Raw genomic sequence first — 142,203 nt, forward strand, 5'->3', positions numbered from 1 at the left:
AGTGACTTTTTTGGTTTTTCAAGACAGGGTTTCTCTGTAGCTTTGGGGGACCTATCCTGGAACTAGCTCTTGTAGACCATTCTGGCCTTGAACTCACAGAGATCCGCCTGCCTCTGCCTCCCGAGTGCTGGGATTAAAGGCGTGCCGCCACCGCCACCACTCGCCTCCATTAACTTTTTCTAAGGACAGATTTTTTTGGCTGCTACAATGTAAATCTCCAAAGAGGAGAAGGGGTTTGTGCTCCTTCTTCCACCGTACAGACGGTCCTTAAAATGTCCTGTGCCGGTCAATCTTTCCTCCTTCGGCTTGTTTTCCTCCTAAAACGCGCCCCCCTCAGACCTACCAAGAATCTGAAGTAGGTCCCTTTAACTTTCATACCTGCCAGGACTTTGAAATAGACTCTTGCTTAGAGAAAGAAAAAGAGGCACAGTGGCACACACCTTTAATCCCAGCACTCTGGAGGCAGAGGCAGGTCGATCTCTAGGAGTTTGAGGACAACCTAGTCTACATAGTGAATTCCAGAATGAATAGCTAGGATGACATAGAGACCCTGTCTCAAAACAAACATAAAGCAAAAAAAGAGACCAGTCCCCCAGAGCTGAAGTTCCAGTTGGTTATGAATTGAACTCAAGACTGCCGAGCCGCCCTTCGGTCTCTGAAAGAGTCTCTTGCTTGCAGTTGACTGGGCTCCTAAGCAAGGCTTCTAGCCCCATTTTTGGCCTAGGGGAAGGGTTGCAGTATCTCAGTGGGTTTGCATGATTTCGCTTTTCTGGTCGTGTTTATAAAATCCCAGTTGGTTAGAAACTCTGTGGAGCTCTTAGTGTCACCACATTACCTGTGGTTAACTTGTGTACATGCTGCCTTCAGACACGAATCCGTAACTGTGCTCTCGTCTGTAAGGCCTTCTGCGGGGGATTTAAATATAAAGAGCCACACATGCCCCAACCACAGATCAGCAGTGTTAGAAAGAGAGGAGGGGTTGGATAGGGCTCACTCTGCTCCTGCCTCCTGCATGTAACACTTTTTCTTGGGCCTTGGTTTACTCGTCAGTTAGAGGAAGTAGATTTCCAAGGTCCCTTATAGGTCAAACACCTGTGAGAAGGATGCTGGCCAAAGGCTGTCCAACTCTATAACTGGGTAGTGGCCACTACCCCCTTGGTCTGATGGTCCAGTTGTTGGTCCGCTGCGCTTGGAGTTTGTAGGTGAGTGCTGCCTCTGTGCCGTGATCACTGTGTGATCCAGGTTTGGACAGAGTAGGCTGTAAGAGAAGCAGGAAGCACAGACCCAACCGCAAAGCTTACCTGTGCGCACTGGTTTATAGCCATGCAGAGCTGACAGCTGACTCAGCCGGGAAGAGTGTTGCAGCACGGGGGAGAGGGGGGATATGTTGAACTACAACGTACACACGGGTAGAAGGAGAGACGCACCTCCCAGGGTTAGCCTCTGCGCACAACCATCATTCAAAAAATGATACACAGTCATTAAATGAATTCTAAATCCCCAAACTTCAGTTCTGATTCAGCTGGCTTAAGAGATTTGGGGACCCTGTCCCACCACTGCTCACGGGCTTCCTGGTCCCTGTTCTAACTGTCCCGCCGAGACCTGCAGAGCCAAGGCCAGAGTGAATGGACATGATTGTCTTTGCCGGTCACCCTGATGTTAGGATGACAGTCTGATCACACAGGCTTATCAAGAACCACTGAAACAATAGTCCAAAGCTTTAGAGTCATTTCCCCTAGAGTGGGGCTGATAGTGTCTCCTGATGGCGTTGTGAGGCTGGAGTGACTGTGAAGAGCTTTGAAATGACACTGTTGCATAACGCTGGTCACTGCTGCTCTCTGGAGCAGGGAGGTCTCCAACCGAGGCCGTCATTTAGGTGACATTTTAATTGGCGATGAAAAGGATAGTATCTAAAACAAATAACAATAAATAAGCAGCACAGCCTAAACTGCTTAGTTCTATAGCACCAGAGTGGGGACTGGGGATACAGCAGGGACATGGGGACCTGCCTAGCATGGGACCTGTGAGCCCTGGGCTGGATCCTCAGCATCTCCCTTGCCTTAAAGCAAACAAACACCTTGTTTTCCTGGATACTGCAAATGGATCTTTTCTTGCTAAGTCTGTGATTTGAGGGTGTGGCTGTTAGGTTCCTCACTAGCTCCGATACAGCCTGGTGTTCGGAAACCTTTTAATTTAAGAGCCAGTCCTAGAGGGGAAGAAACGAAGAAAAGGACGTATATTTTAAAAAAAAAAACAAACCAAAAAACAAAAACAGACAACCCACTCTGTTGTGCTAAGTGTGTGGTTTTATTATCTTGCCCAAAGCTTACTCCCTGCTCTCTTGTCCCTTCATAATCTCAAGCAAGAACATTATTGTGCCACACTTTCTTTTTCTCCTTAGCCAGGCTAAAGGAGGTGGAGGCCTTACAATGCAGAGACCCAGCAGGTTCCCATCCTGCTCCACTAAGGTCCTGACACCCTAGCCTCAGGTACGGAAAGGGGGCTTCTCAGCTCAGGAAGACGCCGGGGAGGAAGGCCCGCTCAGTATGGCTCCTTGGCTAGTGAAGGGACAGAGACAGCCGCACACTTGGGTCGCTTACTATTCTGGTAACCCACACCAAGCCAGGATCTCTACAGCAGCTGTACGTGTGACATAAATAAAGCATCAGGGCGTGTCTCCTCAGAAGAGACAGGCAGATCAGTTATCTTTCTTGAACCTTCTAACTAAAGCTGCCAGGAGTCTGGAGCTGAGAAGGCTCTGGTCTTTACTGCAAATTTCCAAAAGTTCTTCGACCCCTTTGTAAGAGGTCGAATTTATTTACAGTCCCGTGGCTGAGGGAGGCCCTTCTTGACTTCAAGAACGCTATCGTCCAACAAGCAAACTCAGATTCAGGATCAAAGGTGTCAGCCACTGCTCCTTGCCCACCCTGTGCTACCTGGAACCCTTAGGAGTGATGAGCATGGGGCCCGCACACCACAGGCCCAAGACTGCACCAGCAACTTTCCCTCCTAGGTGGCAGAGCCGTATCTGCTGTCACACCAGCATTTTTCTATACACTTTCTGCTTAGCTAATTGGCATGGGAGCAGGCGTGGTGGTGCGCACGTGCTTTTCATCCCAGCATTTGAGAGGCCCAGGCAGGTGGATCTCTGAGTTTGAGGCTAGCCTAGTCTACATAGTGAGTTCCAGGACAGCTGGGGCTTCTCAAAACCAAACCAAACCAGAAACCAAACAAAAACATATTGGAATATAAGCTTGGAGGGCTTAGCCTTATTTCACAGGAGGATAGGCCAAGGTCAACTAAAGTGTGGTTACCAGCCAAGGGAGTTACCAGCTTTCCTGAAGCCAGAGGAAGGGTTTCTTTGGTAAGAACTCCCACCTTCCCTGCGTCTTCCCGTGCCCCCGCCCGGGGCCACGGCTAGCAGAAGAGCTTAAAGCAAGGAAGGGACCCTTCCCCAGATGGGCGTGGCTCCGCGGAGCTGCACTGCAGCACGGTGAAGCCTGAGGCTGGGCCAAGAAGCCGTACTAGAGGAGGACCCTAGGTCCCCCAGGTGTCACCGCCAGCCGTTTGTGCCGGCAAAGCTCCCAATGTGCACACTGCCGCCGAGTCAGGTCAGGGTTTTGGGAAGGTAAGATGGCCTCGTGTTTCACCGAGAAGCCGCCCAGGGTGTTTTCTCTGCCGCCCTCTGGCGGGCAGCGAGGCGGGCAGCTCAGAGCCAGGGCGTGTGGCCACCGAGGCTTGCAGCGACCCGTGTCCACGTTGACTGCATCTAGTGGGCATGCAACCGGCTGGGTTGCCACGGGGGACGCGGCCTTGCATCTGGCAGGTTGCACCCAGAGGCAAGGGTCCTACCCAGCAAACGAGTTAGAAAGTAACCAGGTATTGGGGACAGTGTAAGTTGGCAGTGTAATGATGCCCTCTGAGGAGCACCGGGAGCTAGTTTTCCAGGGACAGCACCCACCTTCTGGTGCCTCCTGGACCGGGAGGAAGCCTGCGACAGAAGCCGGCAGAACTGCGAGTGGAAACTGCGGGTGGAAAGTGAGGGAGAGCCCCTCCGGCAGTGCTCGGGAAGCTCTGAAACATCTAAGGCAGTTAGTTGGGAAATTTTAAGTTCGAAGTCACGCCAGGGACCCTTCTTGGTACACAGGGTGAGGCCAATTCAACTAGGGCACTCAGAGTACACAGAACAAGTCCTGGACTTCAGCACCCATCTCTTTATCCTGGGGTGGACAACCTGAGGAACATGGCAACCACCCTGGGGCACCGCCCTCAGAGGATGCCTTGGATGACAAGCCCTGGCCTGGGAGACACAGGATTATCCGCGTGGAACTCAAACAGGAGTAGCATGGGTCTAGGACCTTTCCCGCTAGCTAGGCTTTGTACGGGAGGAGCCTCCCTCCCTCCACAGCCCCCACGAGGTATTGCAGTGCGGTACTGCAGAGGGGCCCAGGGCTGCGGGGGAGAGCCACTCCAAACCCCGAACCGGAATGATCTGGTTTAAGGCGAGCTGATTCTCCCTTCCGCTCCCACTCCCCGCTTAGCCCTCCCTTCTCCTTCTGCGACAGGCTGCTTTTTGCCGCAGTCCCCTGACCAAGGTAAACAGGAGGGAGGAAATAAAAAGCTCTGTTTCCATGGTAACCTAGAGGGGCGGTCGATATGGCTCTCTCGGAAGTGCTTGTATGACTTTAGGGAGAAAAGAAGCCCCACTGGAAAAGCAACAGGGAGGAAGGACCCTAGCTGTGTTCATAATGGCCGTCGTTCTGGAAGGTGATGTGGGCCCGGAGCAGGGGGGATGAGGAGCATGACACCCTCCGTGAAGAGGCAGATAGGGTAGGGACCTGAGACACAGTTGCACCCCAGGGACTGGATTCACATCAGAAACACCTCTGTCAACTCAGAAAATATGGAATAGGGGTCAGAGCTGCCAGGGCCTGCCTAGACCCTCACACCTTGCTGGCCAATTCCAGAAACCTTCGTGGCAGCTCAGCTAAGAGGCAGCCACAGTGTGAGACCCAAAGGCAGGTTCTGTCTGAAAGAGACCCCTGCCCAGTTCATTCTCCACTGAGAGGAAGGTTCCAGCATCCTTCTCCGGACTGGTCCAGCTCCTCAGTGCGGCATCAGATGAACAACAGAAAAACTCCAGCAAGGGGTGACACGTGTGGGTCACCCCCTCCTGAAGGACAAGGACTGTCCTGTCACCCTCCAGATGACTGAAGTCCTAACGAGTTCAATAATTACCACACCTTGAGGCTTCTCTGAGGAGCAAGCTGAGAGGGTCAGAAACCTCTCCTGGCTGGCTTCCTCAGGCGCTCCTTCTAGGGCTGAGGGAGGTGAGCAGCTTGCCTTGTCAGCAGCTGTCCTCTGAGTAGCTGGGGCTAGGGGAGGAGCAGAAACAGAAGCTGTGGGTTGTGGTTGAAGTCTCTGGGGTTTCCTCCTCCAGAGAGGTAGCAGTAGAGATACCTGTGGGATCTGTGTGAGGTGTCTTCGTTTCCCCCAGGTCTTTTCACTTACCGTGATTCAGCGGGAGCATGTGATCTGCCTGGGTGACAGCTCTCAGGCTAGTACAAGGCCACAAGCGGCCATGTTTTCCTTTAACGGCACTCAGAAAGACAGCACTTCAGCTATGTCGCTGGTTTGCGGGTTTCGCCGCTGTGGTCCCTTTAGTCCAACCACAGTACCCTTGCCCTGCTCTTTGGATGATCAGGCATGCACAAGGGTCCACTCTATCGGCAGTGTTCTTCCTTCTGTATCCTGTGGTTCTGGCCTCCATCTCTAGATCTCTGTTCAAATGCCATCTCAATGAGGCAGAGTCAAAGCTAAGGGGCTGCTCGGGAGACCCCAGGCCTTCTCGCTGAGCCCTCGACAAATACACAGCCTCCCCTCCACTGGCCCTGCCTTCTCTCCATCTCCCTTCATGTTCATATTGCTGACTGCCTAGCCGCTAGTTCCACTGTCACGAGGGCAGGAATGGACTCTGCCTTGTTCTCGTGTTTTTGTATTCTGTGGAGCCTGGAACATGGTAGACCTTCAGTAAACCCTTTGAGAAGGCTGGAGGGTTCGGGGCCTAGGTGCAGAAGGTGGCGTCCTCTGTCTGTTCTGCAGGCGGTCTGCAGCCCTTTTCCAAGCTACAGAGCAATGTCACACACACCCAGGAAGACCTGCCCCGCAGAGGAGTCGATGTGTCGCTGCTAAATAGAAAAGCTTTAACAGGAAGAGGGATGCTGCACTGTCAGAGGCTTGGTCACCACAGCCAGGCTGTGGACAACAACACCTAATGCAGGACTGCAGTGAATGGAGTCACCCTGGGGTCCAGAGTCCTGCCCACTAGGTATTGGAGGGGGAAACAACAGCCCAAACGTACTCCCTGCCTTTGGGGGCAGGTCCTGGGGGCTGTGCAGGGTCAGTAGCAACGGCTCTATCCTCTCAGCTTTGAGCTCATGTAATGTGCCAAGTAAGTCCCAGCCCTATGCACTGGGAGGAGATAATGGGGTTGGGGGCAGCCAAGAAGAAGGCCCTGTAAGAACTGCACTTCTCTCAGATAGGGAGCCTTGGCAGTTGCAATTGAGGGTCTGCATGCCTCTCTGCGGCTTCTTCTTTTTTTTTCTTCAAGACAGGGTTTCTCTGTGTAGCCCAGGCTGTCCTGGAACTAGCTCTTGTAGACCAGGTTGGCCTCGAACTCACAGAGATCTGCTTGTCTCTGCCTCCCTGGTGCTGGGATTAAAGGTGGGCACCGCCACTGCTTGGCCACCCCCCTGCTTCTTGAGGCTACTAACAGGCTTGGCTGCATGTGACCACAGTGGCAAGTTTCAACAGTTTCTTCAGTCCACACGCCCACACTTGCAGTGTGAGTCACCTTCAATTTCCTGCCTGCCTCTTCCCTGATTGACCTGATAAATCCAGGACAGCGTTTATTGCTTTTGGCAAAACACTGTCATTAAGATTTACAGAGCCAAAAGCTATACAACGTAATCTTCAGAGTAATTTACACAGTGAGTTTCAAAAGATGAAAAGTTAGCATTTCAGAGGTAATTTCATAAAAAGGATTATCAGATTAATCACTGTGTCGATTTAATAGCGGTGTCTAAAATAATTAATTAGCTAGCTTGAAGTCAGCAATGCTAAAAGGACCCCAGAAGGAATACAAATGGCCGTGTCAGATATAAGTATGTTTGTGGCAATAGATCTGCAGAAAAATTCTTGCTGAAATTACCTCAGAAGAGTGATAAGATAAGAAAATGAAGTATGGCTTGGTGGCATGTGCCTGTCATCCTAGCACTGGGGAGGTCGAAGCAGAAGGACAAGGGGCTGGGGTTTCAAGGCATCTTGGAATTCACAGTGAATGCAAGGCCAACTGGGCTACACAGTGAGACCCTGTTTCCAGTAACAATAAACCAAAAGCAGGTAGAATTCCGAGTCTCGAGGTTAGCCTTGGGATGTGACTGCTAGATGCTTGTCCTCATCCGTAGAGCGACGGCTGATCCGGCCGTGTGTTGAATTGCCTTGTGACACCTGGAAAATGTGTCCAACCGAGCCACATCTGAGTGTTGACAGGTCGGGGTGATGGAAGATTCAGGTGTGAATTGCAGTCCGCTTGCGAGATTACCTGTGAGTGTTCCAAGGTGGAACCGCGTCGGCACCAGCCGGGCCGGTGGCAAACACAGCCCTTACGGTGCCGCACCAGCGCAGCTCTGACTCCTCCGCGCATGTCACGGAAATGCTATGTGTGTTCTTAGTATTATCATCAGCCGAAGAGCGCCATCATCATCTTCCCTGCCACCCCCCCCCCAAAAAAAAAGTTTGAGTCCTAACCTACAACACCACTGAATGTGAGCAGGCCCGAGCCCTAGAGCCTCCTTCAGGGAGGATGTTGTCCTCTGCATCTCTTCTTCACGCCTCAGATAGGCCTCCCCAGCCAGAGTAGCCTGCACTGCGCCCAGGGAAACCCAAGGCCAGTTCCTACAGAAAGGGCACTGAGAGCACACCCAGCCAACAGCAGGGGACACTTCCCCAGCCGGAAGAACCTGCGGGGGGCAGCCAGGCTGGGGCAGTCAGTCAGGAGCTCAAAGTCACAGAGAAGCTGTGTGGAGGCTGAGTTCAGACGTCTTCCTCCACAGCCTCCTGGGGAAGGGAGCAGGGCATTACCTCACAGTATTTCTGAGAGCAGAGCCCTGCCACCTTGCTGAGTCCTCCCTGCAGTTAGTTCTTTTTTAAAAAAAATTATATGTATGTGTGTGTATATATATATACATATGTATATATGTATACATATATACATATGCACATAACACACATATATGTATATATACGCATATATGTGTATATATGTATATGTGTATAATATATACACACACACACACATATATATATATAACACATATATATAGTGTTCTGGACACCAGATCTCATTATAGATGGGTGTGAGCCATCATGTGGTTGCTGGGAATTGAACTCAGGACCTCCGGAACAGCAGTCAGTTCTTTAACCTCTGAGTCACCTCACATATATATAGTGTTCTGGGCACCAGATCTCATTATAGATGGGTGTGAGCCATCATGTGGTTGCTGGGAATTGAACTCAGGACCTCCGGAACAGCAGTCAGTTCTTTAACCTCTGAGTCACCTCTCCAGCCCCAGTTATTTCTTTACTACTCTTTCCTGAGGACATATACCAAGTAGGGCAGGGGCTAGTCCATCCCGCCGTGTAGGGGGCTGCCTGCCCCCCAGCAGAGTTGCTCTCCCAGGTCTAGGCACCTGGGCTCTCTTTCCATGACCCCTAGAAAAAGTGAAGGTCTATTCGTACCACCAACGCTCCTTTGCGGGGAGGGGGTGGAGAGATAGCATAGTGGTTAAGAGCACTGGCTGTTCTTCTAGAGGACCCAGGTTCAATTCCCAGCACCCATGTGACAGCTAACAACTGTCTGTAACTCCAGTTTCTGGGGATCTGATACCTTCACACCAATCCACATAAAATTAAATATTTTTTATTAAAAAAAAAAAAGCTCTCTTGGTGCCCCACTGGGTGGTACCTGCTGGGTGGGTTGCCTCCTCTCCATCTTCCTTCCCGGGATAAGGTTCAGAGTCTTCCTCTGGAAAGCAAGGTGGATCCTGAAGAGTTAGAGCTAAGTCCTATGGGATAAGAAGACAAACTTCTTGGAAGTAAAAAAAAGACAAGATCTCCTGAGTAAATTCGGAGCATGGGGACCTTGGGAGAGTGTTGAAAGGGAGGGAAGAGGCAAGGAAAGGAGCAGAGAAAAATGCAGAGTTCAATAAAAATCAATAAAAAAAAAAAAAAGAGGCACTGGAGAGATGGCTTAGAGGTTAAGAGCACTGGCTGCTCTTCCAGAGGACCTGGGTTTGATTCCCAGTGCCCACATGGCAGCTCGCAACTGTCTGTAACTCCATTCTAGCTGATCCAGCTCCCTCACATGGACATACCTGCAGGCACAACACCAATGCACATAAAATAAACATAAATAAATACTTTTAAAAAAAGAAAAAAAAGACAAACTTCTCATCTAGCCATGTGCTTCCTGCATTTGGACCTAGAAAAGGAGAGAAGGGGAGCTGGACTAGGGAGGGACTGGATGCAGGAATCTAGCTGTTATTGTTCCTCCTCTTTGCCGTCCTCCTTGTTTTTGAGACAGAGTCTTGCCTATTGCCCAAGGGAGCTGTGACCGGCTGATCTTCCCCTCAGCCTCCCAGTGCGGCATCATGCACTATACCCTGCCTGGCTCCCAGTGTAGTTCAGATATAATTTGCTTTAGAGCTTAATTTTTATGCCCATGGGAAGTAATTTTGGGGGCAGGTGTTGAGACAGGGTTTCTATGGGTAGCCCTTGGTGTCCTGTAACTAGTTCTGTAGACCATACTGGCTTTGAACTCACCAAAGTTCGCCTCCCTCTGCCTCCCGAGTGCTGGGATTAAAGGCATGTGCCACCACTGCCCGGCGGGAGGTAATTTTTTGTGACCTTTAATCCCCAAGTGGGGTTGTGGTTCACTCTTCCCTTGGCAGGCCTGGGTGGTGCCATCCATTTCCTGCCCACTCTTGCACGGCTGTGTAGGGGACAGCTGGTGACCTCCTCTTAGTGTGAAGTTACTGAATTCTTCAGAAGTTTATCGATTGAAGTGTGGACATCTCAAGAGGCCAGCTGGAGCCAAACAATATGTCCTCTTCCTATCTGTGGAACTGACACTGAATGTATGGCCTTTCGCATGCTAGGCAGATACTGTAAGACTGAGCCACACCCCCAGTCCCAGGAGGGCTCCCCTGGATTGCATTCATTCTTTTTTTTTTAAAAATATTTATTTATTTATTATGTGTACATAACTCTGTCTGTGTGTATGCCTGAAGGCCAGAAGAACGCACCAGACCTCATTACAGATGGTTGTAAGCCACCATGTGGTTGCTGGGAATTGAACTCAGGACCTTTGGAAGAGCAGGCAATGCTCTTAACCACTGAGTCATCTCTCCAGCCCCAATTGCATTCATTCTTTAGTTAATTGTGCTGGGAATAGACCCCGCGGCCCAGGCACATGCTGAACAAATACTCCACTACTGAACTCCAACACCAAGTCAGAGTTCATTCTAGTGAGGTCAGGACTGGAAGAAGACTCGGGTGGGCGAGGCTGTCTGCTTGGTGCCCTGAGCCTTGTGGCTGAGATGGCTTGTCCAGCCGCCAGTTGCTTTGATTCTCCCACGGAGCACAGAGCGTGTTCTCAGTCCCTTGACAGAAGATTGGTGATCGTCTCTTTAAGACTGTGTAGCTTGAGGGTAAGGTTGAAAGGCTATAAAGACCTTGGTCCTGGGCAACCTGTCTTGGGGGATCCCTTCTGAATGTAGGGAGCTGTTGGTCTACTTCTTATTAAAACCTGAAAGCCCCCCACAAGTCACCTAGGGCCTGTTTAACTTTGAAGACTTGTCCCTTCCAAACTCCTGTTGCATGGGGACTACGCTGACCTGCAGCACTGGGTAGGGCTTTTCTTACAGAATGCTGCCTTCGCTGTTGCGCTGGAAGAAGTGGGAGTTGGGGAGAGCTGCTATGGAGCCTAGGCAAGATGTTCACTAGTGCCCTGTGCACCATGAAGTTGTCAGGAGGGGTGTTCTGCCCATCGCTGCCACCTGCAGCTACACTCTCTTCTGCTCTAGTCTGCCAAGAAGTACCTGGTACAACCTCGTGATTATTGAGCAAAGGCAGTTGACGCCAGGGAAGAGACCCCACCCTAACTACATCATTCCTACCAAGTTCTAGGAGTTTCTCTAGGCCCTGTGGAATGTCACCATTTTCTTTCAGCAAGTGGGTTAGCATAGGCTGCACATATAGAACCCCACATTAGGGACTGGGAATGTGACTCAGTGGTACAGCGTAGACTTAGCCTGCATGAGATCCTGGTTTTGACCCACTGGCACCGGAACAAACAAGCAAGTAAAGAACGACAGGGAACACTCGAGAGTAAAAAGAAATAGCAAAGTGTTTGCTCTTGCACATATTCTTAAGGTGGTTGGAAAAGGATCTGCCCACAAGACATCCAAGAATAGGAAAACATGGTGAGATTTGGAGAGATGGCTCAGAGGCTAAGAGCACTGGCTGCTCTTCCGGAGGTCCTGAGTTCAATTCCCAGCAACCATGTGGTGGCTCACAACCATCTGTAATGAGATCTAGCACCCTCCTCTGGCTTGCAGGCATACATGCAGACAGAACACTATAAAATAAATCAATAAATTTTTTTTTTAGAAAAAAAGAAAAAAGAAACAAGATGAAGGATTTATGTACAAACCCACAGGCTTTGAAGGGTGCAGGACAGTGGGAACTATTCTGAAGAAAAAAAGATTCTAGCGTTAGCGTGTGAGTATGTATGTTCGCTGCTGCGGAGGTGGGCCCCACCCCTGCAAGTGTATTCCAGCACACAGGAACCCCTCCCAGGCAGGTGCTGGGGGATCTGTGTGAACTCAGCTGGCTGTAGCCAAGTAGTGTAGGCCTGAGCGTGCATCTTGTGACACAGTGCTGCCGGGAAGGCCCTCACCCCAGAGGTGCTCCACTGACCAACCAGGGTGGGCGTGAACCTGCGTGTCCATAAGATCTCCAGCTGACTCGGCTGTAAGTGGAGCTGCCATGTGCCCTTGAGGATTGTAACCAGAGCTCTCAACACATCGAAGGCGCCAGCCGCAGCGGCAGCACCTTCCACCCCAGATACCACGCTAAACACCCCTCACCGCACATGTACCACAACCCCTAAACCTGCCCACCTCCACAAACCACATGTGACACACCACGCCCCTTACACACTACACATATACCACATACCCCACCCCAGCCCACAAACCACAGATATTTCACACTACCCCTCAAACCACACACACCTCATTCCATCCTCATAAACCACACATGCATCATATACCACCCCTTACAAAGGCCCCATATTACTTCCCCAGCCACACATACAATCCACCCACCCTCCCACACACATGGAAACACATTACATGTACCATATGCAGCCCCATACCACACATGCAAATTCACTACATACCCAAACAGGACCCATTTAATCTCAGCTTGAGCATGAATCTGACAGGGACTTAGAATCTGTGAATTGAGGCAGCCATGTCTGCCATCCGTTCAGTGAGCTATAGAGCAGGCGAGGGGTCCTGATGGAGGCTCACTGCATGTTCCTGCCATTAGAGACAAACTGCGTCATCGCCTCACTTGGGCATGGCTACGCCAAAGAGCAAAGCCCCCTGGCTGTGCGGTCACCAACAGTGCCTGTACCGGCCCTCCTACAGCTGAGATTTATTGATCTCATTTTCAGATAGGGAAAACGGCTACAGGGAAGCAAAGTGATGAACCAGAGATGAAGCACCCAGGACTCTGGGCAGCTTAAGTGTTCAATAAATCTGCAGCCTGAATCACAGGCCAGGAAGGACACGGGGAGTGTAGGCGGCCATATTCCTTCAACGCTGGTCAGGCAGCAGGGCTGGGGGCCTGGGCAGGGCAGTGACTGTTCCCTTTGCTGGGGCCAGCCAGGAGAGAGGGGCCCCACCCCCATTTCCTGAGTTTCTGACTCCTCTGCTCCCTTACCCAGCTGCTCTGGTAGGAGGGGAGAGAACTTGATGGTCACCGCAGGGCACAGTGAATTCTCTGGCCCCTTGGAGCAGCTTGCGCAGCAACAAAGGTTCCCTCTAGATGGGGAGAGCAGAGTAGCCGCCTGCATCCAAAGGGCAGCCAGGGGCTAAGGAGATGGCTCAGTCAGTGAGGGGCATACAAGGACCTGAGTTTGATACCCAGGGCCCATATAAAAACAAACAAGAACAACGGAGTGAGGTGGCATGTTCTTAAAATCCCAGCCCTGTGGAGACAGGCAGGCAGATGCCCGAGGTGCATGGGCCCATCAACCGAGTTCTGGTAGAGTTCCAGGCCGATGAGAGACCCTGCCTCCCTGCCACAGTTCTAAGCCTCTGTACTGCCGCCCTGTCTCTCTCCATTTCTTCCCGGGCTCTCCGGAGTTCAGCGGGATGTCTACCTAGGATCCTCGTGAGGGAGGAAGACAGAAATGCCAGCTCTAGAAAACCTGGTCAAGTGGTCACAGCGTGTCTCCCGTGCCATCTCATTCTGACTCCTAAGACGGACTGGTTGTTCTGGAGTCAAGGTAATTAGATTTCTTCCGCCTGTAATTCCCCACGTCTTGAAAAACCAGTGGCCATCAGAGTCAAGGGCAGTCATATTGGTGTGGTCACAGCTGCCTCGGGGTCACCCTAGCCGGAGCCTCCCCGGAACAGCTTTCCCACTTCAGGGTGAGGGGCTGCCTGGTGTCTGTCTTGCTCCGGTCTCGGTGGGGCAGTAGTCGGACCCGGGCTTTGTTCTCCCAGGGGTGGGGGCAGCGAAGGCAGTGCCGTGAGGGTCCCTGGAAAGTAGAAGTGTCAATGTGGGGGTGAAAAGTGGAAGGCGGCCGGGAAGGAGGGTGAGGGTGCCCTAGGGAGAGGGAGAGCTCGCTAAGTTGGAGCCTGATCAGAAGCCATGGAGAGCAAGCTGTGCCCAGAGGCAGAGAGAGTAGACAGTTCTGGACCCAAGCCAGGAGCAGGTGGCCATTAGAAGCCAGGCTCCTAGCCCATCCTCGAGAGGCCCCGCAGGAGCTCTGGCCCCTTTCCCTCTGCCAGCTGTGCAGCCTGGCATGGAGTCGTACCCAGGAGGGCCTGCTGTGCATGCAGCTGCCCAAGGGACTGGATGCATGACTCATTCTCCCACTTGCTAATCAGTCCCCTGTCCTCTGCCTGGCTTCTCGCACAGCCTGCCGGCCCCTGGAGGAAAGCATGCCCATCTGACACCTTACCTTACCGCACGTCCTTAACTCTCCTGGCACATTCATCTGCCCTTCTGGCGGCATCTACTCTGTGCAACCTCCATGCCCAGCCTGTCTCCTGCTGTTCTTGTCTTTCCAGGGTATAGTCTGCCCTGTCCCATCCAGTTCCTTCAGGGTGAATCTTGTACCCAGCAAGCAGGCTGGGCTAAACCAGGAAGCCTTCCAGTAGCCTTTCCAACCACCTCAGCACACAGGACCGGATGCCCAGCCTAGAAACATCTTTGGAGCGAATAGCAGGGGGTAGTGGTCAGCACCTACCCCTCAGTCCTTCCCACGACTCCTCTCAAGGGAAACAAGGACGGGTAGCCCCTTGTCTCTGACAAGAAGCTAGAACAGTCTAACCCAAGCTGGCAATGGAGACCCTGGGAATGTCAGATGACGTCCATGATGGGGTGCCATGAAACCAGCCGGGTGGGAGGGAAGGGAAAGAGGAAGCCCCCTCGGCTGGTTCCTGGCAGATGGCCTTGGATGCCAGCATCCGGCAAGGGCGCACCACACCTTTTGGGCTTCTGCAGAATGAGACCGTTGATCAGCTTGCGCTCCAGCCGCTTCAAAGCTTTCAGTCATGACAAGAAGGGGGAATTCTCACGGGAAAGCTGGAGCACTGAACACCACTTGTGTGTTTTCTTTCATAAATATGAACAGAGCCTGTCTTAGGACACAGAATTTGGCTTCACAGGCCTGCAGCTTGGGCAGGCTCCTGGGACCCTGCCCTTGGGAAGAGCCTGAATTGGTTTAATGCTCCACTGTGGCTGTCTTGACGTTCTACAAGGAGCTCCACTTAAACCTTTGCTCAAGACCTGTAAATGACACAACGAATGGGACTCCGAATACTTAGACAGGAAACAGGAAACACCATGGACACATGTGCAATGGTTTCACTTTAAAGTTGACCTCTGGATAACAGACTCCTCGGACATTTCCTCACTTCCAGTGCCTGAGGAAAGAAGGGAGTGAGCTTATTAGCAAAGTGCTTGGTGAGAATGGCATCTTTCAGATGGGCTGACCAATCCTACATCCACAGCAGTTCATCAACCCTGGAAATCAGGCACTGTCAAAGCTCTATGCACACATTCAGACACATCCCTTAGTGACAGACTGCTATGCCATATTATACCCATCCTTCCATAGTGCCAGGGGTTAGCAGCTGGCCATGGCACAACCTTAGAGAACTGAAACACTTCCCAGACTCCCTTGCAGCTAGATGTCCATGTGTCCATGTGAGGAAGTGCTGGTCAACAGGATGTGCGTGGAAGTAACCGCTACCATCCATACTTTAAGAAACAGCTGATGTGTTCCTCTCTTGTTTTGTTTGTTTGTTTGAGACAGGGTTTTTCTGTGTAGCCTTGGCCATCCTAGAACTAGCTCTGTAGACCAGGCTGGCCTCGAACTCAGAGTTTCACCGACCTCAAACTCAAGAAATCCACCTGGCACTGCCTCTTAAGTGCTGGGATTAAGACAGGTGCACAACACCTGGTGTGCTCATTTTCATTGGGGTTGTAGTTTATTCTCATGTATCTGTATACAGTTTGTGTGCTGTGCCCGGGGAAGCCAGAAGAGAGCTCTGAGTCTCCTGGAACTGGAACTACAGAACGTTGTGAGCCATCATGTGGGTGCTGCGAACCAAATCTAGAGCCTCTGCAAGAACAAATGCTTTTACTCACTGAGAGCTCTCTCTCCAGCCCCTTGAGTTGTAGTTTTGACTTCTACTACAGCAGAAAAGTTTTAAAGCCTTGGACTACAAAGTCAGAAAAAAAATATATTGTTCACCTTTCTGAACGTTCCACAGAAGAAATTTATAGAGGGGATTAGCCGTATATAGCTGATGTTTAATTCCCCACTCCTCCAGCAGAAAGGGAAGGTCGGTGCCTCATTCCTGTGCGGGAGAAGCATGAGGAAGCAGGTAAGTCCCCTCGTGTATGGACAATAGCAGAGCAGGTGAGGCTATACTGCAAGATAGGACTCCATTGCAGGATGGCAGGATGTGTTAGGGACACTTTGCTGCTGTGACTCAAGACCCTACAGGAGAGGAGAGGTTTACTCTTACAGTTTGATGACATGATCTGTCCTGGGAGGAAGGACTGGCCATGGGAATGTGAGGCAGCTGTCTGCTCCCATTTCAACAGAAACGAGACAGGAAGCACGGTAGAGTTGTAAACCTCCCAGCCTATGCTAGGTCCCATCTCCTTCCAAACCAGTGTCATCGCCTGTGGTTATACACACGTGGGGTGCTAGCAGTTATGGAGAGGTGACATCTGGACAGATTTTACTATGGACAGAAAAGAGTACAACTGGACGCCACTCCAGCGAACCTGAACGCCCCCTTCTGGCCTTTGTGGGTACCTCCAATCTCCTGTGTACTTACCCACAGAAACGTGAACATGTACATTATTTAACTTTTTGTCTCTTTTTTTTCATCAAATATCTCTTCATCAAATAGCAGTTTATTTGATTAGTTGGTGGAAACATTTTGCAGCAAACTATTAATTAAAAATAAATTTTCTTTTTGCTTCTATTTTTTGTCTCTTTATAGACTATAAAACATTACAGAAAAGCTTGTTTCAATAAAGACTATCATTTTAGCAACTCTGCTACTAATGAATTCTGTGAATAAATTTTAAGAGCAAATACTGTCTTTAAATTTTTTTCTTTTCACAAAAACAGAACTATCAAAAATGAAGGACAAATTTAAAAAATAAAAAGAAATTTAAAAAATGATGGACAAATTAGTTAAAAAATTAAAACATTCTGTTCAACTTTTAACTTTATAATAGATTACAAGAAGATTCTTTTTTTTAAATATTTATTTTATTTATTAATGTATACAATATTCTGTCTGTGTATATGCATGCAGGCCAGAAGAGGGCACCAGACTCCATTACAGATGGTTGTGAACCACCATGTGGTTGCTGGGAATTGAACTCAGGACCTTTGGAAGAGCAGGCAATGCTCTTAACCTCTGAGCCATCTCTCCAGCCCCCTACAAGAAGATTCTTATGAAACAAATATAACATTTGTTTCATTATATGTCTTTAAAAGATAAACTTATAAGTATGTAAACAACTATATATAATAAAGAATTTCCAAATATATCCTGTAAGATTTTTTTTCTTGGTTTTTTTTTTTTTCAAGACAGGGTTTCTCTGTAGCTTCCGAGCATGTCCTGGAACTCACTTGGTAGACCAAGCTGCCCTTGAAGTCACAGAGATCCGCCTGCCTCTGCCTCCCGAGTGCTGGAATTAAAGGTGTGAGCCACCACCGCCTGCCTCTGTAAGAAATCCCAAGGCTGGGCCTTGGTAGCACAGGTCTTTCATTCCAGCACGCGGGAGGCAGGGGCAGGTCAGGTGGGTCTCTGAGTTCTAGTTCAGCCTGATCTACAAGGTGAGTTCCAGGACAGCAAATGCTACACAGAAAACCCTGTCTCGAAAAACAAGACCAACCAACCAACCAAACAAACAAAAACCCCATTTTTTTTTTAAATAAAATGAGTTCTTTTAGGGGCTGGAGAGATGGCTCAGAGGTTAAGAGCATTGCCTGCTCTTCCAAAGGTCCTGAGTTCAATTCCCAGCAACCACATGGTGGCTCACAACCATCTGTAATGAGGCCTGGTGCCCTCTTCTGGACTGAAGAAAGAATACTGTATACATAATGAGCAAATAAATAAATATAAAAAAAATGAGTTCTTTTAAAAAGTAATATACGCCGGGCGGTGGTGGTGCAAGTCTTTAATCCCAGCACTCGGGAGGCAGAGGCAGGAGAATCTTTGTGAGTTCGAGGCCAGTCTGGTCTACAGAGTGAGCTCCAGGATTGGTTCCATAGCTACAGAGAAACCAAGAAAAAAAAAGTAATATACATTTGACAAGCACTTAAAATAATGAACACCAACAGTCCTCCATAGCCTTACTTGAACAAGTGAGTTTAAACTTGTAGATTCTCTGTTAACTAAAGGTGTCTTAGTTAGGGTTTCTATTGCTGTGAAGAGACACCACGACCATGGCAACACTTACAAAGGAAAACATTTGAGGTGGCTTGCTTACAGTTTCTGGGTTCAGTCTATTATCATCATGGTGGGACATGGTGGCATGCAGGCAGACATGGTGCTGGAGAAATAGCTGAGAGTCCGACATCTTGCAGGCAACAGAAAATGGTTTGAGGGTCACACTGAGCAAAGTTTGAGCAAGAGACCTCAAAGCCTGCTCCTCAGGGACACACTTCCTCCAACAAGGCCACACCTCCTAATAATACCACTCCCTAGGAGCTTATGGGGGCCAGTTCCATTCAAACTACCACAATATGTATGGTTTCAGAGAATTAGCTACTTCTGTCCAGCCATTCCTCATCCTACAGGAGTCCTGACAAGAGGTCATTCTATACTTACGAGTGTCCCATGCTATCCTCGCCAGCAAGAACCACGCGGAACACTAGGATCCTTCTGCAGGAATGGCTTTAATACCCCTTGGGAGAGCGAGCATCAGCCAACATGGCCGGGGACCCAGATAAGATGGAACCCATCCCTTATAAAGGAAACAGACCCTGCTTCGGACGTGTCACTCTTGGATTGGTCAATTGTCCATAATCCCAGGTGAATGCCTCGGGAGTAGGCGGGGACACTAGTGGAAAAATACCAACACGTGTGCGTTCACCTGGCGGTGAAGCCGGATGTCAGCGCCATCTTGATGATGGAGAATGTGGCTGCGGCCCCCCACATACGAGAACCACCACAGCATCTCTAGGGAAAATCTGAGTGGACTCAGTGCAAATTACTGACTCGGCTCTGCACACTAGGATGGGTTTTTGTTAATGATTACACTATTTGAGATTAAGAAAGTATCTTTGGGGTTGGAGAGATGGCTCAGAGGTTAAGAGCACTGGCTGTTCTTCCAGAGGGCCTGAGTTCAATTCCCAGCAACCCCGTGGTGACTCACAACCATATATGGAGAGATCTGGTGCCCTCTTCCGTCAAGGAGGTTTCCATGCAGGCAGAACACTGTAAAGAAATTTATCTTTTTTTTTTTTTTAAAAAAAAAAACTTCAGTCTTTTTTTCATCCTTGGCACCTAGCATAAATTATCTTAATATTGGGTGAATTAATAGTGAATAAATGCATATTGTGGCTGGGACTGGAGGCACAGGACTATGATCCCAGCTACTTAAGAGGGTGAGGCAGGAGGATTATGAGTTCACGGTCAGGTTGTATCAATTTAGCAAGACTCTCCGATTTTAAAAGGGTGTGGCAGGGCACTGGTGGTTGGTAAATGGTTCTTGTCGAGCATGTGCAAGCCGGAGCTGGATTCCCAGTGATACAAAAATAAAAGTTAATAACACAATAAACCCACACAATGAACACTTTTAGATCCAACTACTTTTGGGTTGATTATATTCTTAGAATAAATTTCCCTGCTATCAATGAATCATGTTTGGCATTGCGTATTACAGCAGATTGTATTTGCCAAAGACGGCCACGCAGATGTCCATGTGCCTATGTTTTTGGTGAGTAAAATCTACCATCTAGGTTAGCTACTTGTAATGCGGGGCATTCCTCTCCTGGGGTCGTAGGGTGGTAGAGGGCTATGCCCTTCCCCTTGAAGCTTTTTGTTCCTGCCTTGGCAGAAACAGCAGAAGAAATGCTGGAACTTCCAGGGCTTTGAGGTTCCTGTCTCCCTTGCTTTCTTCTTTTCTCAAGGCACTGTCTTTGGATTTCAGCCACCACACTATGAGGAAGACCAGGTGGCACACAGAGGCTGGGTGTGGGTCCTCTGCTAATGCCCTTCCTGTGACGGTCCTCGGGAACGGGCACCAACTGCTGGACCCCCAGTGCACAGCCTCTGCTTGTCTTCCGAGCCCAGATACTGTGGTGCAGACAGAACCTGTACCCGCTTAGTCTGTACCCCTGACGCTGGGAGAAGTGAGGAACAGTCAGGGTTCGACTAGAACACACTCAGACCCACTTTTGCATTGGCTACAGTCACCAGGGGTAGAGATTCCCCTTGAGTCCATCCTTCTCCCCAGATCAAACTCATCATCTGCATTCCTTGAGGGGGAATCAATCATTTACTGTAGCTCCTGGTTCTTAGCAGAGTCTCTAGTTGGCACTAGGTGTGGGTGTTTGTGTACTTGATCAAAGTACCAATGTAAGATTCTGGCCAGGTCACACTGGGCTTAGTTCCTCCAATCAAAGAAAGCATCTCAGAAAGCCAGTATCTGGTGTCTACGTGCACACACATACATTTAAAAAGTGTCAGTGAGGGGTGTGTGCACATGTCTGTTTCATGACCCTCCTAGGACAGATGCTCTAGTCTCATTCAGGGCACATGATCACGGTATCCTGGACCGGATGAGAGCATCCTCATCCTCACTGCATCTTCCCCCACCTAGCACTGACTGAGATGGCAGGCGAGATGCTGAGCCCATGGACCACAGCTCCAGATGGCTTGTTCTTCACAGCTATCTGCGGACCTTTCACTACTGGATCCATTCTGATATCATCCAGTGAAGTGGTGGAGCCCTCCAGCCTATCTGACAGATCTGGAGTCAGCTTCTCTTCTCAACCACGCTGGCCACCGTGGCGTCCTCTGTGGCCTTCAGCACAGAGGTGTATTCACAGCACACGAAGTTCAATCGACCGTTTACATAGCCCAGTTATTAACTCAGCAGATACTTACCGAGCACCTTACGTGCATTTGGTCTGAGACTTCCAAGGACTCAGTCTACGGGAGACTGATTTTCCTCCATTTGTTCAAGGAACGCCTGCCAGGAGGGTCATGAAAGACACCTGCAGACCCTACGCTGACAAGTTTTGGAAATGATGTGTTCATGTGTATGTGGGCACACACACTGCGGCACACATGTGGCCAGAGGATGACTTGCAGGAGCCAGGTCTCCTCTTCCACCAAGCTGAGCCTGGGGTTGAACTCAGTTGGTCAGGCTTGGTGGCAAGCACCTTTACCCACTGACCCATCCCACCATCTCCTCACTGACTTTAAAAAGCCCTGGCAGTGGGTGCACTGGGAGGGAAACAGATGTGACGAGCTCAAAGCAGCAGTGTCCTCAGATACAGCAAGGGGTTCAAGTGAATGCACTGCTGGCTACCCAGAAGCGTCAGTCAGCGTCCACCAAAGGACCATGCTAGGACATGGCTTTTCCTCCTAGTTTGATCCAAGCCACTCAGCACAGAGAGATCTGAGCACTGCTTTAAGGTCCTTCACTCCAGGAATTCCAAAGACAGCATCCAAAAAGCATTCATTAAGAAGCTGTGGAGAAGGCTGACCTGAAGGCAGTCCATTGGGCTGAGCTGACTGTGAAGGACAGTCAGCTCATGAGAGAAGTCATGCACACTCTTCTCAAAGCCCCAGCTCTGGGGCCCATGGCTTCAGAGCAGGACATGTCCAGCCATGGGGTGGTCGGGTGATACCCTTCCCGTAAGACACACAAGGGGCCTTTCTTCGCAGCTGAAGACCCAGCCAAAACCATCAGAGCTGCTCTTGAGCCAGACTACCACCTTCTAACTTTCCCCTGTGGGAAGAGCTTATGAAAGCAGTCTGATTCCGGGCTGTTGTTTGTTCCTTCCAGTCTAGAAGCGGAGCAGAGGTAAGGAAAGGGGCTGTGTCCTTGGTACGCCAGAAAGCTCAGCCTGGGCAGCCAGGGCTGGGTGTGTAAGGAGTGCAGAGGGCAGAAAGGCTGGGAGTGTAGTTGAGGTGGGATGTGAACCACCAAGGCCACTCAAGATGTACACCCCAGGGAGTCCAAAACAAGGGTTGTTTTCCAATGCCAAGAGAGCTGATTTTGGCAGTTTCAAAGACTCTGCAGTCCTTCTCCTTACTAAGAGCACTGTCGGCACCTTCACTTATAGTCTACCTTACAATCAGAAATCAGTGTGGAGCCAGGCACGGTGACGTACACCTGTCTGCAATCCCAGCACCACAGGAGCCGAGGCAGGAGGATTTCACGAGTTTATAGTAAACATGGACTACACGGTGACACACTCTGCTTTTAAAAAAGGCAGTCAGTGGCGGTGGCACACGCCTTTAATCCCAGCACTTGGGAGGCAGAGGCAGAGGTAGGAGGATCTCTGAATTCATGGCCAGCCTGGTCTACTGAATGAGTTCCAGGACAGCCAGGGCTAGGCAGAGAAACCCTGTCTCAAAATACCAAAAACCAACCAACCAAACAGATCATTGCTTTGCTGCAACAGTGTTCGTTTGTTCTGGCAAGTGGCTCTCCTAAGAAGATTCTGGAACATTCACTTTGGTTTTAGGGGCAGGGCTCAACTTACTTATGGAGACAGGGTCTGTCTGTGGAGAACGAGCTGGCTTCAGCCTGCCTGCATAGTGCTGGAATTAAAGGCAGGGGACACCATGTGGGCGGCAGGAAGTATCTTTGGGGTCGATGCTAACCTTGGTGGTGGACTTGGGCCACCCCCATCTTGCACAGACCTCTTCTTCCTGACTCCATGGGATCCATCACAAGCCCTCATTCATTCAGGGTAGAAAAAAAAATGGAATTACTGTTATCTACTGAGACCCAGCGTATGCCTGAAAATGTATCTGGTTATTCTACAGACTCGGTGGGAAGCTTACTCAGTGACCCATGGCAGTGTCCCTGGGGCCCTGGTTGTGCCTTCCCATCCTAGGTGGTCAGACAAGACAGGCCTCCCAGAAGCCTTCCTTCCAGAGAGCCTGCTAATGTTCAAAGATTGTGACACAGGCCAGCCAGCCTCTGCTAGGTCCTCACTGCTGTCGCCACACCCCAGGCTGCTGAGGAAGCCTGCAGGGTACATGGACTTGGTCCCAGGGCATCACTAAATGACTTACTTTCTCAGCAGTGCTGTGTAGCAGATACAGGTCTGGGAACACAGATGCACTAGGAAAGCCTGTGTCTGACTGGTCCACCTTTCCCCGAGGATACCTCTAGCCATAAAATGTATCCCTGAGCAGCAGAGTCCCCAGCTCCAACTTGTCACCCACAGTCCTTGTGTGAAGAAAGCCATTCAGTCATTTCCAAATCTGCTGGTAGGAAAGCTGATTGCCAACGGCCACGGGTCTCATTTTCTGGAGGAAAATGTTGGTTAGCTGGCATGGTTAGGACCGGATCCAAGCAGCAGGTTTAATCAGAGTGATTCTCACGGGGGTGGGGGGGGTGGGGGCAGGGAGGGCACTTGTAACAGGAACATTCCCAAAGATCGTAGAGGAAGGATGAGCAGAGACAGCCAAAAGAATGACACAGGAGGAAGCAGGAAACAGCCTACAGTGGCTAGAACTAAAGATATGGGGACAGAAGGCCCAGCTGGGGCCAGATTGTGGAGGGCTTTAAATGTCAGGCTAAGAAATTTATCAAGGGAATGAAACGATCAAACAGGTGCTTCAGGAGGATAAATTTGAAGCGAATGTGCAGGATGAACAGGAAAATCTGGAATCATGGCAACAATTAGAAAGTCGTGAGATTAATTAGGCCGCTGCAGCAGTCCCGTGTGAGTTAATGAGGGTATAAATGAAAGGAGTGTGGCTGAATGGAAAGGACAGCTGCAAGACACTTGTGAACAGAGCACGGGTAAGGTCTGCTGCCTGACTGGACTGGGGACCCAGGGAGCCCGAGGAGTCAGAGCTGACACCAGAATTGTAAGCCCGGGCAACTGGTGGTACAGTGGGCAGAGAGAGGGGCGTTCAAAGACCTCAGTGGTTTGTAGATGTGACTGGAGGCAGAGGCCGAGGCCACAGGGTACCAACCGCAGATGTCTGACAGGTCCTGGAGGTTAATGACGGAGCTCAGGAGAGATGTAGTACGTATTAATGAGTTTGGGAATCAGGCTGAGCAATGATAGGTGATCTGTAGAATGAATGTGCTCACCGAGGAGACTCTCCATTGGAAGAAAGGACCAAAGGCTGCCCGCCTTCTGGAGAAGTCACATAAGGAGGTCTGTTATTGCAAAGTCAGGGAGAGAAAGGCCACTCTGCCGACCTTGCTTTGCCATTCAAATATCAGCTTGAAGTTTATATTAGTTTGAGAAAACCAAGCAACGTAGCACTTTTGTCTCAGTGGAAACTAAATTATGAACGCCTTTAGCATGCTCTAAAACAAATTTGGTTTAAGCAAAGGCTAGTATTGATAAAGAAAAGATAAATGTCACAGTGAACATCATCTAGATTCATGGATCCGAGTTAAGTAATAAAAAGGAACACGTGACACATATCCTAGGGCTAACATTTGATTTGCGGTATTGGTAGATATTGACTCATTTTAATACAAGAAATTGCTGTATCGGAGGCTGGGGATGTAGTTCAGTGGTACAATGTTAGATGTACCCGGGGTTCAATTCCTAGTAATAAAAACAAAAACCCAAACAGAACAAAAAATGATGCTAGATTTGCGGCACATTTTCTGTATAATAAATTCACACTATTCCATCAGTGCAGATTATTATTTTATTGTTTTACCTTATGCAAGGTTATTACCATGTGGCCTAGTTTGGTCTTGAGCTAACGACCCTCCCACCTCATTCTCATGCGCAGTTGCAGTTCCTTGCCTATCCCACCACGTCTTTACCAAATTTGTTTAAATAAAAGGTAATAGTAAGTACAGTCCAATCAAAGACTTGTAAAGAAGTTGCTAAAAGAACTTTACAGCAACCCACACTAAGTGTGTAGACAACTTTTCTTTTTACATAGTCAAGTATTCTTACATGCATTTACTATATTTTTTGATGGTTACCATATAATACAAGGTTGGTGGTATTTTATGCACTGTTAATTCTCTGGGGCTTTTAGTACAGTCTGTGCAGTTGTATCCTCTATAGGACAGCAACTGATTCCATGGTATCTCTCAAAATCACAGATTTAAATCGTAACATGTCCTTATATTTAGTGAGTTAAGTGATATGTTTTTTCTTTTTTAGGTATGAAAATTTTTTTCTAAATTCTTCTTTCTGTCCCATACTAGATGGCTCTTGACATGAGACAGAAACTCTGAAGTTTTCTTTTTTCTTTAAAAATTTTATTTAAACTTTTTTTCCCAGTGATATGTTCTTAAATGTGGCGTTAGCACCTATTGAGAGCTATTGACAGTGCCTTCCTTTTGAATATCACTTTTTAAGCTTAGGGTCAACCTTCTTAACTTCAAAAAAAAATTCAAACCATACAAAATGGGATGCACACATCACTTGTCTAAACACAGGTGATGGAAGCAATCTTTAAAGACACACGTGACTACTAATTAGTTCATATGCACCTAAGACAAGATGGAGCACCAATGCTCTATACTCCACCTAAAAACCAGAAATAGGAAGGCTACCACTGGGCTCTTAAAGAAGGGAGTGGCAGAGTGCCTGATGATGCTCTACAGGGAGGGGTTCAGGCCCCAGCACACAGACACACTGACACATAGACACACACCCACGCACACATGCCCTCTTCCCACAGTGGGCAGGAAAGAGGTGCTAATCAAAGCAGTAACAGTTTTCTTGACGTCCTTAGACATTTAACTAAAGTTTAATTTTATCAGCTAAATTTAATGCAAGTGTGACCTTTAAAGACCAATATTATCAAATCTCTTTTAATGTAAAAAAGAAAACCAATAGGGGGCTGGGAAGAAGGCTCAGCAGGATTAAGTACTACATCACTTAGAAATTAATTTCATTTCAGCTTTAGGCTGACTTGTAGAACACTGGGGAAATACAGAGACACAACAGAGAAAGCTAGCGAGGTTCATCTTGAGTACATACACTACTATACAACAATGAAATCAGTTTGTGATGGTGAAGGATGGAGGGTTGATTCTCACTGGAGTTACAATGGAGAGGCGTCCTTGCCCTCGCCAAATGAAGAGGATCCAATTAGTTTACATCCCAGGGCTGGAGTGTTAGAGTCATCCAATGGAATTAATATTTCGTGGGTAGAAAACAGGCGCTGTTATAGCATAAGAAGCGTCCTGATAGCGAGCGTGTTCTTGATACATCTAACAAGCCTGCAGAGCACACAGCCTATTCCAGAAGAGGCACTTTCTCGGAGATGTTCGGCTTCAACTTCTTCCAGGACAAATAAAATCAAAGTCCAAATGTTTGGGATTAAATGATGGACTACTCTCCAAAAATCCATAAAATATTCACACCAGAGAGCCCAAGATTAACTCTCCTGCAAGGAAAGGAAGAAAAAGCTTTAGCAGAACTGCTGTAAGCACCTCAGGTCTGACTTTCGGAGAACACTCAACTGACTCAGCAGCGGAGCTGAAGCACTGGTGACGGCTCCAGGTTACACTTAGAAAACATAGGTTTATAGGGTGCTGAAAACTAACTTTTCAGTCAGTGGTAGTGGCGCACACATTTAATCCCAGCACTTGGGAGGCAGAAGAGGCAGATCTCTGAGTTTGAGGCCACCCTGGTCTACAGCACTAGTTCTAGGACAACCAGAGCTACACAGAGAAACCACGTCCTCAAAAACCCCCAAAACAAAAAAACCACAATCCTCCTGCCTCAGTTTCCAGTGCTGGGATTACAGATATATACCACCACAGCCGGCCTTAACTATCTGCTACTTTTTTTTAGAAAAAGTATTTAAAAGGATTTATTGTTTTATTTTTAAAGATTTTACTTTTATTTTATGTGCATTGGTGTTCTGTCTGTCTGTATGTTGTGCGAGGGTGACAGATTCCCCCAGAACTAGAGTTATAAACAGTTGTGAGCTGCCATGTGGGTGCTGGGAACTCAACTTGGGTCCTGAGGAAAAGCAGCAAGTAATTTTAATTTCCAAGCCAGCTGAAAAATATTAATATTTTTAAAGAATTTTTTTCTTGATTAAAAAAAATAAACCACGAGGGAGGATGAAGAGATGACTCAGTGGGTAAAGACCTTTCTGGAACTTGAAGACTAGAGGTCAGATCCTCAGCATTCCTGCAAATGCCAACTGGGCATGGCAGCTTGTCTGCAATCCCAGTGTGGACAGGGGAAACCTGGGCAAACTGGCCAGCTAGCCCATCCAAATGTTGAACTCTTGGTTCAAGTGGGAAACCCCAATATACTGGATAGAATGTTGGAGGAAGATATATACATGTGTGTCTCTACACACACCCACATACATATACATGTGAACACACACTGACATATGCGCACATACCACACACACAAACACAGGTTAACAAACAAGAAGTTAAAAAAAAAATAAAGATTTAGGGGCTGAGGGTGTATCTCAGTGGTAAAGAAATTGCCTACCTCGGTTCAATACCCAGCACACACACAAACACATACAAATGAAGAGATGAGCATTTTTAAACTATACAAGTTCTTCTTGGCCTTAAATTATTGCTCAATAAAGTTCTTGAGGGTTTTTTTTTCTTTTTGTTTTTCAAGATAGGATTTCACTGTGTAGCTCTGGTTGTCTTAGAACTCACAGAAATCTGTCTGCCTCTGCCTCCTGAGTGCTGGGATTAAAGGTGTGTGTCACTACTGTCCAGTGAAGTTCTTGAGTTTTATGCATGTTATTAAAATCAATCAATTATTACATCAAAATAGTAATATGGCTATTTGAGGAAAATAAAAATTTCAGAGTGCAAAAGGACACATCCAATATCTTCTGTTGTCCATGAGTGTGTTTAAGGGTGCACACACCCCCATACCCACACCCACACACCATTTTAAACTCAGACTGGGAAACTGGGCATGATGGTGCTCTCCTGGAACTCTGGATGGAGGTGGAAATAGGAAGATTGTAAATTCAGGGACAGTGTGTGGTAAGTGAGATATGGACTAAAAAACAAACCAAAAAATGTCTTCTAAAACATTAAGAAGTCCATGCTAGAGATACAGCTCAGAGGATACTCAGCATGAAGGAAGCTCTGGTTCACTGCGCAGCACGGCCGAATGTCCCAACAACCTAAGTCCTCACAAGCTAAAAGCTCAGTAGGTACTTAGTATTTCCAATTTAATTCATCAGATGCAAACAGTCTTTTAGGAGCCAGGCACGGTGGCGCACGCCTTTAATCCCAGTACTCTGGAGCCGGAGGCAGGGGATCTCTGAGCTCAAAGGCAAGACATCCAGGGCTACACAGAGAAACCCTGTCACAAACAAACAAACAAACAAACAACCTCCCAGCCTTTCAGAAACACTAAGTAGAATCAATGATTTTTTTTTGTATTTAAATTTTAACTTTTTCCTGTGTCTGAGTGACGTGGGATATCCTTCTGTACACTACAAAATGTGTTGCTTTTGGGCTGGAGAGATGGCTCAGAGGCTAAAAACACTGGCTGTTCTCCCAGAGGTCCAAGTTCAATTCTTAGCAACCACAATGTGGCTCACAACCATCTATAATGAGATCTGGTGCTCTCTTCTGGCCTGCAAATATATATATATATATATATATATATATATATATATATATATATATATATATATATATATATAGACAGACACTGTGTACATAATAATAAATAAATCTTAAATTAAAAAAATGTGTTGCTTTTATTGGCTGATGAATAAAACTGCTTTGGCCTATGGCAGAGCAGAATATAGACAGGTTGGAAAGCCAAATTGAATACAGGGAGAAAGGCGGCAGAGTCGAGAGAGACGCCAGCCAGTTGCCCAAGGAGTAACATGACAACAGATCAGTAATGCATGGCCACATAGCAACACTTAGAGTACGAGAGACGGGTGAATTTAAACGTAAGAGCTAGCTAGTAATAAGCCTGAGCCATCAGTCACATAGCAACACTTAGAGTACGAGAGACGGGTGAATTTAAATGTAAGAGCTAGCTAGTAATAAGCCTGAGCCATCAGCCAAGCTTTTATAATTAATATTAAGCCCCTGAGTAGTTATTTGGGGGGCAGGAGAGAAACTTCCGGTTATATCTAAGTGTTGTGCCTGAACGTATGTACGTGTATTGTAGAAGCCAGAACAAGGTGTCATATCCCCTGGAACTGGAGTTAGACAGCTCTGAGCCACCATGGAGACTCTGGAAATTTAACCAGAGACCTCTGCAAGGGAACCCAGGGCTCTCAACAAGTGAGCCATCTCCAGTTTCAACAATGATTTTGTATATTAACAATACACTTGCTGCAAATTATATGTCCTATTCTATATATGCATACACATACATATATTTACAATGAAACCTTATGAGAAATTTTAGAAAAAAATATGTACCTATTGGTACTGACAAATGATTAAGACACATCATAAAGTTAAAAGTCAGCTCAAACAGCATAAGTCTGGGTGTAATTCATTTTTAAACAAGGTGAAAGATCCAAACTTATTCCTCTAAGTCGTCTGGATAATGAAAACCTGACACTGGGCACTTTGTGCAGATCAGGGAGAGGCTGAATAGGAAGGTATTTTCATCTTCTGGTTTGTACTGTTAATGTCATTCAAGTATTTCTATATGGGGCAAGCATTATTTTTACAATTGAAAAATAATGAAAAACCTTACTTTAGATGCTTTCCACAATGATTTTCCTTTTTAATCTTTCTTAAATTAAAAAATATGATGCAAGAAGTGAATAAAGGGCTGGTGAGATGGCTCCGGGGGAAGCAGCTGCTGCCAAGTCTGATGACCTGAATTTAATCCCTGACTCACGTGGTAGTGTGAACTGACTCCTGCAATTTATCTCTGACCTCCATACATGTACCCTGGCATCTGTACCCCCCCCACAACAATAAACAAATGTTAGAAAAGTAAAGGCAGATAAACATTTCTGTCTATGAGCTTCTGCTGACATCTGTTGAATCTTCTACATGTAACAAACACGTGGGACAGCTTTGCTTTCACTAAGGCAGTGCACTCCACAAGAGGAACAACGTGATGCCATGTGCACACGCCGCTTCACACTTCCAGTAGACACCCAGTGTGTGAACAGTATACAACTCATATCAGCAGTAACTACCTCTTTCAGTCAAACCTGATACTCGTTTTGCCTTTGAGGGTGTCTCAGTTCACAACTCATGCCCTCAGTATTAGTGGCAAGTGTACCATGGCTACAGTGCTGGCAGCACATTCTGGAACACGTTTCATCTCTAAATTATGAACAGCACATCTAAGCACAACCTCTTCACAGAGGCACGCCCACCAGAGTGGAACCAGCCACAGATGTCCTCTGAACCAAGTACTTCCCTTGACATTTCATTATTTTTAGGTCCTTGTTATGACAGCTGGACCCCAGAAGCTCTCAAATCATACATTACCAGATTTCCTCAGTCCTGGGAGTGGCCCGCTTATTTCAAACAGTATTTGAAATACTGAATCACTGACATGACAACATGGTAATTCTGAATTTGTAAACAATGTGAGCTTCATTACTGATTTCATAAACAACTTCAACAGACTATTTTTCATCCCAATTAGCAATATTTTGGAATGGGTACAGACTAGGCCCTTTGGAAGTATACAGACTTTGTGGAATGCTTTGTGTCTAAAATGGAATGGCTTGGAAAGCAGACTCCAAGTTTCTGCTTTTGTACTGTCAAGTGGCAAGAGTCTGATTTTTACCCTGTTTCAGAGCTGTTCCCCGGGGAAACACTGAAAAGTTGGCCGGATGGCTTTAGTTGACTTTACCGACAGGCAAATGGAAGTTCTGAAGCCCGAATGGACAAGACTCTGTGAGAGCTCTGCCCACAATCTTTCGGTATACATGCTGCCTCCTGCAGGATCTTAACACAGAAAGAAAAACTCTTAACTAAATTAAGTACTTAACCTTAAAATCATAAATACCTACCCAAGCATTCCTGACTCTTTGGTCTTTATGATGTAAAGGAACATCAACAATGTATGAAACATGTTATTTCTGCCCTAGAATCAAGACAAAAACAGTAAGATTTAAACTACAAAGATTCAGTCATGTAGGCAAATGCAGCTCTTACCGTTTACACCCAGCAGTTTAGAATTTTACATAATTCAGAGTTTTATTCATTCAACATACAACACCTACTGTGAAGAGACGGAAAACATCCATGGAACAGAGCTGAACATGGAGCAGGAAAGGCAGACAGACAACTGAGTACGAAGTGTGAGGGGGAGCCGGAAGCTAGAGGAACACAGAGGAGCCTCTAACCTAGACCGGAGAGGCAGAAAATGGCTTCCTAAAAGCAAGAATGTAAAACAGACTTGAAATATGAACAGAAAGTTGACAGACCTGGTGGGGGGAGGGGGCCACACATGTAGAACCAAAGCCATGGTGAAGTATGGAAGGAAGAAAGCATTTCTGATGTTGATGGGTCACACATAAAACACGCTCTGTCCCTCAAGGGAACACAGTAACAGGAGTGTTAGGATATCAAGAGCTTGTGAAGTGATTTTACTGGTAATGCACAGTTGGGGAATTTTTGCCAGTTCTGAAACCCAACCATTACATATAAGTGTTGAGCTACAAAACCCCTCTGTTGATATGTCAGATTTTACTTGACTTTGGGTGTTTGCGTAGGAATCTGAGGATATATGAATTTTATAAGACAGTATTTTTCTATTATACAAAAATAAGGGGTTGGCATGGGGAGCAACAGAAACCTCTGTGGCTCAAAATACTTATGCATTTACAAAAGTAAAATTAAACCAGAAAGAAGTGAAATTACTATGTCTGCTAGGAACTAATGGAGAACTCATTGTATAATTACAGTCAACAGTTCTGTATGGAGGAGCCTGCCTGAAGTCCTAGTAATCAGGAAACTGAGGCATGCAGGACTGAGCACTGGAAGCCAGTCTGAGCTACATGTTGAGATGAGTCCCCCCTCCCCCTACAACTAGAAACTAACACAAAGAAATTGCAGCCAATATAAAATTTCTCAGTAAAGATGCTGGTTAAGAAAAAAAAAATTCAAAGGTCTGAGGCCAGCCTAGTCTCCAGGACAAACAGGACTGCTACACAGAGAAGCACTGTCTTGAAAACCTAAGAGAAAAAAACAAAACAAAATAAAACCCCACCAAAACAAAATGAACCAGAAAGAGCTGGGAAGAAGGTGCACATCTTTACTCTTTGAGTTTGAGGCCAGTTGGGTCTACAAAATTGAGTTCTATGACAACTAGACACTCTCTCAAACAAAACACAACAGAAAGCCCCAAATGAAGCATCCAGAAGGTAACCTGACAAGATGCTAACAGCAGCTGCTTCTCCATGAGTGGTTTTCTTTACACTCCTAAAATTAACACTATTGTGTTCACAGCACACAGAACACAAGACTGTGTGCTGTCTCATACAGGTAATCACAGCTCTTGCGAAGCGGGTACAGGATCACCAAAAACTTTAGGCCTGGGTTACAAAGTGAGACCTTGCCTCAAAAACAAAAAACCAAACCCAGATTCAATTTTTAAATGTTATCAAAATGCCATCATGACAGCCCTAGCAGCACGTTCGTTAGGGTTGGGAATGCAGTTCGATAGTAGAGGATTGCCCGGTATACAGAGGTCCTGAGGTCAACCCTAGAACTGAAAACAAGAAATACCTTTGGAAGATTGTAGACATGTCGCTGATAGATTAGCTCATAATGTGGAGGGTTGACAGCACTCTGATAAATACAAAACACATTTTCATTCGTAACATCTGTAAAGAGAAAATGACAAGTTAAAAAACTAAGCCATAGCCGGGCGGTGGTGGTGCATGACTTTATTCCCAGCACTCGGGAGGCAGAGGCAGCCGGATCTCTATGAGTTTGAGGCCAGCCTGGTCTACAAGAGCTAGTTCCAGGACAGCCAAGGGTACACAGAGAAACCGTGTCTGAAAAACAAAACAAACAAACAAAACCTAAAACAAAACACCCCCCCCCCAACAAAACAAAAACCCTACAACATAAACCATAAAGGTATTCAGGTGAAAATCTCAACACGCTCTTTTTGGAGTTAGTACCTGGTTTATTTGGTGTCTGAACGAAGTGCTGAGAAGTAAATGTTTTCCCGTCAGGGTACTTAGGGTGCGGAGGTAATCTGGAATCAAGGTAGGTACAAAACACGTGCATGATGATCTGCAGAGAGAACGCAGTCGCTCAGAGTTAGAGTGGCAACCTAGCACAGAAACACTGCTTTGAAAAGCTCTGTACTTACAAAAATTATTATTATTTTTGTTTCATTTTTTTTTAAATATTTTTATGGTTTATTTAACTTTATTTTTGTGGCATTGGTGTGAAGGTGTCAGATCTCCTGCAACTGGATCTTCAGACAGTTGTGAGCTGCCATGTGGGTGCTGGGAATTGAACCCGGGTCCTCTGGAGGAGCAGTCAGTACTCTTAACCCCTGAGCCATCTCTCCAGCCCCCTCATTTTGTTTTTTTAAGACAGGGTTTCTCTGTGTAGCCCTGGCTGTCCTGGAACTCTCTCTGTAGACCAGGCTGTGTTCAAATTTCAGAGAGATCTGCTTGCCTTTGCCTCCCAAGTGCTGGGATTAAAGGTTAAAAATAATTTCATATAAAAAAGAAATTAACTTAAATCACAAAAGAATTTAGTGTGTTGATAAGGCGAAGTTTATAGTTCAAACAATCTACTCCAGGGCTGGTAGTCCAGTGGGTAGAACACCTGCCCTGGCTGAGATCTTCAGCAGCCCCCTAAAAAATTTCACACAAAATTGAAAAATATATTTGCATATGGGGTGGGACAATTTAAACATCAAACTTACTTCATCTTCATTTTTGTTTTTTTAGAGCAATCAAAGAAAAGCAGAACATTCCTCTTCCCATTCCTCCCTCATCCTTGTGTGCATGCTTGAAATGTGTGTATGTGTGTGAATGTGTATTTCAAGACTGTACCTAGAGTCGCAAACATACCAGGCAAATGTCTGTCACAGATCTGTACACCTAGCCCTTTTTTATTTTGATACCAAGTCTCATTAAGTTATTCTGCTGGCCTTGATCTTACTCTGTAGCAGTTCAGGCAGGCCTTGAACTGAACTTGCGATCCTTCTGCCTCAGGTTTTTAAATAGTGGGGATTATAGATCTACACTTGACTCGACTTCCTATTTTCTGTTAAGTAGAGAATCTGCAACTATGCAGTTGCCAGCAAAACCAAGAAGATCTGCATATATTTAATTCTCAATTGAATGTCAACATCAAAAATTAATTTTCATATAAATAATTAATACAAAAAACCCACAATTTTGAAACACATAAACTTTAAAGCTTTTTGATTTGCTAAGTGTGATGGTAGCAATCTTTCCTAAAGTAATAATTCCACATAAGAAAGAATGTGTTTGAGCTCAGTGGTTAAGAGCACTGGCTGTTCTTCCAGAGGTCCTGAGTTCAATTCCCAGCAACCACATGGTGGCTCATAACCATCTGTAATAAGATCTGATGCCCTCCTCTGGCCTACAAGAACACATGGAAGCAGAATACTGTATACATAATAAATACATAAATCTAAAAAAAAAAAAAAAAAGAAAGAAAGAAAGAATGTATCAGCCAGGTAGTGGTGGTACATACCTTTAATCCCACTACCTGGGAGGCAGAGAGAGGTGGATCTCAGTGAATTTGAGGCCAGCCTGGTCTACAAAGAGAGTTCCAGGACAGTCAGGAATGTTACACAGAGAAACCCTGTCTTGAACCTCCCCGCCCAAAAAAAAGAAGATATTATAATATTCTTTGCTACATTATTAAACAAACAAATTCTTTTCCATCACCACTTTATCATCTTTTAAGTCCAATCCAGAACAATTAAACGATGGTACATAACCATGAAAAATGCTTAAATATCACAAAGCAAAATGGGGAGCAGAACACATGAACCTGCACAAGTGTTCCTGCAGCCGTGCTTAGGGACTTGAAATACTAGCACCACCTGGCCGGACAGCAAGTCTTCACAATGGACAGCATGATGCTGATGGTACTCAGCTCTAAATCCTTTCTAACTAATATTTGTAAGGGAAAAACAAAACCATGTTAATACAATAACAAATTTATCAGGCTAAAAAATAATGAAAGACGTACGGCAGAATCGGTGGGCAGGTCTGTATCCCACTTGCGTCCTTTGAAGTCTCCACCCCTGTTCCATCGGAACGAACTCATACAGCCTCCCTGGGAAAGTTCTGTGCAACACAAGCCAAGATTAAAATGCTTAAGACATATTAAAAACAAAAAAAGAAAGAATGAAAAAACAAGCCAAAATAAGAAAAGAAGCTAGTGGACTACAGTAGGAAAAGTACACTGTTGTAAAACCTTGCCCGAGTATCCCAGAAAAGAAACCCAAGACCTCAAAGTTAAATCCCACCACAAAGAATCGGGTAATACTCTGGAGTCTTCATCGCTGCAGTTAGAATGTCATATGTGGCTGCTGCACAGACTTTCTTAGTGTGTGAGAGCTGCTCTGTGGCTGGGTAAAGCCATGACCTTCACTGCAGCTGCACGTGGTGGTGCATGTCGGGAGGCAGAGGCAGGTGGATCTCTGAGTTTGAAGCTAGCCTGATCTACAGAGTGCGCTCCACAAGAGCCAGGGTAACACAAAGAAATCCTGTCTCGAAAAAAACAAAACAAAAACCAAACCAAACAAACAAAAAAGGGAAATTCACTGCATTTCATTTTTTTATATCAATGATACCTCATACACATATTTTCAATTTATATGTACAAATACTATCAATAAGCCAAGACTACCAAAATATTTGAATCTGGATTTATAGAAAATACAAGAATATATTCATAAAACTCAACTGTATAAGACAACAATCTAGCTCTTACAACAAATACCTTGCAAAGATTAAAAAAAGGATGGATAAGAAAACTATAACTTAAAAGAAACAGATTAATTTATCATAATACATGATAGTATTTGAATCCTGCTTCAAACAAACAATATTTAAAATATGAGCTGGTAGGATATTTAAACAAACACTGGATATTTCATAAAGTAAAGAAAATATCACAAATGTGAGGTATGTCAGCTAATATGTGCTAACCCTATCGTAGTACTGTATAACACTTTATGTTTTAGAGATACATTAGGAAAATATTATGGGGGGCTGGAGAGATGGTTCAGAGGTTAATGGCACCAGCAGCCCTTCCAGGACTTGGGTTCAATTCCCAGCACCCACATGGCAGCTCACAACTGTCTATAATTCCAGTTTCAGGGAATTTGACACCCTCATACAGATATTCATGCAGGCAAAACACCACTGCACTTGAAAATAAAGAAATCATTAAAGAAAAAAAAAACCACACACATTACAGATGAACTGCTAACTGAAAGGCTATCCAATGAGAAGTTTTACAAACAGATGCTGGCTAAGGAGATACAGGACTTGCTTCCCACGAGACAAAAGGAAGGAAGCAGCTGGGGTAATACAGGGCAGGGAGGCCTGAGTAGACAGATGTTCTGAACTGGGTGATATTTATGGTTCAGGAGGTTGTGGTTCTGTGATTTTTTTAAGACTTATTTTATGTATATACAATGTTCTGTCTGCACGTACACCTGCACACCGGAAGAGGGCACCAAATCTCATTACAGATGGTTGTGAGCCACCATGCGGTTGCTGGGAATTGATCTCAGGACCTCTGGAACCAGTGCTCTTAACCTCTGAGTTATCTCTCCAGCCTTCCCATCCCCACTTTTTTTTTTTTTTTTTTTTTTGAGGAGCTGGGCACTGAGTAGGCAATCCAGGTGTTCCATGTATGCTTGAAATTCTCCTTATGTGTTAAGTCATGAAAAAATGCTTATTCCTAAATCTGAATCCAAGCACGGTTTAAAGCAGAGGACTGTTAACACTTTCCAGTTAAAATGCATGAAAATTTTGAATACTGAAATACTGTTTTTAAAACTTGCTTTAACAAAGAAACATTTTAGTCTGTCCAAATGAAAACTAACCCTAACTTTATGAACTGTTCTCTAAGTAGAGAGGCACAATGAAGGGGCTGTGCGGGCGAGCTTGGGAGGTTGACCTTCCTGATTCCAGGTCAGTCTCCTCAGTTCCCATCACCCCCCAGTCCTAAGCACATAACAGAAACCAGAAATTAAATATAAATTACAAAAACGATAAGATTCAGATTAGCACGCGCTATTACGAAGACTAACAGGGGCACACTCCCAGTTCTCAGTAGGGTTAGGAGTGGAAAAGGAGCCCAGCCTGTTCAACTCATACTTAACTTTCTTACACAGAAGAAAATGATGAAAATCTCTAGGGACAGTCTTCTGACAGTTCTTAGTGTATAACTAGATGACTGAAAATTTCTTCAACTATAAGCCTCAATTAGCCCGTTCTTAAATATATACTTATAAAATATAGGACCCTAATTACATTTTTTACTTTTTTTCCCCCAAAATATGTTTTTCCTTGTTATCTTTCATTACAAAAACCCTAATGTTACAAAAGAGCTTTCATTTTTCCTCTTCAAATCAAGTTACCTTTGATTCTCTCAAACAAATACTCCTGATTTGGTGTTAGGTCTAAATACTGCACAATTGCATTCAGAGTTGGAATGAGAGGAGCTTTGACCAGGGCAGCTTGCTTCAAGCTGGTAACACTCGCCTCTGTTAAAACACAAAGAACACCAATTACTTATCACAGAGACTCTCAATGAATTTCAAAGTTTTCTCTTGCCTGTTTTCAAATAGCTGGTTCCTCACTGCCTTCCAGGTTCTACACAAGTCGGCGATGTCTTCCTTCACACTCGCTCACAGCTCCCGCCCAGCACAACGATGACAACTCTGATGCTGTCTTTCTGTCCTAGCTCTGTCTTCTTCTGCCTGCCCGGCTGTCTCATCTATCAGGAAGAACTCGACCAAGGCAAGGGCGTCAGTCATTTCTCTGCGGTGCTCTACTGTATCAATGCCTACAATAGAAGCTGGCACAGTGTAGGCACGCGATACTGTATCAATGCCTATGATAGAAGCTGGCACAGTGTAGGCACGCGATACTGTATCAATGCCTACAATAGAACCTGGCACATTGTAGGCATGCGATGTTGAAAGAACAAAGGAGAACAAGAGTTTATCTTTTTTTTAAAGATTTATTTTATGATTTAGATGTTTTTATTTTATATATTTTATAAGTATGAATGTCTTGCCTACATGTATATCTATGTATCACATATATACCTGGTGCCTTCTAAGGTCAGAAGAGGGATGTCAGGCCCTCAGGAACTGGAGTTACAGTTGGCTGTAAGCTGCCATATAGGTGGCAAGAGCTGAGCCTGGGTCCTCTGACCACTGGACCATCTCTCCAGCGTGTCTGTATGTACTGAGCACCAGAGTGCAGGAGCCATGGAAACCACTGCTGGGGCTGGACTTACAGGCTGGTGAACGTGGGAACTGAACCCAGGTCCTCTGCCAGAGCACTGTGTGCTCCAACTACTCTCCCCAGCCCAGAAAGAACTTACCTTAACTTGCAGGAACTAGTTTACACTGTTTCACGCAAGGTGGCTAGATTTTCTTTCTTTCTCTCTTACACACATAATTACACACCTCTTTTTAAAAAGGCATACAAATTCATGTTGGCAAAACTAAAATATAGGAAATGTTATAGATATAAAAGTTATACCACAGCTTTCAAAATAAGCTGTATTAAGTTACCCACGATACTAGGATAAGTAGATTTATGGTAGTGACTTCTCTTAAGATTATGAAAAATAAATTATACAAAAAAATTAAGAGGGAAAAAAGGCAGCCTAAGCACCTACGCAGCACCTGGTGTTAGGAGGAATCTTCCAAGGGCACAGATGATACAGCATGAACTGTCAATGCTTTTTGAAGAAAATGTATATTGAAAATCTTATTCACAGCGGCATTATCTATAGGAAATAATCCAAATGCCAATCAACCAATGAATGGATAAATAAAATGTAGAAGGTGCATTCTGAGTATCAGTTGGACATACAAAGAAATAAAGAAACTTAAAAATATTATGTCAAGTGAAAGAAGTCAGTCACAAAGGACCACATACTGACATGAACTAGCCCAGACAGCACAGGCTGGTGCTCACACAAGGCTGAGGGAGTGCACGGAGAGACCGCTGAAGGATGTGGGGTGATGAAATAGTGCAAAATTAGCCAGGGGAAGGATGGTTCAAGCCGAACCTATGGACTGTCCATTTTTAACAGGCAAATTGTAGAGGCAAAATCTGCTACATTTAAAAAGCAATTACAAACATTTTCTTCTTCACCTGAAGACAACAAAAGATGTCCAACAGCCCATTACAGGAAGATATTTTCCACTTAAACAGTGTACTGGAGTAAATCCAGGCAGGGGTCTGCTTCACATACCTCCGATCTGCAGCTCTGGACAGCCCATCCGTCTCATCTGAGTGCTGACAGACTCAGTCTCTTGCACAAGAGGCACTAATATTGTCTCATTGATCCACTAGGAAGAAGTGAAGAATAGTTATCATTAGATATCTATAGTTATCATTCTAAAGTGCTTCTCAAATCATTATCTTCTCCTTTTTCAGGCAACTTTTTTGTCTTCCACTTGACTAAGAGAATCATAAAACATGGTGAGGGAGAACGCAAGTGGCCACGCTGCGGTGCTGAGAAAGCAGATAAGCTGCCACACACAAATCAAGTCACATTCTTAAGTCACATACAACTTTTATTTCAGAAAATGTTGAACTTTCAGCTAGATATTAATTTTTTTCTAAATTTTTGTTTTCAAGATGGACATAGTGGCTTATGCCTGTAATCTGCGCACTTGGGATGTGAGGCAGGAGAGTTTTTGAGGAAGTTTGAGACCAACTGGCCTATATATCAAGTGCCACATCAGCCAGAGCTATAAGACCTGTCTCCAAAACAAAACCCTTCTAATTGTTACTCTTGGCTAAAAGAAAACCTAAGCATCAGCCTACACTTCCAGAGGTAATTGTCCACATATTACCCTAACACTTATACTGGTTATAATCAGTAAGACAGTTTTCAAGCTAGGGTAACTGATTAACTCACTAGAGGCTTGCCCATACCCTAGCTGCAGACACACAGATTTAGTATATTTAAAATCAGTTTGCAAATACCACAGCGTTACCTTTAAAGATTGGGAATTTCAAATCCCCCTCCATGGCTAGTATCAAACTAATTTGGGGGTGTGAAAGGCTGCATGAAGGGAATCTCTGTCTGGGATATCTGTGTGTTACTGTTCTGTGTTTGCAGTGATCCTGACTGCTACCTACATAGCTTTGTTTAACTATGAAAGGATGAAAATGTTTCAGACGAAATACTAATTCACAATTCCTTATGAGAAGTCTGAACTAGAAAGCCTTTGAAAATTCAAAGCCCCTTCCTTTCTTTTCTGTATTATTTAGTTTTAATTGTGTGTGCATGTCCGTGAGTAGAGGTGCTTGCACAAGCCAGTGGCAATGGAACACTGGAACACCCTCAGCTGCACTGACTACAGTGCAGGACTTACAGGTGACTGTGAGCTGCCTGACATGGTTCTGGGAACCAGACTCATGCACTGTAAAAGAGCATAAGGGCTCACAACTGCTAACCGTCTCTCCAGCTCCTGAGAGCCTGGGAAGACCTAAAATACCTAACAAATCTTTTGATTTTAAACACTAACATTTCAGTCTTTTTTTTTTTTTTTTTTTTTTGGTTTTGGTTTTTCAAGACAGGGTTTCTCTGTCCTGGAACTAGCTCTAGTAGACCAGGCTGGCCTCGAACTCAGAGATCTGCCTGCCTCTGCCTCCCGAGTGCTGGGATTAAAGGAGTGGGCCACCACTGCCTGGCCACCACAGTCTTGCTTGTAGCTGGAAGTGTAACAAAGTAACAGTTCCAAGGACTTCCTGCCACTCATTCTTCTTAACATTATTATATGCAAACAACTTGCTACCACTCTGTGGCTACAGCAAAACCACCTAGTTAAAAGACATACAGTCCTCATCCCCGAAAATTCTTCATGAGAACGATGGTACTGAACTCTGAAACAATGGCCTATGATAGTCTTGAGCTCTCACACTCTCGCCTCAGGCTCTTTAGTACATATTATATGTATGTGCCACCATACTTGGCTAGTCACCTCTTCCTCTTGATCCTTAATAATGAATGAAACAAAATTCTTCTAAGGCATCGAAGGGGGTCTGTCACAGAACCTGGGACTCACAGACACTCTGAGAAGCCACAATCTCTGTGTGTGGAGGAGTCAATGTAAACATTAAGAGGATTCCTGTCTAGGGAGATAAGGAAATTGCATGTATAACAATGGAAGCACACCAGTATTTCTGAGGGCCGCGTTCTTTCTCCCTCACAATTCTAGGTATATAATAATACACTGACAGAAAACCTTTTGGGGAAATAGAAGTGAAAATTTGGGAAAGGGAAGAAGTTAAAAATCATACTGTTCCTTTATTTTCTCTAGCTACACTGATTAAACACAGAAAGAACTACCCGATTCCGAGAAAACAGGCGCTGTAAGCTAACTGCTCTAACACCAGACACGCACTATTACGTATAGTATTTAATTCCAGCAATCTCACGAAGAACCTCAGTCCATAGTGATACTGTCCTACAACTGGCACAAGACACAACTTACATTTCCTTCTTTCTTTTTAAGATTTCTTTAACATAGTTTTATGTGTGTGTGTGTGTATATGCATGGATGTACATCTACCAGCATGTATGTGTGTGTGACTGGTGCCCATGGAGGTCAAAAGAGGCCATCAGATCTCCTGGAACTAGAGTTATAGGTGGTTGTGAGTCACCATGGGGCGCTGGGAATTGAACCTGGGTCCTTTGAAAGAGCAGCCAGTGCTCTTAACCGCTGAGCCGTCTCTCCAGCCCACAACTTACATTTCTAAACTTGGCTGTCCACGAGTCCATGTGATCCAGAAGCTGTCTATTCATGGTCACTCTCGCCCAGACCTGTTTAAACAAAGACCCTTCAGGAACACTAATATCCATTTAATTAGCATTCAGTAATCTTCCTATTACTAACTCATGGTTGTTGTTCTTGCACAAATTATCTTTAAAAGTTCCTCATTTTGGTTGGGCTAGTGTTAAGTGTCTGTGTGTGTTTTGCTTTCAAGTACAAAATATAAAAAACCCCATATCTGATATTAGACTAAGAACAGACTGGCAAATGTATGTATTTTAAAACCAACAGTCTGGCCACTGAGAATTTTTTAAAAATTATTTTTATTTTATGTGCATTGGTATTTGCCTGCATATAGGCCTATGTGAGAATGTCATCTTCTGGAACTAGAGTTACAAACAGTTGTGAGCCGCCACGTAGGTGCTGGGAATTGGGCCCAGGACCTTTGGAAGAGCAGCAGTCAACTCTTAATTGCTGAGTCATCTCTCCAATCCCGAGAATTTCTTTTTATTTTCCTAATGATTGCAGAAAGTATTGTATTCAGGGCATTTCAGTCAATTATGTATCATAAACTGTAAAAATTTCAATGACAAAAGCTATTCCACAGATAAATTTCAAATTTCTGTTCATAAGCAGTAAAAGTGAGGATCATAGGAGAAAAGTTTTCTAGAAATAAAATAGTTTCTAATAATCTGAATGTCTTCGTATATTATATCTTTTTTATTTTCCCGTTACCTCTTCTGCAGCTTGCTTAGAACTGAGATCAGCTTCATCTTTGTTAGCACACGGGGCCTGAGACCTACAGGCAAGCTGATATTGAAACTTCTTTAAGGTCTGTGCATAATCCCCCACAGAACGACTGTAATTCCAGAAGGTAGGGCTGGTGGAAGGAGAGGTGGAATCGGGGCTCCCTGCAATTAAAAAATTCAAAGTGCTTTAGTTCTTATAGTCATTTTATACAGCAGTAACTGAGACACTAGGTATCTAGGAACTAGGCCACCTCTAACAATACTCAAGGAACAAAAAGACAAGCACTGCCCGGTCCCCCCGCCACAGAACTCAAGGAGTCAGAAGACAAGTAACGCCCCCCCCGCCCCCCCACAGTACTCAAGAAGCATCTCCCCTGGCCCCCAACACTGTCTTCTCTTTGAAGATCACTGGTTAGACATTAAAAAGAACAGTTTGAGTACTATCAACTTAAGAGGCCTCGGAATGATGCATGGTTGCAAGTGTCTCTTTCTGCTGTGAAACTCGGCTTGTGTTACGCTCTGAGACCTTCGTTCACTGACCTGGGAAAGCAAATCTTCGGAAGTTCTTCTGAATGGAGCGAACAGCAGCATCGTTAAGAAGCCTTTCTGAACTACAGGCGATATGAACTGTTCTACACGGCACCTGCAGTAGCTCCTGTGCTGATGAAAGCTATCTACAGTGTAAGAAGCTGACACCCAGGGACAGTTCCCACCAGTGCCTCTACTGGACGTCCTTGCTGCACTCGTCAGTCTGCATCCCCAAGAGAAGCTGAGTTCCTCAGGGCAGGGCTGGTTTCTCTCCCACCACCAGCAGCACAGTTAGACAAATGAGGCCTCACTAACGAGTGTGCTTATGAAGAGCTTATTCTTTCCGAGTCCGAGACAGGGCTTCCGCTCAGCCCGCCCAGAATACCCAGAATACGCAAACTCTCCTAAATCTGAAAGGTAAACAACAAAACCACACAAATTTCTAGTAAGTGAGACCTCAGGCATAAAAACCAGCTGCAGAAGTGTAGGTATTTATTTAGTCTCCAAGAATTTCAGATAATTGAACTGTTGGATTAACTTTGAAAAAGTGGGTTTAATTAACATCACTGAGGTAGCCAGGCAGTACTGGCACACACCTTTAATCCAGCACTTGGGAGGCAGAGGCAGGAGGATCTCTTGAGTTTTGACGCCAGCCTGGTCTATAGAGTGAGTTCCAGGTTAGCCAGGTCTACACAGAGAAGCCATCTCAAAAAAACCAAAACCAAACCAAAACTGAACATCACTGATGTAGAAAAAAAAAAAAAGAATTGAAAATAAAAGACTAAAACAAGATACTCTTAAAAACCAGGCATATTCATTCATAACTGGTTTTAAACATAAAGCAAAGAAATCCAGCCTAGAAATCATAATCTCAGAGAACCTAGACAACAATGAAGACCCTAAGATCTAATATGATCTAATCAATGAAGACATAGATCTAATCTACTAGGAAGTAGAAAAAATACAAGATCTCCTGAGTAAACTGGGAGCATGGGTCCCTTGGAAAAGGGTTGAAAGAGGAGAGGGGAGGCAGAGAGGGGAGCAGAGAAAAATGTAGAGCTCAATAAAAATCAATTTAAAAAAAAATCAAGCATATTTTAGAAAAGCTAAACTCTGAGTCCAAAATGACTAAAAACAACTGGGCTGAGTGATAAACAAGGTTGTTTTGTTTTATTTTTTAAATTATTTTAAGTACATTGGTGTGAACTGGATCTATAAACAGTTGAGAGCTGCCATGTGGGGGCTGGGAATCGAACCTGGATCCCCTGGAAGAGCTGTCAGTGCTCCTAACCACTGAACCACTCTCCAGCCCTCAACAAGGTTGTTCTTATAGAAGAATGCCAGATCACTACATGTGGAAGGAACCCATGAGGAAGTCTCTACTTGCAACCATCTTTGCATTAATCCCCTTGGGCAAGCCATCTGGTGGATCCTGCAGGAAGGCTGGCTGGAAGCAAGAAATCAAAGGGAAACTACTACTAAGGAACCTGCTTGCGACCATCATGACCAAGTGAAGCCATTCTCGATCACCACAGACCAATGTACCACACATCTCCTAATCTAACAGAGACACGCCACTCAGCTGTGTTCCTACCAGAAAACACTTGAAGTTGAAACAACGGGACAAAACCCAATTTTCACACTAGCTGGGTGTCTTTAGAAAGATACACATGCACACACCTTCTAGGTTAAAGGCAGCAAAAGAAGTTCAACTAATTGGAGCAGCCTGCATCAGTAAGCTTTTTTTTTGTTTTGTTTTTTTGAAAAAGGTCAGTTATCACTGGCTCTGGGTCAACCATATTAATGTGTCTGAGTTACAGTGGTGTATCAAAAGTAAGAAATTCATTTTGAAGTTATAAGAGGAAATGTCCCGTTCTCAGGAGACACATGTAAAATATTAAGGGAAGAAACATCACAAAGTCTACAACTTATTTTAAATGACTCAGCAAAAACCTTTGGGCATGTATGAGGGAGAGACAATATGAAAGTATTAACGTGTGCCTAGCTTCTCACTCCTGGAGAACTGAGTTGTGAATATGGAACTGGAATTTCCTATATGAACTATTTGTTAGCAATGTGTTCTAAGAAGTTAAAATATGATACCTAAGTACAACAGCATGCCCAGCACTCAGACATTAACTTCTCAATACTATTCTCTAAGAATCCAGTCCCACAGAAAGCAGAGCGGACCCTGAGCCAGCCAGGGAGAGCACAGGATGAACCTATATTATTTTGTGGATCTAGAAAGTGAGGGGAAAGGAAGACAAGCAAAAATGGGAAAGATGGGGTACAAGTGGGTACAATGTTCGAAGAAAAATGTCAAGAATACCTCTATCACTAGAGAGGTGAAATTAAAGAATGTGCCATCATACTCAGCCAAGAATAAATCTTTAAAAAACAAGTCAAGCATTATGGGCCATTGATGCCAGCCAGTACCAGGGAAGCCAAGGTAAGTGGATTCCTGGGGCAGCTGGCAAGACAGCTTAACTTAGCTGCCAAGTTTCAGGCCAATAAGAGAACCCATGTCAAAAAACACAAAGTGAACAACACCCAAGAAAGGGACACCTGAGTTGATCTTACACACACACACATACAAGTCCCCCATACAAATGTATGGGGAAAAATAAAGATGAGATAATACAGTCAGAAAGTCCCATACAAACAGGTTTGGCACTCAGGAGACCAAGTCAGAGCACTGTTACGTTTGAAGACTGCCTAGATGACATAGAGATCCACACCAGCTACATGACTGTATCAAAAACACAGACATAAAAATCCCCATGAGAACACAGAAATAGCTTTGAAAAGAATTTTAAACAATGTTAAAAGTAGCATTAAAATTTATAACGGGATATTTACACAGCCTGAGAGCAAGTAGGTTTGCATTTTTTTTATAAATTTATGCAGAATATTTAAATCACCTAAAGCCTAAAAACATAGCAGAGAGGTTAAAAGTATAGAAATAGACAAAGACATACCAGGCAAAGAACTAGAGACCAGAATTTAGAGTACACGTTCTTTTCAATGTGTCAGAACCGTTTATACAAAAGTGACCTGAGAGCCTCCAAGCAAGCCTAAGATTAAAAAGCCTTCCCTCCACAGAGAAAGCAGAGAAAGCCCAAACAGTAATAGATATGGATCAGAATCTCCAGCCACAGCACAATTAACTCAGGAGGAAATAAAGATAGCTAGGCCTTGTCTGGCCTGACAATGAAAAGCAACAGCAATAACACTTACAAACATCAATAACAATACTTCTCAGCGTGAAAGAAAAAGATATAAAAGAAATGAAAAATATCTGAAAATCATAAAAGATATGTATCAATTGTTCTTTGTTCTACTCTATAATTTCCAGTACACTTCAAATACTTCAAAATTTCAAAAAAGACGGAAGTAACAAGATAATATTGATTTGTTTCTTTGACATTTGTGGCACTTGCAGGCAGAATTAAATTAAAAACCCCCAGAGAGATTTCAGGCGACACAAAGAGCCATGCTCCAATAACTTGGCTTCTTCACCATGGCCACGCTTTTGCACCTAATGTGTTTTTCTGTGGAAGTTCCTGGGGGGAAAATCATTACTCAGTTCAATAACCTAATTTGGTTTCAAATAATTGACTTTGTAATAATCAAATCCACCTCAAATAGATTAAGACTTGCTAACACTGTTTCCCTAGGTAAACTATAGGCTTTAAGGAATTATTTAGAGACAAATTTTAAAATGTTACTAAAAAAACAAAACAAACCCAGCAGTACTTTTAGGGACAACAATGCTCCCCCCCTCCCCCCGCATCCCCAATCCTGCCCTGCACAACAGTCTTCCAAAAAGATTCGTGGAGAGCTATCATTTGAATAAACTTTGCTTGATACTGCTTGAAAACATGCACAACCGCAATTCAGGGGCATCTAGCTTGTGTGAAAGGGTTTTACATTTATCGCAGAGATAGATTCAAGACTGCTCAGGTCAACTATGTTTCACCTCCCAAGCTTAGCAGTTAATCTACTATCAGTTTAAGGACTATATAAAGCGACAACAAAAATATGTGTATCAGAAGAAAACAAAATGTGTACCCAGCTTAACTCTATGCTGTTTCTCCTCCTCACTTCTGAGGAAGGTGTCCAAAGTCCGTAGGTCTGTCATGTAGTCCTCCTTGTCCGTAGGTGAGTTATAGACCGTGGGTGAGGAGCGGTAGCGAGATCTCAATCCACTGCTCTCCACTGGGCCGACAGTGGTAGGGTATGGAGAAGCAGGAGACAGACTAAAGCTTGCCAACTACACAAAAAGAGAGAATGGGGTTTACTTTCAATTGAAATGCAAACATTTATTTTTGATTTTTAAAAGTAATATATGCAAGCTATCTCTGAAATCCTGGCACACAGGTGGAGGCAAGAGGACTGAGTTTAAGTCCAGCCCCTGCTACACGGGCAATTTCAGGCCAGCCTGGCTGCATGAGGCTCTATCTAAACAACAGTTAAAAAAAAAAAAAAATAAACAGAGGCCAGGAAGATGGCTTAGCAGGTAAAGGTGCTTGCCATCCAAAGATACAAGCCTGACAACCTGAGTATGAGCCACACTAATAAAATAAAAATTATCTCGAGTAATTTTTCAGTTTTAAAATGTATTTAGAAAAAAACCGTGGTTGCATATAATTCCAGTATTTGGGAGACGGAGGCATGAGGATATGGACTTCAAGGTTCATCATCCTCAGCTACACTATGAGTCTGATGCTAGCCTGAGCTACAGGAGACTGCCATGTACCTCAAAAGAAAGAAAAAGAAAAAGAAAAAGAAAAGCAAAGTCACAATATAGTCTGTAATCCCGATTGAGCTGGGATGGTTGGCTGAGACAGGAGGATCATCATAAGTACAAGGCTTGACTGGGAAACACATGGAGATGACATAAAATAAATTTTTAGGGCTGGAGAGATGGCTCAGAGGTTAGAAGAACTGACTGCTGTTCCGGAGGTCCTGAGTTCAATTCCCAGCAACCACACGATGGCTCACACCCACCGATAATGAGATCTGATGCCCAGAACACCATATATATAATAAATTTTAAAAATACCTGCACATTAATTATAAAAAAATAATTTTTCATTCTTATTCTGTGGATTTAGATTTAGAGTTTTTGGTGCTATAACTAATGTTATGAATATCACTGTACATAAATCCTTGCTTGAATTTCTGGTAACTTTAAAAATTAATTCTTATTAAATTTAAGCGGGGAGGGGTGTTTGTGTGTGTCTGCAGTGATGCTCATGTGGCCCCAGGGCAGGTGGGCATGCTGGTCAGGCGACAGTCTTTGGAGCTGTTTCTGTCTTTCCACCACACGGGCCCTGAGGACTAAACTCAAGTCCTCAGGCTTGGTGGCAGACACCTTTACCTGCTGAGCCCATTTGCCAGTCCTTTAGAGCTTTCTTTAGGGCAGACTCCTCAAACTGAAACTATTTGGCCAAAGCACAGAACCCTTAAAACTCTTACTTACATCTATTAAATCAAAGTGTTATTGGAAATCACATTCCTGTCAGAAGAGGATGGGGGATCTATTTTGGTATACGTTCATCAACATTACTACTTTAAAATGTTTACTTCAGAATTTCTCTCTCTTTTCATCAGATTTGTAAAACAAGCACTTTACTCACTGAGCCATCTCCCTGGCCTAGAAACTTTCACGGTCAGCCTGGTCTATAAAGCTGGTTCCAGGTCAGCCAGGGCTATGCAAAGAAACCCTGACGCAAAACAACAACAACAGCAGTCCCCAAAACGCCATATTCAGGAGGGGAAGGAATATAATCAAAATATAGTCCATATTTTTTAAAAATAAAAAACTATTATTTTCTTAAAAAAAAAAAAAACAACAGGCGGTGGTGGTACAGACCTTTAGTCCCAGCACCCGGGAAGCAGAGGCAGGCGGATCTCTGAGTTTGAGGCCAGCCTGGGCTACAAGAGCTAGTTCTAGGACAGGCTCCAAAGCTACGGAGAAACCCTGTCTCACCCCCCCAAAACAACAACAACAACAACAAAAACCAACCAACCAACCAAAACAAAAAAAAAAACACCTGGAGCTGCAGAGATGCTCAGTAGTTAAGAGCATTGGCTGCTCTTCCAGAGGACCTGAGTTCAATTCCCAGCACCCACATGGCAGCTCACAAGTGTCTGTAGCTCCAATTTCAGGGGATCTGATTCCCTCACACAAATGTGCACATAAATTAAAAATAATAGTGAGTTCCAGGACAGCTAGGGACACAGTGAAATCCTGTCTTGAAAAAAAAAAAAAAAACCAAAAAAGCCATGCTAGCCTGTGGGTTATAAAGATTATAACTATATATTTCTCACTGTATTCAATGTCTACAAAAATTTAAAAATTCTACCACCTAATATTGGATGACTAGTAGACAGAATTTCACTTCAAAGCAATGTTATGCAACCTGGCAGAGACAGAGTGCTGCTTTCTTTGAAGCAATCTTCTCTTAACCAGTAGCTAGAGACGTCAGCCCACCACGGCGGTCGGAGCATCTCATAGATTGCTTCTCTTCTGACACTTTTCTTGCAGTCTTACGCCTTGCCAAATTGAAATTTCAACCTACAAATTTTGCTAGTAATACCCTAAAAAATTAGAGCAGCACTGACATTACTAAGAAATTTAAGGGGCTGGAGAGATGGTTCAGAGGTTAAGAGCACTGACTGCTCCTCCAGAGGTCCTGAGGTCAATTCCCAGCAACCACATGGTGGCTCACAACCATCTGTAATGAGATCTGATGCCCTCTTCTGGCCTGTAGGTATACATGGAGGCTGAACACTGTGTACATAATAAATAAATAAATCTTAAAAAAAAAGAAAAAAAAAGAAATGTAAATATTTCTATCCACGACACAGCAAGCATCCATACTTCAGAACCAAACTGGATGAAGATCCCTGGTTCTAGCTAAGAGGATCAGGCAGGATACAAAGTGTTAAAATTCTACAAAAAAGTGAAGTTTTCACACACAAAAAGCTTAAACAGAGAAAACATGCATAAAAGAAACCAAAGTTTCAAATTATTTCAAAACTGTTGAAACTGGCTGGTGACTGTCAGGCCTTATCATCGTCAGAAATGCTCACGTTGACATGTTGTTTAAAGAACTCTCGCCAGAGTGACAGGAAACGCGGTCTGTTCTTGGCTCTTAACCACTGTTCCTCAGTTCCTCACTAAGCAAAGGCAAAACCTGAACTCACCAGGTGATGTTAGTGCAATTCCCAATCCTAAAATAGTATCGCTGGCCAAACAAAGATCATTACCTTATTGTAACCGCTGACTGGAGAGTAGGTCACAGCGGGGCTATACGAGCCACTGCCACCTGAGGACAGGCCTTGCAGTTGAGGGCTGTACCCAGCCATACAGCTGGCGGCAAACTTGGGACTGGGGCTGGGTGAACGAGACGGGCTATAACTTAACACACTCTGACCCTGGATTGAAGGGGAAGGTGGGGAGGGAGGGACTTGGGTGGCTGCCAGATCCCGGGGAGGCGTGGTCTGCACAACTGGAAGGAAAAGAACGTAAATCACACTTACATTGTATGTTTAAATTAAAACAGAAAGTTAAAAAATTAGGCTAGCCTTGACCTTAAGCTCTTTCTGCCTCAGTCTCTTGGGTATAAAGAGAGTTATGAAAATGGATTTAAGGGCTGGGTGTGGTGGCACATGCTTTAAATCCTAACACCCGGGAGGCAGAGGCAGGTGAATCTTTGAATTTGAGGCCAGGCCAGCCAGAACAGTCAGAGCTATGTAGAAATACCAGAAGAACGTGACAAAAGGACCTGGCTATTAAATTACATGAAACATTATTACACAAACACAACTAATCAGGTGTTTACTATCTTCACGATGTTTAAAACAGTAAAACATATTTCCATGAACTTGTCTGATAGTCCACTCAATTCGTACAAATAACAATGATAATCACAAGACAATTTCTTATAGATTGACTTAATGTTAAGAGATGGCCTACTAGCTTGGAGTCTATGGGAAGGGAAAACTAAGAAAAGGGCCACTTCCTTCTCCCCACTCTGTACTCACCGGCCGTCTTCAGCCCTAACAGTGCTTGCTGTCCTGGGCTGACCACCAGACTTGTGGGGGCCACAGTATATTTAAAGTATCTCCAAAAATCAAATAAGGCGTTAAGACTGAAGAGAGATGCCAGGGCAAGTTCTGGAAGAAAACAACAACTATTATAATTATTATTACTAAAAATACTCTTTTTATTTGTTTGTGTGCAGGGAGGGGCATGTGGAGGTCAGAGGACAACTTGTACAAGTTGATTCTCTTCTTTCACTATATATTGGTTCTGGGGAATCAAACTTATGTATAATGTCTGCTGGGAGTTGCTTTACCTGATAAGAACCTTGATAGCTCCAAATTATTATTAATTATTACTATTATTTGGTTTTTCAAGACAGGGTTTCTCTATGTAGTTCAAGCTCCAAATCATTCATGTATGTATGTATGTATGTATGTATGTATGTATTTCAAGACAAGGCTTCCTCTGTGTAGCTCAGGCTGTCCTGGCACTCACTCTGTAGACCAGGCTGTCCTGGAACTTAAAGATCCACCTGCCTGTTTCCCAAATGCTTACATTCAAGTTGTGCACCATCACTTCTCGGTTCAATCTATTATTTTAAAAAGCAAAAAGGTCTTGGTTCCATTTTCAGCAACTTAACATCAAAAATTAAAAACTAGGTTCTTATTCCTCACAACAGATACCACCTAATCAAAGTCTAGTAGGCTCAGGTCATTCGCTACTGAGTTTTAAACTAATCACTAATTCTTATAAACCTGTATAACAGATATTTCCAATAGTCAAGTGAGTTTGGGCGTCCCAGTGTATTAGTGAACCATGACTTTACCATAGGCGTGATCATCCTGAATCCCTCCCTTTTCCATCTGCCATACCCACTCTGAAAGTTATTTTACATGTGTATTTTGCCCGTATGCATTACGTGCACCATGTCCTTGCCTTGTATAGGCAGAGGCCCAAAGAGGGGGTTGGAACCCTGGTACTGGAATGTGGGAACCAGGAAGAAACTGGGTCCTCTGCAAAAGCAGTATGGCTCTTGACCTCGGAGTCATCTCTATTCCTCCGGCATCGATTTCTTTCTTTCTTGTTTGTTTTTCCGAGACAGGGTTTCTTTGTACAGCCTGGCCTTCCAGGAACTAGATCTGTAGACCAGGACGGCCTTGGACTGAGAGGTCCACCTGCCTTTGCCTCCCAAGGGCTGGGATTAAAGGCCACAGCTGGCTGTCCACAACTGATTTCAACTTGCATAGCTACAGATTTATTCTGACATCCCTAGGACTCTTTCTATCCTAAGGATTAATCTGGTCTAGTCTTGAAGATGAGGAAGCAGGAGAGTATTTCAGGAATGGCAAAGGTAAACCTCATCACCCACAAGCTTTAGGACTCCTAGCTACGTATTTCTGTATCGTTTATTAGCTTAGTTTATAGACAAGGTCCCATGTGCCATGCCAGGTTGGCCTCCGACTTCTGATTTTTCTTCCATCTCCCAAGCACTGGGTGGGATTAGCTATTTACTGCCAGGCTGTCCTCAAACTTGAAATAATCCTCCTGCTCAGTCTCCTATTAGAATGTTCTTCCCATAAAAGTGTTTTCCTAGCTGGGGGGCTGTGGTGCACGCCTTTGATCCCAGCACTTGGGAGGCAAAGGCAGGTAAATCTTATTGAGTTCGAGGCCAGCCTGATCTACAAAGCAAATTCTAGGACAGCCAGGACTGTTACACAGAGAAACCCTGTCTTGAAAAAAACAACAAAACAACAACAAAATGTTTTCCTAGTTCCTTCTCTGTAGTTTTCATCATTATTTGTCTCTGAATGAAAGAGCAAATCCTAAACTGAATTAAATTATAAGCAAGTTTTCATTTGTAGTAAATCTAAATTTCAGTGAAAATTAATTACTTACCAATATACCAGAGGGGCCAGTATGTCACATTATAATATGTACTAATTAACTTTCCAGTCCTGAAAAGATTAGAAATGTTTTTCAGTTATTTAAGAAAATAAAAACAAAAGAAAACCACCCCCTAACTCCATGACAAACAAACAAACTAAGCACTGAAAACCAAAAGAAATATGAAAAGCCATAGAACCAGCCAATGATGGTTTAAAATGTCGCTTTTGGGCTGATTAACTTACATTTCAGTATATATCATTCCAGCCATGGATACATTTAGAAGTCCCCAGGCTAAAACCACTTTCCTAGTTTCTGTTTCTTTTCTCATCTTGATGGTTCTGTCAATAAGAGAAGCACTGGGGCTTACTTCTCCTTGCATCTATTTAAAAGCAAAGCAAAACAACCTGGAATTAATCAAAGGAAATCAAAAGTGTCTGTTGTAAAGTATCAACCCCACAGGCTTTTCCTCTTCCTTAATATTTCTTCCCAACTCCTCTCCTACCCACCCACCCCCGATCCCATCCCTTAATATTAGTATTTGAAAAGGGTGTCCTAAAATAATTGCCTTCTTTCGTACTACAGAGAAGTCAACAGAGAACTGGCTGGTTATTTCAGAGACGTTAATGGTTCCAATAAATGATAATGTCTTGTTTCATAATGTAAAGGTTTGTTATTAAGTCTCAAAGATTTCACGGTTTGTCTGACTCGAGGATGTTACTAGGTCTAGATGAAGAGACACAAGATACCAAGTTTTGTCATCACTGTGATAGACTCTAACCCTGACTTTGGACTGCTACAGATCTGGGATCTCCTTTTGGTGACGAGATTTTGAAGCTTTACTAATGAGGTGGGCTGGTACTAGCAGGTGAAGGGTCAAGAGAGATAGGGAACACGTGCATTCCGTTTTGGTACAGTGGAATTGTATCTCCTTTGTCTTGCTAGGCTCAGCTCTGCAGTCAGAAATGGCAGCTCCTGGAAGTCGTATTCTACAGAGCAGACTAGTATCCTTCCCGCCATCCAGCCCCGAGCCAAAACTCCCGTAGGAGAGCTTCCCTCCCTGGCTACCTCTGCACAAACTTTGTTCATCCTCCTTGTGTCTTTCTTCCCTTCCACTACAAGTGGCAGGACTTTCGGCTACATCCTCCCCTGGCTGAACCCCAGGCACAAGTTTAGGCGTGGAACTCTGAGGGACCGCGTGGACTCCACGTCCAGGAATCACAAAGACAACCCCCAAAACGCACCATCTTTTTCAGCCGGAAGCCGCGAACTCGCGCCACTCCCTACTGCACATGCGCGAAGCCAACCCTAAGGCGGCGGCGGGCTAGAAAAAAAAAACTCCAGTTACCGGAAGGACCGGGCCGGCTGTCTCTTCTCGCGAGAAGGAGGGGTGGTGCAGAGGGACAAGGGCAGCGATCGTTGCCAGGGAAACGCCCTCGGATTTGTGGCTCCTGCTCAGCTACAGGGAGAAAGCTGAGCTACAAAATTCAGACCACATTCTGAGCCCTTAGTAAAAAGTAATGACTGTAACAAGCTGAATTTTTAAATATTATTAATTATAGATTTATTTAGGGTCCGTATGGGCTCATCTGTAAACAGATTTTATTTAGCCGGATGGCTAATTGGTAGGATACAAACATGCCTGATGTGTCCAGACACAATCAGCAATGACAAAGCATTTTTCCTGCTTTGAAATGTTTACCCCAACTAGTCTCACCCAACGTCAATTCTCAAATATCCACCTAATGGGGATGCAGCAATAGGAAGAAAAACTAGAAAGTTCTATTGAAGTTAGTGGTTTTGAGGCTAAAAACAAAACGACAAAACCCCACCTTTGCCCTGAATGTTCTTTCAAAGTATTGAGAAAAGGTTCACCAGGCAGGTGAGTCGGGTTTTACTTAGTAGTTAGTGCCGGTTCCTACGGTGTACCACTGCTCCAGATGTGGACTGTGGGGCCGGGGGCTCTCTGGTTATTGCTCCAAAGGGCTTTGTCCGAATCCTACAGGTGAAGTGGAAACAGGGAGATTGGGGGAGGCGCATCCAGCACAATCTCAGCTCTGGAAGAGCTTTCTTGGGAGTGGCAACACTGACCCAAGTTAGAGGACTGATGACCAGTGTACTCAGGGACTCCTTCTTCCAGAGAAGTGTGCCAGCCGGGCATGGTGGTACATGCCTTTAATCCCAGCACTCGGGGGCGATCAGAGACGTGTGTATCTCTGGAGTTCGAAGGCCAGCCGGGACTACATAATGAGACTGTCTCAGAAAATGTAAATAAATATCAAGATTAAACAGAAAGAAATGAGGTTTCATGGTGGTATTGTATATGAGAACTGGCAGGTTATTGTATGCTCTTAAAGAGCTAATATTTTTTTTCTCAGTGAGATTTTGATCATTTCTATATCGTCTTAATATGATGTAGTTTGGATCGAGCTGTAGATTTAGAGATGGACTAACTTGAAAACTGTTGAAAAGGAAAGGGTTCAGTTCAATGTCCAGTCAAATTAGAATACCAGATTCTCGTTTCTCCCCATGTAAGTCTGTCTAAAAAGAAACTGTATAACTTTGACATAGTTCTTAACAGGGGTCTGTTTCCTCTTTTTAAGGTAACAAGCTATTGTGCATTTATTCACGGCTCATACAACACTTGTCAATCAGAGTTGATAGTTGCATTATGTGTTTAGTTACCGTAACACTATATCCCAAAACATGAGTGCTTCCTCCAAGGGGGGAAAAACAGCGTAGAAGAGTAGGTGTTGTTCCCACACACAGCTTGGGAAGATGTCAGCAGGGCTGGAGTCTGCTGAGCCTGGTGCTGTTTGCTTGCAGATGTCCTCATCTTCCGCTCTGATACGGCCTTTCTCCCCATGTTGGCGAATCCTTGGTGTCCTTTCCTCTTCTTCGAGACTATTAGCTAGATTAAGGTTCCACCCTTATGACCCGATTGAGTCTCCGTTCCCTCTTGAAGATTTTTTTTTGAATATACAGTTACTTATTTTGTGTGTATATGCACATGTGTGGGTGCACAGGTGCCACTGTGAACATGTGGAGGTCAGAGTGTAGCTTGAGGGAGTCAGTAGTCTACCATGTGAATCACAAAGATTGAACTTGGGTAGAAAGTCTTGTCATCCAGCCATCTGACTTTCCTTTTACTACCTCTGTTCTGGCCTTATCTCAAAATACAAGATGGCTCTGAAGGCATCAACATTTAAATTTTAGGGAACACACAATGCAGCCTGTAATACATTGGAATTGTGTGTGTTAATTTACAGTGATATGGTATACATAAAAAAAGAGACTGATTAAAAAAAACAATACCTTAAACACTTAAATATGAAAATAAAGTATATGTAAGTTTTGAAGAAGAAAAGACTTAGGCAGAAGAAAATATACTGAGAATTTCAGGAAATACCATAAAATACCATAAACTATTCTAGATGTCATTTAGATAAATCTGCCCATCTAATGCAAGATTTATCAGTTCCTACAACAGTTACTTCAGTGTATGTCATAATAGGTTGCCAGGGAAGTTGTCATAGGCCATGGAGGGAAATCATTCTCAGTCACCTTCATCCCTTTGAGCATGTTTTATTTCCTAAGCAAGAAGCTATTATGGGACATCTTTTGTCTTTATTCTGGGAGCTGGACCCTCCTCCCATGCCCCTCAGTTTTAGTATTCCGAGTCAGGATGCTGAGTGCCGGAAAGACGGGAGAGACGATTCCTGTGGGACAGTGGGAAGTTTTCTGCTTTGGTATTTCGTCATCATACTGATCCTCATGTTCTTCTCCCGGGCGTCTGTCTGGGTAGGGAATCCTTTCCACCTTAAATCTTGTCTTTGGAAGGTTTTTCAGCAACGACATTGTCTGTAGTTTGATGAAAGTACTAAGGAAAAAAAAAAGGTTTTTGTTTTGTTTAAAAAATGATGCATTCTCATGCCAGAAAATCTAAAGATACTGGGAAGGCTAATGAGCATTAAAACCACTCCACTCCATTTTGTGGAGATACAAATGGTTAAATTTGTAGAGAACTCCTTCTAGGTTATTTCTTCCCTGCTTTTTCTCGATATATCTCTCTTTCTTTGCCCTTGCATAGTCAAAACTTATTTTGTGTGTATTTTCAGAGCCTGACTTTTGAGTTAATATTTTGTAAATCCTTCCTCATGGAAGCAGCCTTTTCATTGTAACTTCTCTGTCTTATGGTTGCACTATAAGAATTCTGCAGTTGAAAATTTAGGCTGTTTACCTTTTTGTTCATATGCTATATAATATTGAGATAAAACTCTCCACTGGTTAGTGACTTCCAAATCCCCGTTATAGCCATGTGGTTCTGTTAAAGATATAAATGTTTGCCATTTTGATAGGACACAGGTAGGATTTGGGGAGCGGCTAGAATTTTCTGTGTAGACTAAGATACAGAATTAAGTGAAACAGAGCTAAAGTCAGCAGTCTTAGGCACAGATTATCAAAAGAAAATACTAGAAACTTAGGAATGGCATAGTCCGCTTTATTAAGTCTGTGGCCTGCAACATATTTTGAGCAACCAACCTCTTACAAATTGCTGACGCAGAATCTTTTCTGGCCATTAATAATAGACTGGTGATTAATCAAGCTACCATCATTTAGCCTTCCAGCCAGAGCTCCCCGCTGGCAGTGGCCAGCTAGATTGAGTGCTATGTTAGTTCTGGGTGGAGACGAGGAGGTTTGTTATTTCGATGCCAGGTAGATTCCATTATAATAATAAAAAAATCCCTCTTTCCCCTACTTACCTCCTGGCCAAGAAGTTTTATCTGATGTTTAAATGCTTCTTAAGGTAAACGCTTTGCCAGAAGGCGAATTAGAACAGTGATGGCTTATATGTCTTTTAGACTCCCTAGCTAAGTATATTGAATTTGGCCTGGCAAGAAAAAGCTACTTTAGAAAATTAACAAAAAATTGGAATTGATCACTGGCAATTTCATCATGAGGATCATTTAAGAGGTCTAAGCTGTTCTTTTGTCCCCTTGCTTACATCAGCAATTTGGAGCTATAGAGCTATGCTCCAAGGACCGAAGAGGGCATGTGGTCCAGCCTTCTGTCTGTAAGCAAGTAAAATCCCCATACCCACCTTAGTTTTTTTTGGGGGGGGGGGAGGGTTGATAAAACCCAAAGAATTTAAGTGACTTGTCCAGTGTCACACAAGTGGTTTGTGACAGAGTGACCAAAGGAAAATGGATCCAGATTTCCTGCCATATTATTGGTTTACTTCAAAGCAGAGTTTGAAACGTTGGATTAAATCTATTCAGCGCTGATTGAAACCGTAATCATCTTTGAGGTTTCATCTTTCACTTTGTGCCCTTGTGGCAGCTACAGTTGGTTGGCCTGCTTCTTCTGAAGGGTCCCAGATTTGAAACCTGAGAACTGTATGAGAGCCAGTCAAGGACGACGGAATTTCCCCTGGTCTTCGAGCTTGTTGGTTTTCTCTGTGAGACAGTGGGTCTCTCTCCAAACCTTAAAGCAGTGGTAAAGAGGGGTAGGAAATGTGGTGGGAATCACCCTCCAACAAGCAACATGCCCATGGCCTTGGGATTTGTTGCTTCTTAGAACCTTTTTTATCTTTCCTTTTGTTATCTTTCTGAGACAGGGTTTCTCTGTGTGGCTCCGGCTGTCCAGGTACTCACACTGTAGACCAGACTGAACTCAAACTCAGAGAGATTCTCTTGCCTCTGCTTCCCTGAATGCTAGGATTAAAGGTGTGCACCACCACCACCTGGCTTCGAGATCCTCTCTTCAGTTGGCCTGCTTGTTTAGCACTTGTTTGCTAGTGCTGGTTTTGTTTTTCTAGACCATAGTAATCTGAAATCCTTGTTTCTGCATAGGAGAAGTCGCGCTTAGAAGGGATGGAGTGGTGTGATGAGATGGGAGAGTTGGAGCGTGGCAGAAAGATAGGGTGCAGCCCCTCTTTTCTGCCCTGCCGGCCCTGCCCTGCCGGCCCTGCCCTGCCCTGCCGAGTGACCACTGTCACCACTTTCCCTCACTAAGGCCTGCACAGGGATAGATAATGAGATGCTTGTGGTACCCATAACTCATACGATTCCACTTAGTTTAATGTCAAATCTTTCCTTTGATTGGTGTGGTTATATTTTGATTGGGCATCCAGTGTGGAAGCTCTCTGTGGAAACGATTTTATAAACCTAATAAGTGCCTTTAAATACCTTTTCCCTCAACTACAAAATGTGCCCACTGTAGAGCACAGGATTATAGGAATGTAGACAAAATGTAACAGACACCGCTCCAGATCCCAGATTATACAGACATCACCAGTCACCGTTAGCGCCTTTTAATAATTCTCTCTATACATGTTACGTTTAAAACATGCATGGAGTCCTAACAGTTTTTAAAAATGTATCTTTTTTTAAAAAATATTTATTTATTTATTCATTTATTTATATTTTATGTACATTGGTGTTTTGCAATGAGTGTTGGGTCTCCTGGAACTAGAATTACAGACAGTTGTGAGCTGCCATGTGGGTGCTGGGAATTGAACCCGGGTCCGCTGGAAGAGCAGTCAGTGCTCTTAACCACTGAGCCATCTCTCCAGCCCCCTTAAAAATGTATCTTTAAGAAGGACTTCAGTCTCGAGATATTTAGAGAATGACTACTGTACCAAGAAAAAAAAAGAGAGAGAGAAGGAAATACCCTACTAGAGTCAGAGAGAAAGTATTAAGCCAAGGATCTTGGATTTTGCTGCTAGAACTATCCAAATATGTGCCAGGTGTGGTGGCATGCCCCTGTAATGCCAGTACTTGGGAGGCGGAAGCAGGAAGATCTGTAGGTTCAGGGTCATTTTGGCTACAAGGTTAGTTCCAGGCCAACTGTACTACCTGAGGACCGGTGTTTAAAAAGCAAAACATTTAAAAAGTAACGAACTTAACACATTCGGCAGAGCACTTTTTGACCTAAACAAGTTTTGACTTTCTGTACAAATTGTATTTCCTAATTGTAGCCAATTTGGAAGAAGAAGGAATAAAATCACAATTAATCAATCCATTTTTGAGACAGGGTCTCATTATGAAGTTCTCCCTGATCTGGAACTCACTGTGTAGACCATGCTGGCTTCCACTAGCCTCTGCCTCCTGAGTGCTGGGATTAAAGGTATGCGTCACCACGCCCAGCCATCCTGAGTTCTTAAAGGACTCATTTTAAACTAATGTGTAGTTTTTTTGAGACTGGCTCTTGCTATATAACCCGGAGTGGCCTGGAACTCAGGACCTTGAGTGTTGAGATTATATGGGTATGTGCTACCACATTGGGATTCAGATATGGTTTTGGTCTAAATTTATTACATGTATTACTGTGTGTGGGTTTACACATGTGCCTGAGCATGAGCATGTGCAGTGGTGCACATGTGGAGGTCAGAGGACAACTTTTGGGAGTCAGTTCTCCTCTTCTTCCATGAGGTTCCCAGGGATCAAATGCTGGCTGTCGGGTTTAGCACCATGTCCCTTTACCACCTACTGAGCCTTCTTGCCAGGCCCCCAATCCATTTTTTAAGTGATTTTTTTAAAAAAATTTACTTTTATTTTATGTGCATTGGTGTTTTGCCTGCACGTTTATCTGTCTGAAGGTGTCCAATCCCCTGGAACTGGAACCACGGACAGTTTTAAGCTGCCATGTGGGCACTAGGAATTGAATCCAGCTCCTCTGGAGAAGCAGCCAGTGGTCCTAACTGCTGAGCCATCTCGCCAGCCCCTCCCCCTCGTCTGTTTTTAAATGAAACTTCTATGTATTATAAGTGATAGAAAACGTTATCACCTCATGGGTATTATTTTATCTACAGTCTTTGCTCAGTTTTGCTTGGTTAAACCATTTTGGTGGGTTCTGCTAGAAAAGCATGGTCTTTTGAACTGGCAGTGGAGGTAGGTTCCCCATTACAAAGGAACTCCAGATGTACCTATTTAACAGGGTTGGCTGTTTAAGGCTAGACCTTAGTAAAGGATCTTGAACAATGGTGCTGGGCACATCGATGTTACCGCAGGGCAACTGACTGAGCCTATTTCACTGTATTCCTGAAACAGATGTCTGCGAGCAAGGGGGATGAAGACAGGGGCACAACGGCGCCAGTAAGTCAAGGTGAGCATTCTCGGGACCTCCGAGAGGAGGGTGGAGGCTAGAAGGCCTCTGGGTGAACACTTTGTTTCCCTCGTCCCAAATGCAGAGACCACTCAGATGCCCCAGCAGAGCCACCCCTATAAAGGACAGATTACGGTAGCCAGAGCTCCCTTGGCTGTCCTGTCTTGGGGCTTGCCTTCACAAAGCTTTGTGAATAGACAAATGTGTGTGTCTATAATGTTTATACAGTGTATTGATAGGAAAGATTTCTGTTCCACAGTTTATGAACCATTTTTGTTAAGTTCTCTGTAGACTACTGATTTCATACACAGTGCTCTTTTTATTTTTGCCAGACCCTTGCCTCCTAAGTCATCTCATAGTTAGAAGCTGAGTGACCGAGTGAGTAGAATGTTACCATAAATGTTACTGTCCTCGCTGGGTGGTGGTAGTGCACATCTTTAATCCCAGCACTCGGAAGGCAGAGAGGGGCAGATCTCTGTGCATTCAAGGCCAGCCTGGTCTACAGAGCTAGTTCCAGGACTAACCCCTTAGCTACTGAGAAATCCTGTCTCGAAAACCAAAAACAAACAAACTAACAAAATGTTATTGTCCTCAAAGTTAAAGAATGAAATGGAATTGAGATATCAGCTTAGTCGTTCCTCCGGCTGCTTTGATGAAGTGATTAATAGCTTCAGAACACTGGAAGAGTGTGTCTTGATTTTGGGTTGCTATTCACAGTTAGGTGGCAGCTGTGACAATCTACGTTAGAAACACAGTCTCCATCATTTTCCTAGCCCCGGGCAATCAGTGAAACCGTACAGTAAGCCCTGGTCTTTTTGCTAGTTTCCAGGTAAATGCTCACTCCAATGATGGTTTGGAGCTGGCATCATAGTGTCAGGGAACAGAGCTGGAGACAGGTGTACAACAGCAGCGTATCCTCCAGTGGGCCTTCCCACACCCAGACAAACAGCTCTGAGGGCGCACAGCATAATACACTGTATGTAGTAAGGTAATTAGGAAATTATGGGTATTAAGTAATTATCACCTTTTTGGTAGATTGATTTAATTGTAAATTTGTCTAATTTGTTTAGTAATGACGGTTTAACCATCTCACAAAATTTTCAAAGCTGTATCAGGGTTCTTGAGCTGGTACGAGCCAACATCAGCATAGGAAGGAGCATGGCGAGGAGAGAGGCGTCTTGCTGTCCAAATCCCTCTCCCACACACCCTGCAAGCCTTGCGACGTTTCTTCTCGGGAAACCGTCCCATTTGATACCATATTCAGGGTTTACAAAGGTTCAGTAATCATTTCCTCCAGTCTCTGTGGGGTGGAGTGCAGCGCCAGAAAAGCAGTCATTTTGCAGGCATTAGCGAGTGATTGAGGAAGGCAGTGATTTGACCGCTGGGCCAGACTTTCTTGGGTAATGTGAAGTTGTTAGCCAAGGCCCCATCATTTTGAAAAGTGCCATTTTGAAAAGTTCTAGCAGTTTCCTGAAACCACAGTAATCAACATTCAGGAATACATAAAGTAGTTTACTTTCCTAGGTTCCTGCCACCGTTCCCACTGAAGACCCTGATAGTGCCCAGCCACATCGGATGTTTATGGGTGGTCAGATGACTAATTTAGTTATTGAGATAGGGTCTTACTCTGTAACCCTTATCTGACCTAGAATTCAACTTTGTAGGCGAGGCTGGCCTTGAACTCCATAGAGATCCACCTGCCTCCCCAGTGTTGGCATTAAAGGCATGTACCACTATGTCTGACTGAAGGACCTACCACCCTTTAACTGATCACTCACAGGTTATGTCCAACAAGGGCCAACTGCAAGCCAAAAACAAAACTTTGAAACCTCCTTCCCTGTCCCAGGTCCTCTGTCCTGTAACTATGCCAATTTATAAGCAGAAGGCAGGCTCTGGCCATGGACACCTTCTGTAGGACCCCCAAAGTCTGTCCTCACTGACTTTTCTTTCTCTCTCTCTTTCTCTCTCTCTTTCTCTCTCCCTCTCTCCCTCCCTCCCTCCCTCCCTCCCTCCCTCCGTCTCTCCCTCCCTCCCTCCCTCCCTCCCTCCCTCCCTCCCTCCCTCCTTCTTTCCTTTCTTTTTCTTTGTTTTTCAAGACAGGGGTTCTCTGTGTACCCTTGGCTGTCTTGGAACTCTCTCTGTAGAGCGGGCTGGCTTCAAACTCACGAGATCCGCCTGCCTCTGCCTCCTGAGCGCTGTGATTAAAATGTGTGCCAGCACTGCCCGGTTTAATTGATCTTTCTATAACAACCAATTATTAACAGCTATTCTTGCCTAACTTGTTGATCTGTTTTCTTGGTTAGCAAGTGAAGAAACTTTCTATAAGCAACAAAGTAAAGACAGATCCTGGGACTCCTCACAAGTGATGAAGAAACCAAAGCAGAGCCAACTTTCTGCCATAACTGACTCCGAAATGGCTTTGGTCAGTGCCTACCTTGAACAGAGACGAGCTAGGCGCCATTCCCAGTTCCACCGGGTGAATCAGATCCAGCAAGACAGCGATAGCACTGAGCACGACAGTGAGGAATCCAACTCTGGAGCATCCTCGTGGAAGGAGAGCGAAAGTGAACAGCCTCCGTCGCCCGCCAGTATCAAGAGGAGAAAACCAGTGTTACGGCCAAGGGATCTGGAAAATTACCAAGTCAGAGAAAGGCCCTGCCTCCACTGCAAAGCCATGAGAACCAAAGAATGGTTGACGCGTCACTTCCCAGAAAGCACCTCGGTAACAACCCCCGTGACGGAAGAGATTCAACAGGAGAGTCTGACACCTGGCATCAATACAACATTAAGTAAATTTTGAATTTTGGGATCCTTACCTTACTTGAAATCTAAAGAAGGAGATGAATAAAACATGAAATCAGGGTTATGGGTGAGGAAACCTTTACAATAAAGCCTCTTTGCTAAGGACGAAAGTGTAATTGGAACCCAAGAGGTGGAATTTCAGACAAAGTCATTGTTCAAAACAAGGGCGGAGATTTTGTTTGTGCCGCCATAGGGACACGAAAGACTTGTATCTTCAAGATACAGGTCAAAGAGCCCAGGGCAGATAGTCCATACCCCAAGTGTATGGATTTTATTTATGTCGATGATACAAAAACTATCTGCTCTTTGAAAATGCATTTAGCCGGGTGATGGTGGCGCACACCTTTAATCCCAGCACTCGGGAGGCAGAAGCAGGTGGATCTCTGTGAGTTCAAGGCCTGCCTGGTCTACAGGAGCTAGTTCCAGGACAGGCTCCAAAGCTACAGAGAAACCCTGTCTCGAAAAACCAAAGAGAGAGATAGAGATAGAGAGAGAGAGAGAGAGAGAGAGAGATAGATAGATAGAGAGAAAGAAAACATTTATGCTAAGAAACCATTTAAATATATTCCTAATATATTCCTGTATTTTGATTATTTGACCGACTAAACTGTTGAGGTGGCAGGACGGACCGGTTGGTTTGTTAATAGTTGAGACGACTCTGCCAGAGCTGTGTTGGTTGAGATACTGAGTCCAAGGGCTGCTGGGGAAAAAGAGTTTAAGGACCCTGTTTCTCGAGTCGTCAGGAAAACATGGGAGTGTGACTATGAAGGCAGCTGGGCGTGGCTTGTCCTCAGCTGTCCCAAGACCATGGCAAGTGTTAAAACTTCTTTCTCACACTTGTTAAGATAAGGAGAAAATTTTTATTTGACACTATTGCAATAGAGATCAATAAAGGAGCTACATAGAAATGAAAACCCAATACAAGATAAGTGATATACAGCCAGGGGAAGGGTGAGGAGGGTCTTTGGTTGGAAACTACTAAAGGATCATGGATAATCCCTTTTGAACTTACCTAATACTGTTTCTGGAGATAGGGTTTTGCTAGGTAGCCTTGGCTGGCCTGGGATTCGTTATATAGTCCAGGCTGGCCTCAGACTCAGAGATCAGCCTGCCCCAGCATCCTGGGTACTGTGCTTAACGGTGTGGGCCACCGCATCAGGCCTCTAACATAATTTGTGGCGAAGGTGGGACTTAACTATCACAAGTATGGTCAGGATTCTTGCTAAACCAGCTCAGTAGCTCAGACAGAACAGGACCAAGCTAAGACCTGGTCAAGAGGAAGACTCAGAAGAGCCTGTCTGAACGTTGTAGTAGAGAGGACCTTTAGTACAAGTAGCTGAAATCTAGGCAAACTTGGGACAAGATTTTTCCTTTAAATTGGGCACCCTAGCGCAGGGCGGTGCTGGCGCCAATGAAGAGTTTAAGACTAAAGTGGATGGGTAGCCATTCTATAGATGACTTTCCAGGTGGATAGCAAACATCCAACTGTGTTATAAAACAAGGCCCGCTTATCCTAGCGCGGGCTGGCAAGGGTAAGAAAATGTGACATGATCTCTGGTCATGGGGCTAGGGTTCAAACAAGGGTGTAGGCCTTGGAGAAGGCCTTGATTGGCATCTGCGGTGGATCATGCAGACTGATACTAAGGACTTTCATGAGGGGCAGAGAAAGGACTAGCATGGAGAACAGACAGGCTGTGACTTTGGACCCAGGATTCCCCTTGGCAAGAGCTGATTCCTTAACTAATTATAGCAAAGACTTTGGAACCAATGTAGATGTCTAATTCGTATAATCAGTGTGAACACCCACAGAAAACAGAGGTAGACAGAGTGGCTTGGCAGGGTACATGAATAGCCTGCGTGAGGCTTTGGGTTCCATCCCCTGTCCTACATAGGCCAGGTATGGAGGCTCGTGCCTGTGATCCCAGCACTAAGGAGGATCAGGAGTTCAAGGAGTCCTAGATCAGCCTGGGATACAGGAGACCCTTTCTTAAAACAAGCAACACTAAACAGAGGTGGGAGGATATCTCAGGAGAGGGTTGGCCCAAACCAAATGGATGAGACGTAGATGAGGTTAAATAAGAAACAAAAGCATAGACGTCGAGGTTGGGACTAAAGAAGACAGTGCAGAATTGGTGAGGTGAGAAACCAAGGGTGTAAATGCTGGTCATAGGCGATGCTGCCTTCATGCAAAGCCCAGTGTCACTCTCAGGGTGGGACTCCAGGCCAGCATGATAGTTGTAATGGATTAAGTTAAATGCTGCAGATCCTCGAGTGACTGCAGCAGCAGAAACACTGCAGGTCTCCAAGCGGTGGCTGTGGGCAGCGGGTGCTGAGAGCAGCCAATCCCAGGCAGGGATGGCACTGTTCCCAAGTGGCTGCAGTGGGTCAGAGGGGCAGTGAGTTCCACAAGCAGAGACAGACAGACAGGCATGCCATGAGACCATGTTGCAGGTCTCCAAATGCGGCTGGTGCCAGGCAGGGAGCCACACAGCGGGCGAGATAGGCATGCCATGCAGAGTGAGGTTGGATATTTATTTAGTGGGTTATAGAAGGGAAGGGGAGAGGGGGTAAGGAGAGAAGGGGGAAGAGCAGAAAGAAACAGAGAGAGACAGAGATAGAGAGAGATGGGGAAGAAGTGGGGAGAATGGAGCAAGGCCTTGGGGGAGCAAGATGGAAAAGGGAGGGACTCAGGCTGGAAGCTCAAGATCAGCTTGCCTCAACAGATGGGAAGGGAGTGGGTGTGGCTTATCTCTTCAAGGGACAGCAGACCATTACGATAGTCTCCTCTTCAGTCTCTCCTAGGAATAAATGGGCCTCTGATATTTATGGTCAAAGGCTGTCACCTGTTTGGCGGGCTGGCTTGAGGGAAGGCTTGCTTCCAGTTGGTGAATCATCCTTGCAGTTTCAGAATTGACCTCCGGCCACTGGTGATGCATGTCTTTAATCCCAGCACTCTGGAGGAGGAGGCAGGCAGATCTCTGAGTTTGAGGCCAGCCTGGTCTACTTGAGGCCAGCCTGGTCTACAGAGTGAGTTCCAAGACTGGTTTCATAGCTACAGAGAAAAACCTGTCTTGAACCCCCCCCCAAAAAAGCAAAAAACAAAAACAAACAAACAACAACAAAAAACCCAAGTCACAGCTGACCTCCATAACAACTATATATCAATTACATTTCTTCTCTGGAACTGAGATGCAGAGAACTGTCGGAAGCAGGGAAGGTTCTGACTCAATGGACGCCTTGAAGGAAGTCATGTAGGCAGGGGGTATTTGCAGAAAGATAGGGAATGAGGTGGCAGTGGTCATGGATTACCGGGTGCTCAGTCTCTATCTCTGCTTGCCAAATTGGGTGATGTGGCTTTGCTTGGTGCCAGTAGGCACCTTAATTCCTTTAATCTTTTGCAGCCTTGACTCAGGTAAAACCAGATCCTTCAACCTCAGAAAAGAATTGAAGGGGAAGCCAGATGAAGCAGGGTTGAAGTTGAGTGAAAATAGGTGTGTCCGTGGGGGAGGCAGACATACCTCAGACGTGGGGACGTGGGGACGGGCTTCCCAGGGAAGGCCGCACTTACTTGCCTTAGCACTTGTTACCACTGTGGCTCTGAAGTTACAACGCGAAGGGCTGCTAAGAGACTCCAACACTTTCTCTCTTTTTGATAAATGAAATGAAAGGCAATGCCCTAGATATAATCTGATAAGATAAAACCAGGAGCCATTGGGGTTGCCCTAGGAGCTCAGCACATATATTTTACTACAAATGGGGTTTCTAGTGAGATTCCTAAAAAATTATAGATTTATAGAGAAGAAAGGAGAAAGGCCTTAAGGAAGTATTAATTTATCAAATTTATCAGAGTTCTCATCTGGTCAAGATGACAGATTCCTTCCTAGGTGAGGGATTTTTTTTTCTGCTCATGTCCGCGTGATTTTCTCTGTCTTTTGGTTCTGCTTCAGGGTAAATATAAGTAACAGAAACATAATAATGTTGTTATTTGGGGACATTTAGAGAATGTTTGCTGTATTTCAGGCACATATGAGCATCTATAAAAACTAGTTTTCACACATCTGCAAGATAGGCATTATGCCAACCTGGCAAATAATAAAACCAAGGCAAGGGGAAAGATTGGTAAATGTAAAAGATCTGGGTTTGGGGTCATACCTAACCACCATGATAATACATTATCCATTTTATTTTCTCTTTTACGTGTGTGTGTGTGTGTGTGTGTGTGTGTATGAGCACATGTCCATAGTATGTGGAATTCAGAGGACAACTTGCTGAACGGAATTGGTCCTCTCTTTCCACTGCTTGGGTTCTAGGGTTGAACTCAGTTTATGAGGCTTGGTAGTGAGCATCTTTACCCTTTGAGCCGTCTTGCCTGCCCTTATCCTTGTTCTTCTTTTTAAAGATATATTTTACGTGTAAAAATGTTTTGAATTTTTGAATGTATGGATAGATGTATATCTTGGTGCCCACAGAGATCAGAAGAGGGCTTCAAGTCCCCTGGAACTGGAGGTATGGATGGTTGTGAGTCACCACATGGGTGCTGGAAATTGAATCTCGGTCCTCTACAGGAGTTACAAGTGCTCTTGACCCCTGAGCCAGCTGGCCAGCCCCATTCCGTGTGTGTTGTTGTTTGATAGGGCCTTGAACTCAGAGATCTGCCTACCACAGGCTCCTGAACCCTGGGATTCAAGACATTCACCACCATACCTGTCTTCTGGTGTGAAAATTTGGCACAAGAAATAGCAAATAGAGATTAGAGGACCGTCGGAGGAAACTGCAGCCAAGAGTCAGAAACTGAATAGCGCGAGGAGCCAAGGCTCACCTGTTTGGTGGAAAGAACTCACGGCTTCCACTTGCCTCAGCTTCTGTGAGAAAGCCTGGTTTGGCTCACGACAAGAGGAGGAGAGCCTATAAAGGCTGAGCTGAAGCCAGGGGAAGCTGGAAATGAATGAGACTGAATGCTGAATTAGCAAGAGGCAGCAGGAACTAGAAAACGGTGAGGATCTGAGAGGAGACAAGAGGCGCTGATTTAGAAGGGCAGTGAGTAGGGACTCTCTCTACACCATCTCAGAGCAGGGAGGCCCCTGAAGGCTGCGTACCACCTACTTAAGAAACCCAGTTAACAGCTGCAGGATTCCAGATATCTGGGAAGGAATGCTCTCATCTCCCAGCTATCCTAGGAAGGTGATTTCAAAGCAGCTCTCCTCTGTGGCTTCAGGCTTCACGGTCAACCACCATAGATACTAAACATTGGTAGTTTTTATCATTCTGGGTTTGTTTTTCATTTTTTATTTATTTCAAAACAGGGTTTCTCTGTGAAGCCCTGGCTGACCTGGAACTAAACTCTGTAGACCAGACTGGCCTTGAACTCATCGAGGTCCCCCTGCCTCTGCCTCCCGAATGTTGGGATTTAAGGGGTGCCCCAGCACCACCCAGCTAATTATTGATTTCTTACTGTGCCTAATTTATAAACAAAACAACTTCACTCCTCCTCCGAGAAAATTTGACTACCCAGTCAAGAGTACCGAGGGTGTGGGAAAAATAGACCTGCCAAACAGACCTTTTGTTTTCTCCAGCAGTACAGATAGAACCCAGGGCCTTGTTCATGCTCGACAAGGGCTCTGCCTAAATGAAATTTTATCATAGGTACACACAACATAAAACGTGAAAAATCATATATGCATAAAGTTTCCACACCCTCTGAGAACAATCCTCCATGGTAAGAGTAGGGGCTATCATAATGAGTAGTGAAATCAATTAGTGGTAACTAGCACTTATCAAAAAATCATAGAGGGTCGCAGGATAGTCTGAGGAGAATTGTTTCTGTTTCAGGGTACATGGACTGAGTTACAGTACGAAATGCGCTTCTTGCTATGTTAAGGTAAAAAACAAAAAACTCCCTTCTGCTGGAGGGGAGTTTTCTTCTTAGCTTTTCCCTTATGCAGCCACACTGCTAAGTTAGCGAGAAGAATCGTCGGCTCCACGAATTCCAGACTTGCCACATGCTAATCATTAGTAAATCCTCGCCACACTGTAGGATGGACCCACTGTTTAGGATGGTGAGAAGCGTGAACTGAATCATATTACTCTAGAAGAACTACAGGCTTTTATTTGTAAATACAGTAAGTGGAAGCAAGCTAACCAACTGTGGCCAGTATATAAGGATGGGCTTTGCTTTGGAGACTAGACAAGAGTAATTTGTAATTGACATTTCAAAGAGGCCTAAGAAACAGGCCAGCCTTTGTTTAAATCATAATTACCCTGTTTGTATGTAAAAGGATACTTCTATAGAAAGCTTTTCAAAACAACTGGCTCTTTTAAGTAGATAATTATTCCCCGTCTAATCTTGTTTATACTGTGCAGAACTTCAGTGAACTCTTTATTCCCCCACAAAGGTTAACTTCAGCCAGTCCTTCCTCAAATTATCACAAATTCCCAATTAGTGAATTCTGAAAGGGTTTCCCTGCAACAATATGCCAGGGACTCGTCCGCTGTGTTCTTTATTGCACTGAGTAACGTCTGACAGGTTTCCCAGCGCCAGGGCCACCTGGACAGTCTCTCTGTCAGGAACACGTGGTCAAGGAGGTGGACGGCGGTTCAAGGGGAGCAGCAAATGAGTCCCAAACCTCCGGAGGTGGTGAAGGAAGAAAAGGGGCACAGTATGGTTCTTATGAACTCAATAGTCAATTCTAGGCCCTTTTGGGTGTAAGGAGGAACTTGGTAACCTAGGCAGGAAAAAAAAGAAAATTAAACTTTTATTTATTTATTTAACAGAGAGCAGATTGTTAAGCCTAGAGACTCTCCTAAGAAAGGTGTCTTAAATCAACTGCTCTTGAGCTTTTTTTGATCAACACCCCCTGCCCCCAACCAGTTCTCCAGCACTGAACTACCTATTTCCTGTTGGAAATGTCTACTCAGCGCTCAGAATTCAGTGCACGAAATACTTTTTAAAAGTAATAAAAAGTTTTAATCCCAACAATACTGTTTTCTGTCTTTTATCATTTGGCTTCTGAGCTTGACTTCTTTTGCAGGCAAATCTCAGCGCCGCCTGATTAGAGGGGCCTGCAGTCTGTAACGACCTTTGTTTATTAGTGTCCCCGTCGCCGTAAAGTTTCATATGTTCAAAATCTTGATTTAGCGGCGAAAATGCCAGGCAGGGAGCCAGCTCTGCTACTAATTAGAATAAATCAAAAGGGGAGAAAGGGGGAGATAAAAACCAGGTTCCGGTGGGCGGATCCACTGGATTTGGTCTGAGGGAGAAATAAGGAACTAAAGTGGCCGGAGTAAAGCCTGCTAGGGCCGGAGCTCAGCGTGTTGTCTGATTGCAGGGCTTCAGAGTCAGGGTCCTGGCAACCCCTGCTGATTGCTTCCCTTCGGTCCATTCTAGCAGACCCTCGTTCTGCCCCATTGTACACTGTCTCTGACAGGAGGTCTTGATTGCTCTGAGCAATCATCAGTACCAGTCCTCTTTGTCTACGAGTGATTCAAGCAGGCAGTGGGTGTCCCTTCTTTCTGGGAAGAAGTTAGCTGGTGGGGGCAGTCTTCAGAGTTTCTTCACTCTGAAAACAGACACACAGAGAGAGGAAAAGGCCTCTCTTCTTTCAGTGGACATCTCCGTGTCTGTAGGGGGATGGCAACAACGTGTCCACGGAGGCGCAAAGTGGGGGGATGGAATGAATAGGTCCAGAGCCACTGAACTGACAAGAGCTGGAGCAATACTTTGGATGTCTTTTTTTTTTTTTTTTTAATAGCCCAGACTTGGCTGGAATTCACCATCTGCCTGCTTCAGCCTCCTGGAATGTACTGGGATTGCAGGAGCGTGCCACTGGGTCTGGCACCCTGCAGGCAAGGTAACTTTTTTTCATGCATTAGCCTGGCTGCAAACTCATAGAGATCCGCCTGCCTCTGTGTGGATCAGCCTGGCTGCAAACTCATAGAGATCTGCCTGCCTCTGCCTCCTGGGTGCTGAGTTTAAAGATATGCCCTGCCAACATATTTATTTTTAAAAACTGACCCTGGCTAGATGTGGTCTCACCACCCAGCAGGCAGAGGCAGGTTGATGTGAGTTCAAGACCAGTTTAGTCTACTGCTGGAGTTCCAGGCCAGCCAAGACTACTTAGTGAGACATTGTCTCAACAAATAAACAGCAAGCCTCCCCCAACAAAGCATGTCTATCTGTATTGCCTACCTTTTTTTTTTTTTTTAAAGACAAGGTCTTTTGTAGCCTGCGCTTACCTCAAACTTGCCATAACTGTGACCTTGTGTATGATGACCCTGACCTTCCATCCTCCTGCCTCTGCCTCCTGAGTGTAAGAACTCTATCACCACCCCCAGTCTATGGTGCTGGGACTGGAACCGTGAATATTAGGGAGCTCCTCTGCCAACCAAGCAAAGTTCTCAGCCTTCAGGGACAGTAGCTATAGTTTTGTTTGTTTGTTTGTTTGTTTGTTTTGAGACAGGGTTTCTCTGTGTAACAGCCCTAGCTGTCCTGAAACTCAGTCTGTAGACCAGGCTGGCTTCGAACTCCCAGAGTTCTGGGAGTTTAATCCTGAGTGCTGGGATTAAAGGTGTGCGCCACCACATCCTGGCCGGTACCTATTTTTCGAGCATTCTCAGGGAGTTTTCCTGTTTCTTGCAGGTGATTTAGGATCTTCCTCCACAAGCTCTAGAACAGAGCCTGGGAAGAGCTTTGCAATGCAGAAGTCGCTGAAGACAGACATGTGTAAACTGTTGCCTTTCTCCATCTCCACAGTGGGATGGATGCTGTGGACGCAGAAGTCCTTTCCACCTGGGGACACGATATTTCAGTGTTATTTGTGCATTCTAGAACATTCACAATACCTAGCACAATGCAAGGAGATGCCCATAGCTGTTATTTGCGTTTGGGAACAGTGACAAGGGAAAAGTCCCAAAGTGTCAGAGGTGAACGCTGTCCTCCCAATGTCTTCTGGGTAACCTGTGGCGGCATCAGGGGAAGTGAGAGAGGGCACTCGCTGATGCTAGAGAGTCATTCGGAGTTGAGAAAAGGCCTTTGCCAGGACTTTCATCTTCCGGTTGTGCCGCTGGCCTCAGTTTTGCTCACTCCCGCCTACTTTGCCTTGGCCAGGCCTTGGCCGCGGCAGAATTTTCTTCCAGTTTAAGTGCGTGCCTGGAACCAAGACAGATATCAGTTTCCTAGGGAAGCTGGACTCAGAGCAGGTCTCTTCCAGGTCCGGTGTGCTCTCCAGGTAGGTCAGGAGCGGGAGGGAAGCAGGTCGTTAGAGGAGAAAAGCACCGCAAACAGAGAAGAGTGAAGAGCATGGTGATTTTCAAGTCCCCAACCCAGCTCCTTCCTGTGCCCCCCGTCACCCCCCACCCCACGCCCCGTCACCCCCTCATCAGCGCCTCGGCACCTCACCAGCAGAATCGTGTGATAACTTCGCCCTTTCACTTCTGCCAGCTCAAGGGGGTCTCTCTTACTGGAAACCAGAAGAACCTCCTCCCCAGTGGCGTGCTGGAATGTTTGACAGTGTGTGCAGTGTTAACAGCCTGGCTGTGCAGCACGCTGCTCTCCCTGGTATAAATACCCGCACTGTTGCCAGTCTCAAAGCTGCCAAAGGGACCGCTGAGTGGAAGTTGGGGAGAGATGAGAATAGTGGCGCCAGCACATTCCCGGGTAAAATGAATACACCGTACAACGCTTCCCAGCCACATAAGAGGTTCAAGGACGCATGCGGATAGCCTCTCCGTTAGGAGTTACCGGATACAAATCTTTTTAATTAGTTTCAAATGTGCAACGTCTTAGGGCTCAGGGAGTAGAGGATGTAGGATCAAGCTTTTAAATCATAGTGGGGAAAAAAAACCCCACCTTTTTAGTATAAGGCTTTTGTGTGCACTGGGAATTGGAGGCAGGGGAAGAAGGGTTCATATTGAGGTCAGAAAGGAAGTTAGAAGTGCAGCTGGGGGGGGGGTGTGGAAGGCAACCTCGGTGAAGGCCCACATCAGGCCTTGACAGAATAACTTTCCGCAGATCGGATGCCTGGAACCAGGCCACAGAAGACTAACTTAGTCCTTTGTCATCCAGTCACCAATAAAATTCCTAACCTGATTCGCTTTTTTTATATGTGGTGCCTGAAGTTGAACATAGGGCCTTGAGTGTACTGGGCAAATCCAATCCTCTACCACTGATAGGGTCTTGGCTGGTTTGTCTGGAACTGGCTTTGTATACCAAACTGACCTCACATTCATGGCTAATCCTCTTGCTTCTACCTCTCAAGTCCTGGGCTTTGCTTTTTGTCTTTTTTCTCTCCCATCCAGGAGGCAAAGACCTATTATTATTTCATAGTTAGAGCTAAAAAGACAGACAAATATGATCTGGCCTGGAGAGACGGCTCAGGGAACAGGTAAAGGAGCTTGCAGCCAAGCCAGACAACCTGAGTTCAATCCTCAGAACCTACAATGTAGAGAGAGCCAGCTGTGAAAGGCTGGCCTCTAACCACATGGGTCTTTCCCTCTCACACACATGTAGTCGGATTTTCTTAGGACCACCAGCTCCCAAATAATGACACAGAGACTTCTTTTTTTATGAAAGCTTGGCCTTAGCTTAGGCTTGTTCCCAACTAGCTCTTATAACTAAAATTAACCTGTCTATATTAATCTGTATTCTGCCACGTGGCTCGTTACCTCTCTTCCATACTGTACATTGGACTCCCTTTACATCTTGCTGGTAGGGAGGAGCTCCTCTCTTTTCCCGGAAGTCCTGCCTATCCACCTCCTGCCTGGCTATTGGTTGTTCAGTTCTTTATTAAACCAAACAGAAGGTGCCTTGTCAGGACATATCTTCACGGTGTACCAAAAAGGTTACCCCACAACACACACACATGTAAAAATTATGCACATCAGGGTCAAAGTAAGGTATTACTTTTATTACTGATGAAGACAATTGGCAAGAATCAAGTGGCTGACAGTAGATCCTGTCTTGCTTTAATGAAAGAAGTTTGGGAGGCATGGGGAGAGGTGGTTTGCGTGGGCTTCAAGGAGGTACCATTCCAGCTACTTTAGGTGCCATTCCTCTGCCAGAAAGCTACTTATCAAGTATTCAATTGACCTCTTCAGAGGCCAGTACCCCCTCAGTTTTTGTTTTTGTTTTTGTTTTTTTTGACAGCGTTTCTTGGTAGCTATGGAACCAGTCCTGGAACTCGCTCTATAGACCAGGTCGGCCTTGAACTCACAAAGATCTACCTGTCTCTGCCTCCTGAGTGCTGGGATTAAAGGCATGCACCACCACTGCCGGACTCCCCCTCAGTTTTAAGAAAATCTTCCAAAGTTACTCTCTGTAACATTTTTATCTTTCAAGGAGTTGGCTCTTCATTGGGTGTCATTCATGGACACCGCTAAACTCTCAGAGTTTAGATCTGTGTATTTGAATTATTTTGTATAATCACATTGTTTAGTTTCAACTGCAAAAATTGCAGTTGCACTGTGTGCACTGGTGTTTAGACACTTAGTGTATCTGACTATTCAGTCCTTGAGAATTTAATTTGTTGATGTCAGTAAGAAGTAGATTTTATAGCCTTAGTTTAGTTGAAACAAAGCTGAAATCACACCGTAAGGGTACATTTTAGCCTTAATCATGTATTTGGATATAAGCCTATTGACTTTATTTGTGAAAACAAAAACCCACCAAAAATTAAAGAACACAGTAGTAAAAAGATACTTTTTTACTACTTTAAAATCTTCCTTTAAAATTTTCTAATTTGGGGGTTGGAGTGATGGCTCAGTGGTTAACTGCTTTTGTATAGATACAAACTCAAGTTCAGTTTTCAGCACCCACATGATGGCTGGCCATCATCTGTAACTCCGGGTTCTGGGGATCCATCGCCCTCTTTTGGCCACTGTGAGCACTGCATGCACATGGTATACAGACACACATGCAGGCAAAACCCATACACAGAAAATAAAATTTAAGAAAGAAAATTAGTTTATTTTAATTAGTTTACAAAGTAATAGATTTCTTTATGGATTGTCACACGTGCTGAGGTCTGACTAACTGTCCCCTCCCAATATATTCTTGGAGAAGTCATCTGAAAAGTGGCATGAACTAATTATTATATAAAAATTAATTCTGCGTAGAACAAAATTGAGAGATAATAAAAAAGCTTTAAAAGTTACTGTAGAGAGAAAAATAAAAATCAATACTTAGTAAATAAAATAAAAAGATAAACAGACAACTTTTGGAACATAATAAAGAACTTTAAAAATAAAATAAACCCAAATAATTTAGTAGAAAAATGGCCCAAATAAGTTGAATAGAAACCTCACAAATGATCAATTCCAAGTGACCAATAAATGCACTAAAGAGATGTTCAACTTTCCACATAAAGGAAAATCAATTATTTTTTTTTAAATTTTAGATTAATGTAGGTCTAATTTCTTTCTTATTTAAAAAAGTGACTTTAGTTTTGGGCAGATGTGGGAAGTGAGCATTCTTCATGATAAAATTGATAATGTTGGAATATTAAAAATCTTTATACTTCATGACCAGCAATTCCACTGAACAAACAAACAAACAAACAAAAAAACAACAAAAAACAAAACCCTAACTAAAAAAACACAGCACTTTGCCTTCAGCAGCAGAAGCGAGTTGACAAGGAGCCTTCAGAAGGAATCTTCAGACAGCATCATTCAGACAGCCCCTCCTCCGCAGGTGCGACTCTCAGACCCACCACTCTCTGAAGTCAGCCTTCCGTAAATGTGGCAGCCCTGCAAGCCTGAGAGCGGGTCCAACGGGAACACCACAGCACAGGGACTAAATGTGACTGGACCGGGCCAGTCAAACACCTAAAACTGTCTGCGGGAGAGTCAGGCGTGGACTCCACGAAGGAACAATGATTAAAGAAAGGTACAGGGGCACCTGTATCAGCGCCCAGGTCATCTTGAGAATTTCAATGAGTGGTCATAAAATAAATGTCCTGGTTTAAAAAACTGTAAAATAATAATAATAATAATAATAATAATAATAATAATAATACTTCCAGCTGGGCAGTGGTAGCACACACCTTTAATCCCAGCACTTGGGAGGCAGAGGCAGGCGGATCTCTGTGAGTTCGAGGTCAGCCTGGTCTACAAGAGCTAAGTGCCAGGACACCTAGGACTGTAACACAGAGAAACCCTGTCTCACCTCCCAAAAAAAACCCAAAACCAAAACAAACAAACAAACCAACAAACCAGGGGGCTGGAGAGAAGGCACAGCAGTTAAGAACATTGACTATTCTTCCAGAGGTCCCGGATTCTATTCCCAGCTCCCACGTGGCAGCTCACAACTGTCTGTAACTCCTGTTCCAAGGAGTCTGACACACTCATACAGACATTCATGCAGGCAAAACACCAGTGTGCATAAATAAAAGCAAACAATTTTTTTTTTTTTGAGACAGGGTTTCTCTGTGGCTTTGGAGCCTGTCCTGGAACTAGCTCTTGTAGACCAGGCTGGCCTCAAACTCACAAAGATCCACCTGCTTCCCGAGTGCTGGGATTAAAGGCGTGCGCCACCAACGCCCGGCATAAACAAATCATTAAAAGGAAATAAATAAACACACGACTACGACGAGTCATTAAAGTGGCCTGTGTGCTTAAGCGTCCAGCATTCCCAGAATGTGCCTTCTGAAAATCTGTTTGTTGTTAGGTTTTTAGACTAGAAGCACTGTGCACATTGTCAGATGTTCAAATAGCAGTTTTGTTAAGGAAAAAAGAAAATTCAGCCACCTGGGAGGGTTCTTAATGGTTCCATGCATATTATTTCTGGATGAAAAATTTCTTTTATCAACACATGAAATAATCAGACCTCTTGCTTTGCAAAACCAAGAACCAAATAGATTTAGATAAATGTTTTAATTTCTTTCTTTCTCTCTTTCTTTCTTTCTTTCTTTTTTCTTTTCTTTTTTTTTTGAAAGAGGGTCGATCTCACTGTGCGGTCCTGGCTGGTCTGGAATTCTGCCTCTGCCTCCTTAGTGCTGGGGTTAAAGGTATAAGCCACGACCGCCAGGCGATACACTTTTCCTTAATTCAATCTCTTGGAATTTGTGATCTAACTTGGAACAAAATATGTTGGGAAAATATAACCTCCTTGACCATCGGAATTCACTAAAGTTCAATCAACTCTTGCTATTTCAATTTGGATAGAAATAGATTTGGATAGCCAGGAATAATCATGAAAGTATTTTTTTCTCTCTTCCACGAGTTACATTTAACACACAATTTTCAATAACAGGCTATTTTTTTATGCTTACAACTATGACATAATTCTTATCCATAATTACCTTTTTCCTCTCTTTTCAATGATTGCATACTATTTCATTGTGTATGGTTCTTATCCAAAATGTTTGAGACCAGAAGTATTTCAAATTTCAAATTTTGAAATATATGTACATACCTGTGCATACAATACAAGACAAACTGGCTGATCTATATATACAAAAAATACATGAAATAAAAATAAAATAAAAAACAAAAGCAAAATCCAACTGCTAGTTATCATTAAAGATAATATTTGAGATGAGGGGGGAACAACAAACAACTTTTTTTTTTTTTTTTCTGACACAAGGTTTCTCTATATAACAGTCCTGACTGTCCTGGAATTCACTATGTAGATTAGGCTGACCTCAAACTCACAAATATCTGCCTGTCTCTGCCTCCCAAGTGCTGGGATTAAAGGTGTGTGCCACCCTCAACATCCAACTCAGTTCTGTTTTAAATAGGATGTATCTATACAGCCTATATTGGCCTCCAAGTCATAGTAATCCTCCTGCCTCAGCTTCCTAAGTGTTAGAATCATAGGCATGTGCTACTACACCACCTATTTTTTTTTTTTTTTTTTGGTTTTTTTCGAGACAGGGTTTCTCTGTGGCTTTGGAGCCTGTCCTGGAACTAGCTCTTATAGACCAGGTTGGTCTCGAACTCACAAAGATCCGCCTGTCTCTGCCTCCTGAGTGCTGGGATTAAAGGCGTGCGCCACCATTGCCCGGCTGGTTACACCACCTATTTTTTTGTTTGTTTTTCATGACTTAATGTTTTAATTAATCAGTACAGATTGAAACTGGGGACTTTATTGTTAGTGCTTTTAGCCCTTAGGAAGTAACAGCCTCATCTTGTTACATCAGGTAACATTACTGTTTCATTTACACTGCAGACTTTTCTACACACTTCCAGAAAACGGTTATGTCTGATGAGACTGCTTGCTTAGCCGTCTTTCCCTTTCCTAGACGACTGATGCGCAATAGAAATTTATCGCGAACACATATGGAACTGTACACGTGTTTGTGGAGGTCAGAGGTCATTGGACCCCTGGAGATGGAGTTACAGGAGGTTCTGTGTTGTTCCACGTGGGTGCTGGGAACTGAAAACTGGCCCTCTGGAAGAGTAGCAAGTGTTTATTCCAGGCCAACAGGGCTACTTAAGTTAGAATTCAAAGAATTTTTTTTTTTTTTAAAGGAGCCAAGTGTGGTGTCTCTCGACTGTAATCCTAGCATTTGGGGCTGAGGCAGAAAGACTGCCTTGAGTTTGAGGCCAGTCTGGGCTACAGAGTGTTTCCACACCAACCCTGGCTAAAAATATGTGTGGGTGACCTTGCTTACCTCCTACTGCGAGTGGTTCTTGTACTTGAGGACCTAGGACTTGGGCTGCAATTAGTAAACGATTTGTGGAGATGACATTTTTTTCACCTCCCAATTAACTTAATATAGAAAAAAAAAGTACCTGCATACTGAAATTTTTGCCTTGCAGTGGCAAAGGCTTGCTTGAGGAGAGGTGAGAAACCCTTCCGGAATGACAGTGGTGTCTGTAGGCAGCAGAAGGGGGCAGCAGAGAGCCGCTGGGGTGGTAAGATCTGGGCTTCCCCCAAAGGTTGGGGAAAGAGCATTGGTGTTAACCCAAATCAGGAGCTCACAGGTCAAAAGGAAAGCCAGGCTGGAAAATAAGTGTGAGAGAGAAGCCTAGAAAGGATGGGACCAAGGCATGGTGGGAGGGCTGGGGAGGCTTGGCTTCTAGTATTACTTAAGTATTTTGACCTTCTTCTTTTTACCTAACAAAAATGAAGAAAGCTGACGTTATTGTTCCATCACATGGGTGTTTGGACAGTCGCCAAATCACGTAGCGGATTTCTTTCAGCTATATCTCATCATTTTCTATATGTCTTTTGTTCTATAAGCTGCTTAAAAATGTTTTTTTTAAACTTCTTTTTATGTCTTTAGAATTCTCAGTACTTTTGATGTTTAAAATTTAAATTATGTATGTCTGTACGTGCACATGAATGCACTTCCCACAAGAGCCAGAGATCCGAGCTACAGAGGGTTGTGAGCAACCTGATGTGATGTGGTGCTGGGGACTGACTCAGGACCTCTACAAGAGCAGTGGGAACTCTATGTGACAGTCCTGGCTGTCCTGGAATTCATTCTTCAGAGATCTGCCTGCCTCTGCCTCCCGAGTGCGGGGGATTAAAGGCGTCTGCCATCGCTGATGAATGATTTATTTATTTTTATTTGATAGTTTTTAAATTTTATTTTATAGTGTTGCCTGTGGGAGATCCCCTGAAACTGAGGTTACAGACAGCTGTGAGATGTCGTGTGGATGCTGGGAATTGAACCCAGGTCCCCTGGAAGAGAAGTCAGTGCTTAACTGCTGAGCCATCTCTCCAGCCCACCAAATCCTAGTATTTTTTACGTGTGTGTGTGTGTGTGTGTGTGTGTGTGTATTTGGTCTGTTTTATTTAACAAATGATCACTTAGAACACACTAAGGATCTTCCATTTTTTCACCATCTTGATTAATATATATCCTAATCAATCTTTGTGTCGCTACAATGATTTTCTTAGACTAAATCCCTAAAGTTGCATGGTTGGCACCAAAGTACTTGAAGTTTTTAGGTCTTAGCCGCCAAAGCTCCCTCTAGCAAATGTAGCAGGGTATACACCTTTCCCCTAGCTTGCTTCCCTCACCTCCCACCAACTCTGAGCAGTAGTTTCTGTTTTTTGTTTTTGCTTTCCTCTCAAAGAACCAAGCCATGATAGCAAGCAAAAAACAAACCAAATCAACCAACTACACAACAAAACCCCTAGCAAAACGTAACAGCTTCAATAATCTGATTGGGAAAATAAGGGCATTTCACTTTAAAAAATAGCATTTTAGCCGGTTGATGGTGGTGCATGCCTTTAATCCCAGCACTCGGGAGGTAGAGGCAGGTGGATCTCTATAGATTCAAGGTCAGTCTGGTCTCCAGAGTGAGTTCCAGGACAGCCAGTGCTGTTACACAGAGAAACCCTGTCTTGAAAAAAAACCAAGATGCAAAAACCAAAAAAGAAAAAAAAGCAAAAAAAAAAAAAAGAAAGAAAGCAACATTTTAAAAGATGGTTTGGTGGTGCACACTTGTAATGCCAGCACTCAAGAGGTAGATTAGTAGTCCAAAATTATCCTCAGGATCAGGGTTTGGGCTAGCCTGGACTATGTGAGATCCTATCTCAAAAAACAAAACTAAAGAAAAACAAAACAACAAGGGATTCTTCGATTATCACAGATGATTTTTTTTATAAAAAGATTGTGTTTGTGTGTCCATGTACATGTATGTGCTTGTGTGTGTTTGTCTATACATGTGTGTCAAGGTGTGACTATTGCGGTGAGAGAACCATTTTGGGAGCTCTATGAGGGTCAGAATATCAGTCTCAGGTGGCAGGGAATTTTACCCACTGACTCATTCACCCCTTAAATTTTATAAGTTGTAAATTTTATTTGTATATTTATTTATTTAATGTTGTATTGCTGGATGCTGGGGGTTGTCTCCAGGGACTTGTGCATGCCAGGCAAATGCTCTACCTTGGAGCCCCTTAGTCTTCTTTAAATGTTAGCTCTGTGTGTGTGTGTATTTTTTGCCACTGTCTCTCTCGGCTGTTTTTTTTTTTTTTTTTTTTTTTTTCCCAGGCAGGACCTCCTACAGCCCAGGCTGGCCTTGAACAGCTAATCCTCCCATCCTCCCTGCTTTGGTCTTTTAAGTGGTGGGATTACAGACATATGCAACTATGTTCAGCAGGGCTTCACTTTCAAAATAAATTTTCTATTTTGGAATCATTTTCGGAATAACTTTACATTTGCAGAAAGGTTGCCAAGATGGTAGAGAGGTCTCTGGTGTGCCCTTCCCCAGCTTCTGCTTACACTCACATCTTGTCAAAACACAGACATTCCGCAAAGGTTTAAGGTGTCTTGTTTTAAAGGGGCTGCAAATAATCAAGCAACTCGGATGGAAATTTTTGTTTAAAGTTTGGCTGATTGAAACCATAAATTCTGTGTATTTTGCAGTCAAAGCCCCATGCTCTGAAATGGTGTTAGGAGTTCATTAACTCCACTGCAAAACTCACTCTGCTGCAAGTAAACACGTTGCCACAACGATGTCCATGTCTGGAGCTCTGATGTGGAGGACCTTTGGCGTCTGGAAACTGTTCTGAGGGATTTAATTTGTGGTTGGTCTCATCTGGTTCTGTATAGCATCCCTTGTAGCCTGTGGTGAGGCTGTTTCACCTTCTGGGGTTAAAGGGCAAAGCCCTGAGAAGCATGCCTAGCATCACCCTGGTAGGAGCAACATACTATCAGAACCGTTTTCTTACGGGCCCTATCAGCTCTCTCCTTCCCTAGGATTTGTTGATAAAGGAACATTTGGTCAAAAATGGTCTTTTCCTAGAGCTGAGTAGAATTACTTGGGGTACTTGGGCCCTGTGGAGCCTCAAAACTGGGAATTAGAACCCGAGGACAGTGCTCTTGGAGTCTGCTCTACCTCAGACCAGCTCGGTGTGTGTATGTGTGTGTGTGTGTGTGTGTGTGTGTGTGTGTGTGTGTGTGTGTGTGAAGCCCTTTCCTTTGGGGGGTGAATCTGGAGGGATGTCATTCTTTTATCACTACAGCTTGGGTCAGGGGCGCTGCTGACCTCTTTCTGTCTGGAGATTTCCTCAGTGACTCTCAGGGGTCCTGCTGCAGCTCCAGGCCTGTCCCCACTAACCGTTTCGGGGAAGAAGAGGTGTGCCCCTAACTGTACAGTAGCCTGAATTCATTGGCAGTACAAAGATTCCTCTTCGAAAGGACAGATGGTTGAACTTCTTTGGGTTTGGTTTGTTTTTTCGAGACAGGGTTTCACTCTACCTGTCCTGGAACTCACTCTGTAGATCAGGCTGGCCTTGAACTCACAGAGGTCCGCCTGCCTCTGCCTCCTGAGTGCTGGGATTAAAGGCGTCACCACCATAACTCCTTGACTCAGCTGCGTGCAGGTCTTTCCCCAATCTCCCCCATCCCACCCCGTCTAGTTTGCCCACCATTGGCAATTAAGAGCCTCTCGTCTTTCGTTCACTGTATACTCCTGGCCTTGAGGCTTGGCTTGGACGCCATCTTTTTTAGGTAGTTATGAATGCTCCAAGCAGATTCTGTTTTACTTACCAGTAATTTAAGACTAGATGTATTATAGCCTTCTCTTCTTGGGTTTGTCTTCTTTCTCACTATTTTTTTTTCTTTTTAAATTGTATTTATTTTATGTGTACAGTTTTTATTTTTGTCTTTTTTTTTTTTTTTTTTTTTTTTTTTTTTTTTGCCTGAATGTATACCTCTGTGCTGTGTGTGCCTGGTGTACATGCAGGCCAGAAGAAGGTGTCTGATCCTCCGAGACTGGATTTACAGATGGCTGTTAGCTACTAGGTGGGTACTGAAATTCAAACTCAGGACCTCTGGAAGAGATGCTAATGCTCTTAGCCACCAAGCCATCTCTCCAACCCCTGCTTTCCGACTCTAGGGACAGAAGAACCAGAGGCTAGAGAGGTAGCTCATTTGGTGGAGGGCTTACTTAGCATGCACAGAGCCCTGGGTTGATCCCTGTCACACAAACTGGGCGTGGTGGCCCAAGTCTGCAACCCTTGCATTCAGGAAGTAGAGGCAGGAGGATCAAAATTTCAAAGTCATCCTCAGCTACAGAGGTCGTGTGAAGCCAGTCTGGGCTCGAAAATAATAAAACAAACAAACAAACACACAAACAAAAACAAAACAAAAAATCCAAACCCAAAAGCAAGTAAAACAAGACCAAAAAACTCCACAAAATAAAAAAATCACACCACACCAAACCAATCAACCAACCAAACAACAACAGCAAAATCTGGAATCAAACAAAAACATAAGACAGAAAAGAGAAACAAAAACCAGACCGATGCAGTAGTTTCTTTATCAAGAAACATGATATATGCACCTTTCTCATCTGAGCAGTTACTTGAGAAGTTAAATCCAGGGATTTAAAGTGTGTTCAGAAAAAAAAATTTGATATACAAAGGGAAGTTGAAAACTTCTCTGAAGCTGTCTGTGGTTGCTTCTTGCCAGGTTGAATATACTGCGTGGTTGACTACAAAGTAATAAAGAGGATTCCTAGAAGAAAAGAGGTCTACCTGTTTTCCTTGTAAGCAGTGTCTAAAGTTAGATTATTTAAGATTTATGTGTCTAGACAAAGACAAATCTGTCTGAAAACAATCTTTGCTTCAGAAAAACCAAGCCATGTATGAAAGACCATGCCCGTAATCCCAGCACTTGGTGGCAGCTAGATGCAGGGGGTTGGGAGTTCAAGGCCAGCTCCAAAGTCAAAGTCAATTAGAGGACAATCTGAGGTTGAGAGAAAGAGAGAGAGAGAGAGAGAGAGAGAGAGAAAGAGAGAGAGAGAGAGAGAGAGCTGTAAATTGTTCAAAGAAATTCAGAGAAACATACCGAATGGTTTTCTTAGGTGGAGAAATTACTAGAAATTAAGTGAAACACTTCCTTTAAACTCTGACTTTCTCAACAAGTGTCTTTACTGCTCTAATCGGAAAGACATTCTCATTTCGGGGGGGGGGGAAGCACAACAATAGAGGTATTAATTTGCTACAAATGCAGATGGATCACTTTAGAGACAGTGCGGAATTAAAAATTACAAGGCATTCTGTTTTGTTTATTTAATATAGTGTGAGGGCTAGACCGGACCACATCTCCGGGGACTGTTGGCAGATGTGGACTGAGTTACTGCAGTGTCTCAGGGTAAACACTATAAAAATAAACGAATGGGCAAACTAATAGAATGTGATAGACAGGATGCCAAGTAATTGCTGTAAATGCTTTGCCGCCCCCCCCCCTTTTTTTCTTTTTGTCAGAGACCCAGAAAGGACTTTAACCTCTGGACCTATTAATCTGGCTTCTATCACCAAACAGGGTTAGTGGTACTTTATGTTCCAAATCCTAAATGTCTGATTTGCCCTTGGTGTGCTGTAGCAATTTCGTTTTCTTTCCACTGATATTTATTATCTCACCTTAAAAGGGGAAAATATACAGATCGGCGATAGCACACGCTGGTATCTGTGACCTTGAGAATTTCGCCAGCAGGTGAGAATTTTACCATATGGGAATCTCTTGAATTCTCGAGGGCCAATAGATAGCCCTCGGCTCGGCTCCCTATAAAGTTCAAGAAGGGCTCTGAACGCTGGCCTCTGGAAAAAGCCTTGAGCATGAGGTTGATCCTGTTATTGGGTGCCCTACTTGGGCATGTCTACTGTCAAGAAACATTTGTGGGGTAAGTGACACTCTCTAGTGTTTATTTGAATCCTGCTTACCTGGTTCACGAAGCCTCTCATTTGCTCATAACTTGGTCAGAGAATAAGAATAAGGGGTGCATGCACTCAGTGTTGTCAGAGTTCCCTTAGATTAGTGTGGGGGTGGGGGGTGGGGAAAAGAGGCATCGGTCAAGGAAGAGATGATTGGAGACTGTCGAAAGCCAAGAGACCGTTTATTTGGGAACAAAGAAGAGGATTGCACTTGGGACGTTCACAGTCCGTGGTGGCCTCTACTATGTACAGAGACTGAAGGAAAGGCCAGGTAAGGGATTTTGTTCTGACAGAGAGATGGATCTTGAGTGGCAGTGCCTTGGCACCATTGGTGCCTGTGGGGGCTGTCGAGTGAGGCAACCACTGAGTGACATTAGTTTTAAGGTTATGGCTGGGCACTCCTTCATTATCAGCTAAGCGAGAGCAGCCTTAGAGACAGGGCAGGCTGGGTTTTCTTCCGTGGGAGGTTGGTTCTGTGAGATACATCCTGGAGCGTGACGTCAAGACCTGTTCTTTCTTTCCCGTGGTCCTAGATGACATTTTAGTGGGATGTGACAGGAAGGACTCCATTTTGTAAAAAATGCCTTTTCCAAGGCTGACCTTGCCCGTCTCTCCCCAGTGATCACAATGATGGGCAGCAGGGAGGACCCGTTGCTCTCCCCAATGATCACAATGTGGGGCTGATGGGCAGCAGGGAGGACCCGTTGCTCTACTTGTCTCAAGGGTCTAACAGTAGGTGCTCCTCCCCATCCACTTCCTACCTCCATGGAGACTCCTTCCTCTCAGCCTTTGTCCTTCACGCTTCAGATTTCTTATCTGGGTAGCAGAGCCTCCGACACTAGGAAAGCCAGGGCTGTGGGTCTCGGCTAATGTCTCTCCTGGCTGCCAGACTCATCTTTGCTCTGGAATGCTTTGATTTTACTATTTGCTTGTTTGTTTTTGAGACAGAGTCTCACTCTGTAGCCCTGGCAGCCCCAGAACTCATATATATATATATATATATATATATATATATATATATATATATATATATATATATCTTAGACTACCCCCTCCCCCTCCGCCAATCCTAGTGCCAGGCTTCTAGATGTGAGACTCCTTACATGAGTCCTGATTCCACAGTTCTGTAATGGGGTTTGGGAGCATTTTTTGGAGAGTATTCTAAGGGAATTAATGAGATAGTCTAATACATTTGTTCCATGAAACTAGCTAGTCAATTCAATTTGGGAATCAAAGAGTTAAATAACTTTAGGGTTTCTAGACTGTTGACTAAGTAAGTATGCATTAGAAATCTATGAGGGATTTTTTTTTAATTCACACCCCTCCCATTTTGGCTGAGAAGCTCCAGGGTCTGCTGTTCCTTAGAACAGAACACACACCAGGAAATATTAGTCTAATGTGTTACTTTTCCCAGCACCTCATTTTAAAGGAGGACTCCTGGGATTCCATGCATTAACTAAAACTAATGAGTCCCAAATGGAAGAATTTTCAGACCATTTGTGGCAGATGGAGACCTCGCAGGCAAAAGGGTCTGCCACTTGCGGGTTACACGGGAGTGCGCTGGAGCCTGGGTGTCCTTCTCAGCCGCGCAGACAAACCCAAAGTCAGCTCGCTTGGAAAACGGAGGGAGAAAGAAGGTCCAGTTACTAAGCAAAAGGCTCTTTCCCCCAAACTCCTTTCTGACAATCTGCTTACCAGTTTGGGGGGTTTTCTTTCCTGCCATGATAGCCCTTTCTCCTTAGAGCTGTGTGCCAGTGCAAGCGTGTACGATACACCATTTGATTTGCCTGGGCCTCAGTTTTTGCTACTGTGCCCCGAGTTTGTTAACATCATGAGACCCGGAGATGGTGCCCTGTTATAGTTTCAGTCACAAAATAAAACAAAGAGCAACCAAATAAAGAAAGAAAAACAAACAAACAAACAAAAAACAAACCAGAAAACTTCACATCTCCCCAGATGTGGATCTCATTCCTCCTACAAGCACCAAATTAATCATTCTCCTCTCCCCCTTCCTTCCTTCCTTTCTTTCTTTCCTCCTTGAAAAGCAGGCACAGACAAGTTTTAGAACCCAGTGCTTTATGAGAGGCAGGTGTTGTTTGACAAACACTCATTAGCTCAAGGAAAGGAACCTTTAATGGCAAGCTTCCTGCTAGCAGCAGGTACACCTCTTAATTATTATTTAGATAATGTTTCCTTGGAGGAAATAAAGCCGTTTGATCACCTCCTTGTTCTGGGGACGTGGGTCAGTGTACAATTTATTAGTTTCTGGCTTGTGAAAGAGATTATGAACTGTTGCATTCGTCTCCTCCACGCAGAGGCTGACGGGAGCAGAAAGTCACAGGAAACGGTGAACAAGCTTTGTGTTTAAGGTCATGTCTGTGGTTAATATTTCTTAGGGACCAAGTTCTTGAGATCATCCCAAGTAATGAAGAGCAGATTAAAATTCTGGTGCAATTGGAGGCTGAAGAGCATCTGCAGGTATTGGCCGTAGCTTCAGCTTTTGCTCCGTCCAGTAAGTAATGCCAGCACGGCATGCTTGGACCATGGCTTGACCCCTTTGGGGTAATGTGGGAGGCTGGGGCTTGGAGCTGGGCTTCCAAAAATCTGAGCGTTGGTCCCAACTCGATGGCACTGAGCAGACTGCCTTCCTTCCCCGTGAGACTCATTTTCACAATCAGAAAATTGAGGAAAAATGCACCATTTTTTCTACATATCTCCTAGGACTATTGAGAGAAGGAACAAAGGATGAAAACTGAGAGCTACTTTGAAACACCGCTGAACACCTTTAATTCATTATTTCCCTTCTAAAATAATTTATGGCATTAATATCCCATGATGAAATGAATTGGATCACTTGAGTGCCAGATTGATTTTATTTTTTAAGACTTCCCATAATTTAAAATCATCTGTTCCTCTGCCAATTTTAATATCTAGCCGTGGGATGTATGTACTAAAAACATAACGCATTTGCTGAAGCTCGGGCACAGAGAAACTCTTGTTGCTCTAAGATAACGGCTCCAGAGGGATTCTGATTTTGTAGAAGCAAAATAAACCAGGTAACACATTGCGTTATCGAGATCCTTCAGGGTCCATCTCTCTATTTCTCCCAGAATGATCCTTGGCTTGGTCCTTTATCCCTTTCAGCTTGATTTTTGGAAATCACCCACCATCCCCAGGCAAAGAGTCCACGTCCGAGTCCCCTTTGGCAACATCCAGACAGTCAAAGTATTCCTTGAGTCCCAGGGGATTGCTTATTCCATCATGGTTGAAGACGTTCAAGTAAGTATGCCAGAGAGCAGCCTTCCAGAGGCCTGCTGGTCCTCTCCACCCTGGGAAAGGGACCTGTGGGTTTCCTGTGGGCCTCCCGTCAGTGTGAACTGCTGCAGACTGGTGGGGACACACAGCTCCTAGTCCTTTCCGCATTTCATGGAAATGGCAGAAAAGCAATCTGTGATTCAATTAGTTTTTAATTAGAGGTTAACTCAGAAACGCAGGCTGAGCCACAAGACCGCCTGAAGGTGCTGTCACCCTTGGGCTGCAGCTGCTGCCTGGCCCCCAGCCCGTGCATGTCCGATCTCTCTTCAGAGTGCTACCAGAATAAGAGAAGTGTCTGACCCAGAGCCGATGGACAAGATATGCGTACAATGAGGAAAGCTTGGTCCTGGGGACCAAGTGTCAGCACCTCATTTACACCACCAGACTGCATGCGTGGCTGGCAGCTAATCATAGACTTGTTCTATCTTAGGTTCTGTTGGATCAAGAGCGTGAAGAAATGCTGCTCAATCGGCGAAGAGAGCGAGGTGGTAACTTCAACTTTGGGGCCTACCATACCTTGGAAGAGGTAGGCATTTCAAAATGAGAACCAGACAAACAAGCCCCTCTTTTCCCGGAGGAAAAGGCTACTTCTACCTGGTGATTTGACATCCCCCCCCCCCCCCCCCCCAGTTTCTCTGTGTGGCTTTGGCTGTCTTGGAACTTGCTCAGTAGAGTGGGCTGTCCTCGAACTCACAGAGATCCGCCTGCCTCTGCCTCCCAAGTACTGGGATTAAAGGTGTGTGCCACAACTGCCCAGCAGAATATTTTTTTAACTATTTATTTTTACTTTATGTGCATAGGTGTTTCGCCTGCACGTGTATCTGTGTGAGAGTGTCAGAGCCTCTGGAACTGGAGTTACAGACAGTTGTGAGCTGCTATGTGGGTGCTGGGAACTGAGTCCAGATCCTCCTGAAGAGCAGTCAGTGCTCTTAACCGCTGAGCCATCTCTCCAGCCCGATTATGATCCTTGTATTTCCTAGCAGATTTCATGGGCAGTGCCTGCTTAATGCAGGAACTGATGTCGGCTTGTCCAGCCCCATAGCCACACAGTTATTTTGGAGGTGTCCAGAAGCTTTAAGTGAGTCCACAAATAGCTCCTTCACATTCTTCCCACAACACTCCTTTGCTGATTTTCAAGCTGCAAAGGCTACAGAGTCACTCAAGAGTGATGATTAACTACGGTCTTGGATGTATCAGGGGCCACTTTGAAGCTGTTGAGTCCCACCCACACAAGGGTGTCAGTGGCTCCCAAACTGCACATTGATCCAAGGTCGAATGGTAGCAGAGTCTACTCTCTGCCTTTCTGGGTCTCAGTCCTTTCTTTCTCTGCCTGGACCATGCGCTGCTCTGTAGGTCCAAGGAGAGAGAGAGAGAGCACTGCACTTACTAATGTGATGAAAGCCTTTCTGGAAGCTGATGCTGGCTTATTTCTCTGCGCTGCCTGGCTATGGGTTGGTGGTAACTGGGGAGTTCAGGGGTGAAGCGCAGTGTAGGAAAGAGTAAAGGGGCACTAAGCCTCCAAATAAAGAAGTTTAAAATGCATTTATAAAGCTATTTAAAACGATTTGGAGGCAAAAAAAGACTCGAATGGATTTGTGCCTTTGTTTCACTGCCAGAAACATCAGTGCAATTGAACATGAGGCTACGTCACTTGTATAATATGTGTATGTGTGTGTGTGTCTTTTTACTTTCCAACACCCTCCCAGAAAAAAAAAAGTGTGTTTGACTAGAAGAAAGAATAAAAAAGGGTATCTTCCCCCACTTGCCGTTCTAACAAATAGGTATTTGGGACGGCAAATGCTGGCAACAGCTGGATACTCTGTTTCTGTAATGGTGGCAGCCTGGATATGTGAAGAACGTACAGAATCTCAATGAGTCTTCAAAATTGGGGTCGGAGTAGCCAGTGGCTGGAGGATGTCCCCATTGTGCCGGGGCCTGCGCTAGCGCAGCTGTGTTTTGTAGTGCAAGCCGGTTACATCTCTTTTGGTGCCACTGCAGTTTGCTAGTGAGGGCGAATGGCTTCCCTGCCGGACAGGGTCTGGGGGAAAACAAGCCACAGGCAAACCAGACAAGTGCCATTTTACATTGCACAGAACTGGAAAGAACCGGCTCTGCAGCAGCAAGATGGCTTCTCTTTTTCAGAGTGACTCGTCATCCGTGTGATGGCTTGCAGCCGCCCCCAGCCGGAATGCGGAGAGACCGGGAGTGGAGGGGTGAGAAGACCCTGTTAGCTGCATTCGCTCGGTCACTAACAGATGCCTGTTCACCATTTGAACCTTTCAGATTTACCAAGAAATGGATAACCTCGTGGCTGAGCACCCTGGTCTAGTGAGCAAAGTGAATATCGGTTCATCTTTTGAGAATCGGCCCATGAATGTGCTAAAGGTATAAAGCGGGCAGAGACTTTTGTTTCCCATCTCTCGATGCTTCTAGAATCCCGCTCCTCCCAGCCCGGCTTGCAAAGCAGGTCCCCCCACCCCCTCCTCCCACCCTTTCCTCTCTCTCTTTTTTTCATCCTAACCGGTCTTTGCTGGTTTTGAGCATCCCCCCCCCCACCGCCCGCCCCCCTTTCTCTTTCTTTTCCTTTTTTTTTTTTTTTCTCTTCTCCTGCACGCTGACGCAGGTCTGCAGGAGAGAATTAATGCTCGTATCCTGATAGATGCGCTCGCCGGGAGCCGGGCCGAGAGCACCAATTGGAGCCGAGCAGGAGAGGCGGCGGGCACGGGGGAGGGGAGGAGAGGGTGGGAAGGGGAGGGCGAGCACTGGGAAATTAATCGAAGTGGGAGTTCTTTGCGGATTTTTCTTTTCCTCTCTCTTAAAGGCAGCTTAAAAACAAAACAAAACAAAAAACAACTAGTAATTGCCCGAACTACATAAAAAAAAAATAGTTTCTCTGTGTGCAGATGATGACGGACAACTAAATGCGAAGGCAAGGCCCTGGAATGAGGGGTTTTTTTGTTTTTTAGGTGACAGTTGAAAAAACGGCGAAGGTTCACTGCTACTGTCAATCCAAAGAGTCTTTGGGGTTATAGTTTCAAGCATTTGCACTTTGTTCAGAAAAACAGCAAAAAGTGTTTCCCCAGACTTCCTAGAAAGAGTTTGTTAAGGGGTGTGTGTGGCGGGGAGGTAATGTCACAACGTCCTGCTAAATTTGGAAACGTTGTGGCTAGGAACCAACTGACTAACTGGGACAGATGGACTTCCAGAGTGCTTTCCCCAAAGCAGGCCTGGGAGGGGTAGTTTGCCTACTGCAGGAGGCTTGGCCTGGGGATGCTTGCTTTCTTTTCTTTACTGGCTGGCCTACCGCTGAGTCAGGGAACCCCAAATTCTCCTCTGCCTTGGTTTTTCCTGACCTCCGATTTTCAAAGTGGTTTGGTGGTTGAGACATTTTGTTTGTTTGTTTAAGGTCCCCAACTTGTTACATCTTAGCACTTTGAAGGAAAAGGCTCCAAACATTTTCACCAAAACTTTCCCAAACCTGTGAAATGTAACATTTTTAGCAAAAATTTGCATTTCTCATTTACCTTAATCTGTTGCGCTTAGAATGCCACGCAGAGATAGAAACTGACGGTGCAAAAATAATCTTTTCCTCCCTATTTACCGATCCAATTGGCAAGGCCACTGTTCCAAATAACCCAGTCACTTAAATCGTAAAACCGAAACTCTGGAGAGCCGTGGGGGCTTGCCGTACTGTCCTGATGAAGGACCCGGAAAATTCTGGTGAGATCTTAGAACTAAAATAACACAATCCGTGCAAAAACACTGGAAAACAGAGAAACCAACCAACCAACAAACAGGGAGGCTAGGAATAGGTCTGGTGGTTCTAATTTCACAACTGTAGGGTGAGAGCTGTAAACTATTTTTTTCATTTTGTCCGTTCCTCACCCCCTCATACATTTGCTTCCATGCTTACTCCCACATGAACTAGTCTTTTAAATAATAAGAATGACATACTACCCGGAACCTGGTTTTCCCCGGTTAACGACATGTGAGCATATCTTCATTACATTAACTACGATAATTTTTTTCAGAAACATCAAGGGAGGGAAAATTTGCTTTGCTTGTAATCTCCATTTAAGCTTTTGTTAAGAGAAAGGGGCCAAACTACCCGAAGAATCAAGCCAGTGTCACCTGCCCATCTCCTCGTTCTCTTAATCCTGTCGAGAACAGAAAGGGGACAGAGAAAGACCCTGGGGGAGGCGCCTACTGGAAGAAGCGGTTTTCATTGCTGTGCTTGTGCTATGCTTGTTCTGCAGTTCAGCACCGGAGGAGACAAGCCAGCCATCTGGCTAGACGCGGGCATCCACGCTCGAGAGTGGGTTACACAAGCCACGGCGCTGTGGACAGCAAATAAGGTCATTGCTTAAAATTCTTCACATATTTTGTCCTTTGGGAGTTAGACTCACTGAGTAAACACACACTGTCCCGGTGGGCCTGATTGCAAGCACTCTCAGGCAAATCCTTCTCTTACAACACCGGCAGGAAACAGAGTCTGCCAATCTTTCTTTTCTTTGCTTTACCCCATTTAGGATCACGTACTGTGCCCCTGGGCCCCCCTGCTAAAAACACAGCAAGCCAGAAGAATTGAAAAGGGTGGTCAGCGGGGCCTCTGGGTTTCGAGTTTCAGCCTAGTACCAGGAGAGAAGCTCAATTCTTTGAGGGAAGTGCCTCTCCTATAAAATCTTGAAAGGGCTTCAGAGAGCAAATGGGAATAGGAGCAAGAACAGTTTGCTTTGACCTACGGATCGAAAGTATAATGAGCTGGGGGTGTCTGGGTCGTGAATATTGCCAAACTCTGATTCGGATGGTCCTTGGTACGAGAGTCAGGACACGATGCTGGGTGTGACCTAGGCTGCTATTTCTTAAGTAATTCCAAAATGACACGCTATAAATCAGAATGTTAATTCATGAGCAAAGGAAATCAATCCACATCGGATCATTCAAGCGTGTGCAACCACGTGCATGCCGACTGATACATTTTTCCCTTCAATTAAAATGCGGTTACCTTTAGGGTATTATGAAATGGATATTTAACAGTTGAATAGTAATGCCTTAGGATGGCTGAGCACAGGAAATGAATAAATTTTAATCCGGCAGAAACTTCAACTCTCCTGCAATTGATTGCAGTCAAAATGTAATTCCCCAAATGGAATTTAACCGCTTCTCCATACCTTTAGCAAAGTCCCTGCATATTTAAGTAATCTGATGTTGGTCGAGTTCTTTTGGAAAGTCACCCCACGGGAGGATTAGGGAATATTAAGTTTTTATAATTTGGTTCATAGATCCAAATAAACCACACATGTCATTGCCCACCATTGCAAAAAAGCGTCACCGCAAATACTAGGGAGAGAGAGAGTTGCTACTTCTAATAGATGGGTGATAACTGACATTTATTTAATGTAAGACAATTACTGTCACCAGAAAGGAAAAAGTTTTAGACATTGGTGTGTGTATTAAGCTGCAGGAGACTGTTCTGCAAGGGATTTGGAAGGTTCCCATTGATCAACAATGGTCCCTAATTCATGTTTGGAAAAACAATAAAACAAAAGAAAACAAAAACCCAAAGCACAAAACCACAGTGCCATAGTATTTTGCAGTGTGTTTTCTGGTTTGCAATACTGAAAACTCTATGTGTCTACTCAGCTTGCTTCTGATTATGGAACTGATCCATCCATCACTTCCCTTCTGGATACCCTGGATATCTTCCTGCTGCCTGTCACAAACCCTGATGGATATGTGTTCTCCCACACCTCTGTAAGCCACTCAATCTATTTATTTGTTGTTGTTTTGTGTGTGTGTGTGTGTTTGTGTGGTTTTTTTTTTTTCATCCACAGGACTTAAGAGGACTTGCAGGAGCTTGGAAAACCAAACAAAAGCAATCTTTCTGTTCTTGATTTGCTCTAAGCAGAATGCCTAATCTCTCAGTATTGGCCTTGAAACGAGGCAAAGGGAAGTGTTTGTAATCATTCCTTGTTCTGACGTGCGGTGTCTTTACATGTCGACTCAGCCAGAGCCTGTTTCAGCTGTTATGCTGGACAATTAGGGAGCTGTGTTCGCAGTGAGTCACCTAGGAGACTTGTCCCAATTATCTCCGAGATATGTGTGTGTGCACATGCTTGTGTGTGCGTGCCTATGTGTATCTGTGCGTGTGTTGGACTGACAGGAAAGAGGAGGCAGATATTACCTGCTGACAACTCGGCTGCGATACGAGTTAAGTAGGCAGCACAATGCGTCCTAGCGTTTTTACTTACAATTTGTCAAAGAAATCCTTTGTAATATCACTAAAAGGAGTTATGTAGGCTCCCTCCCTGTAAGATGGCATGACAGAAACACCGCTGTGGCATTGCGACCTCACGCATATTCAAAATGGATCCGAGTTTTAGGTTTCTTCTTGTGGAGAGCAAATAACCGCAGCATTTTCAACCGAAGACAACGACCGCAGCATTTTCAAAGGGACTCACATTCTCTATTCACAGCCCGGCACACCGCATGAATACAGGGTCCACAGGCAAGCCAGAGAAAGGCTGCCTCTGATCTCTCAGAGGTTCTTAAAAAACATTAAAACATTAAACACCCTTGGCAGTTCTGTAGTAGGGTTACCGATTTAGCCCCACATTTTCCCAAACCATTCTCTCAGAAATTCCATCTTTCCCTTTTTGTTGTGGTAGTGGCTAGCACTGAACAGAACCATGTTTTATGGAACATGGCTTGGCAGGCATTTATTTGAGAGAGGAAATACATAAAGTGAACCCTGTGTGGGGACCATTTGACACAGCTGTGGGCAAAATAAATCCTGTGCAATTCTGAAGGTAGGGAGCCAGGGGAAGGAGTACTCGGGGAAAGGATCTGCCGATTAACAGAGATGACCGCCTTTTCTTCCCCCATATTCCTGTTTGCTGGGATTTTTAAAGAATCGTATGTGGCGAAAGACCCGGTCTAAACTGTCTGGAAGCTTCTGTGTTGGTGTGGATCCTAATCGGAACTGGGATGCAAATTTCGGAGGTGAGTGCAGGGTGGTCGTCTCCAGGGACTGTCAGACTGCAGTCTGGGCGACCGACTGCTTTGCAAGGGCTCTGCAGTGCTGTCAGCCTGTTTAGTCCATTTAGGATTCAAGTCATTTTAAAACCACTCTAAAACACTTCACTAAAGCCTCCCCCTTCACGGGGAGTCACAGCTCCAGGCAGCGTTTAGTGTGGTTTGCTCACGTCTTGCTTTCCCTTCGGGCTGCAGCACTGCTCAGCGCCCGAGCGGAAGAAGTCAGGCTTCGCACAATGGCGGGAGCGCAGGAAGCGCGGAACCAACCGCTAGAGGGGGTTAGGATCTATTAGGAAGACAAGCATTACATCATCTGGTAGATGCTTCGAGAAGGAAAACTTACAAAAAAAAAAGTACAAATGGAATTAAGAAATGGATTTTTGAAACAGAGTCAAAGATAAAACGTTAGCTTGCTCATCTGGCTTGTTGACTGCAGTTTTTCTGTTTGGGGGTCCACTGGCCAGCTGGTTGGGGTTTCTTTCATGCTTTTAGGCACCAGTTAAACCTTTGCTTCACTAATCACAGAATTGAAATTTGTTGCTTTTCCTGCTAACTTCCAGTACCAGTGCATCAGTGATTTTTCTCATGGATGTGACTACACACTTGACAAACTGCATCTCAAGGAAAGAAGGGCTTATTTTGGCGCCAAGATTGGAGAAGCATTCCATCATGGCGGTGGCAGTAGGAGCATGAAGAATGTGGGTGCACTGTGGCCTGGAGGGATGGCTCAGCCGTTAAAGGCTAAGTTCACAACCAAAAATATAAGAATGTGGGTGCACTGCGTTCCCGGTCAACAGCAGAGAGAGATGAAAGCTGGGCCTCAGTTGGCTCCTCCTCTTTGTCCTTCTGTATGCACTCAAGTGCCCCAGCCTGTGGGGGAGTGTCACCCACATTCGGACTCTAGGGTGGGTTTTCTCTCCTGCGCTGAATGCCTCTGGAAAGACCCCAGAGCTCCCAGAGGTGTCTTTCCTAGGAGTTCCAAATCCAGTTAAGTTGACAATGCAGATTAAGCCTTGCAAACACTGGGCTGTGTGCTTTCTTCTAATACCTGGCACAGAGTCTGCACCACAGAGCGCAACCATTAAATATTTGTAAACCAAATGAATTATCGAGAGTTACAGAACTGAGACAGGACTCACTAGGGACATGCGATGGGATATGCATGAGTGATAACTTCGTTCATTGCTTTAACAATTTATTATTCTTATTATTTTGCGCATAGGAAAAAAAATAATCAAAGCGCCAGAGCCTGAATATTGAACCGTATCCAGTAATTTGATGGCACTTCCCCCTCTGAAACCTTATTTTTAAATAATTTTAACTTAAGATGGCAGGAGTTATGTGTACATGGATTTTACCCAGTTCACTTAGAGAGCTTGGGAAATCTCAGTCCCCACCTGCTCCCAAAGCCTCTCAAGCATTCTCAGCCCTGCCAGGCCTACAGTGACCCCCATTTCAGTTCTCTTGAGCAACTACAGCTGTTGAGAGAATCAAGGCCAAAGGTGGCCTTGTCAAATGTGGTGGCTTCTCCAGGGCAGAAAGAATGTCAGAGGTTCCTCGCATCTGTGGCTTTGTGACTTGGTCCAGGCACGAAGGACATATGCACAGAAACCCCTGCTCCTGGACTCTGTAGGTTGAAAGAGGTCCCAGAAAATGAACTTCCAGGACCCCCACCCGGCTCAGGAGCTCTTCTTCCAACAGCTCCCAGAGAGGGGAGACAATCTAACTAGATAGCTCTTTCCGCCATACAGAAGAACCATATTTTAAGAGAAGAGCTGGGTCCAGGATGAGTTCAGTTAGTCTTCTGGCCACGCCCTCCGAGGCAGAGACTTGATCTAAGCCAAGGATGGGCTTTCTCTGATTTATACAGTGAGGAACTTATTCATGCATGTGGTAACCCCTCCATCCTGCAGTGCCTTCTTAAAGCTACTGTCCTAAGTAGGCTTCTTCTTCTTCATCCCACCAGGACCGGGAGCCAGTAGCAGCCCTTGCTCTGATTCGTACCATGGACCCAAGGCCAACTCTGAAGTTGAAGTGAAATCCATAGTGGACTTCATCAAGAGTCACGGCAAAGTCAAAGCTTTCATCACCCTCCACAGCTACTCCCAACTCCTCATGTTCCCCTATGGCTATAAATGTACCAAGCCGGAGAACTTTGATGAGCTGGTGAGTTCCTACGTTCGTATTTTGATTTCAACAGCCACATCTGCTGGGTGGCCAAGTTAAGTGCCAGTCATACAATTAGGTATCAAGGTGGAGGTATACTAGTTATAAAGGTCATGAGGCATACACCCAATGCAAGCTGAGTTTCTGTGGTGAGTAGAATCCACAAAAATTAATGTTACCTTAACAGAGATGATATAAAAATCTGCTTTTCTTTTCGTCTTTTTTGAGACAGGCTCTTACGTCAGGTAGCCTGGTCCAGGTTGGCTTTAAAATGACAAAGTTATGATCCTCCTGCCTGCCTCAGCCTCTTGAGTGCTTGGGTAACAGGTGTGAACCACCCTGACTGGTCTTAGGTGCTTGCTATTGTCATTAATTTCTGGGGTAGCCTTCCTAATCAGCCTCCCGGATGTGGACTTGGTGTTCTTGGACTGCTGGATAGATGCTCTGTGCTAGGCAGCGCGGCTCCCTGCTCCTCACCTGGGCTTTCTTTGGCTCTGTGACCTCACATGACAACACGCAGGAAGATGATGTGTGCTTAAAACGCTTTCTTCCCTAACTCAGTTCCTTCTGTCATTTTTCCCCCTTCAGAAACAAACAGATTGGCTGCGGCCCTGGGTCAGATGGTAACATCTCAGGAAGCTGCTCACAATTGAGCAACAGTTATTCCCAGATGAAGAGAATGTGCAAACATTTCCAATTTGGCTTTTAGGCTTGATTTTGAAACCCATCTGCTAGGGATAAGCCTGGAACTGAGACCTTTTGGACGGTTTACCTTCAAGTAGATTTTTTTTTTTTTTTGTCAGCTGCCACAGGCTGACAGAATAGGCAGCTCCAGTTCCAGTGTGTCTTCATCTTCTCGGTTTGGGCCTCAGACTTGTTAGGGCAGTTTTCAGAGTTGAAGGGGGCTTCTTACCAAAGTTACATCTGGGGGAAAATGTCAGGGTTAGAAGGAACCCATGTGTACTCCCTGATCCCATTGTTTTTTTTAAAATTAAATGTAATTTATTTTTTAATTAAAAATTAGCATATCAAGTATAAGGTTTCATTATGGCATTAAACATTGCTTCTGTGGATTCTTGCCCCCATGTTCTTCCCCATCCCCCTGCTCCCTGTTCTCTGCCCTCCGCTGACTTCCTTCCCTTTTCATATAACATGCCTCCCCCCACCCAACTCCCACGCCCTTTGAAACACCTCTTTCCTCTTGAGGTCTCTTTTCTACTTTCAAGACCTATACCTGCACCTAGATAACCTTCAGTTATCCAAATCCTGTGTTCAAGCATGTATGAGACAGCCGGATGGCCTGCAGCCCAGAGTGGTGGTCTCTGCCTTCGAGGGAGCCTGATCATGCCAGGGAGAACCCGACTGTTAGAGCTTCTCCTTTCTGTTGTTCGCCTCCCAGCCCTGCTTCAGCATCTGGCTATATGGACAGACCAAGTTTGTTCTTTTAAGGAGATGAGTCTGTGAATCGCTTAACGACTAGAAACCCACTTCTCCTGGGCCTTCCCTTACTTTCTTGACTGCAAACTACCCTGATTCCTTTAAGGACTTACAATATGGGGCTCCACTCCCTCCCCAGTTGCTGTTTCCTAAATGCCAGCTTTGATTGTCTGTGTTTTTGAAAGGTATCTCCCAGAGCGAACATGAAGCCTGTTCTGTGGGTTAACCAGCGTGGAGCGGAGTGTGGCTGTAGCTGTGGGATGGCCTCCCGGACACTCAGGGCACAGTTTCGGGGATGCAGTTGAGGGTCACCTTAGCTCTTTGGCAGTTTCACTGGCGCTGTTGACTCATGCTGGGCTCACTGACAACTGAAACCCCCAGGCTCTCAGAGGCTTCGGCTGAGCCAGGTTTCCCCCATCTGGTATTTGTACAGTTGTTTTCCTGGACCCAAGTTCAAGACCTTACATTTATCCTTAGCAAGGACAGTAAAGCCTCAATCAGTCAAAATTGGAACCCTTGAGTAATGGAAAATATTTTTGCTGAGATTTGCTTCTTGGGAAAAGAGACAATCCTAGGGAAATAAGCCAGTGTAGGGATCAACGTGGAGGGAAAAAAACCCAACTTCCTAGGTACATCCTGAGGTCAGTACATATATGTTCTTCTTAGGCCTCTTAAACCCACTCAACTGTTTTTGTTTTGTTTTGCGTTTTTTGAGACAGGGTTTCTCTGTGTAGCCCTGGCTGTCCCTGAACTCACCCTGTAGACCAGGCTGGCTCCAAACTCAGAAATCTGCCTGCCTTTGCCTCCCAAGTGCTGGCATTAAAAGCATACACCACCACCACCTGGCCAGCCCACTTCCTAAAAAATTTAAAATGACATTTGTGTGTGTGTGTGTGTGTGTGTGAAGTCAGGGGACAGCTTGCAGGAGCTGGTTCTCTGCCTTTACTCGGAGAGTCACAGGGATTGGGTTCAGGTTCTCAGGCTTAACAACAAAGCCCTTTCCTCAGTGATCTGTCTGGCCACCATACTATTTTCAGTTAGGTTTCTGGACAAGGAGAGCTAGTGGCAAAATGACGCTCTCTGGAGCACGGTAAACGCCTGGATAGTGAAAGATGACCACGCCCTGTTGTATGTTCGAAGGCCGTGGAACAACACACGTGTTTAGTTCCTAGTGAAATGGTTGAGAGAAAGGAATGGTGTGCTCTGTGTCAGGTAACAAAGGAGACTACGTAACCAGGCCTCCCCAGTCTGTGTTCCTCTACCGGAAGAGACAGGTTTTATCCATCTACTTTTCCTTCTAGGATGAAGTGGCCCAAAAGGCTGCCCAGGCTCTGACAGGACTGCATGGCACCAAGTACAAAGTGGGGCCAATCTGTTCCGTCATCTGTAAGTATCTAATTTGCCAAAAGTTTGTACAAATGACCTACTGAAGGGAAAAGCACCTTTTGAACTTGAGCTAACACATTTGAATGTTCTCATCTGAAAGGGGTAGTCCTTCAGACACAGAACCCACCTTGACCTGCTTCCCCTCAGAAGGTCTAGGCTCCCCATGAAATATTATGGGATAACAAAGGACTTCCTGGGTCTGTGCATTTTAAGCTGTCTGCTGAGCTTATCCAGGACCTTACATCTCGATACCGTTATGTACAATCTCTTTGCCTAAAAATGAACCTTTATCAGAACTTACTCCAAAACTCATGCTCTTTTATTAGTCTTCCCTTTTTTGGCTAAGAGGGACTCCTGACTTGAGTAAGCTCATGGGGGATAAATAGACGTGGCCCCTTTAAGAGGACCTGGTTAGGGCCTGGGAAGTTAGTATAGTGGCAGAGCATGTGCTTAGCATACACAGGGTCCTGAGTTCAAAAGCCCTGGGTTCAGTTTCCCGTATCAAAAACTCAAAAGCAAACCAAATAACAACAGCAGGAAACTCCTGGACAGTTCTATGGAAAGATGCTGTGACAGGCAGCTGTCTGTGCACAGAATAGGGAGAAGAAGAAGGAGATGAGGCAGGGATAAATCTAGAAGTTTGCTATCGACTTTGTGACCCTCTTCTGCCTTCCAGTGGGTACTGTGGGAAGTCTCAGTGCATCCTGAATTCTGAACCATTTAAATTACCCTTCCTTATATATAAAGTTAGGAACTCGAAACTACGCAGCCGAATGTCCATTTCCACAGTGCCGCGTGCCCAAAGGACCTTCAGAAACTAGAAGAGCATGTGCCCCAAATGCCCACTCATTCTGTTCAACAGGTTTCAGTTGAGCATCTGCTGTGTGCTGAGCATGACGCCAGGTACTGAGGATATAAGAAACTGACCAAGAGCTCTGATTGTTTTGCATTTAGTGTGTGTGTGTGTGTGTGTGTGTGTGTGTGTAAATGTATATGTGGAGGTCAGAAGACAACTTGTGGGGCTCAGTTCTTTCTTTCCATCTTCTGTGTTTCTGGGATCAAATCCAGATCATCTGGCTTGCAACAAGTGCCTTCACCTGCTGAACCATCTTGCCTGCTCAGAGGTCATATTTAAGAGAGATGAATGGGAATTCAAAGGAATATTAGTATGTATGTGCCATAGTAGGTTGTGCATGGTTCAAGAATATTTATAAAACTGCGGTGGGAGATTGAATGCTCTGGAGAAGCTTCACATAGGACAAAAGTCGGGCTTTAAAGGTTGGCCATTAGGTAGCTAAAGAAAGAGCAAAGGTTCCACCAATCAGATCCAAGGATACTGAACTATGACTTGCATCAAGGACTCTGAGACCCACAAACAAGTTTGGAATTGCTGGGAAGAAAGACGTGAGGCAGGAAGCCTGAGGGATATGGGCTTCGTGTGTTATATGAAGACTTTGAGTTTCATTCCAAGGATTCTGGAAGCTGTTTTGGAGTTTTCATAGAAGCGGTTGTAGTGTTGAGTTGTGATGGGCTGGATGTAGGTGCATTTCCGAGCAGGAGTCGGGGGGGGAGTTAGGGCTGGAGACGATGGCCCAAGCTAGAACATGGCACTAGCATGGGCAATATCTGGGATGTAAAGCCATTGGCTCCCTGTCCTTTATCAGAGGTGGAGAGTTTCTTGCTGAAGGTCATTGGGTTGTGCTATTCACTGAGAGGGACATTCTGGATCATCAAAGGGATCATCGGAAAGAACAAGGATTCAATTGTAGAAATATTGAGCTTGTAGTACTTGTAGGGCGTGCTGCCTTCAGATGATGTGGCCCTGAGATTCAGCAGCTAGGGAGGGAGGGAGGGAGGCACAGAAGGGAGGGAGCTTGAGTGGGAAGAGCTGTGTGGAGAGGGTGGTAACAGCAAAGCAAGGAGGTATCTGGAGTGGGAAGAACCTTGAGAGGAGAAAGGCAGCGGAGAACTAAGCGGAGGGACCTTGGATTTCAGAAAGAAGAGCAATTACTAAAAAACGAGACAGTGGATAAAACGATAAAGGCCATGTAAAGGTCGTACACAGGAAAGAACATTTCCTACTGAATGTCCCTCCCTAGTTCATTAGCAGCCTTAGCCAGAGTAGGTGCAGAAGAGTGGGGGAGAAGGGAACGGGGGAGATTCAGAATGGGAGGCTGCTCTTGTTTGCTTTTGTAAGATACATGCATACGCATGTAGAATCTATACGTGTGTAATGACTGACCCAGTGTGGATGCCTAGAAGTGGGGAGGGCGTGAGCAGGGAGGCGGGGAGTCAGTCAGCTGGAGCAGAGGGGCCTGTTCCCTGTGCGTGTTGTGTACCAGCCATGGGGGAGGGAGTGTTTGTGGGAATGCCCACTTGTTAGTTGCAGTTTTCTTTTCATTTGTTTGCTTTTCTGCTTTGGAGACTCTGTGAAGCGGGCTGGCCTTAGACTCCCAGAGGTCCACCTGCTTTTGTCTCCCAAGTTCTGGGATTAAAGGCGTGCTCACCACATCTGGCCACTTGTGATTTTCTTTTCTTTTCTTTTTTTTTTTAACTCTCTTTTTGTTGTTGTTGTTGTTCTTGAGATATATATATATATATTTTTTTCTCATTTCCCTTCCTTCCTTCCTCCCTTCTCCCCTTCTGCCTCCCAATTCTCTGGAGCTGTGGTTTATAGTCCTTTGCTTTATATCTTCTATTCACATATGAGTGAGTCCGTACTGTGTTTGTCTTTCTGAGTCTGGGTTACCTCACTCAGGATGGTTTTTCTAGTTCCCTTCATTTGCCTGCAAATTTCATGATGTCATTGTTTTTACAGCTGAATAGTACTCCATTGTGTAAATGTACCACGTTTTCTTTATCCATTCTTTAGTTGAGGGGCATCTAGGTAGGCTTTTTAAATGGGAGCTCTAGAAAGCAGAGAAGTGAGGTTTACTCATTAAATCCAAAATCCTTCGTGGAAATGTGAAAAGTACTTCTGATGATGATATGATTGGTCATGGAAGTTTCTCTTTTTAGATTATATGCTTTTGGGGTTCTCTCTCTCTCTCTCTCTCTCTCTCTCTCTCTCTCTCTCTGTCTCTTCCTGCTATCTACAGTATATTTTAAAAACTTTATGGAAAAAAATCATTCAGTATTCAACATATTTCTTCTCATGTTCAATTTCATTAATGAGTTTTTGCTGTTGTCAGCTAACCCAAACATATTTAACTGGAGCCAATGCCTGTGTATATCTTGTGTTCATCTTTTTAAAGTTAACATCTCTTCCTGCAGAGTGTTTTGTAATTACATGCTAGTTATTTGCTATTTCATCTTATTGATAAATCTCAGTTACTGGGTTCTTGGATTTGTCCAATTTTATGTAAGATAAAGCAACTATTTGTTTTATAAGTTCCTTTTAGGAATCTAGTTCCGTGACAAGATTAGCAGATTAACCACCCAGTGTGAATGAATGGCTTTGGAGGGAGACTTTCAAAACCATGTTTCATATGACTTGGTCTTACCCCCCCCCCCTTTTTTTTTTGGCAGAGTCTCATATAATCTAGGTTGGCCTTGAACTTACTGTGTAGCCAAGGATGATCTTGAATATCCAGTCCTCCTGCCCCAGACTTTTGAGTGCTGGAATTGCAGGCATGGGATGTATTAGGCTTAAATGGTGCTGGGGGTTAAGCCTAGGACCTTCATATATGATAGGAAAGTGTTCTACTGATTGAGCCGTATCTCCAGCACTTAGGGAACTCTCCAGAGCCCCTGAGTATTGGTGGTGGGCACAGAGAAGTGGATCTAACCCAGGACCCTGAGGACAACTTAAGTTTGAGAAGTGCCTGCCTTTGTTTGGGGTGGAGACTGGAGTTTAGCCTCTAAGCAGAATGCTATCCTGGTGTCCCTGAATCCCAATCCCCTATACAGTCTCACCCCTTTCATTATAAGAGATTTAAGAGTTTCTTTTACCTTGTCAGACCTTGGAAGGCTGAGGGTTAGTGTATTTTTCTTGCTGAGGACACAGGTATCAAAGATAGTTCCAAGAAGCTAATATCAGATACGGACTGATGTGCCCTATGATCCCGTGGAACCTGGTACTTCCTTCACCAAACTCCTGACTGCAGCCCTGCCCAGTGCTGACTCTGGGGTCCTGCCTCACCCCCACCTGGAAAAACACTGGTACTCTAGGGATCAGCCAAGCGCTTGCCTTGTGACTCAGGTTGGCATGCGGCTGGGGGCTGAGCATCTGCTCTTCTCCAAGCAGTGGCCAGCTGCACATCTTTGGTAGGTGAGACACTTCCTGGGCAGCTTCTTGCCCGCAAAGGGCTTTGAAAACCTTCACATAATCGTGAGAGACGAAAGAGGATTAGCGGAAGGAACACAACCCTCGGAGACAGAAACGTTGATCTGAATGATCATTCTGCCACTTTGGAACCCGGTCACCTTGGGCCAGTTACTTACCCTCCCTTGTTTCTCCCATCCGTAAAATGACTTGTTGGGAGTCTCAAAAGACGGTGGGCTTGGTAACCCTCCAGGCTTCTCGACATATTGGCTGGAGGCATCTTCCCCTCCATCTACCTCTGATCCTTGATGTGATCTAATTTGACCAGATCCTACTCATTTATTGATAATGAAAGTTATAACAATAAGTGACATTCAGTTGTCTTTATCTTTTACAGTACTGGGGACTGAACACATGATTTAGTATGTGTCAGAAGACGCTAGTCCGTAAATGACATTTACTAAATGTCATTTTTGTTCTGCGTGTGTAGTCTGACCTCAGTTTCCTTTTCTGTATAATGGGAATGATTCTTGTGCCTCATCAGACTGAAGTGGGCATGAAGGAGCCACCTAGCATGCCTTTCTTTAGTGAGCACAAGCAAGGGCTAGAATCCTGCTCACTGCCTTCTCGGGTCTTGTTCCCACTGCAGCGCATCCTCATCTGACACACAGATCTTTTGTAGCTTAGAGATAAAGTTGGCTTGCTTTAGATTACCAGCTAGTGATTTGCAGGGTCAAGATTCTGTCTGAAGCCCACACTATGTACCCCCTCTACCCCTCTTAGTGAGATTGGCTCGGCCAAAGGTTCAAGGTGGTGATTTTGGAACCCACAAAGATCCACTGAAGTGAGTTAGTAACCATTTAGTGTCTTCTGTTTGCTCAGCATTGTGGTGGCCGCTGTGGGGATGAAAGTCACTAGTCGTAGAAACTCCTGGGCTTTACAGACTGAGCATCCCAGGTCTGAGATTCTCAAACCCAAGATGCTCCCAGCTCGAAAACTCTCCCCTGACAATGGGAGGCCATGTGTGGAGAATTCCATATCTGATCTTACATGGTGGGCCTGAGCTAGGTGTGCTAACAGTAGTGATGGAGTTATCTCTGGGCTACAGATATACAAGTTACACCTAAAACACAAATCAATTTTACCTCTAGATTAAAGTTTACCCCAAGAGACCTTATTATGCATATACAAATATTCCAAACTCTCAAAAGTCTGTTATTTGAAACACTGTTGCTCCCAGCACTTTTGGGTGAAGGCTAGGTAGCTTGAAATTCCTAACACCAGCCTCAAGTCTCTGTTCTAAGGCTTCCTCCAATTCTACCTCAACCTGTTCTCCCTGGGAGGGGCCTCAGGGCCAGGCCTTGCTCAGCTTTGCTGAGTCATGAATGCCTCAGGACTTAGTAGCCTAATGACATCTTTCTTCATTGTAATCACGTGCCACATCAATGGCCAGTCTTAGCTCAGAAGCATATCACTGTACTGGCTTACTCATGATCCCCAGCGCTTGGCATGTGATTTGACATCACATAGGAGCTTGCTCTACCCTTATGGCAAGAGTTCCCTGAGGCCAGGGACCAAGTCACTCACTTGCTTTGTAATCTGTTTTATTCCACTAGAGAAAACGACAGGTGTGCTTTCTGCAGAAGGAAATGGTGTGGCCTCCCTAAGCTGGGGAAGGTGTCAGTTAGGGCACCAAGCAAAGTTCCCAATGGGTAATTAAAGCTGGAGGCTCCCCGATGGCACCAAAGAAAGGCCGAGTATAGTGTCCATTTGAACACCTCTTTCATTTTAAAATAGTCTTATGCTTTTTTTTTCTGTTAGAGACTAAGTCTGTTCCTCTAGCCCGTGCGTAGAGGGCCTTGGTCCATCTTTGATTGTGCGGGAGGCCAATGGAAACAGTGTAATCAGATTTCATTTCCATCTGCCCCTCAGACCAAGCCAGTGGTGGGAGCATCGACTGGGCCTATGATTTTGGCATCAAATACTCATTTGCCTTTGAACTGAGAGACACAGGCTCATATGGCTTCCTCCTGCCAGCCAAGCAGATATTGCCCACAGCAGAAGAAACCTGGCTTGGCCTGAAGACCATCATGGAGCATGTACGAGACCACACCAATTAGGGATCTGCAGAATAGACAAACACCATTAAAATCTCTGGTGTAAAGCAAAACCGGCTTCTGATTATTCCTTATTCTATCCATAACCTGGAATTTAAGTATTTCTTTTCTTTCTTATTCTTTTTGTTTGTTTGTGGGACTGGGATTTGAACCCAGGGACTTCTCTTGCTAGCTGAGCCCTTCCCCACTGAGCTTCATTCTCAGCTCCTGTTTCTCCAGATTCTGTTGTCCCAAAGCCACGAGTCCCTGTGTTGTACTGCGTCTTTTTCTTTAACCTGTTCTAAGTGAACTATTCCCAATGCCCTTTACATTTTTAGTGTAATAAGTTACATATGATACAAATTTGTTGTTTTATTTTCTTCGGACAGTATTTCATGTGGTTGAGGTTGGGCCTGAACTCCCGAGCCTTTAAGGTGCTGGGATCACAGGCAAATGCTGTCATACCTGGCTGTTGATAATTGGGGGGGGAGTGCCTAACAAAGATATTTTAATAAGAGAAAGAGACATGGGCTAGAGATACTAACTCAGCGTTAAGGGCGCTGGCTGCTCTTGATGAGGACCCCTGTTTGACTCCCACCCACGCCGTGGTTCACAACATCTGTAGCTCCAGCTCCTGGGGATCTGATGCCCTCTTTTAACCTCTCCTGGTACCAGGTATGATAGGTACACAGATACCCATGTAGACAAAACACCTATACACATCAAATCAAATCAATAAATCTTTCAAAAGCAAGAGGAAGAATGAGAGGAGCTCAGAAGAGAGTAAGATACACCCAAGAGTTTGGGTGTAAGCTTTCCAAAGAAAAATTCCCCAAGGAGAGAGAGACTAAAGTATACGATGGGCTCCTCAAGGGAGGGAGAATTGTCCTGTGATCAGTCTTGAGACAAGGTCTCTCTCTGTGTAGCCCCTGGCTGTCCTAGAACTCTCTATGTAGACCAGGCTGGCCTAAAACTCACAGAGATCCACCTGCCTCTGCCTCCCAAGTGCAGAGACTAAAGGCGTGAGCTATCATGTCTGGCCCGTTGGTTATTTTTTTTTTAATTTTTTATTTTTTTTATTATGTATACAATATTCTGTCTACATGTATGCCTGAAGGCCAGACGAGTCCAACAGACCTTAATAGAGATGGTTGTGAGCCACCATGTGGTTGTTGGGAATTGAACTTAGGACCTTTGGAAGAGCAGGCAATGCTCTTAACCACTGAGCCATCTCTCCAGCCCCCGTTGGTTATTCTTAAGGGTACAGTTCTTCATTATTGAGGGGAAAGCTCAGCAGTGTTGTGTGTGCACCATGTTGTGCCACTGTCACCGGTGTCCTCATATCATCTCCAATTGGAACGCCTACTCATTAATTGGAAAATCAACATTGTACTCCCCTCTAGCCTCTCAACCATTATTGTACTCTCTGTCTATGAATTTTGCAAGGGTAGGTACCACATGAACTGAAATTCCGTCGCATTCATCATTCTATGTGGGGCCGATTTCACATAGCAAAATATTTCCAGGGCTCATCAATGTAACAAGTGTCAATCCTTCATCTTTTCTTTTTCTTTCTTCCTTCCTTCCTTTCTTCCTTCCTTCCTTCTTTTTTCTCTCTCTGTCCCTCCCTCCCTCCCTCCTTTCTTTCTTTTCTTTTCTTTCTTTCTTTTCCTTCCTTTCTTTCTTTCTTTCTTTCTTTCTTTCTTTCTTTCTTTCTTTCTTTCTTTCTTTCTTTCTGAGTTAGGGTTTCCCTAAGTAGTACAGGTGATCCTCCTGTCTCAGTATAGTGGGCCTCAACTTTCCTAATGCTGTGACCCTTTAATACAGTTCCTCATGCTGTGGTGACGTCCCCCAATCATGAAATTATTTTATTGTTACTTCATGACTATAACTTTGCTACTATTAAGAATCATAATGTAAATGTCCATTATGCAGGATGCCTGACATGCCGTCCCTAGGCTGAGAACTGCTGTTTTAAATAGTGCAGCATTTCAGAGTTAGCAATGGATTTAAGTTCCTTCATTCACTCAATACAACAGAAAGATGCCAGGCATCTGGCTCCTGTGTATCCTTTGGTGTTGTATGAGGAGGGGGCCCCTTGTTTGTTCCGGCTGCCCTGCTAGCTTACACCCGAAATAACCACACAGAAACTGTATTAATTAGAACACTGCCTGGCCATTAGCTCTAACTTCTTATTGACTAACTCTTACATATTAGTTTAACCCATCTCATTAATCTGTGTACTGCCATGTGGCAGTGGTTTACCGGAGATTCTAACCGGCGTCCATCTCTGACAGAGGATCCATGGCTTCTCTGACTCTGCTCTTCTTCCTCCTAACATTCAGTTCTGTTTTCTCTGCCTACCTAAGTTCCACCCTATCAGCTAGGCCAAGGCAGTTTTTTTTTTAATTCATTAACCAATGAAAGCAACACATGAACAGAAGAACCTCCCACACCACTTTGGACTTGTTGCCTCGTGCCCCATTGAGTTTGTCTTTCTGCTTGCACACAAATTCTCTTTAGACATGCCTTTCCATTAATGATTTAGGGTTCTTCACTCATTTATATGTTTGTAGATGGCATTCCTTGAGAGACAGTGGGAAATGGGTTTCAGCGTCTAGAACTCTGGGTCTAGAACTAAATAGTTCTTTTTATCATGCTTTTAGCTGATTCCAGTCTTTGTTTCTCTTACTATTAACTTCAAAGATGAAGTTTGGCTTGATGTGCACCAGAGTCCCACCTCTGGTGGATAGGGAGGGTGTAGGCTTCCCTTAAAGTGTTGGGAGGACACAGAGCTCTGACAGAGGAAGAGATGATAGAGACCCCGTTCTGCCGCATCTGATGGAGGCGACCCTTGGGACTCAGTGCCTTCTCCTCCTCCCTTTTTATTAGGTTGGTTCTTTGGCCCTGTCAGAACCAGTATTAAGACAAACATGGTAAGTCATACTACCCTTGTTTATCAAGCTAGGATTAATTTCCTCATCCCTCACTGTTGATGATGGTATGACCTTGACTTGCCTTCATTTAGCAAGAATCCCCCTCCCTTGGTGCTTCCTCTTAGTAATTTTCCATCTACCGATCCCCTCATCCCACTGTCTTTGCTGCATTTGGCCCAAGAGGAAACTAGCTCCTCCTCCTACTATAGCCATGATCTCCATAGCAATGATTGCCAATAAAATCTTCCTTACTGTTTTAACAAGTGTCAGAATAAATCTCAGTGCGTCCAGCCGTGACCCTTGGCTCTGTGTACTACCCTACCCTCCAGCAGACATGAAAAGGATGAGTCCATGGGGACGGTGGGAAGGGATGAGTTGGGATTTCTTGGACAAAGCCATATACCTGAAAATAAGTCACTAATGTCACGAATAACGTCCACTTATTCTACCGACTCCAGACTCACAGGGTAGCTAAACCTCAGGAACACTTACTATTTAATTTGATCAGAGATGGGCTCGAGTCTGGGCATGGTGACATACACCTTTAGTCCCAGTGCTTGAGAGACTGAGGCAGGAGAATCTCTACGAGTTTGAGGCTAGCCTGGTTTACATAGTGAGTTCTAGAATACCTTAAAAAAAAACTGGGATTAGTGGCTCAGGCCTGTTATCCCAGCACCTGGGAGGTTGAAGCAGGAGGATTGTGAGTTCAAGGCTAACCTGGGATAAAAACTGATCTCATGTCTCAAAAACAAAAACTATTAAAAACCCTGGGATTGGAGCGATGTCTTGGAGGTCAAGATTGCATATGTTCTAGATCTAATCTACATGGGAAGTAGAAAAAGACAAGATCTCCTGAGTAAATTGGGAGCATGGGGACCTTGGGAGAGGGTTGAAGGGGAGGGAAAAGGCAGGGAGGGGAGCAGAGAAAAATGTAGAGCTCAATAAAAATCATTTTTTTAAAAAAAAGATTACATAAGTTCTTGCAGAGGACTTGGGTTTGATTCCCAGTACTAATAACATGGTGGCTCACAAGAGCTTATAGCTCCTGTTCCAGGGGATCTGATGATGGGATCTGCTGGGATCTGATGCTCTCTTCTGATCTTGGAAGGTACCTGCACACACACATGGTCTCTGTAAACTCACAGAGGTGCACGCACATATACATAAATAAATAATAAAATTTAAGAAATAAATTCAAAGCAAACATCATTAAGCCTTATCTGTCATTTAGATCCCAAGGAAAACTTAAGTTATTCAGAATAACTTTCTTCCTATACAGTTTACCAGCCATATTTCTCTTTTCTTAGTGGAATCCTAAGAATTAGGCCTTTGACCCATAAACTTTTCTTTATGATCTGCTCTGCTGGATTCCCTGGACAGGCTGTGTAAATGTGCGATCTTGGAGTTGGCTCAAGGCTGCCTGGTTGTCTTTGCTTCCGAAACAGTTGTTTATTTTTCTAGAGATGACTCCATCCTGGGTTTACAAACTGGCCTCTCCTGTCAGTACGAATTCCACCTGGCAGTGTGGGATCTTTCCATCAAAGAACACCATTTAGATGCCAAGCGATGAGCAATGTGGCACCCTAGGTAAGACGTTCCCAGCCTGTGGAGCAAGTTCCTGCCTTGCAGATGGAGAGGCTGGGCCTTCATCACTAGAAAGGAATGGAGAAGGCCTTGGCTGGGGGCCTGCTTTGTCAGAGTTGGAAAGGTGCTGGAGAACCATGTTAGCATTCTTGAGGATGTGAGTCTGCCTTGGGCTCCTTTATAAATACAGCTTGACTCAGTCAGTGTGTGATTGGCACCTGGGAGACATGAGATGGTTACTGTTCTTTGGGGCCCTTGTTGGGTCAGGCGTCTGTGGCCGGGACAAATTCTTTGGGTGAGTTTCTTCTGAACTTTATTACCATTATTTAGTATTTCAGTAATCCAGGAGCTAAATGGAGTGATGAAACTTGAGGTGGTAGAGCTTATGGGAAGGACTTGGGCTTTTATATCTCTTCTGTCCCTGTGTCATCCTGGATCAGCCACTTCTCTCTGACACCAGATTTCTTCTGTGAAACCAGAGCTAGTGGTCTCCATAGGCCCTTCCCATCTCCCCAATCTCCTAATTCTGGGTCGTCCCCCTCCCTCTTGCTAAGGTCAGTTCTAGGCATTTCCTACACCATTGCCTAGGAAGAACAGCCAGAAAGGTTTCTGCCAGGCTTAAAGAGAGAAGCTGGGTCACAGCTTTGGGGACAGATACTCTGTCAGTGGTGAAGGCCGTGTATCGTTGGTGGTTTTCCAGACTTCTGGAACAAGGAGATCCAATGGATCTTGCCTAGCCACAGCTATGGAAATGCACGCCAGGCCTCTGTGTGAGTGTGTGCGCACAGGGCCACACGCTCCCCACAGAAGACTGTGGCGCTGATGAAGGACAGGAAGTTGGAGAGGCAGGGAATGACATGGATGCTCCGGTGCCCAGGTAGAGGGCTGCATTAGAATAACTCCTCACTGCGGAACATCTCTGCCTTCTGCAATGAGTCTTCGTGTGCATCCTCTTGTGGATCCTGTCACCGCTCTGTCAGGCAAGGGTGTTATTTTCCTCAATTTAAACATGAAAAAAAAAAAAGGTCTGAAAAAGGTTAAGGAACCTGCCCAAAATTACTTAGCTGGTAAGCAGGAAGCTGGGATGCTGAATGCAAAGCTCACCCCCTTTTCTGTGACAGAAGTCGATCAAATGGAACGCTCCATGCCACTGATCTACCTGTCCGCGCAAGCTTATTCTCCTTCATTATGTTATCTGGCTAAAGGGACTCAAGGGCTGGTTATTGAAGCAATTACTTACATGAGATTGAGTAATTTTTATGGGGATGACGGTTCCTACCTGCCCCTGCTGCCAAACAGCTCGGAGAGGTTAGGCATAGCAGGTGGCCAAGGAGGAAGATTTTTCCGCAGGCAGCTCAGCAGTAGGTGTGCCATAGCTACACTCACTGCTGCGTGGGCTGACGCATGGAGCTGTCAAGGCTCCCACTGCAGCTATTCATGTGGCGGAAAAGAATCTCTAATTTTCCGGATGTGGACCTTTCTCATGATGCAGTGGGCACCGGGGCTGAGCCAGCGGGGCTGGGTCCTAGAGGATTCACGGCAGGAGCCGTACACACAAAGGGTCCCTGTGCGGGAGCTGATTACAAACGGTGTTAATCAAACGTGCCATGGCATCTCCCAGTCTGTTCTTCCTTTGTCGTAGGCACCTCAGTGAAGGTAGAAGAATCTTAGCTGGGATCCATCAGCATGTCGTGGACACCCAATTCAGTGGCTGGAGAGGCCGCAGGGGAGCGGGACTCTGAGCATTTGAATGGTTGGGAAGCCGGGCGGGAGACTGGGTAAAGGACATAAGGGTGGTGGTTTCCCCCCCACCCCCATCTATCTCCTGCCCTTGCAGCTTGGTTCTCCTAGTTCCCCGGTCTCTCTCGTTCTGGTATCCCCTGTCCTACTTTTCAGATGTCTTAAGGATGAGACAGTGGCCAGGATACATGGAGGTGTTGGGCAGGTGGAAAACAGGAAGTAATTGCAGAGCTGGTAACTGGCAAGCATCCCAGGGTTTTTTGAGGTCACCTCTTAATATTATTAGTCATAGCTGCTAAGCCTGGGCAGGGTTGTAGGTGAGAGAGGCGCAGAGAACTGACCACTTAGCTGTCTTCCTGGAAATAGGGGAGGGATAGGAGCTGAGCTGCCAAAACAATTACTGAGCGTCCCGAGTATGGGACAGGTGTGAGGGTGAGCGAGCAGACGTCACCAGTCATGATGTCAAAGACATCTTGGTGTCCTGGGAGTTGAAGAGAGCCAGAAGGGCTGTTAGGGCAACCACACAGAGCAGGAGGGGCAGGCGAGTCACCTGCGAATCCCAACAGCTCCCTTCTCCCAGGCCTTTCGCCATCTCCAGAAAGAGCCGAAGGGCAAGGTCTTTGGTGAATTCCAGCTAGTGCAGCGGGCTGAGCTCAACCAGCGGCACCGTCGGGAGCTGGAAAGGGTATTTTCCCAGCAGAGATAAGGTCAACGAAGGCAAGAAAACGTTTGCCCCTTGCATGACAGCCACTCTTCTTTTCGACACCATGATGCTGTTGCTCATAAGGATAATGGCAGACCCTACTCTACCATCGTCACCAATTTTTAGAGCTATTGTCCTTAGCTTTGGTTAGGGAAAGCTTCATGAGTCACATGACCTTGTCTTGAAGATGAGGCGGAAGCCTACCAGGCGCTTACGGACAGGGAATGCCATGTGCAAAAGCACACAAGGACATCTGTGTGGAATGAACAGGAACTTTCAGGGGAGCTGGAACCAAAGCACACAGAGGTGGGGGAGAGGCGGGGAAGGTGCTCCATGCAGTACCAGATCGTCTGCTTTGCCTCTTCCTGCATACGGCAGGTGTGTGCGTCTTTGACCTGTGTAGCTTGGCTCTTTAGAACGTGAGAGAATGGGCCGTGAATGTTTCTCCAGGGTCGGTAAAGTCACCGTGGTCCATTGCCATGGATTGTGCTTGGAAGCATGGGAGTTTGGCTGTGACATCACCACGTTGTAGAGAGGAAAATGCACATATATTAGAGCCTGGATGTGTCATCTGCTCTTCATACTCCAAAGAGTTCTTCAGCTGTCCCTCTTTCTTTCCCTGGTCCTTCTCCACCTCCCCACCCCCCCGCTTTCTCTGTGACCTCTCTAGCCTGTGTTCTTTGGAAAAGGCCTAATTTTGCCACCCAAGATGTCACTCCTTCTAGCATGTGCATTGAAGAAAGATTTGTTTTTATTAGTTTTAATTATGCGTCTGTGTATGTGCGTGTGAGTGCCCGAGGAAGCCAGAGGCAGCAGCTACCCTGGAACTGGAGTCACAGTCTGTTGTGAGCAGTCAGCAGTGGGTGCTGAGGACCTAACTTGGGTCATTTGCAAGAACAGTCCACACGCTTAACTGCCAAACTGCCTCTCTGGCCCCTAGCATGCTCATCTCAAAGATATTCCTGTTCTGGAGAGTTAGAGATGGTGGATACAGGGTGTGCGTCTACCAAACTGGTCTTTGTCCTCAGTTACAAGGGTTTCCTCTCCACCAAACCCTCTTCAACGCTGCTTGCCTGCGACAGAGAAATGGTAGTCTGATACCCCATCTTTTCTGGGCTGTAGTCCATCTCTTTGCAGGCCCAGTGGGGTATGTATTAGTCAACTCTCTGTTGCTATAACAAAATACTTGAAGCTGGGTGCCTTAGCTACTCTTTTTGTGGCTGAAATAAATTATTTTGACAAAAGCAACCTAAGGGAGGAAGGGCTTATTCTGGCTCACAGTTCGAGGATGTGGTCCATCCTAACGGGAAGTCATGGTGGAAGAGACTTGAAGCAGCTGGTCACTTGCATCCGCAGAAGGGAGCCACGGGTACCCGTGTTAACTGTATTTCTATTTTAGTCCAGGTCCTAAGCCCAGGGAGTGAGGCCACCTCCTTTACGTTGGCTCTTCCCACTTCGCCTCTATAGCTCCTCACAGGTGTGCCCAGAGGCTTGTCTCCTGGGTAATTGTAAGTCTAATCAGGTTAATAATTACTATTAACTGACATGCTGGAAAACATACAAAGAAAAAAAAGATTTATTTCACTCATAGCTTTGGAAGTGGACAGTCCAAGATGGGTCACCCTGTCTATTCTGCCTGTGTGTGGCATTATCGAGGTGACGTATGTGAGAAGCGGGGATCATGTGGCAAGACGGGATGCCAGGGAGACTTGGGTGCCATGCTCTGTCTTTTAAACTTACTTTCTTAGGAACCGACTCCACAAAACCAACTTCCAAGGGCCAGTTAGATCCGACCTCTTAAAGCCTGCTACCTTTCAACTGGAGATCAGACTTGAATCTGTGGGGCATGTACAAACTCTATCTGAACCCTTGCAGCTTCAGCGGAGAAGCCAAACGAGGCTTCCTGTAGGGCCCTCTGCAGTTTTCATGGGATGCTGTTAGCTGCCTCCCTGCAGGACCCCAGGAGGAGGGCTAGGGTGAAAAGGTGTGAGACTTGGGTACTGGCATCTTACCCAGTCCGGTCACCTGTGTTGAGAACAGCTCTGCGGTGAGCTTTGTCTTTTGTGCCTGGCCTAGCTCTTCCCTGAACTTTCCAGAACTAAGTGAGACACTGGAAGTCCATCCGGATTGAACCGGTTTTCTGGCGAAGAGCCTCCACGTGAGCCTCACATTTCGGTCCCTGTGACAGAGCCATTTACTCTGTCAACAGGTCCTTCAGCCCACATCCCTCTCCAGCAGCTCCTCCGGCTTTCACTCCTGTCAGGGATGACGCACGTGACAGAGCCGAGTGCGGATTCATTTGGGCCGTCACCTAGCAACGCCTAATGGCTCCGCTGGCTCTCTGCGAGTTGAGAGCTCAAAGAAGGCTTTTCAGGCCTAGCCTTCTCCCACCCACGCAGGACTTGGGGGCCCTCTTCCCCTGCCAACGCTGCAGAAGCTGAATGATGCATAGGAAACAAGCTCAGGACAAGCGACAAGGGGGGGGGGGGCTGCCACTAAATAGGCTGCTTCCGGGCGCTCTCAGAGCCTGCTAGGCAGTCATGAATAATCTCAGGTTGAGCCTCATATCCTACCTAGTCCACATTCAATTCCACTGTAAAGCACATGTGTGGGGCTGGGAGGAATAGTTAGAGGACTCACCCCGGCCTCCCAGGATAGAGGGTCTGTTCCCCAAAATTCCCTACTCTTCCAGGCACGAAGGTTCCCTCTGTCGGGGTGTCAAGCCCTCGCCTTTGACAGTGAAGAAGTGTTTCTTTATGTCTTGAGTTAGCCTGGAGCCTCACTCAGGGACATTCCTTTCTGTAAAAATATATATGTTTTTCATTATAAAGTAATATGACTACATTGCAGAAAACAGATACAAGAGGGGAAAAAGTAAGCCATCCATAATCCCACGACCCAAACGAGCGCTGGCAGCGTTTACTTGATTTCCGTTGTCTGTTTTGCTTCCAGTCCATCTGCTTTTTCCATACCCGTAATCATGGCATACATACAATCCCGCGTCCTGCTCCTTCACTTAATACCCCCCCCCTTAAAGTCAGACATAAGCACTCTTTCATCCGTGCCACACAGCCTTGTTTTTAATGGCTATACATTATAACCGAAGACTAGACTGTTTCCTTCCACGCAGCACAGCCCTGTCTGGGATGCTGGGTTTGGGGGTCTACTTGCCAGCTGAGAGCTTACCGTTATCCCCCTCTCCCTATCCCCTCCCCTTCTCCAGGGACCAAGTTTTTAGGATCAATGTCAGAAATGAAGACGAGATCAGAAAACTGACTCAGCTAGTGAATTCGGACCACTTTAAGGTATGTGGTTCTTCTTCGTCCTCTTGAACGTTCCGAGTTTGAGGGGGAACAATCCTTGTGTTTGTTTTTATCCCTGCGTACTTTCTGCCCATAATGGAGTATTAGCCAACATGCCAGTCATGCGAGCGGGCAGAGAGAGAGAAAGAGAGAGAGAGAGAAAGAGAGAGAGAGAGAGAGAGAGGCAGGGGAGAAGGCCTGCCGGGCTCAGTGTCGCTGCTTTGTTAGTTGGGAGACCTGAGCTGCAGGCTCCGGCTTCCTGTAGCCCTCACTGTCTCTTGGGCTTTGTTAGGTACTGGGCCGCGTGTCTGACCAGACATGCTGGTGAAATGGGGGGGATGTCTGTCCCTGGGCAGGACTCAGGGGTTACCCTGGCTTCCGACGGTGGTTCTAAAGAACACGAGCTCAGGTCGTGTTTGACCCGAGCTGTCTTAACCTGATGCGTTTCTGTTCGCCTCAGCTCAATGTCTGGAAATCTCCCTCCACTTTTGGTCGGCCCATGGACATCCTTGTCCCCTCTGTCAGCCTGCTGCCTGTCAAGTCCTTCCTGAAGTCCCAGGGCTTAGACTACTCGGTGACAATTGAAGACCTCCAGGTGGGTAGGCCAGGAACTCTCGCTAGTCTTGCGTAAGATGAAGCCACCGATAAGACCGGACCTGGGAGGTTTTCAGAAGGTCCAGTGTCATCCTTTCTCGCCTCCCAGGTGAAGAAGTTGGGACTGATGGAAGAAGAGTGTAATAGCTCGTTCCGGGGTGAGCGTGCGGTAGAGATAGGTAGCTTCACATCTCCATCTAAGTCCTGACTTTGCTAGCCACTAGTCTGTGTCCTTGGGCAAGCGTGCACCCTCATGAGCCTCCATTTCATCCTTGCTAAAATGGTGATCATGATTCCTACTTCAACTGTTTATAGAGGTAATGCTTCTACCAACTACATAGAATACATCTAACAGTAGCTGGCACATCATAGATGCCTCCGTAGGTAATCATTCCTCTCCCTTTTTCTTTTCTGAAGTTAGAAGGCAAGTGTGTGTGTGTGTGTGTGTGTGTGTGTGTGTGTGTGTGTGTGTGTGGTGGGGGGTACTGGGAACCAATCAGAAGAGGTATCTTTAGAGAAAGGGGGAATGTCACCAATAGCTCCCAGCAGAGGGAACAGCGCCATCCAGCCCCACCACCTACATTCAACAGCAGGACGGTGCCCCTGACTCACACTCTCTCCTTCACCGAGGAGGGTTATGGACTAATTGTTGATTTGGCCCGGGTTTTTCCTGATGGTGTGAGCAGCTGTGAGCTTATTAATCATCCTCACATGTCGCAGACATCTGCCAAGAACCTTCAAAGTATGAGCGCTTATAAGAATTTCTTTGTTTCTGAATGGCTTCCCAAGCTGTGTGCTTCAGAGCCACTGGATACCAGATGCGAGCCGATGCCGAGAGATTTCATACCGTAGAAAAGCTGAATTGTGCACATGCTACTTCCAGGGAGCAAGCGGGTTTTGCGGGGGATAATGTAAATCGGATATTAAAAAGCAAGGTTTTATAGATACATGGGAAAAAAAATCTGACCCTCCCTCTTTTTTTTTTTTTTAATGAAAGGCAGGACGGTTTGTTATTATTTTTAATTGTGTCACGCTGACTGCATAATCAACACACATAATTACAGATAACTCTTCTTCTGGGTATGGACACTGCACTAGTCTTACGTGCCGAAAAGTTTCAATAGAACCAAGAATGTTAGGGAATAAAGACCTTAAGCTTATGAACACTGATAATTCCATTGTCTTACCCCACAGAATTAATGGAAACCCTCTGGGAATTAGTAGCATTAGAATGTGATTTAGTTAAGATGAAAGAGATTTTAGCTGTATGCAGCAGGAACTTACCTTCTCTTGAATTGTAATCTTTGGTTTGTATAATTTACGGTCTCTAGCCCCCTTTAGACCTCGGACATTTGGGTTGCTTGTTACCCGGAGGGTGATGCCATCTTGGCCAATCTATGTACCCAGATAAACCTATATATCCAGGGGATCCCTTCTTCACCATGTTGCTGTGTCTTTTTTTTTTTTTTAAGGCCCTTTTAGATAATGAAGACGAAGAAATGCAACACAGTGAAGGGCAAGAGCGGAGCGGCGACAGCTTCAACTATGGATCTTACCATTCCTTGGAAGCTGTAAGTGTTTCAAAGCACGCTTGAGGTCAACGCTCTCCGCTTGCCCAGCTTTGTAACCTCTCTCCTTCCCTCCAGCTTCAGCATGGTATCACTTCACGGAGGGGCTAAAATGTGTGCACTTGAATGCCTTCCCCTCTGGTTGTTTAACCCCCACCAGCACCGATGTGCCTGTGAGACATAGCTGTAGTTTCTCTTGCAGACACCCTAATCAAGCAGCCTTTTAAAGGAAACCATGATATAATGGCGGTCATTCCAGTCCTTGTAATTCAGCCTTCTCCCCCACTGGAATCCCTAGCACAGAATCAAATGCCATGTACTCTGGGCAAGCAGACAAGCGGTTATTTCCAAGGTTAACCAAATATTTCCACTCATTTATCACGACTCCCTATACCGTATACTCGTTCCACGGTGCAATTTGGTGCTGTATGCAGTCAGAAACCACTTTATAGAGCTGACTTTCAAGGTAAGCCAAACTTTCAAATGAAAAACTTGGAGCTGAATAATTTCATATGATACTGGAACCTGAGAAGTCAAAAGGGACCTCGGAATGGAACAGTATCATTCACAACGTGGGTCTCTTTTGTCCCAAGTGTCTCTTTCGTTAGCTTGCAGATTGTCCTAGCTTGGGACCCCCCTCCCAAATCTAAACTGCTCATCTCCCTCCTCTACCTTAATACGTGCTGTTCTTTATGTGCAAACACCATGTTCCTGGCAAGTCTTTCACAAGGCGTATACCTCGAGTTGTTTTCCTTCCAGATGAGGGATTAGTTCAAAGGCTGGCCAACTATTTCTACTTCTTTCCCATGATTGTCAGTAGCTTTGTTTATTGTATACACTTCCAACAGTTCTGCCCCTTGAGCCCTCTTGTGACCAATGACATACATCTGCAAAACAGCTGGATAAAGTTAAGAGTTCAGTTCAGTCTCGGGCCACGGGCAAAAGCAGAGCTCAGGGCCCACACAGGGACCAAACCCATATAACACGTTAGCCTCATTAATGTGGGGCCCTCCCCAGCTGAGCTAGCCTGTTGCAAATGTCAACCAGGGACCAAGAGAGGCCATCCACTTACCTTTCCAGCTGTCTGTCTGTCTCACTTTCTCATCTGCTTGCTTCTGTTCCCACTGACTGGGGTGCCCCTTGTACAGTGAAGTGACCTCTAGCTAGCTCTTGTTCCCAGAGGCCTGGGACAGGAGGCCTCTTTCTCCTGATCAGCTCATTCGGGGTTCTTCCTAAAACCAACTCTGAGCAGCTCATGTCCTGGTACCACTTAGGTTGTTCTAGGTCTCCAGTGGGAATGCCACGTTTGCTGCTGCCAGGGTTTCTGATTTCAAGTCTTTGTGTGGTGATGGCTGACATGTGAATTTGCACCTCACATCTGGTATAGCTTGGAGATTTTTAATAGTTTAATTTAATTTCCCATTTATCTACCTCTCCATTTACCTGCCTATCTATCTATCTATCTATCTATCTATCTATCTATCTATCTATCTATCTATCTATCATCTATCTCTCTTCTATCTATCTATCTTTCATCTGTCTATCTTTCATCTGTCTGTCTGTCTATCTGTCTATCTATGTATGGGTGTTCATGTGCCATGGAACTAATGTGGAAGTCAAGAGGATACTCAGTTTTCTCCTTTTTCTCTGTGTAGCCCTAACTACCCTAGAACTTACTCTGTGACCAGGCTAGCGTTGAACTCACAAAGATCTACCTGTCTCTGCCTCCTGAGTGTTGGGATCAAAGGCATACTACATGTGGCTTTTTTTTTAAAAAAAAATTATATTATACTTTATTTGTATTGTTTGTGTGGGGGACACATACACACTGTGAATGATTTTTTTTGTTGTTGTTGCTATTGTTTTGTTTTGTTTTCTGGAAGAGAACAATTTAGTAAGTCCTGCCATTCAGAGCATTGGTAGGCAGGCCTATTCTGATGATCCAGTTCAGGATGATGCCAAGAACCACACTTTGGAGCAGTGTCTGTTTAAGTCTCTCTGCTAGGGCTACACAAAGAAACCCTGTCTCAAAAAAAAAAAAAAAAGAAAAAAAGCTAAGCTAAAATAAGAAATATAAAGATGACTCCATGCATAAAATGCTCACCACGCAAGAGGACCTGAGCCCAGGTCCCCAAAAACCACATAAAAAGCTGGGCAGGAAACTGGTCATCAAAAGTCCTAAGTGAACTACAATTTTGCCGACAACTGACATGTGTATCCTCTAGAAAACTGCAGAAAGTAGCTGTGCAGGCAATCCCCTGTCGTAGCACTCCATGCCAGTAATGCGGCCAACCCCAAGGTTCAACAAGGAACTCAAGAGTGACAAGATAAGGTTCACAGATACCCAGCCCATAATGGAATAGAATTATTTTTTATTCTTTTAATTTCTGCTTTTTTCAAGAAAGGATTTCCCAGTATAGCCCTGACTATTCTGGAACTTACTCTGTAGACCAGGCTGGCCTCGAACTCACAGAGATCCACCTGCCTCTTCTTGCCGAGTGCTGAGATTAAAGGCGTGTGCCGCCACTGCCTGGCTTGCACAATGGAATAGAATTTTAAAAAATCATTGAGTAGTGACACATGCCTATTATTGCAGCTTTTGCAAGAGTGAGATAGAGAGACTTCAAGTTCAGGACTAGGGTGGGCTACATAGGAAAACCCCAACTCAAAAAATTAAAAAAAAAAAATTCTTTAAAAAGTATCCTTGGCTCACTTTTCCACACTTCAGATTTACCACGAGATGGACAGTATTGCCACAGACTTCCCTGACCTGGCAAGCAGAGTGAAGATCGGAGAGACATTTGAAAAGCGACCCATGTATGTTCTGAAGGTGAGGCCTAAGGCCCTTCCAAGGGTCCTGACTTGACACAAACTTCTGGATCATAATTTCCAGTACCCAGCTATGGTCTGCCACCGAGAGGCCAGCTTTATAACCCCATTGGTTCTCAGGAAGGGATTGTAGTTTCAAGTCATCTTTGCTTAATCAGATATTTTGATCTGATTGAATCCCCTGCTCTTATCTGTAGGGATGTTAGAAAGAGCATATCCCATCCGAGAAGATCAAGGGTGAGGCCGTTAGTGTTCCTTAAGACTCTCAGAAGCCCACAGTCTGCCTTCACTGCCACCTAGCCAGTTAGGCTGGGATGTGAACTCTGTTCTACTTTTCGGGCCTTTTGGAACAGGACTCAGGTCGCTTACATCAGAACAGATGTAACTTTAAGTCCAACCTCGGGTTTTTAGCTGCATGGAGCCCCATTTCCAGATATTTCTAACAGATTCACGTCTGTCTTGGCAAAAGAGGTAGAGAGCTATGACAATGACATAAATTACGTAAATAATTCAGCTGAACGCATAGAAAGGAATTTGGGCGTTAAAAAACCACAGAACAACAGGGGATGCTAAGAGTCCGCCAGCCCCTTCGCTTCGTAGAAGTCAAGTTTATACGAATAACTGGTAGGAGGGAGACACACCGCTGAGCTGGCTCCTTTAAAATAATTACGTTTAGATTATTTGCCCATCTGATAGAGACCCCGGCTTCATTAGCACCAAGCTCTGACCCATAGAGCCCTGGTGCTACGGCAAAGGCAGAAGCAGAATTCATTACCACTATTTACAAAGAGCTATAGTGAAGCTTCCTTCGTAATTTAAAACCGAATTCATTTATTACATCAGCAGAAGAGTCTGGTTCGTGCACCCCTGTGTTTCTCTCTGTTGGGAGACCATTTGAGATTTCAAGGGACACACTACACTATTCTTGCCAACCACACTAGCATTCTGACCCACGATACCAATTGTTTCTTCTTCCCGTTTGCCCTCAAAGCTGGAGAGGTTTGGGCTGCCCAGAGCCGCAGCCAACCAATTAAGCTCCCAGGTCACGAATAAGCCCGATAAATAGACAGTGCCCTCAGGAACATTTGGTCTCTGAATTATCTTAAATGAATTAAATGAATAGGAGCGGGCTGGGGAGAGGAGAGGTGAGGAGAGACGGGGACTGGGGGTCATTTTCCATCCTCTCTTCCCTTCTGCAGTTCAGCACGGGAGGAGGGAAGAAGAGGCCAGCCATTTGGCTGAATGCAGGCATCCATTCCCGGGAGTGGATCTCGCAGGCCACTGCCATCTGGACTGCGAGGAAGGTCATGTCGCCCGGAATTAGCCAAGGATTCTGGTGGGCCCGGGGTGGGGGACAGATCCATCCTATGTAGCTGGGCCCAGGGGATGAGGTAGGAAGCTACTCTACACAGACTCAGTAGGCTGGCATCTACTCAGGTGGGGGAAATAAACCGCCAAAGCCCCTCTCTCAGTCGTCTTGCTGTGGTCAAGTGACCGTGTTTGTGAACAAGCTGAGGGATTTCAAAGGTGGGCCCTGCGAAAGGGACCAGAGTCACACTCTATACCTAACTCAGATCCATTTTGCCTTCATCCCCTTCCGAGCTCTGCAGGGTCCCTGGGTTCTCATTTTGCCTCCAGATCCTTCAAGAAACTTTTTTGAGTCAGTGCCGGCAGAAAGGGGCAGAGTACGTGGAAGGAGTGAACAGAGCCGCCTCCTATCACTCGACAGTTAATACAGTCGAGCAGTTCCGTCCCCAGGCTTTCAGGGACTCAGAGGGCTTTACAGAGAACCCAAGGGGACTTCAGAGGGTAGAGGCCATCCAAGAGCATCCATCTTAGCAGGGTGCTGGGCATCTCAGGGAAACACCTGGATGGACCTACAAACCCACCCTGCCGTGATATCGCTGACAAGGGTGTTGTCTCTGCTTAGATTGTGACTGATTACCAAAAGGATCCAGCTGTCACCTCCATCTTGGAGAAAGTGGATATTTTCGTGCTCCCGGTAGCCAATCCTGATGGATATGTGTACACACAAACTCATGTGAGTACTTCTAAATGGCCAGGGCCTGGGCGGAACCCCCTGGTTGGGGTCCACACTCTGTTAGTGCCTTTGGAGATGATTTCCACCAACGTGCGTGTTCGATGCTCCTTTGGGGTTTGGCTTTTCCAGTCATCCTCTGAGCTGAGGCCCGCCAGGGAATATATTATTATTATTTTAGAGAGAATAGTCTAAGAAACTCTCTATTGTGGGTCTTGAACAATTTTCAACGCTTTACCTATCTTCTAGTCATCTTTTTTGCTCCCACACAATTTATTTTCTTGACATATTTTAAAGCAAATCCCAGACATCATGTTATTTCATCTACAACGACCTTAGCACGCATCTCTAGCTGCTGATAATAATAATAAAAAACCCCCAAACCCACTACTGCACTGTCACCTTTGAAAAATTAATGGAAGTTCTTTAATATCCTCTAACACCCCCCATTATTATTATTTTTTTTTTTAAAAAAAACATCTCTTAGGAGTCAATTTGTCGAAGTCAGGATCCAATAAGGTCTGTGCACGGGAACCGTGGCTGTGTCTCTGAAGTCTTTATTCATTCAGCGGCACCCCAAACACATCCTTTTAAAATGTCATTCATTTGTTGGAGAAACTAAGTAATTTCCTGTATAATGTCTCACATTCTGCGTTTGGTTGATGGCTTCTTTGTTGTGCGATTTAATTTGTTCCCTTATTCCCTGGTTGAGAGGGTGATTGAATTCAGGTGACTGCCTTAGAATATAATAGGCCCCTTGTATGTCTGCGGCGTGGGTGCTGTTCAGTGGCCATTGCTTCTCTTTCTGCAGGAGACAATAAGGATTCAATGTATCCAGATGGGACCAGCTTGGTTCTTCTATAGAAAGTTCTCATCAGGGCAGTTTGAGGGGGTCACTGTCTCTTGTTTGTTTTGTTTTGTATTCTGAGACAGTGTCTTACTATGTATGTGTTCCTGATTGGCTTGGAGCGATGTAAAGCAGGTTGGCTTCAAATGCACAGAGACCTACCTGTCTCTGCCTCTCAAGTATTGGAATTAAAGGTGTATGACACCATACCTGGCCCCAAATTCCTTTTTAAAGCCAGAGGTGTGCACCACCTCCCCCGTAAGGGTCGGGAGCAGAGTGCCAAGGCAGTGGGGACTGGAGGTGTCCTCGAGGCAGGGCCACATGCAGTACAGCCCCTCTGTTGTGGTCTTAGCTTCTAGAGGAACCCTTTGCTGCTCCTGTATCCTGACATATCTTGAGTGTTTGGGGGCTTTTTTCAGAACCGATTATGGAGGAAGACACGGTCCCGGAACCCAGGAAGCCGTTGTATTGGAGCTGATCCAAACAGAAACTGGAACGCCAGTTTCGCAGGTAGGTGGGGAGACGGAGTCAACCCCCACAGCACTGGATGAACCTGTCCACGAAGGCCTGCAGTGTGGGATAGGAAACCACTTTCCATTCTGTCTTCTTCTTCCATTCACTGAGAGACCCCGGGACATCCCTGGGGCTCTCTGTGTCTGTGTGTTCTGTTTTGTTTTTAAGTCTGATTGTTGTAATTTTGAAAGGGAATGATTCAATAATCTCTGTCCTCCTGAGAAAACGGTGGGTCAGACAGTCTTTCCTTTGTGATGATGGCTGTGTTAATTTCAAATATTTATTTATTTACCTAATTGATTTGTTGGGGTGAGGCTTTGCACATTCTAGTCGAGTGCTTTTTACACTAATATTTTAAAAACCACACGCATCTTAGTTGCATGATTCCAAGGCCCCTCTTTAACCCTGGCTATTCCAGCTTTGCCTGGGCAAATTGTGGCTGGGTAGAAGGGCTCCTGGTGGCAAGTCAAAAGAGAACAGTTAGCACTGTTGCTCTAATGGGCAAGAGCCTGTAGCAAAACTTAAATTCTAGCAGCCCCTCTTCTGTTTGCTAGTACTAATCAGCAGCTATGGAAAGCAAGCAAGAATTAGGTGATCTGGATTCTGAGTTCCAGGTGCTTCAAAGCCATCCCCACAAAAGTACCATCTATTGTACACGTATTTTGTTCTTCCTGTCCATCGAATGGATTTTTGTTCTTGAACCTCAAGGATAATCTTAAGATTACATAACTGATAAAAAAATTATCAAATAAACTTCACCTTCCAGTTTTAAATTCAGTAGTAGTTCTTTCCTACTTACACACACACACACACACACACACACACCACATATATACACACGCATACACACACACACACACACACACACACATTTCGAGTTCAAGGCCAATGTGGACTATGTAAATCTGTGTGTGAAACCCTGTGTTGAAAACAAAAACAAAACAAAATAAATTATACATATTTATTTTACTTTTTTGCTGTACCAGGAATCAAATCTAGGGTCTGTATGTGCCAGGCCAGCTCTCTCTCATTGAGCTGTACCCTGGGATCCCAGTATTTTGTTTTGAATGGATTTATTTTAATTATATAGAATTGTCATAAAAATCACAAGGAAAATAATGATTGGAAGATGGTAACCAGCTAGCCAGTCAGTCAGTCAGTCAATCATGACTGTCTCTCGTTCTTTCACACACACACACACACGCACACACACACACACACACACACACACACACAAACTCACGTGCCAAGGCATGCTTTACTGTGAAACAATGCAGAAGGCAATTTATCTAAATACCTGTTAAGTAATCAAGAGATTTTTTTTTTAAGCCACAACAATGCATTATTTTTGGCAGCAGTTGGCCATTAAGACCTGAACCAATAGAATAAGTTGACACCAGAATAAATGGAGTCATTTTCATTATTTATTGGTATTCATATTAATTATCAAGCACACTTATTAATTACAACTTGTTCTTGAGTATGACATTAATTATTTATGACAACTACTATTAGCACAATACGAGGTCAACTCTATCCACTTAAAAAAGTCGCAATACTTTTCCTTCTCATTTGTAGCAACGTCCCCCCACCCCCAAACTCCCTCCTTGTCCTTGCCCCAGAATCTGTACCTGCCATGATTAGTTTCCTGATAAATACCTGTCTACCATTCCAGTCAGACTTGGGGTTGACTGTCCCCATGTCTGTCTTCTTGGCCTTTGGGTTACTTGTTACCAATCAACTCTCCTCCGCAGGAGAAGGGGCCAGCCATAACCCTTGCTCTGAAGTGTACCATGGCTCCCACCCTAATTCCGAAGTGGAGGTGAAGTCAGTGGTGGATTTTATTCAAAAGCATGGGGATTTCAAATGCTTCATCGACCTGCACAGCTACTCACAGCTGCTGATGTATCCCTATGGGTACACAGTCAAGAAGGCCCCAGATGCTGAGGAGCTGGTACGTGATGGAGGGTTTCTGCCTAGTCCCTGACCGCTTGGCTTTGGCACAGCCAAGGTGGCTGACTGAGCTATAAAGCTTTCGAGGGCAAATATAGGTGCCTTAGAGAGTACTTCCATGCGCTTTGATTTGTGACATCAGACCCACTAGGGACAGAAAGAAGATAGTCCCTCTCTCGTCTCTCTGAGTTCTAAGACTTTGTCCAGCCTGCACACTTGATTTTCTAACTAGAACATGACACAGATTCGCTACTTGCTAAAGACCATGGTTGGCACCATAATGGGAAGGGGAAATGCCTTCGCTCTGGTTAAGGAAGACGTAAAGGTCATAGGTCAAAGCCTGGGGGTTCTGTGTCACAGCCATGACTCACTCCCGGAATAGGAAAGGTACCTATAGGTAGGTGTAGGAGTAGGAGTGACATCTTCAGGATGCCCGCAGGCCTTTGCCCCCATGCTGGTCTGCTGGGGTTCCACCCTGTTTCCAGGCCACTGCTAGCCCACAAGCCTGTGTGTTGAAGAAGCCCCACCCCACCCAGACTCATGGCTAGATGTGGACCAAATTTTGGTTCTCTATTCAAGGTTTTTCTCTTGAGCATACTTGGCCTTCGATCTTGTACCTGAACATGACATTCCTCTCCCATAGGATATCTCAGAACTCTGTCTTAACTAGATCCCTCCGGGCTTGGCAAGTAGCTCTCCAGGCCTTAGGAAAACGTGTGCGGAGCTCTTCCAGCCAGAGTCTCTAGCGCATGTGTCCCAGGTGCTCACTGATCTCTGCTCACCTCCCAGGATGATGTGGCAAGGAATGCAGCCGAAGCTCTGGCTTCCCACTCGGGCACGAAGTACCAAGTAGGACCGACTTGCACCACTGTCTGTGAGTACGCCTGTGTGGGAGGTATTTAGAAAGCACCTTGGGAGGAAACTTGAAATGGGGCAGGAAGAATCATGCAAGCTTTATTTCCTTGTTATTGCCTGATTGTTTTAATAGTTAGACTAGAGTTTTTTTTTTTATTGATCTTTATTGAGCTCTACATTTTTCTCTGCTCCCCTCCCTGCCTTTTTCTTCCCTCCTTCAATCCTCCCCCAAGGTCCCCATGTTCCCAATTTACTCAGGAGATCTTGTCTTTTTCTACTTTCTACTTCTAGACCAGAATTCTAGGACTTTGGGACAAATGGCTATTGTAGGCTGTCATCTTCACCTGGGTCACTCCCGCTCTCAGGGGTTTATCATGTGCCCTTGATGAGTTCGGACCCGTCAGCAGGTAGACTCTCCCTTCCTCATTTGGATTAAGAATCCTGACATGTTTTATCAAAAAGTTATCAAAAGCTTATCTGCCATTTCGCATGTGTGTTTTAGTCTGCACATGTGCATGCGTGTACACATGTGTGTATGTGCATGTGGGGGCCAGAGGTCAATGTTGGGTGCTGTCTAATCTCTACTGTTTTCTACTTTCTCTTCTGAGACTGGGTCTCTCACTGATTGGCTAGACCGGCTGGCCAGCAAGTTCCAGGGATCTGCTTGTCTCTGTTCACCAGCACACGGTTACAGACCCATGCCACCATGTTTGCTTTGATCTGTGTGAGTGCTGGGGATCCAGACTCAGGTTCTTGTGCTAGAGTTGTTTCCCCAGCTCCCTATCCATTTTAGAGGGAACTCCCAGCTTTGTGTTGGGCACTGGGTGGTAGTGATATAAGTGTTAGCATGAACAAGAGGTAAGGGGTCCTCTAACTATGATTAGTTATCTCGCAAAAAAGAAAAGAAATCTACCAAGTCTCCAAATCTAAACATGGCCTCAAAGCTTGTCACCCACAGCCTCTTTTGGAGGACTTGTTTGTTCTGGTCTCATCTGGGCAGTTTCTGTTGTACATCTTGCCAAGTCTCTTATTTTGGGGGTCTGTCTTCAAGAGATGGGAAAGTGTCATACGGCGCAGCTCTGGCCAAACGGCAAGCATGAATGTTGACATGGGAAGAACAGTTTTGCTCCCTTGTAATGGAGTTGTCCCTCAACAGTGCCTTCTCCATAGCAACCACTGTCTCCGTTGCCTCTGATCTCAGCTCTCTCATCTCTGTGTGTGTAGCTACAGAGCAACATAAAGCAGTTAGCACGATGCTGGTGTTTGTCTTGCTAATTGCAGCAACAATCCATTAATTATTCATAGTTTATTGCTATTAGTGTGGTTAAATGGGAACTCTTCAGAGGACACATCTGGAGACTAGCTCCACCCTCTGCTTAATCAGCCAGAAGTGATGGCGGATGAGAGAGCGAAGGGAGATTTGCTAGGCGTCCCTTGAGGAGGTCTTCTCCAAGATCTTTGTGGGTCACCAGGGTCCCTGCTTTTGGGTCAGACATCAGTTTAAATAATGGCCTTGTTCTCCCACATCAAACACATTCTTTCCCCCAGCATGAGCCCTGTCAAGTCAAGGGATACTCACCAGATGCCTCAGAGGAGGAGGAGGAGGAGGAGGAGGAGGAGGAGGAGGAGGAGGAGGAGGAGGAGGAGGAGGAGGAGGAGGGCTCTCCCGAGGCTGTCTAAGAGCGGGAAAACTTCACATCGTTCAAGACTCTGTACTCTTACAGGTCTTCTCTGCCTCTGCTGCTTGCTAGAAGAGGAGTTGACTTTTGTATATTAGAAGTCTGTCTCAGCCAGGGGCTCTGGCACATGCCACATCCATGGTTGACATCTGTACCTTTAAGGGCTGACCCTTCCTTAGCGTCATCATTTTAGATGAAAGTAATTCACACTTTCTTGCCTTCTTAAACAGAGCACAGAGAAAAGAGTTCAGCCCCACCCCACCTCCACAATTGAGTGGTTTTCTGAGGATTAATTATTACATCCTGAGGACCCGATATGTCATTTTGGGATGTAAGGTCCTTCTGCTAACTAGCTTCACCCCATTTTATGCTTTAAGTCTTGTGTCTACTTTTTTTTATTAATGCTTTTTAAAGTTATTATAGAAAATAATGAGCTCCATAGTCGTGTTCCCATGCATACATGTCATGCTCACATGTATCTGTTACATGACACCCGCCTCCTCCCACGGGTTTGTCTGCTCTTTAGAGTCTTATGTCTCCTTCCTCCTGTCACGTCATCATGGCTACTTGTCCTGTCCCCGAGCATCTCACTCCTTTTCTATTTACTGATCCTGATTCACTCAGGGCTTCTGAGCTGGTAAGTTCTGGGGCTCATGAGACGATGATAAATCATGGTTTTTAAGGATGTTTGTGACAATGTTACTTCTCAGCCTGAAAGTCTGGTGTTCATCTAAAATGTCCATTAGGAGAGGGCTGGACCATAACACAATTGCTGCACTCATACAGGGGAGCATTAAACGGCCCTTAAATGAATTAGGTGGATCAATGTGTACTAATGGGGAGTGATCATCAAGTGTTAATTGAAAATTAGAACGTGTAGAACGGGGTTAATGGTATATTCCTGCATGCACATGTGCGTGCGTACGTGCATGCATTCATGTGTGTTTGTGTGTGTTTTAAAAGATCTAGGGAGATAGCTTGGTTAGTAAGGGGCTCTCTTGCAAACATGAGGACTAAGTTTGATCCCTCAAACCCATAGCATTGTGTTGTGCACATTTAAACTCGTGCTAAAGAGATGGAGACAACTTAGCACAACTGGTGAGTTCCAGGCCAGTGGGAATCCCTGTCTTGAAATATACATTAGACAGCACTGAGAAACAGCATCTGAGGTTGACCTCTAGCCTCCACATGCATACGCACATACATGTGTCTGCACATGCATTTGTACACATGAACACCCATATGTGTGAATGCAAGCAAGAGTAGGTACACATTGAGTAAGGAATTAAATAAAATGGAGTTTATGAACACGATCACTTTGAATCCTATCTGCTTCCTTCCGGTATCTTTCAAGTATGTTATGAAATATTTGAGTTTATCATATAAAGAACCACTGGACACGCCAGGTACTGTTTGCTTTCAGCTGGGGCATTTTCTCAGGGCACACATACTGTGCAGATCACACAAGGATTTCTGAGAGCATAGCAGAGCCCATTCCATTCCCTTGGGAACATACAATTCCGTGGAAGCTGTATCTTTAGGAAAGTGTGTCCATGAGAAACAGTTCTCAGGAATAAGGGAAAGGAAGGGACTGATCTTACATTATCAGATGTGTTAATCCACCAGATGAACCTCAAGTTGGTTGAATGGACCACTTAAAAGGATATGGGCTTAAATTCCAGCTCTGTCATGTTCTGCCTGTACTTCCTTAGCTGCTTTCCCACCCAGAGACTGGACTTTTCCCATCTATAAACTAAGGGCAGTAAAAAACATCACTGGATTTTAAAGATAAAGACATCATGAGGAACTCGCTCATGGCGGATGCTGAGAAAAGAACATCTGCTATCTTCAGAAGTTTATTAGTGATGATTGTCATTTTATGAGTGACAGTACATTTTCCACTCGTAGGTCAATTCCTGCTCTAGTAGTGTGACTGGGAAGAAGTAGAAAAATAGACCTCCTATGTCTTTCAAGTCTTCCGGCACGGGAAGTCCCAAGGAATGTGTTTCCTTTTCCCGTGGATCAGTTATCTCTTGCTGTGTTAAAAAAAAACAAAGAACAAAACTAGGCTAAAACTTCCCAGCTTAACGTGATAAACATTTCTTTTCTTACCCGGTTTATGTGGGTCAAAAATTCAAAAACATCTTCTGTGGACAGCTGTGGGGCAGGGTCTTACAGGAGGTCACAGTCAAGCTGTGTTCCCAGGTGGCAGTCTGGCAGACTTCAAGGAGCCGGGCTGCTTGTAGGGTGGCTCGCTCCAGTGCCCGGTGAATTAGTGCTGATTCCTGGCAGGAAGTTGCATTTCTTCACTGAGCCTCTTCGTTGGGCACCCTGGGCATCCTTACAACAGTGACAGCTGGTTCTCCCCAGACCAGTGGCCCAAAGACAAGCAAGGCAGAGCCACACTGGCTTGCGCAACAGCTTTCTGCAGTAGCCTGTTAACTCGGGGTTTGAGGCCAGCCTTATTCTGTCTAAAGGAGGATGACACAGGGCACCATTTCAAGGAGACAGGGATCGCTGGGGTTAGAGGGGGGTGCCTACCTATCTCACTCTGTCCCGAACACGCTAGGTTTGAGGTTCCTGGAGGATTGCAGTGATCTAGTAAGAAAATGGGAATGGTGATTCCATTTTGTGGCATATGTATACATGTTATATGTGTGTGTTTATGCATGTTCACATGTATACATATATTCAAACATGCAGGTAGAGGAGTTCGCTGTCTTTTTTAATCATTTTCAACCTTATCGAAGCTGGGTTTCTTGAACCCAGAGTTTGTCCATTCAGCTAGTCTTGCTAGCCAGGTTGCTGTGAAAATACTCTGTCTCTGTCTCCCGGGCGCTGTAACTAGAAGTGGGCCGCCATGCCTAACCAACATTGTGTGGAGTCTAGGGATCTGAACTCTACTGCACAAGCTTGCATGGCAAGCAGTTTGCCCACTGAGACATCTCCCCATCCTTGGGAATGAGGATGAAAATCTCTTAGCTTAAGGCTTGAACAGACCTTCACAGAGCAGGATGACCTAAGCCCTGAGGATGGAGCCAATGTGTCCTTTTGAACATATACGTCTTAGGACCTGGTGACTTCCAGAAAGAGTTCTGGATTCTAAGGAACTCCATCCTGTAATTGGACCGCCAGCTATCAAATAACAACAGGGAGACGATATCAATTCCCACTAGCTCTTATAACTTAAATTAACCCACATTTTCAGTAATTGACATTGTACCATGTTGCTTTTACCTCTCTCCCACTTTGTGTGTTCCACTTGTTCTGCATCTTGGTGGCATCTCCTGAATGCCTTGCTTCCTTCTCTTCTTTTCTCTCCCCGGAAGTCCCGCCTTTACTTCCTGCCTAGCTATTGGCCATTCAGCTTTTCATTACACCAATGACAGCGACACATCTTCACCCAGCGCAGAGATACCCCAGACACCATCCAGGCAGAGCACTAGCCCTTTCCCACAGCACCCTGAAGGGAAGTAGGCGCCAATGGTATTCTCTTCTGACTTACAGACCCAGCTAGTGGGAGCAGCATCGACTGGGCGTATGACAACGGCATCAAGTATGCCTTCACATTTGAGCTGAGAGACACTGGGCACTATGGCTTCCTCTTGCCGGCCAGCCAGATCATCCCCACCGCAGAGGAGACCTGGCTAGGACTGAAGACAATCATGGAGCACGTGCGGGACAACCTCTACTAGTCAAGGAGTGCTCGTATTTTACCCATAAGCCACCATGGAGGCCGCTGTTAAAGAAGATCACTTTTCCTGCTGTGGGACGGAGCCTTCCTGGCTAGTAGAGACCTCAGCTGGCTCTCTTTCAGCACCGCTCCCTAGACAACAACATCCTGGTGGGCCTGTGAGGAGCTCTTCCATGAGTGTAGTGCTTGGTCCTGCTATATTGCTGAGCCCCTGGTACGCCTCTCTACCCATGCGTGGTTGGGCAGGCCCCAGTCACGGTCATTACCTCCTGCTGGCATACATATGGCTGCCTCACTTTTGGAACACTTCTGATGGTTCTCTAGTCTCTATGTCTAGCCAGGCCAGGGATCTGGCTCCAGTGGGGAAACTATGGGAACTGCTGGGGGAGACGGTGCTTATCTTTAGAACTCCTTGTATTTTCCCTCTTTCTGACTTGTTTTTCTTTCTTTTTTTCTTTTAGACAGGGTTTTACTGTGTTGCTCATGCTAGCCTGAAACTCCTGGGTCAAACAGTGCTGCTACCCCAGTCTCCCCAGGAGTGGGGCTCAGCTCAGAAACACACTTTTCTTTGAGGAACAAATCCTATTGAACCATCAACACTGGTCTTTCTGGCCTGCTTATTCTTCCTACTCTTATTACTGCTGTTGTTGTTATTGGTAGGGCCTCTCTATGTAGCCATGGCTATTCTGGAACTTGCTGTATAGACCAAGTTGGCCTCAAACTTACAGAGATGTCCCTGGCTCTGCCTCCAGAGTACATTAAAGAGATTAAAGATGGGCATCACCACACTTGGCTCCTCTTAATTATTGTTATTGTTATTATTATTATTATTATTATTATTTGTTGTTGTTGTTATTGTTGGCTTGAGCACACAGCCAAGCTCTTGTCCATCCCAAGGCTCGGTGTTCAGATGATGTCCGTTATTGTTACCCTCTTCTCTTTATGTTTGGCGTTACTGAGACTCTCAGAAAGGTCACTTGTACTATAGGTGATGCTCACATGGGTCGCGGAGGAAATGGGGAATAGACTCCAGGATCACTCGGTGAGCACCATCTGTCCTGTTGGCTTCCTCTCCACCCTGCCTTTTGAACTCACTTCAGAGAACTTGCCCTCACCCCACAGGCCCTAAATCATCCCTATAGCCTGGACAATCTCAGGCCCTCAGCACATTCCAGCTTGAGTCTGGTGTCCCCTGTGTTCTGCCTCCTGGCTTCTCTCCTCCTGTGTTTAAAGTCACCTTCTATTTTGCATCCTGGACCCTGAGCACCAACCGGGAACAAGATTTCATCACCAGCCAGACACCTCCTGATCTCTCCTTAGCACGTACCATCTGCCCTGATTGTGTTGCGGTTTTCGTTTTTGTGGGCTTTTTTTTTTCTCCTGTTTTCAATCATGTCTGTAAATCTTAACCTTCTGCCTAGGATTTGGGCAGCATCTGGTGTGTCCTCATAAGCCAATAAATATTCAATATAGGTTTATGATCATCCTTTATTCTTTGCTTTCACCTGAATGGAACTGAGCCACAGTCTTGAATATGCAGCTCTTTATAATGTCAGAAGTAAATTTGAATCCCTGTTCCTATGGCATGACATGTGCGCAGGCCTACTTCATCAGGCAGAGGGGCCTCTAGGGCAATGTTACCTTGGTGATTTCACTCTGGCTGGTTCTAGTTCCTTGGTTTTCGGCCCAGAAGCTTGATATCCACCGCTTCCGTGTTGATTAGACCCGGGGATGCTGACTCACGCCTTCTGAGCCCGGATGAGGCAGATGATAAAATCAGAATACGAATTTATTAATTTCCATCATGACATGTAACTGTTTAATGGATTGGATCCTCACGTCGGCCTGAGCAGTGTATTCTCAGTGCATTCTCTCCCTGTAGGCGAGATACATGGGCAGCCAAATTATAATCAGGAGGCTGCTTACTGAGCAGGCGTCGGAGCAAGGAAAGTTAATTACAGTCTCTGATTAGAATTTTTAATGGCACCCAGCTCTAATAGAATGATATGTCTACTTCTGTAACCAGAACACACCCGACAGCTGGACGTCCTTGTACCCAACACAATGCTTGCCTCTGTGACCCACCTGTAACCTGGCTCCGTTTCTGGCCCCTGCCCTCAGACTGAGATTTTCCTTCAGATTCCTTAAGTAGGCATGAGGCGCCGTATAAGAAAAAAGAGTGATCTGCGTGACCAGAATAAAAAACCAAGGGCATTAATTCTTTAAAAGACACGGCCAAGCAAGTTATAAGTCACAACAGTCCTCATCCACACAACAAAGAATGTACGCAGGCCTGGAGATTGGGAAGAAAACACAAATAACCTGGTGGGGGAATTGGGTAAATTATCTGGAGCAAGCATATCATGTAAGAGGAAGGAAGCACGTCTGACAGGGATGGCGAGGGATGGAGGGCGTTCAGAACGAGCTGGCAGTGAGATACCACTCTGCTCGTTCTGCTGACAGAAAGGGAAACGTCGGAGTGGATGTGAACGGAAGGGTCTCTTACACATCCTTAGTGGGCAGATGAATTAGTAAAACCACGAATGTGGAAACCATTACCTCACTGTCTCCCAAACCTTACAGCTTATGATCCAGGTACTTCTGCCCCAGAAGCAAACCCGAGAGATTCAATGGGAGATTTATGTGAGAACAGTCCTAGAGACAACGGTAATCACAGTAAGACCTAGAAATAGCTCGACGGATCATCAGTACAAACGCTGGCAAGTAAAGTACGGTTGATATACTGACATGTATATCAACCAAAATCTAATGATTTCTTTTTTAGAAAACTGAAACTGTAAGCTGTATACCCATACAGATATACACATGGACAGACATGCCCACACAACACATACATATATAAGGAAGACGTATAAATTTTGGTAAAATTATTAAAGGGAAGACCTGCCCTGGCCCCTTCTTCCTAGTAAAATGCACTGACATCCTAGTTGCTGTGAGTGTTCACTGCCAACTGTTCAAATCTCACTTCCTTCCTTCTTTGAAAAAACAAAACAAAAGAAAACGAACGCCACATTTATCCCCCCGTGTGCATATGTGTGTATGCGTGTGTGTGCGCGCGTGTGTGTGCGTGTGTGTGTACCTGCATGTGTGTGCCTGTGTGTGCATGTGCGTGTACATTCATGTGGGTCAGAGGACCACTTTCAGGAGTCAGTTTCTCTCCTCCCACCACATGGGCTCTGGTAAAGGCTCTTGGCAGCCAGTGCCTTTACCCACAGAGCCGTCTGGCTGGCCCCGATCTTATTCCCCTTTCTAGAGACTTGATGTTGTCCACATAGCCTGCCTCAGTTAGAAAGCTATGCTTTTTTTCTTTACCCCACCTCTCCAGTGTAGCTCATGACTATCTGGTTCAAGAGAAGAAACAATTATTTGCCTCAAGGTAGGACTGATACTTGGGCATCAACCTGGGGCGGGGGGGCGGTCAGGATGGGGCCTGTTGACAACAGAGTCAAGCAAGTCATCCATGTTCAACTCCTACCCTTCACTGTGCTGGTCGCTGGAGATCACCCTCCCCCGCAAAGGTATCACTTACAGAAGACTGGTACAGGCTCTGTTTCCAGGGAGATGACTTCAGACAACAGGAAGAAAACCCAGGATCCCAAGTGATGATTATCACAGTCAGGGAGAGGCAGGAGGATGGGGAAGGCTCCAGATAAAGCCCCCTCACTGATGAACATGCCATTCTCCGAGGCTCATGATTAATATATTTCTGTAGACCCGAAGCCACTCTAAAAGATATGTATAAAGATAGGAATTTTAATTTTCAAACGTTCGCGTTTATCGTGGATTTATGGCACTTCTGTTAGCGCTGGGGACGATTTCAGCGGCCGCGCTGTGACAGCTGATCAGAACAAAAGCTCTTCCTGCATGGAAACTTGGAGATGGAGAGGCAGGAAGCACCCACGTTTACAGCGAAATTAGGGAGTTCGTTTGGGTAAACAGTAAGAGAGAGATAAGGCAGGTCACCTAAAGGAGAGGGGTGGGTGGTCATAGGGCAGCACCTGGGAATTTGCTTTAAATTATTTTTAACATGATTCTTTGTCTAGTTCCCTAAACCACGTGGATGGGGGAGTTAGATTTTATTTTCTACAGTTTATGGAGGGAAGTGTCTCAAGGGCTGCACGTTTCTTGTCTTAGATGAATCATGAAAACGTTCTGTTTTCTAAATGAAAACCCCACAGACAAAGAAGACCGGGGCTATTATAAACCTGCACAGATACAACAAAAGCTCCCGAAGACATCTAAGTCAGAAAGGCCTCTCTCTGAGCCTCATCGAGTCAGTGTCCATAGGACTTCTCACTCATAAAGATGGCAGTGAGAGTAGGAAGGAGCTAACTCATCAATCTGCTGCTCTCGGTGCGTGTTCACGTACCAGGAGCACATGTGTATGTCAAGGCTAGTCCCCAACCCCTGATGTACTCATTCACCCAGGCTTAAAGTTTGTTTTTTACATTTGTGTGTGTTGTATGTGTGTATGTGGTGGGTGGGGTGAGGGTCTGGGAACATGGGTTCTCTCCTTCCACTATAGTGCTTTCTGGGGATTGAACCCTTGGCCTGGGACTTGCCAATTCAGCTAGGCCAGTTAGCCAGTGATCTCCCAGGGATCCAATTGTTTCTACCTTCCCAGGGCTAAAAGCATTTGCTGCCATGGGTTCTGCAGACCATATTCAGGTACTGATGCTTGCGCGGAAATCACTGTCTAGATTAAGGTCTCTCAACCCGAGTTTTCTTCAGTCTGTGTGTATGTGTGTGTGTGTGAGGAGGGAGGGGGCAGGACTCAGCTATTTCCAGGTCTTACTCCAGGTTCTCTCTGGACCAAAAGGTGCTTGTGGAACCACTGATTAAAGACAGCCGTCTGAAGCTGGTGTGGCAGTCGCCGCTGCCTGTGTGTTCCATACTGAGCCACTCGCCAAACTGCAGCCACTGAGGCATCATGCAGTGCAGGCCTGCCTTGTGGTCACAGGAGGTGGGGAGCAACAGAAGGGCCCAGCTTCTTCAGCTGTGTGACCTTGCACCGTGACATACTCTCAGAAAGCCTCAGTTCCTCATTCCTTTCTCAGGGGTGAAGTGCTGGAGATAAATCCAGGGTCCTGTGTCTGCCAGGCAAATGCTGTACCCCTGAGTTATTTATACCAAGCTCTGCCTATTTTATTTATTTATTTATTTATTGTTTGAGACAGGGTCTCACTATGTACCCCTCCCTGATCTGAAACTTGCCATGTAGACCAGGCTGGTCTCAAACTCAGAGAAATACTTGCCTCTGCCTTTCAAGTGTTGGAATAACATGTGTGTACCACCACGGCTGGCTTTCTATCATTAAAGTGTGAATAGTGTTAGAATCCACAATGCCTCACCAAGAGAACTAAGTGAACTAATGAAGTGTTTCACACCTTCTGTGGCAGCAGGGGCACTCACCATGTGCCAGAGAGGTTCTCTCACCAGCCGGTGGTAGTTCGTCTACAAATCAAGTCACGGGCATTTTCTCCAGTGGAGTCTAGTTTGCTTGGGGTTTGACGCGGAAAGCAAGGAGCTCAGTAGTTTACAGAGAAGCACAGTTGAACCCGAAGTCACTTAAACTATTGTTGGGTTTTAACATATTGTTTCTCTCCTGGTGCGGGAGAACTGTCTATATTCTGTCAATCATGTTTTAAATAAACGCTGATTGGCCAGGCAGGAGGTGTAGGTGGGAAAACCAGACAGGAAGTGGAAATGATGCAAGGAGAGCAGGAGAATTCTGGGGAGGAGGAAGTTGATTTCTCCCATTCCTGCCTAGACCACAGAAGCAGCAGGATGTGAGCTGCCCCACTGAAAAAGGTACTGAGCCACATGGCTAAAATAGATCAGAAAAATGGGTTAATCAAGATGTGAGAGTTAGCTAATAAGTAGCCTGACCTAATGGGCCAATCAGCATTATAACTTATAGAGATCTCTTGTGTGATTTTTCTCTGGGACTAAACAGCTGGGGGGCTGGGCAGGACAGAAACACAAACAAACAGGCCTGGCCCTTTCATGTTACACTCTCCCCCTTCTCCCCAGTTTTTGTATGGATGCAGTTGCCTCTAGACTCAACCAAAGGACCACTGCCTGAACTCTTCCTAGGTCTAGCTCGCAGCACAACCCTGTCAAGCACATGGGGTCATCTCTTGAGTTTCATCTCTTGGGAAGGCTCTGATCTAAAGTTGTCCGGGGTCAAGTTGAGGATGCGTTGCAACTCTGGAATGTCCTATGGAGGCCATACTTCTCTCATGTCTCTTTACAAAGACCGGCGAGGCAGCTCCGTTCTCATCATGATCACCGTCATCATCCTTATCGCTCTGTTTGATGAATTCTGGAGGCTTGCCAACCCAGGCAGCTTGGAAAATAAATTCGTTCTGCTGTTTGCGTTGAGCCTTAAATCATGAACACCAGCTGTTTTGTGTATTTGAAATCAAGCTCCAGGTGTATTGGGGGGCATCAAGGGAGCAACGGGCCGTTCCCCCCACCTCCTCGAGGGCATCTATGGGCACTGTGGTGCAGCTGGGCAATTTACTCCTTTAATACAGAAAGTGAATCTCAGGCTCCTCCGTCCCCATCTTCAGCAAGGTCAAGCTCAGCAGCCGGTAAATATTTGTAGATTTGATTTGTTACATGCGACCAGTCAACAATCATATAAGCCTTACTCTCAACAACGTAGGACGGCGGGGAAAGAGTGCCTTTTCCCAACACATATGATAAGTGGAGTTCTGGAAAATAGATTGGTACGCCTGTCCCTAAGTTCTGAGAGAGACAGAGCATAAATTAAACATGGGGCGAGAAGGAAAGCTCAATACTGGTTAAGTTGTTTGCAGCTTCGCAGTGATTTATAGTTGTCAAATGCTTTATAGATATTGGATAATTAAATTATGGCCACCACCTGGTGATGTATGCAGGCTGAATGCGATTATCCCCACTTTGGTAGGCGAGGAAGAGGGGCGGCTGTGGGTCTAAGCACACACGCTGGGAACTGAAGTTGTGCCCAGGTCCCCGCTCGAGGAAGCTTAGTCCGGTGGTGTGCGTCTAACTTTGCTCCTGAACTCGAACGCCTTTGAAACATGTGTAGTCTCACGAACTTCACAGCCCAGAATTGTCTGCCTGCCCTTTGACATCTGTGTCTCTTCAGGTTTGCAGCCAAGGAAGGGAGTTTATGAGGAAGTGGGGGTCAGAGCACCCTTCCCTGCAAGCTAAGGAAACACTACACATTGCAGGCCACGGTTCCTCTGTGTCTGCCCTGATCCTTGTGCCTGTGTTCAAGGTTTCTTTCCAGGGGGAGCCAGGAGCAATGTTTTCATGGGGAACATCTAGAATGGGCTGAAGGCTACTATTTCTGCCCTTCGGGGACCTTCTCATGACCTTTCATGTGGAGTGTTCAGCCTGCCTCACCTTGTCCGCCAGCCTCTCCCACCCTCGGATGATGAAGTGTCCACTCCTGTCAATAAGCAAATGAGAGCATTCTGTTTCAATATTTAAACAATTTGGCTCAGACCTAAAAAGCCCATTAGCTTAGGTCTAGAGCTTTAAGGCAAAGGCACAGTTTTGTGTGGTTGGGATCCTTAACACATTAAAAAACAAACACGACAGGAACACACACAGCTGTGGCAGTTTCACATCTGGAAGTCCAGTGTCTTCTTCCCATTTAGTTCACCGGCAGGGACCATCTTCCTCGCTCAGCTCTGGGCCCTTGACATGGCTTTGCCCTCTAGAAATGTATTTATGGCAGCTGTGGTAGTGGCACACGCCTTCGATCCCAGCACTCGGGTAGATGGAGCTCTGAGATCGAGGCCAGCCTGGTCCACAGAGCAAGATATCCAGGGTTCCATGGAGAAGTCCTGTCTTAAAACAACAACAACAAAAAAGTAAATAAAATAAAAAATTTATGGCATTT

The 142,203-nt window shown here is 45.2% G+C and overlaps 4 protein-coding genes across 8 annotated transcripts; 3 read left to right on the forward strand and 1 right to left on the reverse strand.

The window, feature by feature from the left end:
• Nucleotides 1–25,810: 25,810 nt before the first annotated feature.
• On the reverse strand, nt 25,811–54,622 carry Tmem209 (transmembrane protein 209). Of its 3 annotated transcripts, none has more exons than XM_085683872.2 (15): nt 54,481–54,622; nt 53,482–53,618; nt 53,249–53,307; nt 51,352–51,483; nt 50,575–50,816; nt 47,368–47,569; nt 42,755–42,930; nt 41,998–42,069; nt 39,487–39,583; nt 37,631–37,756; nt 35,224–35,321; nt 33,159–33,273; nt 32,758–32,855; nt 31,038–31,111; nt 25,811–26,471 (listed from the first exon to the last, which is right to left on the reverse strand). In XM_085683872.2, exons 1-15 carry the CDS (start codon nt 54,481–54,483, stop codon nt 26,417–26,419), a joined length of 1,686 nt encoding a protein of 561 aa, XP_085539998.1. In that variant the 5' UTR covers nt 54,484–54,622; the 3' UTR covers nt 25,811–26,416. The 3 variants fall into 3 exon arrangements, with proteins under 3 accessions (XP_085539998.1, XP_085539997.1, XP_085539999.1); XM_085683871.2 differs by lacking the exon at nt 54,481–54,622 and adding an exon at nt 54,305–54,474; XM_085683873.2 differs by lacking the exons at nt 31,038–31,111; nt 54,481–54,622 and adding an exon at nt 54,305–54,474.
• Nucleotides 54,613–64,205, forward strand: Ssmem1 (serine rich single-pass membrane protein 1). Of its 2 annotated transcripts, none has more exons than XM_085683875.2 (3): nt 54,613–55,118; nt 61,288–61,342; nt 63,646–64,205. In XM_085683875.2, the coding sequence occupies exons 1-3, from the start codon at nt 55,080–55,082 to the stop codon at nt 64,140–64,142; spliced, it is 591 nt and encodes a 196-aa protein (XP_085540001.2). In that variant the 5' UTR covers nt 54,613–55,079; the 3' UTR covers nt 64,143–64,205. The 2 variants fall into 2 exon arrangements, with proteins under 2 accessions (XP_085540001.2, XP_085540000.2); XM_085683874.2 differs by lacking the exon at nt 54,613–55,118 and adding an exon at nt 56,772–57,037.
• Nucleotides 64,206–85,561: 21,356 nt separating this feature from the next.
• Cpa2 (carboxypeptidase A2) lies at nt 85,562–107,524 on the forward strand. Its single transcript, XM_085683787.1, has 11 exons — nt 85,562–85,720; nt 88,148–88,229; nt 88,896–89,030; nt 89,497–89,592; nt 91,350–91,451; nt 93,323–93,421; nt 94,710–94,820; nt 95,978–96,068; nt 98,068–98,267; nt 101,006–101,090; nt 107,287–107,524. The coding sequence occupies exons 1-11, from the start codon at nt 85,656–85,658 to the stop codon at nt 107,472–107,474; spliced, it is 1,254 nt and encodes a 417-aa protein (XP_085539913.1). The 5' UTR covers nt 85,562–85,655; the 3' UTR covers nt 107,475–107,524.
• Nucleotides 107,525–112,118: 4,594 nt separating this feature from the next.
• On the forward strand, nt 112,119–135,763 carry Cpa4 (carboxypeptidase A4). Of its 2 annotated transcripts, XM_085683785.2 has the most exons (11): nt 112,120–112,265; nt 117,637–117,718; nt 118,176–118,310; nt 119,782–119,880; nt 122,606–122,707; nt 123,906–124,010; nt 124,637–124,747; nt 126,011–126,101; nt 127,859–128,058; nt 128,847–128,931; nt 134,099–135,763. In XM_085683785.2, the coding sequence occupies exons 1-11, from the start codon at nt 112,198–112,200 to the stop codon at nt 134,284–134,286; spliced, it is 1,266 nt and encodes a 421-aa protein (XP_085539911.1). In that variant the 5' UTR covers nt 112,120–112,197; the 3' UTR covers nt 134,287–135,763. The 2 variants fall into 2 exon arrangements, with proteins under 2 accessions (XP_085539912.1, XP_085539911.1); XM_085683786.2 differs by lacking the exons at nt 128,847–128,931; nt 134,099–135,763 and adding an exon at nt 128,701–128,833 and having other exon boundaries at nt 112,119–112,265.
• The last annotated feature ends 6,440 nt before the right edge of the window (nt 135,764–142,203 follow it).

Source organism: Myodes glareolus, chromosome 25, assembly GCF_982192425.1.
Source record: "Myodes glareolus chromosome 25, mMyoGla1.1, whole genome shotgun sequence".
In the NCBI taxonomy this organism is placed as follows: Eukaryota; Metazoa; Chordata; class Mammalia; order Rodentia; family Cricetidae; genus Myodes; species Myodes glareolus.

What these genes read in the sequence shown, in the direction of transcription:
- Tmem209 (XM_085683871.2), bottom strand. Translation starts at nt 54,325, where the DNA reads ATGAACAAAGTTTGTGCAGAG. An exon ending in TGAACAAAGTTTGTGCAGAG is followed by an intron (nt 53,619 to 54,304) that starts GTAGCCAGGGAG and finishes GCTTTTAAATAG; the next exon opens with ATGCAAGGAGAAGTAAGCCC. An exon ending in ACAGCATAGAGTTAAGCTGG is followed by an intron (nt 42,931 to 47,367) that starts GTACACATTTTG and finishes TTTTAATTGCAG; the next exon opens with GGAGCCCCGATTCCACCTCT.
- Ssmem1 (XM_085683874.2), top strand. Translation starts at nt 56,846, where the DNA reads ATGGGACATCTTTTGTCTTTATTCTGGGAGCTGGACCCTCCTCCCATG. An exon ending in TCTCCCGGGCGTCTGTCTGG is followed by an intron (nt 57,038 to 61,287) that starts GTAGGGAATCCT and finishes TTCCTGAAACAG; the next exon opens with ATGTCTGCGAGCAAGGGGGA. An exon ending in AACGGCGCCAGTAAGTCAAG is followed by an intron (nt 61,343 to 63,645) that starts GTGAGCATTCTC and finishes TTTCTTGGTTAG; the next exon opens with CAAGTGAAGAAACTTTCTAT.
- Cpa2 (XM_085683787.1), top strand. Translation starts at nt 85,656, where the DNA reads ATGAGGTTGATCCTGTTATTGGGTGCCCTACTTGGGCATGTCTACTGT. An exon ending in AGGCTGAAGAGCATCTGCAG is followed by an intron (nt 88,230 to 88,895) that starts GTATTGGCCGTA and finishes TATCCCTTTCAG; the next exon opens with CTTGATTTTTGGAAATCACC. An exon ending in TCATGGTTGAAGACGTTCAA is followed by an intron (nt 89,031 to 89,496) that starts GTAAGTATGCCA and finishes GTTCTATCTTAG; the next exon opens with GTTCTGTTGGATCAAGAGCG.
- Cpa4 (XM_085683785.2), top strand. Translation starts at nt 112,198, where the DNA reads ATGAGATGGTTACTGTTCTTTGGGGCCCTTGTTGGGTCAGGCGTCTGT. An exon ending in TGACAATTGAAGACCTCCAG is followed by an intron (nt 118,311 to 119,781) that starts GTGGGTAGGCCA and finishes TTTTTTTTTAAG; the next exon opens with GCCCTTTTAGATAATGAAGA. An exon ending in CCATCTGGACTGCGAGGAAG is followed by an intron (nt 124,011 to 124,636) that starts GTCATGTCGCCC and finishes GTCTCTGCTTAG; the next exon opens with ATTGTGACTGATTACCAAAA.